This window comes from Myotis daubentonii, chromosome 18 (assembly GCF_963259705.1).
Source record: "Myotis daubentonii chromosome 18, mMyoDau2.1, whole genome shotgun sequence".
NCBI lineage: Eukaryota > Metazoa > Chordata > Mammalia > Chiroptera > Vespertilionidae > Myotis > Myotis daubentonii.
In genome coordinates, this window is record NC_081857.1 from 38,309,968 (window position 1) to 38,449,847 (window position 139,880).

General features: G+C 54.7%; 3 protein-coding genes and 3 long non-coding RNA genes across 7 annotated transcripts; 2 read left to right on the plus strand and 4 right to left on the minus strand.

Moving 5' to 3' along the window:
* The first annotated feature begins 43,787 nt into the window (after nucleotides 1–43,787).
* ALX3 (ALX homeobox 3) lies at nucleotides 43,788–54,279 on the plus strand. Its single transcript, XM_059673723.1, has 4 exons — nucleotides 43,788–44,295; nucleotides 49,348–49,664; nucleotides 51,465–51,593; nucleotides 51,998–54,279. Exons 1-4 carry the CDS (start codon nucleotides 44,022–44,024, stop codon nucleotides 52,304–52,306), a joined length of 1,029 nt encoding a protein of 342 aa, XP_059529706.1. The 5' UTR covers nucleotides 43,788–44,021; the 3' UTR covers nucleotides 52,307–54,279.
* A 2,864-nt stretch (nucleotides 54,280–57,143) lies between these two features.
* Nucleotides 57,144–73,193, minus strand: STRIP1 (striatin interacting protein 1). The gene is made up of 21 exons (XM_059675531.1): nucleotides 72,976–73,193; nucleotides 70,357–70,426; nucleotides 69,543–69,617; nucleotides 68,987–69,121; nucleotides 68,779–68,899; nucleotides 68,524–68,592; nucleotides 67,324–67,430; nucleotides 67,092–67,219; nucleotides 66,561–66,743; nucleotides 66,028–66,245; nucleotides 65,010–65,075; nucleotides 64,822–64,885; nucleotides 63,500–63,571; nucleotides 62,982–63,056; nucleotides 62,752–62,849; nucleotides 61,420–61,546; nucleotides 61,132–61,232; nucleotides 60,319–60,385; nucleotides 59,782–59,886; nucleotides 59,029–59,233; nucleotides 57,144–58,069 (listed from the first exon to the last, which is right to left on the minus strand). The coding sequence occupies exons 1-21, from the start codon at nucleotides 73,153–73,155 to the stop codon at nucleotides 57,822–57,824; spliced, it is 2,514 nt and encodes an 837-aa protein (XP_059531514.1). The 5' UTR covers nucleotides 73,156–73,193; the 3' UTR covers nucleotides 57,144–57,821.
* Nucleotides 73,194–76,052: 2,859 nt separating this feature from the next.
* On the minus strand, nucleotides 76,053–108,477 carry AHCYL1 (adenosylhomocysteinase like 1). 2 transcript variants are annotated; one of them, XM_059675532.1, is made up of 17 exons: nucleotides 108,082–108,477; nucleotides 88,887–88,998; nucleotides 87,138–87,281; nucleotides 86,102–86,202; nucleotides 85,618–85,720; nucleotides 84,360–84,454; nucleotides 83,693–83,799; nucleotides 82,814–82,930; nucleotides 82,522–82,585; nucleotides 81,432–81,520; nucleotides 81,040–81,110; nucleotides 80,607–80,701; nucleotides 80,422–80,520; nucleotides 79,963–80,031; nucleotides 79,753–79,831; nucleotides 78,525–78,645; nucleotides 76,053–78,031 (listed from the first exon to the last, which is right to left on the minus strand). In XM_059675532.1, the coding sequence occupies exons 1-17, from the start codon at nucleotides 108,199–108,201 to the stop codon at nucleotides 78,025–78,027; spliced, it is 1,593 nt and encodes a 530-aa protein (XP_059531515.1). In that variant the 5' UTR covers nucleotides 108,202–108,477; the 3' UTR covers nucleotides 76,053–78,024. The 2 variants fall into 2 exon arrangements, with proteins under 2 accessions (XP_059531515.1, XP_059531516.1); XM_059675533.1 differs by lacking the exon at nucleotides 76,053–78,031 and having other exon boundaries at nucleotides 78,521–78,645.
* Nucleotides 108,478–111,619: 3,142 nt separating this feature from the next.
* LOC132221311 (uncharacterized) lies at nucleotides 111,620–115,440 on the minus strand. Its single transcript, XR_009449945.1, has 3 exons — nucleotides 114,032–115,440; nucleotides 113,720–113,892; nucleotides 111,620–113,510 (listed from the first exon to the last, which is right to left on the minus strand). It is a non-coding gene; the product is annotated as an uncharacterized LOC132221311 (long non-coding RNA).
* Nucleotides 115,441–115,873: 433 nt separating this feature from the next.
* On the plus strand, nucleotides 115,874–118,709 carry LOC132221405 (uncharacterized). Its single transcript, XR_009449969.1, has 2 exons — nucleotides 115,874–116,538; nucleotides 117,812–118,709. It is a non-coding gene; the product is annotated as an uncharacterized LOC132221405 (long non-coding RNA).
* A 4,240-nt stretch (nucleotides 118,710–122,949) lies between these two features.
* On the minus strand, nucleotides 122,950–130,212 carry LOC132221407 (uncharacterized). The gene is made up of 2 exons (XR_009449970.1): nucleotides 130,073–130,212; nucleotides 122,950–124,020 (listed from the first exon to the last, which is right to left on the minus strand). It is a non-coding gene; the product is annotated as an uncharacterized LOC132221407 (long non-coding RNA).
* Between the last annotated feature and the right edge of the window lie 9,668 nt (nucleotides 130,213–139,880).

Sequence of the window (139,880 nt, forward strand, 5' to 3'; positions counted from 1 at the left end):
TCGCCTGCAGGGACCCGTTGCCATGGCGACCAGGCCACGTGACCAGCCACTCTTCATTCATGGCAAGTTGCCGCATCCTGGATTGGGGGTGGGGTGGTGAAGGGGGTTGGAGGGAGGGCCGAGCAGAGGGAGAATGGATGAGCAACAAATAAAGATCGTGTCCAGTCTTGAGGGAACATGGCAGGATTCTGGCTTTACTGCAAGGGTGCTCGCACAGAATTACTGATCCCCAAGCTGCATGTCAGGGAGGGACATTTTATTTGTGCAGCTATAAACACTTTGTCTTTGAGTCAGTGGAGCAAAGGCTCAGGGCTGGAAGGCACCTTAACAATCCTCCAGGCCACTACTGTTATCAGATGAAGAAAGCCAGGCCCAGCAAGGAGGAGTGACTTGCCCAAGGTCACACAACAAGCTGTTCATATACCTTTGCTCCCAGGTATACCCCACCTGGCTGGACTCACAGGGCCTGTTAAGACAGGTGGAAACAGCCCATTTATTAATTATTATCTTAAAGTATATTTTATTGATTTTTTTTAACAGAGAGGAAGGGAGAAGGAGAGAGTTAGAAACATCAATGAGAGAGAAACATCGATCAGTTGCCTCCTGCACACTCCCTACCAGGGATGTGCCCGCAACCAAGGTACATGCCCTTGACTGAAATCGAACCTGGGACCCTTCAGTCCACAGGCCAACGCTCTATCCATTGAGCCACACCAGTTAGGGTGGAAACAGCCCATTTAGTTTGTACCAGGACTCAGCCCTTCCCCCATCTCCCTGACAAATGAGGAGGGAGGGTAATAAATCCTGAGAAGTCCCACAGGGCTGGACAAAGACAGGCGTCATCCCTGGTAACCTACGGGCATCTTTCCAATCAGAACATCCCAGATGTGCCCCCATCTAGCCAAATCCTTCAAACATCGCCCGTTCTTTGTCCTTCCTTGCTTGGTGCTGGGGATGAGATGGAAAGGCAGGAAAAGCTGCCTGCTTAGGTGCATATAGATAAGCAACTAGAAGAGAATCTTATAAAGCAACAGGATGTTCGGGCTGGATATAAGGTGGGTCATGGAAGTCAGGGAAGGCTTCCGGGAGGAGGTGGGAAGGCAGGCGATGGGAAGCATTCTCAGAGGTACCTGGTGGTGGCACAGGACCTGGGTATTCGGGCAGGGGACAGTGCTCTGAGGTGGGCCAAGTCCTGGGATAGGATACTGCCAACCTCAGGGCTGATTCAGGTGATCCAATCACATAGGCTCGAGCAGCCAGCCGTGAAGGGTCCAGGAGGAGAAGGACTCAGACTGACAAAGAAACACTGGCCTTGGAATATTCCTGAAAGAGACAGAGAATAAAAGCAGACATCAGCTGTGGACTCTGTCACCACCTGGCCTTGGGAAAGATGTCCCCACGGAGATTAAAACCCAGTGGAGGCTGGTAGCAGCCGGAGTGACCAAGGGCCAGGCTTGGTCCCCCTTGTTTGTCACCTACGCCATCTCCACGGAGCTGAGGACAGCCCACCGGCCCCTGCCCACCGAATGTTAGCCGGCCGGAGAGTGGACTGTCCCAACCTCAGAGGTGAGAGCGGTTAGTCTGAGGAGGGAGGTGTGCCACCCATATGCAGGCACAGCCAGCTGAGCAGCATGTGTGTTACCCATGACCCCCGCTGCTGCCGGAGTCAGAGACAGTGCCCAACCGGCTTCTGTCACCCTCCCCTGGCTCATGGCAGGCGGGGAATGCAGGCACAGACTCATTCGTGGCTGGCTGGCGAATGTGAGACTGTGATTTCGAAGTGTCCGGCACACAGAGAGTGACTGTAAAATCAGTCACCCGTCCCAGCGGGTGGATGAATGAATGGGTGCACTTCCCCATGGGGGTTCCCAGCGTCCATGCTCACTCGCCCCAGAATTCTCCTGGGCCTTCCCACCTGGCACCTCCCTGTGCACCAGCCAGTCTGCCTAGAAGTGTCTCCCACTTGGCTTCACTCATCAGAAGCCTTTCTGTCCTTCAAAGCCCCATGTCAATGCCACTGTCTCCTGCTATCTTGCCTGGTCCCCTCCAGCCCACAGGATGTCCTGGGGTGACTCTGCCAGCACTTATTGCTGGCCATGGTGCCACCCTTCAGCATAGAGCACACCCTGCCTTTAACAGCAGTGATAATAAGAACTCTCGATTGGAACACCAGTTACTGCACTAAGAACCTAACATGCATGAGGCTCAGAGAGGGTGAGTAACTTGTCTGTGGTCACACAGCTAAAAGGTGGCAAGGGCGGGATTACCCAAGTCCACCTGGTTCCACTGCTTCAGTGTCCTCACCATTAATGACACTCTTACTTGACCACCTTCACTCTGTCCAATATATATATATATGGTGGGTCATGGAAGTCGGGGAAGGCTTCTGGGAGGAGGTTGGATATATATATGAATGTATGTATATATAAAAGACTAAGTAACTAGCCGACCAGCTGACCGGGTGGTAGGTATGATGCACACTGACCACAGGGGGCAGATGCTCAATGCAGGAGCTGCTGAGCAACAGCAACTTTGCAGAGTGCCCTCTCCCACTTCAGGCCCCCTCAGGGGTGTCAGAGAGCCAGTTTGGGCCTGATCCCTGCAGGCCAGGCCAAGGGGCCCGCCTGCCGGATGAGGGACCCTGCTCACTCCGAAGATGCCCTTCGAGCAGAGGAGCTGCCCCAGTGCGGCGGGCCAGGGAGGGACTGTGGGAGGATGGCTCAGGGCGTGTCCAGCCCTCCTCACCCAGTCCCGCCCTCATGGCCACCTTCTAATTAATTTCCTTTCAATGTGCACAAATCTGTGCACTGGGCCACTAGTGAGTTTATAAGCCAGTGTGGGGTGGCAGAAAAAACACAGATCCTGGAGTCAGCTAGGAATGGGCTCAAAGCTCACCTTTGCCACTGATCAGATGAATGAGTGACCTTGTACAAGTACTTAACCTCTGCAAATCTTTTCTTCATCTAGAGTTGAGAGCCATTCAGTTGGATGACACATACACTGATGGGCCAATCTTACAACTACCAACATTGCCGCCTACATACCTCCAGGGGGCGGGTTGCTAATCAAAGTGCTGCTGGATCCAACTGGAGTGCAGACCCACACCTGCACCCTTCTAATGGCTCCTGCACATCCTTTCCTTGTCTTCCCGACACCACCACCACAAAGCAGACACTTTGAGTACCCCTACTGCACAAACCAAAGCTTCCAGAATTAAGAAACTAGCCCAGCCGGTGTGGCTCAGAGGTTGAGCATTGACCTATGAACCAGGAGATCATGGTTCAATTCCTGGTCAGGGCACATGTCTGGGTTGCCAGCTCGATCCCCAATGTGGAGAGTGCAGAAGGCAATCCACCAATGATTCTCTCTCACCATTGATGTTTCTACCTCTCCCTCCTTCTCCCTCTCTGAAAATCAATACAAAATATATTTTAAAAAAATAAACTTGACCCAGATCCAGCCGACCATGATTCCATGCGGCCTCTCCACAAGCTAAGTGATGGCGGATTCCTCTTCTACTTCTGCTCAGAGACAGTTCACGCAGGAGTCACAGACCCCATTGCACGGATGGTGAAGTGAAAGCCTGACGGCGTTACGTGACTTGCCCAAGGTCTCAAGCCAGCTGGTGGCAGAGCCAGGTCTGAACTCAGGGCGCCTATACCCAGTGCTGCCCTTTCTCCCTCGCTCCCTGCTGCTCCTGCTGAGATTCTCAAGGTGGAGACACCGAGACTCTGGGACCTGGGCCAGCAAGTTGGCCAGAGGCCTCGGCCTGGGCCCAGGAAGCCTCCAACCATGGAGGAATTTGCTTTGAAGACAAAGGATGACTGACTCCTGGCAAGGAGCGTCCTTCTTATTTCTGCTCCAGAAATGGGAAGCTGCCACGACTTGGTGATAAATCTTTTTCTAACGACGATGCATCCGCTGGGCTGGTTATGTGCACAGTCTCTGGATGTGCTACAAGTCAATTACTGGGACCAGGCTCTCAGCACTGAGCAGAGATGTTTTCATCGAGTGGCTGTAACGGAGCCAGAACTTCCCGGGGATCCAGCTGGGAAGCGAGTCCACTTGGAGTTTGGAGCCGGTGACTGCACCGTGGTGAGACCTGCCCAGGAGCCCCACAGGGAAGTGTGCCCCGGTCCCATCATGATGGCTACCACTCCGTGTTTGCCCCTGGAGCCATCAGAGGCCACTGGGCCAGGCAGGATTAGTCTGCCCATGTTAGAATCACCAGTCAAACGCGCCCTCACTCTCAGCTGCCTGGGTTTGGGGAAATGAGCTCCCATTCCAGGCCAAACCTGGAGAAAAGAGCTGCAAACAGAGCCTTGTTTCCTGGCCCTGAGTCTCAGAAGCACTTCCCCTGTACCCTGGGGAGCTCCGTCCCTGAACCCTGAACACTTATGGTCTTCACCCTGCCGCTCCCCCGCCACCCCCAAGCCTCTCTGGCATCGCAGCGTGCTGAGGCTGACCCCTGGAACGGCTCTGAGCCAGCGACCCGGCCTTCCCTCACCCCCAAACCCTCAGTGAAGCACACACTAGTCCTCCGAGGCCAGACATTTCAAACCTAACACCCTTGTTGCTCCAAGAGTGTCTTCCTGTGGTGTTCAGTGTTTCGGAACCAAGGTTTGAGGTCCTAGCAAGGACCCTGGTATGCACTTCACGTACTGCTGTGTGACTTTGGGAAGATCTTTAACCTCTCTGGGCCCCAATTTCCTCATCTGAAAATGTGGCCAATGGTTCTTCCTGGGTCCAAAATGCTAAGATTCATCTTCTGGGTTTCCAAGAAGGCAGTAGGAGACAGCTGGCATAAGATGAGGGGGCTGGGGTGGTAAGAAGTAGGGAGGGGAGAGATTAAACAGAGGGCAGGGGTCTGAATCACAGAGAACTTGAATGTCATGCTTAAAAGCTTAGGTTTTATTTTAAAACTAACGGAGAACCAGGGAAACATTTTAAGCATGGGATCAGAGTTGCCAGATTTAGCAAATAAAAAATGCCAGACATCTAGCCAGATTTGAACTGGGCATCCTGTATTTTATTTGGAAACCTGCGTGGTACCAATAGAGAAAGCCTTCTGGCCACTGAGTGGAAAATGTATTGCAGGGGATAAAACTGGGAACAGAGAGGCCATTTAGGGGGTTATTATCATATGCCAGGCAATAGTTACAGAGTTAACATTTGTTGAATGCTTGCTTTTCGCCAGGCACTAATGCTAAGTATTTTGTGTGTATAAATTCATTTAATTCTCATAACAAGGTGAAGACTCTAGTATCATTTCCATTTTACGGGCGACGAGACTGCAGCACAGAGAGGTTAAGTAACTTGCCCAGATCACACAGCTAGTTGGAGGCAGAACTGGGATGGAAGTCCCAAGCCCACATGCTTAACCACTGAGATATTGCCACCCCTAGGGGCCATGAGAACCTGACCCCAGGCCATGCAGTGGGGACTGGGTGACAGAAGGGTTTTGAAGCCCCAGTCCCCGGGGTGGGGGTGAGGATACTGTGACTAGCAGAGAAAAGAGAAGGGAGGCTCAGGAATGTGGATGTATTCAGATCACATGTTCAGATCACTTGATATGTTTCAAGCAGGAAGAGGGGCGGGTAAGAAAAAGAACCTTTGCTGTACACCTACCAAACCCCAGGCAGGGGTGCAGCAATCCACCAGGTATGGAGGAGGCACAGTCAGCGTGGGGTGGGGGAGAGGCGTGAAGGAGGACCCAGGGTTCTGGTTTGGGAGGGCTGAGGTAACGGCAACCAGAGACAGCATTTGCGATGATGAGCATGAGGTCTGGGCCCCAAGTGGGGGTGGGGGTAGAGAGAAGATGAGCTCAGTACAGGACATGCTAAATTTATAGGGTCCAAGACCATGAGGCCACCGAGGCCCAGAGAGGTTAAGCGACTACCCTGAAGTCACACAGAGGGTAGACATTAGGGCTGACACTGGCACTGGAGTCCCTTGACTCTATCTGGGATGCCTGGCACCAACAGGGCCCTCATCTAGGTTTGAAAATGGGAGAGAATGGAGAACACAGTGGTGGTCAGCATTTGGGGGCCGCTGTGGGATGCAGGCTCAGGTGCGCCTGCGCACTCCACTCTGAGAGATCTTACCCCTTCAGCTCTGACACTCGCTGCGCAAGCCGGGGGGGGGGGGGGGGCGGCGGGGCTGAGTTTTAGGCTCTGTGGCCAAGGCCAGTCTTTTTGCAACAGTTTCTCTCCATCTGTAAAAAGGGAACAATAGCCACAGCAACATTATTATGAGGCTTAAAGAGTGGAAATAAATGGGAAAGCGATGCCCCCGGGAGAATGTAATTTGTGATGGTGCTACCACTCCGTTCTCCTGCCTCTGTAATCTCTGCACCCCTCGGTAATCTCTGCAGCCTCCCATCCTCCTCCATCTTCCTCTCTCCCCAACTCCACCTGCCCATGTCCTCATCCTCCCTCCCACTTTGCAGGCGCCAGACAGAGCCTGGTCCAGGAGTGTCTGCGAGCAGCGGCCTAGAGCCAGCCTGTGGCCTCCGTCCCACCTGCCGGACTCCTCCCACCCCCAGGCCCACCCCCATGCACACAGGACAGCCACCACCTGGGATGAGCTGGCCTGCCTCCTCTCCTGGTGACCACTCATGGGGTCACCTCCCTCCACATCCCCCCTCAGGGAGCCCTGCCCACTGTTGCCCCGGGAACCACCAGAGGTGGCAGTAGGGATGACAGGCTCAGCCCTGATGGCCTGGAAATGTACAGAGCTGATCCCTGGGGGCCAACGGAGCATGTGACGTCAAACAGAGGCTGAAAATACAGTCTGGAAAGTCACGCGGCACCGTGAAAAATGAGCCGCTCTCTGCCAGCAGCGTGGAGAGTGGGGAAGAGACATAATCTGGCTCCGCCTGGGAGTCTCCAGCCATCAGAGCTGCCCCCGAGAGCCCCTAGAGTGCCTGCTGAGAGGCCTCAGGGCCACCCACCCATTCACGGGCCTGGGCACCTGCAACACCCCCACTCCAGAGAGCAGCCAGTGCCCCGAGGCCTGAGGGGCACAGGGGTTCTGGCGGTGGTCCCACGCCCCTCCCTCCTCACCCCTGGGGCACGTGGTTCTCAGAGACCAGACTTCCTGCCACTCTCAGACGTCTAAGTGTCCCCCTTGGACTGGTGTGAAAGGGGCAGAGGACCCCAGGCCGTGAGGGCAGCCATGGATTAGGGCTTTCTGACAACCTGCAGGGCCAGATAGCCCCGCCCCCATTCCTGCCCTTACCACCCCCCCACCCCACCTTCCCCCCACCCCCTATCCCCAGCCCCACCCCACTTCTGGGCGCTCCATAAACTCCCAAGAAGGAAAACAGTCCCAGGGAAAGTGATGGGGTTTCCCTCAAAGTGGCTGTGGCAATAAAGACGAGAGAATTTAAGCTGTTCTAAAAAATGAAAACGTGACCATTCTCACCCGAGTTGGACTGAGATGCTTATCCTCCACTCCTCACATCACTGTGCAGTTTCCGATTGGCTCCCATCCCCCTTTATAACCCCCCACTCCGAGCTGTCCACTGTCCGAATCCCCACTTCCCTCCCCACCCCCAGCACCGGGACCTCACCACCATACACTGCTCTCTCCTCCGAGCTTCCCCACCGGCGGCCTCCTCACGCTGCCCCTGGGGTGTCACCACTGTCTGCCTCCTACGCAGCGCTATTTCCAGGCAGAGGCCTCGGTCACGTCCGCAGCCATCAGGGCTCGGCCCCACTCAGCACGAAGCGGGGCTTGGCTCCTGTTCATGGCATCCCACTGAACAAGGTTCCCGGGGACCTCCACGGTGCCTGCTGGCGCCGAGAGCACCCCTCTTCCTACCGGAGCAGCAGCTGGGAGCCTGGGAGCCGAGTGTTGCTCAGGACACCCAGGTCAGGAAAGCCCGCTCCAGCACAGCTTCCGGAGGGCCTGCGTTAGCCCACCCCCTGCCCTGCACCCCACCATGGACTTGAACTCCCAGGGCCCGGGAGGATCTGAATGCCCTCTCAGGTCCCTGGCCCAGGGGAGGCACCTGACACACAGCTGTGAGCCCTCTCTGGTACCCCAACTCTGTCACCAAAGCCCCCCCCCCCCAGAGCCCCTGTTCTAGTGTGTGTGTGTGTGTGTGTGTGTGTGTAGGGGAGAAGTGCACTTGGAGTTGGTCAGGGAAAGAAGCGGGAGGGAGCTGGGGAGCCTGCAGGATGAGGCACCATCATTCAAGGGTAAGCAGCAGCCATGGCCTGAGCCTGTCAGGACGAGAGGAGGGACCAGCGGGCGTCTCCCGGGGCTCCCCTGCCCTCTCTGATGGACAGTGGCTTTGATCCTGGGGTCTCTGGCTCATAAATAAGGCCCAGGCGCGGGTGCCCTGGGACTCCTCCAAGGCCGGCTCAGCGGGCTCAGGGGGCAGACCCGGCCCTCTGCAGCGGCCCTGACAGTTTAACGGCGGCCAGCAGACAGTAGTCCCTGCAGATTTATCACCCTTCCGCGAGGGCAGAGGGAGCTGCTAAAGGCTGCCGGGGAGCCCTTAAATCACCGGGATGGGAGAGGCTGCTGCTGGGGGCGCAGGCGCTAGGTGGGAGCATCCTGGGGCTGGGGCTGGGGCTTCCTGCAGGCTCCTGGGTTACAGTCCTTCCCGGGAGCCAGGAGGACTGCGGGAGCTGAGCCAGAGAACGAGGGTGCCCGGAGCCAGCTGGCCCGGCCTGGACAGAGCCCTGACAGGAGGTGACAGGGACCCAGCGCTGTGAGAGGCAGCTGGCTGCCACCCTGACCCTGCCTGGCCGTCTACCTTCCCGGCAGCATGGCCACCTGTGAGCAAGGCCTCTGAGGCACCTGTGCGTGCAGAGGGCAGGCCCTCCTAGGGGTGTGGGCGGTTCCGGGGTCACGTCAGCAGGAATGCATGTGTGCGGTGAGGCCATTTCCCATCGTACCCGAGCCCGGGGCTGGAGGAGGCACCTAAGGTTCAGCATCGCACATGTGGCAGGGGGAGAGGTGGGGACATACCCAAAGGTAGTGGGACCAGGGTCCCTCCTGTCCACGCAGTGAGCCTGGGTAAAAGCAAGAGAAAAGGACACAGAGAAACAGAAGAGCTGGTGGCGTGTCATCCAAGGGCAGCTACTGCTGAAGGGATGGGAGGGGAGGGAGGGTGCAGGGTGGAAGAAGAGGGACAGGAACAGAGAAAGAGCTGGAAGGAAGCACCCGGATGTCCAAAGCACAGCCAACTCGGCCCCAAACGTGGCCAGAGAGGACGGGAGGGACAGGTAGAGAAGAGGTACAGGAAGCAAAGCAGAAAAGAAGGAAGAGGAGAAGGTGACCCTAGAGGGGAGGAGGGACAAGGCAGCGGCAGGACCACCACCTGTGCCAGGCGGGTTCTGCAGCTGTTCCAGCCTCAGGCGCGTCCCTGAGCAGCAGCTGGTGGTGCAGGACCCTCCCCCAGGGCAGCCGGCGCTCCAGTCACTGTCCTGCCACAGGCTGGCAGCCACCCAGGCCCAGCGCAGGGCACAGGTGGCGAGACCCAGGCTGGGACGCCACCTTGGAGAGTTCACACAGAGATGGGAGGGATCTCTGTCCTCAGACAGACGCGGGCTGGCTCCACACGCATGCACCTCGCAAAGCCCAACACCACCAGTACACAGACGTGTGCCTTCCCTGCCCCTACACCTCCCACAGACACCGGTCCTGACGCCACGAGGCATCACGTGCACACAGCAGTGGCCCGGCCGGGCCCCCGGTTCCTAGGCTCACCCTGCAGCTTCCTTTCTACCAGGCAGGGCTCACCTACACAGTCTGAACCCCACAAAGCCCGGCCTGGACCAGACGCTGCAAGAAGAGCAGAGCCGAAAGCTCCCTTCTGCAAGCCAGGTGCCTGTGTGTTAGTGGCCGTGCACCGGGTGCGTCTCTGGGTGTCATGAGGCACCCAGCAAGTTCAGAGGCTGGGTGTGCTGAGCCAAGCCACAGTCCGCAGGTGTGACAGGGGAACCTCTGAGTCTCAAGGGAAGTCCCTTTCCCATCCTTCACTGGCTCGAATGCCACCTCCTTGAAGCCTCCCTGGGACTCAGCTGGGGAGACCACACCCCATCTGTGTTCCCACAGCCCCTGGACTGACCCCAATGCTCTAGCTGGCTCATTATCAATGATGTCATTCATACGTACAACATACGTGTGACAAACGCTTCTTGCTATGATGGACAGACCTCACTCTGAATGTGGGAAGGACCCATGGCTCTCCCGAGCTCCCGGGACATTGTGAGCCCCTTCCTTCTCCAAAATCTGCAAGAACTGTCATTCTAACCAACAATTCCCAGCCCCATCATTCAGGACCGTGGGCCAAAGTGAAGTTGCTAGGTGACACATCACCTATGTCAAGCCTAGGCTCTGGCAGACACTAAGGGCTTTCCCAGCCCCTCCGCTGCACCGTGCAGCCAGGGACAGCAGGGGGCGCACTTCTCTCTAGCTGGCTGCTCAGCTACCTACCTGAGTCCCTAGCACACAGTAGGACGACCACCCATGTTCATTGATGGGAGAATAAAGGACTGATGAAATAGCACATGAACCAGAAGGACTATTTTGCCAGGAACCAGGGGACAGAGGGTGCTGGCCTTGAGGTGACACAGGACGGAGCTAGGAGAAGCCCATTGCTCTGCGGATAGGAACACAAACCTGGAAACCTGGGGTGTGGCTGTCCTGAGGTGCCTCCTGCTTGAGCCCAAGTTTGCGGTGGGGAGGTGTGTGTCCTTTCCTGGTAGGAGAGAGGCACTGTGGCCTGCAGTCTAGAGAGTGTCATCCCCACTCCCGCTGTCCCTCAGGTGGTGACACCAGAAAAGGGAGCAGGGAGCCTTCAGCGGCTCTGCCGGTGCAGGTGTAAATTCACTTTGGAACAGGTGAGTTGGCCACAGAGGGGTCTCCAGGGCAGGCGGCCACGAGCTGGGGTTCTCCACACAATAGGATTCGAACCCAAGGCTGGGGCATGAGGGGTGGCTCTGCCTCCAGCCCCCCAATAGAGCCCGACCTCCAAGTTCAGCTGCTAGGGGACAAAGCCCGTCACCCCACAGGGGGAGGGGCAGCACCGAGTGAAACTGTCCTTGGGGGAGGTGACAGACGCGTTCTCAGTAAGTGCCAAGTGCGGTGCGGTGCGTCCTCTCCTGTGCTTGGAGAGGGGGATGGGGGCGGGAGCTGAAAGGGCAGGGTCTGTGGTGGGAGGCAGCCAAGGCACAGACGACAGGACAACTCTCCGTCCTCCTCGCTTGGGCCTGGGGTCCTCCTCCCCTGAAGCTCTGGGGACAGCAGTGGAGGTGGCTGCTCTCAGCCAGCACTGCCACTCCCACGAACTGGAGAGAAAAGAAAGGCCACCACCCACACATGCGGTCCGGTCCTTCCTGCCAGCTTCTCTCAGCAAAAGAAATAAAACGGCCCACTTATTTTTTGCCGCTCACAGATTTCCTGGGAAATGAGCTATTAGTTCCCTTAATGTAAAGATAATAGGCTCATCCCCTTGCAAAGGGCACAGCCCAGCACCTAGGCTCCCAGAGCCGGCAGGAGGCTCCTGCAGCGGGTGAGGGCCTGGGAGTGGGAACCGGAGCGGGAGCAGGGACAGGCTGGGCTCCCACAGCCCGACCTGCAGGTGCTGGCTGCAGCCGCCCAGCACTGAGTCCTCTGTGCCCCGGGAGAGGTCATTTATGTCCTCGGAGGCCTCACCGTCCTCTCCTCTTGGGGACAGGAGATGGTCGTCAGCTGCATGAGGGTGTCTCCCGCTCGGGGCCCAAGGTGAGCGAAGAAAGGAACACTTCTGGGGACCCCTCTGGGTCAGCAACCTCCGCTGCATCAGCAGTTTCCAGTTCAACTTGACTGTCTCCCAGGTCGAGTCTTTCATAGATAGTCTGACACAGGTACGCTCCTGCGGAAGGTGGAATCTCATTTTAGGAAGGAGCGAGCAGGGAGAGGACCTGGCGGGCATCCTGGGTGGGTGGCATGATTTTGCCAGGGATCCCCTCCCCTCTCCCCATCTCTGGCTCTGCTGTTGTACTGGGCCAGCACCCACCTCTCCTCTCCCCTCCTCCTCTCCCTGCTCTTTCTTTCCCTCCAGCTTGGACTGCACTTGAATGAGTGCTGCCAACATCCCTGGACTTTCCAGGCCTTGCCGTCCACAGCTCCCAGCCCTGACGTCCCCTCCCCACAGCCAGAGTCGCTTCAACCTGCAGCCCTCTCTTCTGGCCTGGCAACCTGAGACCCCCATGGGCACCACAGACTCAGCTGGCCCCCTGTCTCCCCTACCGCCACGGTCTCACTCTCGGCAGGTGACCCAAATCCCAGTGCAGAGAAACGAAGCTCTCAAATCAGGAATGCCCTGCCATCTTGCCCCCTTCCTCGCCTACCGTGTGCCGCCCAATGCAGCCCCACCTCCCACCTCCTGCTCCTCTCTCCCCTACCAAGCGAGCCCTCTTCTTATTTCCCTTCTTCCTCCAGAGCCCAAGTCCACAGCTTCCTGTGGCTCGGACCTTACAGATCAGCTCCTCCGTCCCGTCCCACCCCCGTGGGTCCATTCCTGCCACAGCCAAGGGGGCTTCCCCCGTCAGTGAGGCGGGTCACTCCTCGGAGTGAACACCGTGTGCTTTCATCCTCTGCTTTGGGAGTCAAAACCAGCTCCTCAGTCTGGCCTCCAAAGGCATCCTGGCCTGGCCCTGCTTTCCCCAACCTTCACTCCAGCCACACCCACCTGCCATTTCTTCTATCTGCCTGTCCATTTGAACTCTTCCAACTTCCTGCTAAACACTGGTTAAAAACTGCTTCCTCCATGAAGCCTTCCTGGCTTTCCCCAGTCCAGGACGGAGGTAATCCACCTCCCACCGTAAGTCCCCTTGAACATCCCTGTGTGGGTGCACCCAGCACGCATCCGTCTCCCTCACTGACTCTAGGAGGCAGGGAGGGGGTGTCCTCCGTCTCTGTATCCCCGCCTCCAGCACCCAGAGCCAGGCTCACAGAGGACTCACCAGCATGTCTGTTAACTGAAGAATAAAATTGAGCCATGCAGGAGGATGCAGGCTGAGGAAGATACAAACCTGCCCGCAGCCTCTCCCTCCCTCCCCCATCCCCCCACTTCTCTCCGAGAGATGAAAATCCAAAATTACATTAAAAACAAATCAAAGTGATCCCAGTCTTTACCAAAGGATCTGCTATAGTATTCTTTAAACAGCCAACAACTCCCCTGGTGCACTGAAATAGGATAGAATTCGAAAATGTGAACACAGGACCCCAGGACTCCGTGATGGCAGAGGGAGCAGAGGGCGAACGAGGCTCCCCGCAAGCATCTGGGAGCTCCCAGCCTCTGGGGGACCCTGTGGTGGACAAACCGGGGGAGGGACAGGATTGGGGACGCCAGGAGCAGCGCGAATCCAGGAAGGCTTCCCGGAGGACGGAGGTTTGATAATCTCAAGGAGAGGAAAGGAAGGTGAAAGGAAGGTGGCCTGGTCTCTCCCCTGCTCTGGGACTTCCGAGGAAGGGACAGGAGCCAGAGCTTTGGGCCTGCAGGAAGCCGGGAGCCGGCCTCTCCGCAGGCGCGTCTGCCCAGGCCCCTGGGGCCCCTGGACTGGGCTCGTAGAAGCACAACTCAGGTTTCCTCTCCCCAAGGGGACAGTGGGGGTACCCACCGGCCCCCCAAATCATTTTTGGAGCCTGGAAATGTCCGGTAGCAAAGGCTGCCCACCACCGCGCCACTCAAGACCCCATTCAGCTGTGCCCCTCCCGCGGCTGTCACCAGGGACCCTGCTCCTCTGAGGCACATCCTAGGGCTGCTCTGTGCCCATTCGGGCCTGGCCAGGACAGGACAGGCGGCTCCTCAGGCAGCCCCGCCCCAGTCCATCCTCTGCGGTGCTGGCACACAGTAGGTGCTATGTAGACAAATGAGGCCCACTGGCTGGCACTGGCTGTCTCAGCAGATGGCCCAGGTGGGTCTGTGGCTGCTCCAGTGAGGACCCCAAAGCCTGCCCCCGGTCTTGGGGAGCTGAGGCTGGGGCAGATCAGCCCAGGTCCTGCCCTGCACTGCGGCCCTGCAGCCCGGAGAGGGCGGACACTGGCGGGGGCAGCTCGGAAGCCCGCCCAGGGACCACGTGGGACTCACTCACCTTCTGAAAACCCCGGGGGCTGCGTCCTGCTGCGACCGCTAGATGTCACTGGTGACCTCCCAGGCCAGCTCCAGCCTCCGAGGCCCACCCGCAGCCGGGGGCTCCTGCCCCCGTGGGGCCTGGCACCCGGACTGGATGGGCCCAGAGCCTCATTCAGAGAGAGCCCCTCCTGCAGCTGATGCCAGTCGCCCTGCCGGCCTTCCCAGATCATGCTCCGGGCACAGGCAGCAGTGCCCACCCTGAGCGGGCGCTGTGCCGGTGGCTGAGGCAGGAGGAGAGAATCGTGAGGCACGTCCCTGTCGGGTGGGGGGCACATGCACATACGCCCCGCCCCTGGGCCTGTGCAGACACTTGCCCACGGAGGGGGAGGGACCCCTGACCCAAGAGGAGGTGGGGCCCGGACGGGAGGCTTCACCAAGGGGGGACGCTGAGTGGCCGAGGAGCAGCGGTCCCCGTGAAGGGCAGCGCTGCGGGCCGGGCACGCACGGCCGTGAGGAAGCGCGTGGGGCGGGATGGGCAGGGACGGGGCAGGAACAGGCAGGGCCAGTCACCTGCAGAGAAGGTTCTGTTCTGGCGCCAAACACATCACACCCTAAACCCCCGGGTGCCACGGGAGTGCCCACGGAGCAGCCCACAGCTAGGCACACACACGTATACACGTAATCACGCACGCACATGACGCACGACGTAACCACGTACGACGTAATCATGCATCACGTAATCACGCACGCACACAATCATGCACGACGTAGTCACGCACGACGTAGTCACACACACAGACACACGCACTCATCGGCACTCAGTTATAGATCACGTGTGCAGGCATGCACATACAAAGGCATATGCACAGGCACGCACGTACATGCATACACATAGGTACACATGCACGTGCACACGTGCACACCCTGCCCACCTAAGCCGGGGCCAGTGAGGAGACTTGCTCCCCGCACTCCCTCTGAGCTCTGCAGGGCTGTGGGACACAGGAGCCCTGCCCAGCGCTAAGCTACCACGGGTGCGTTCCCTCCGCCCTCAGGCCGCCTGGCCCATCATCTCCGAGGGGTGCTCCCACCAAGGCCCACAAGTGCACCCCCTCGGCCGTCTGCACCCCGGGCTGTGATCCCAGCTGATAGAAAAGACTTTGCTTCAGGCTGTAGCCACAGGGCTGGGACATTCATTGAAACTAACTAAATGCACTGAGAGCTTCAGGGAGTGTATTATAACCCCCAGGGGCTGGCACTCAGCAAGAGGACTGGGAGACGGTGCCGCCAGCACCAGCGAGCCCTGGGAGCCCGGGAAGGCTTGGACGCACCCGGCACCGGGCTGGTTACTCACCCACACGTCCCTGATTGTGCCCCCCAGACATGCTTCGCTCACTGAGTATGTGCCGGGCGTTTGAACTGAACTGCAGGGGTAACGGCTGCTCTGCAAGTCAACCAGGAGCAAGAGGCGGTGCTCAGACTGAACTTGGACACGGCGGGTGGGGCCCTGAGAGGGGATGACACAGGCTTCTTCAGTCCTAGCAAGAGGGACAGGCCTGAGAAGCTCTGGGGGGACGCGGAGGCAGGAGCAGCCTTTGCCAGTGCATCAGTGGCCCTCAGGAGGACAGAGGGACGGATTATGGAGAGCTTTCTTCCAGGCCAGCTGAAGAAAGCCCCCTTGTGGGCAGCACCCACTCAGTGTCAGAGAGCAGGGGTAAGGGGGGATCTGTGGGGCCTCACCTGGGGCCATGGACCGGCAGAGCCAAGGGCTGGCCTGCGTCACCACCTGTCCTCCAGCCCCTGAGTACTGTTTCCCCTTATAAAGTGCTTCCCGAAAAACCTATCATCTTGTCTTGGTTGCAACAATAAGAAAAATAGATTTAGTCTCACCTCGGCCAGATCAAGTGGAGAAGCTAAGGGGCTCCTGGGTCACGCAGAATGCTGGCAGCTACAGAGACGCAGCTGAGGGCAGGGGGCGGGCCCTGGAGGCCTGACATTGACGGGTACCTCCAGGAATGGCTTTGATGAATGCTCTTCTCCCTCCAGGGGTGGCTGCTCCTTTGAAGATGCGAGTCATCAATCAGAGTGGCAGGAACCTCCACCGCACAGCAAAGATCCACCATGACGCATGACCAGTGAGGACCGAGGAGGTGCTGCAGAGCCCGCCCGGAACTCCTCCTGCTCTCACTGGTCCTGCAAGTCCACAGCCAGGTCTGATGGAGAAACCTGTGGCCCCTGGAAAGGTGCTACCACACTGATTCCAGAGGGGCTCGTCATTGCTCCCGGAGAGATGCCAGGGCTGGTCCTTCAGCAGGGCAGCTGTGCCATCTTTCCGCCCGGCTGTTGGCCTCGGGTGCTAAGGCCAGTCCTTGGATGAGACCAGGCTGGGTTCTTTGCCAGACAGGAACCAATGGCTCCCACATGGGGTCGGGCGAGAATTCCATGGGTTGGCAGACAGGCTCTTCTCTCCCGGCTGTTTCAGGGTCACAAGGTGGTTGGTGCAGGAACCCCCTGAGCTGTCCAAAACCACAGTGCAACCTCTCAAGCTCTCACGGATACCTGACCCTCCCACCTCCCTGCAAGGGCGAGGCAGGGGAGATGGGTGAGAGGAGATACAAGTGCAGAAGGATTCAGGATAACATTTAGGGAGACATTTCTGATGTGAGGCTGGGATGCTGCTTCCTGTAAACTTTTAGCAATAAAGATAACGAGCCCTGTTTAACTGAACCCGTTAGCCTGAAGCAGGGGGATGGGCAAGGTGATCCTGACCTGCAGATGACCTTGACAAGCCTTCATGGTGAACTCAGACAGAGGTGCCCAGAGAGAAAGACCCCTGAACTCTTGTCCACCAGGCCTCACCCTAACGCAACGGGAACAGGTCAACTGAGATGTAATCACGTTCTGCCCAGCAGACAAGGTGACCAGATGGCCCTGCGGTCGGTAGCCCAGCTGGAGGCCCCTGCGTTGTAAAATCATAGCTTATCAGAGGGGGAGGGGGCTGAAGGAGAAAGTCCTGATACTCCACCAAGAAACTGGGGCCCCGAGAGGTGACTTGCTCACTTCAGCCCTATTTCGGAGGGGTATCCATGCCCGTGGGGAGCATGCCTTCTGGGAGAGGAGCTAGCGCCAAGCCCAAGGAGGCAAGGCAAGACAGCATGGGGGCTGAGCGTGGGGAGTGGTCCCCCAGGCCCCGGCCAAGTTTCTGGGCCCCAGATGAAGAGCGAATCACTGGTTCCCCCTGGAGGAGGCCAGTCAGTCACTCAGTGAAAGTTTATTTTTATTCATGTCTGATCTATTTCACATCCGCTCCGATATTTTGACACACGTACGGGAAATGTGACTCCCGTCCGGCAGTATTTGGTGGACCAGACCTGGGGAAACTCAATAGGGTCACAGAGGAACAGAAGGGAGTTGCGGAGTCAGGAAGGAATGCCAGAGGCCCGAGGCCACGGTGGCACCTGGGCCAGCAGGCTGGGGACAGGGGTCATGGGGAGGTCAATGCAGAAGTCCCCCTGCCCGGGTGCAGGTCCCAGGGCCGCACACCTGGGAGCCAGACAGACAGGACAGGCCCTGTGGGGGTCAGGATACTGTGGAAGGTCAGGAAGGGCCACTGTCCTCCTGCAAGGGCCAGGAAGTGTCCTCCTCAGCTCTCCCAGAGAGAAAAGTAAACTCAACAACACACTAACTTGGGGGGACGTTTTTGCATTTAAATTCACGGACATCACACTCCTGGGTGCCCCGCGGAGGCAGGCTCATGGGCGGGCCTTCCTAACTCATGGGGTGGAGATGGGGCAGATGGCGTTGGCCTTAGACCCGGGTGTGGACAGACTGGCCATGGGACATCCTCTCCAGATGAAGCCACTCGGATCGTCCTAGTCCCTACTCGCTTAAAAACGGAACGGTCGCCCAGCCACTGTGGCTTCAGTGGTTGAGCATCGACCTATGAACTAGAGGTCACGGTTCAATTCCCCGTCAGGGCACGTGCCTGGGTTCAGGCTCAATCCCCAGTAGGGGGCGTGCAGGAGGCAGCTGATCAATCATTCTCACCATTGATTTCCTCTCTCCCTCTCCCTTCCTCTCTGAAACCAATAAAAATATTTAAAAAAACACACACAGAAAACAAAAAAAAACAAGCACACGGTAGCCTGCCTCTGTCTCCAGGGGCTCCTGCCCCCTGGCTATGGGCATGCCTGGCCTGGATTATGTCACTGCCTTGGTCACCCCTGCCCCAGGGAGCTGGTTCAGCATCTCAAAGCACCAAGGCGGGGCCTCCCAGTCCCTGGCTGGAGAGGGGACAGCCACAGCCAAGAAGCTGCCAGGCGCCCCCCCCCTCCGCCCCCGCCTCCTCCTCTGGGGGGTGGGAGGAGGTGGGGGCTGCACTTGGCCTCACCTCACCCCGTCCCCCCACAGCCTCCCTGTAAATCCCGGGACACAACAGGAAGGCCCTTTAACTGGCACATAAAAGTGCTCTGGCTTTCAAAGGCCCAGTCTGCATTTACGGGAGCCGGGGTGTTTATGGGCCATTTCCAGTCCCCTTCCCGTGACCCGCTGACGGGCTTGGCTTCTAGCTGTGGTGTGGGGGCCTGTCACAGCCCAAGCCCAGTGCCATGGGGCAGGGAAGTGGGTAAGAGACCCCTGAACCTTGGCAAGGCCAGGCCAGCCTCACACCCACCCTCCGTGGCCAGGCAGGCTGCTGGGCCCCCAGCTGGCCCTCTGCCGCTCAGTGAGGGCGGGCAGTAAGGTTGACCGATTTGCGGCCGCAGTAACTGCAGATCAGTCCTGGAAGCGGCCAGCCAACACCCCTGAAGGGCAGCGAGGGTCTTGCCCTGGAAGGGACTCGCCCATTCGGGAGGTGGCCAGGCAGGCCAGCTGTCCAGACTGGGCCTGACATGGATCTGTACCCTCTGGTTTAGCCCGAAAGACTTGTAAGGATTTGGGGGATGCATTATTAAGCATCTCTCTGATGCCGAGCGAGACCTCCCCAGGCCAGCAGCCTGCAGGAGGACCTCTCATCCCAGCCGGCCCTGGGACCTCTTGGCCGTAAGTGGTTGGGGGGTTGGGGAGTTGGGGAGTTGGGGGGGTGGCCTCCTAGCCTGGGAGCTGCCAGAGGCGAACTGGAGGGGGGAACGGCCAGGATCTCAGCCTGCTGCTGCCGTCTCCTGCCCAGAGACCACAGCCAGCGAGACATCCTGGCCCCACAGCTCCCAGGGCAGGACCAGGACCCCTCCCTGGAGTCTGCCAGCTGTCCCCTCTCTCAGGGCCCCTTCCACCTTCTCCACGGCCGCTCCCTTCTTCACTCTCTCCTATCTAGCTCTTTTTCTCTGCCTTTTTTTGGGGGGGGGGGTAGTTTTTCCTCTCCCTCTTCTGCCTCCCTTTTCCGATCCTTTAGCCTCATCCCTGTAACCATTCCTCCGACCCATTCCCTTTTGTGTTTACCTCTCCTGTCTTCTCTTTTCCTTCCTGTCTCTATTTGATCAAACTATTTGTCCCTCCTGGACAAAGTTGTCGTTCAAGGTCTCACTTAACAATAAAATCACCTAATATTTCAGGTTCAGTGGACACATGCCCTGCACAGCGCTAGGCTGTGCAGTGTTTATTGCGGCAGTTAAACCTCAGCACCGTCCTCTGAGGGTGAGTTTGCTCCCATTTCACAGGCCCCAAACTGAGGCTCCGCGGGCAGGCCTGACTGACTTAGAACCACACGGCTCCTAGAGGGCGGGTCTGGGGTTCCCTCCGCCTGCTTCGCTAGCAACAGGAACAATCTTGCCTTCCGCTGGCGGCAGTGTACAGTGCAGGGCCCGACTATAACACGGTGCACAGCGAACAGGTCCGCAGGCCGCTCCGTGCCTGATGCTGTCCTCGGTGTGTGTCCTGCGCACACATCCACCACAACCCTATGAGGTGGGAACTGCTACTCCTCCCATTTCACAGACGATGAAACTGAGGCGCAAAGAGCTTGAGTAACTTGCCCACAGGGCCACATCGCGGGAGTAGCAGAGCAGGACTGAAACCCAGGCACTTGGCCTCCAGACTGTGGGTAACCTCTCTTCTCCGTGTCCTGTCATGGGGGTCCCCCCCCCACATCAGGAAATTCAGTCTCAGTTCCGACAGTAACAGAGTTGTCCGGGCCCCAGAGCCTTGTCCACGAGAGGGGCAGGCATCACATGGGTGCTGAGGGCCTCCAAGGCCAAGGGCAGAGGAGAGAGGTCGCAGGAGGGGTCGGCTGAGACAAGAGGGCCCTGTCTCGTTTCCAGACTGGAGCATAAAGGCCTTCATTGGGAGCCCCTGGCCCCGCTGGGAAGGCCCTGGGGAACGGCCCTCCCCTTGCCCTGGGAGCAGCTGAGTCTTGCTCAGGCAGGGCCCATCCACCATTGTCACGCAGCACCCGCTGGGACCCACAGCTCCCCGCCCCTGGGGGCCTCTTGGCCGTACCTGGGCTGCCTCTCCCCCCTAACACAGCCAGGAATGTGCTCTGTCATCCTATCCTCCCTCCCCACCCCAGCCCAGTACAGAATTGGATTAAGAACAAAAATATGAGCTATGTTTGTTTTAATCAGCTTCAAGCCATGGGGGCTCTTCAAGGGGGGAGAGCAGGCTGGAGCTGGCCCCGGGGCAGGCGGCCGGCACTGCCATCCTGTCAGGAGCCCGCTGAGCGAGTGCATCTGCGGGTCAGATCCTGGGACCGATAAGGGCTGTGAGGGAGGACCTGGGGGGCCTGGGCTGGGGGCGATGGGGTCAGAAAGGATGGGAAGGAGGGAGGCAAAGACAGGTTTTCCCTTTAAGCGGCCACCGTCCTCATCCTGGAAGGAGGAGGGAGGGGAGGGAGGGGAGGGAGGAGAGAGGAGGAAGTGGGGGGAGAGGGCTGAGGGAGCCCCTCGCCCCAGAGCCTTAGAAAAGCCAGCAGGGAGCATTTTTTCCAAAGGAGGAGCTTCCTCCTGTCACAAAAACTCTTTGAAAGTAGGACTTCTGGAAAGTCTATTCTTGGCAAAATTAAAATGATCAAACCACTGTCCGTCCCTTCCATGAGAAGCAATTTTAAAAATTATTTGTATTGATTTCAGAGAAGAAGGGAGGGGGGAGAGAGAGAAACATCAATGATGAGAGAGAATCATTGATCTACTGCCTCCCGCACGCCCCCTACGGGGGATGGAGCCTGCCACCTGGGCATGTGCCCTGAGCGGGACTCGACCTAGTTCTGGGACCTAGTTCCTAGGTTGATGCTCAACCACTGAGCCACACCAGCTGGGGCTGAAAAGCAATATTAATGGGTCCCTAACAGCCCCAGGTGGCACACCTGCACTGTTTAATTTGGAGACGCTGAGACCTGGCGTGGGGCGCGGTTAACAGGGCCTGGGATGGGGCAGTCTGGGGTCTAGACGAGCATATTTCTGCCTTTTTAGCCTCCTCTTCTGGAGAGAAGGGGGCAGGACCTCAGGCAGCCTCTAAGGCAGCGGTTCTCAACCTTCTGGCCCTTTCAATACAGTTCTTCATGTTGTGACCCAACCAGAAAATTATTTTCGTTGCTACTTCATAACTGTCATGTTGCTACTGTTATGAATCGTCATGTAAATATCTGATATGCAGGACGGTCTTCGGCGACCCCTGTAAAAGGGTCCTTCGACCGCCAAAGGGGGTCGCGACCCACAGGTTGAGAACCGCTGCTCTAAGGGGAAGCCAGCGCAGCATTCCTCAGGTGAGGTGGACAGAGCTCTTGGGAAAGCAGGGCCCCGCCCGCCCCGCGCCCCCCCCCCCCCCCCCCGTTTCAGGCTCTGAGCAGGCAGCTGTGCCCCCCCACCCCCACCCCCCAGGAGACTTAGGGGGGCGCAGGGGAGGCAGCGCTCAGCTGCCCTGTGAGAGTTCTGACACAACAACAAAAGGTCTGCCAGCCGAGAGGAAAGAGCTTCGCTGCCCATCAGCCAGGACGTAAGCCCACACCGAACCCCGGCCACCTGCCCGCTGTCCCGCCTCTGGATGCGTCTCCCAGCCCCCAGGCCGGACCAGTCTCAGAGCCGCGTGTCCACTGAGTCACGCCACCGCCCGCTGCAGGTGGAGACGACCCGATCCAGTGCAGCCAAACGTGACTTAGCCCCCGCTCTGCCCAGGGTGGGGACACCCCGTTACCCAGGAAACAGCTCATTCGGCAGTGCTGTCCTTTAACTTGGGAATCTGTATTCATATGTGTCTACTGCCTTTCAGCCTGTAAAGAGGCAACTAGACTAAGTAGGATAGGGCCAGTCTCCGCCCTCAAGGACCAGTCCTGGGAAGAGAGCCCAGCTACCTGAGGGGGATGCAGAGGAGAGGGGAGCCCCAGTCCCCCGGGGAGCTGGCTCACAGAGAGTGAGCTCCCTGCACAGACCCGGAGGCAGAGGCAGGGGCGTGGACCGCTGGCCAGGGATGGGGCCCAGGATGGACACGCCTCCTGCCGGGACCGGGTAGCTCGGTCGGAACTGTTAGAGTGTCGTCCCCATACACCAAGGTGGTGGGTTCGACCCCTGGTCAGAGCACATACAAGAATCAACCACTGGGTGCATGAATGAGTGGAACAACAAATCAACGTTTCTCTCCTCGTCTCTCTCCTCCTCTTTCTCTAAAATCAATAAATAGGGCCCTAGCCTATTTGGATAGAGCGCTGGCCTGCAGACTGAAGGGTCCTGGGTTGGATTCCAGTCAAGGGCACCTACCTGGGTTGCAGGCTCGATCCCTGGCCCTGAGTGGGGCACGTGAAAGAGGCAACCAGTTGATGTGTGTCTCTCACATGGATGTTTCTCTCTCTGAGTCTCTCCCCTCCCTGTCACTCTCTCTAAAAATCAATGGAAAAATAGCCTCTGGTGAGGATTAACAAAAATATAACAAACAAATAAAATCAATGAATGGGGGGGGGGATTTAAAAAAAGGCGCCTCTCTGAATGCTGGCGCTTGGTTAGAATGGGGAGTGAGGGGTCACAGCCATCTGCTCCCCCAGGCCGGGCCCTCACACCCCTGGGACGGAGGGCTGTGCCCGTCCAGCAGGGCACGGTCACCCCGGGTGGGCGCTGCCTCCAGGTGTGGGTGCCTTTTCCCAGCCTTTCCTGGAAGCCAGAAACGGTGTCGCTGTCAGGGTCCTTGGATGCCACGGGAGCGGGCACGAATGCTCCACTCAGTGCGGAAGGCACAGGGTAGCGGTGGGGGTGGGGGTGGCAGCCCCCCTGCCCAGGGGCGGCCCAGCTCTGTACAGTCTCAGCCCCATTCCCCGGACACCAAGGGACACCGCTCTGCCACCATGGAGTTGGGTTTCCCTGGGCTGGCTCCGGCTAGTGTCACCGGGCCTGCCAGGAAATTGCTGCTGACACCGGGGAAGGGCTGGGAGTGGGGAGGCCAGGATGCGAAGTTGCTGAGTTCTGAGCCCAGGCCCGGGTGGGGGAGCAGCTGTAGGGCTGAGGGGGTGTCTGGACACGCAGGGTGGGCGCAGTCCTGAGTCTCTAAACTGGTCCTGCCCCTCTGGCTCCCCCAGGGAATCTGGGAGCCTGTGGCCAGCCTGGCTTCGTGGGGTGAGGGGAGGGGAAGGGGCAGCAGTGTCTGAGGGTCACAGGACCCCTACTCCACATCCCCAACCCCAAGGTTGTACAAATATGCCCCTTAGCACCCATCCTAGAGGGAACTACCTCCCCCCATAAAAGCCCTCAGTCCTGGATGCTGACATTGTCCACAGCGTTGATTTTGGAGTGACCCCCGCCCCCAGCCCAGGCAGGAGGAAGAGGAAGGCAGGCCAGCGGTGGGAGCAGCCCCAGTGTTGGGGGGGGGGCACTGGGCCTGCGGGAGGAAGCTACGGGGGGCAGCGAGGCCTGGCCACAGGGTGCAGGTGGTGACGGAGATGGGCTGTGGAGGTGGCGAGCATCTAGGGAGTAGGGGGTGGGGGGGGTGAGAGTCAGCAGGGTCCCCAGAAGGTGATGGACAGTTCATGGTGCCAGGCTGGCAGCCGGGGCATCTGACCTCACCAGCCAGCTCCCTCTTCAAGGGCAGGAACAGATCTTCCTTCTACACAGAGAGCACCCACCCACCCACCGGCAGGTGTTGCAATGCCTGCCCGGGCCTGACACTAACACACACGCAGGCTTGTCCCCTCGCAGCCCACCTCTCCCTCAGCCTAGGAGACGCAGGAAGGCACTCGGAGCAGGGGGCTGTCTAACTTACTGGTCCCCAAATCTGGTGTTGACAGACCCCAAGATTATAATGCAATGTTCCTACTTTTCATTTAACCAAGTACATTCAAGAACTATGAAAGGCACTGTAACACCTTTTTTTTTTTTTTCCAGAAAAAGAGGATAAAATAAAAGACAGTCCTTCCCAATATCAATGAGTGATGGAGGTTAAACTCAGGGTTATTTTAGGGGGAACCGACTGAAAGGGACAGCAGGAGGCCTGGGCGCTGGCCAAGGACTAGTTCCAGATCTGGGAGGGGTTACACCCGTGCGATGCACACAGAAATAAGCAAATAACAATATGTCATCAGAGAACACCAAGGGGACAAGTACCCCAGAATCTAAACGTGGGCCTGCCGCTTCCAAAGTGCGGAAATTCAGGACAAACGGCGGATCTTGAAGGCGGCAGAGGGAAAGGCGCTTCGCTTCAGAGGAACGAGGATCAGAATCGCATCAGACTTCCCTTCGGACACCATGCCAGCCAGCTGACGGTGGAAAGAAACATTTCAAGCGTCGAAAGGAAACAGCAACCTAGAAATGTGTATCCAGTGAACGTGTCCTTCACACGTGAAAGAGAGAGAAAGACATTCTCAGGGGAAACGCAGGGGAAGGAGCTAAGGAATGGTGGGAAAATGCTAACTCAGGGAGCTCCGGAGACCTGCGCAGGGGGGCCATTGCCATGGAGACCTGAACAAGGAAAGGGGGGCGGCAGAGCCCTGTGAGGATCGGGAAGGGCTCTGGGCAGAGGGAACAGCAGGGGCAAAGGCCCTGAGGTGGGAGCAACAGGAAAAGCCGGGGCAGAGGGTGTGAGATGAGGAAGGAAGGCCCAGGGCCCAGGTCATGGGAGGAGCTAGGATTTTGTCCTGGGGGCCATGAGAAGCCCCTGGAGGACTCTGAGCTGGGGGTGACACAATCAGATTGATCTCTTCAAAACACTTGGCTCTGGTGTGTTGAACAGGAAGGAGCGGAGACACACTGTCCAGGCAAGAGACGGTGGGGCCTGAGCCAGGGCGGTGGCACCAGGGTTAGGGGCGTCACTGGATCCGGGGTGCTTTGGGGAGGCGGAGCCAATGGGACGGGTGGGTTGGATCTGGGTGAAAGGGCAAGCAGGTGGCCCAGTGGGTCTTGGCTGGAGCATCTGGAGAGCGGCGGTGCCTTTGGCTGAGCTGGGGGACCATGGAGAGAAGCAGGTTCGGGGGGCTGGAATCCGGAGTTCGGCTTTGCTGGGCCACTTCTAACTCGTGGACATGCTGGGTTTGCAAGAGGACAAATGGACAGCTGGACAGACGGGTCTAGAACCCAGGGGCGCGGGCAGAGCCGAACGCAGCCTTTGGGGACCGGCAGCAGCCGGAAGTGTCGCCAGTCGCCCTGCCTGCCCCCATGCTGGGCTTCTCGTGTGACCATCGTGGAAAATTCCCGGTGGCCCCACTGTGGAGAGTGGAAACAGTCTCTCCAGGGCTGTCTCATTAAGGTTGGAATATTCTGGGCAACATCAGAGAAAGCGAGACTGCCCCCCGTCCCCCCGCCCCCGTCCCCCCCCCCCCCCCAGCAACTCCGCCAGGTCAGCCCTCTCCCGGGGGCAGAACGCACAGGTGGGCAGGCCCAAGGCAGAGGCGCTGGGAGGGCGCGGGCAGCATTGGCGAGAGGGGCGCGCCCACTCGGTGCTCCTGGGCGCACCTGGACAGACCCAGGCGGCGCCTGCAGAGAGGGTGAGAAAGTTCTGCCTCTCCGATCCTTTCCCCCGTGATGACGACGTGCCCTGTCAGTAACAGCGGCACCTGGTCCCTAAAAACATGGCCAGCGGGCCTTCCACACCCTCTAACGCTTGCTGGCACCCCTGTTTAAGGACAGAAAGCGAACCCGAGCCTCCGGGCGTCCATGGGCCGCTCCAGCAACAACGTACCCAGGCGGCTATGGCTTCGGTGTGTTTGTTTTTACAGCTACTCTGTTTATGACAAGAGCTACCAGGCTTCCACTTATGGTAGGGATGTATAACTTCCTCTTAAAAGACATTCCTGTGTGTGTGTGTGTGTGTGTGTGTGTGTGTGTGCACACGCGTGCGCGACCCCCCCCCCCCGGCCCCGAGTTGATTTAAAGAAAAATGTTAATAGTGCAAGTGGCGCTCAGATGTGGCCAAAATGGGGAAGGTGCTATTCACGTGACTAAAATCTGAAATAAAACACGGCTATAAAAGACGCAGGGATGAAAATGAGAGCCCCAAGCCTCGTATTCATACACAAAGCTCACAATCACCCCAAGCACCCCAAGATCAAGGGGGGACACTTCCTTTCCCCTCCCGGCGCCTGCAGGCTGCAGGTGGACAACCAACCTTCCTCTTTCACGTCGCTTTTGGGATCTGCCGGGACTGGGTTTCACTACAGGGGAGCTCTGAGCAGGCAGTTCTCGCCACCTCCTGGTCACAGAACTGATGTTGTTGCAAAGGATGTCCCCCCCCCCACACACACCCAAAAAAAACACTGCAAATTCATGAAATGCCTTCTGTATCAGCTCAGGTTACAGCATGCCCTTTATTTTTATTAGTATTTTACTATTGTTATTTTAAAAAAAATATTTGTATTGATTTCAGAGAGGAAGGGAGAGGGAAGAGACAGAGCCATCAATGATGAGAGAGAATCATCCATCGGCTGCCTCCTGCACGCCCCACACTGGGGATCGAGCCCACAACCTGGACATGTGCCCTGTCTGAGAATTGAACCGTGACCTCCTGGTTCATAGGTTGATGCTCAACCACTGAACCACACCAGCTGGGCACAGCGGGCCCTTTAAATGACAATTGTGTTGGATCACACTTCTAACGCGTGGAGATGGAAGCTCTGGACAATGATGTCCCCAAATGGTGGATGTGGACATGACTCAGGGCCTTGCGCACCACCTGGCCTCGACCAGACCGCGGGGTCCACGCACGCAGCACTGCCCGCCTGCGTCAGAGGACAGTGGCCGCGGGGGTCGCAGACCCAGGCAGAGAACAGAGCTCAGGAAGAGAGGACAGAGGGATTCCGATGCCAGTCCTACTGACCTCTGGGGGCCCCGGGAGAAGCCGCCACACCCTTCCCTGGAGACCTTTTGGCCCCACCACGTTACCCCAAAGCAGGAAGCATGGGTGGGGGCTCCCAGCACCGCCAGCTGCACGGGCCGGGGGCACAGCTGTCTCGCCCTAGGCCGTGTCTCTTGTGAAGGAGAAACATCCGGCCAATTCCATCAAGAATGTCAGTCAAAACGCAGGGGAGCACTCGGCCAGCTGGGCCATCCTGTCCGCCGCTCTGTGTCCTGAGAGCAGGCGCCTGGACCACCCTCGGCCAGGACAGGGGACGCCCGTCTCCCCAGGGCTGTGGCCTTTGCAGCCCCTCATCCCCACAGTCCGTGGGCTGGTGGCCTGCAACCTGGGGAAGGCCCGGGACTGGCAGGACGTGACCCAGGATGCGGGGACCCGCAGGCTCCATGGAGAGATATGCAGAGGTGAAAGGGCAAAGCTGTTTTGAGTCTCCTTATCAGGAATGGCCGAGTGAAAGGGAAGTGGGCAGCCCTGGAGGTCAGGCTGGGGGGGTCATGGCGGGGCCAGGGCTAGGCCCAGGAGACGGGAGAGGAGACCCTGCTGGGGACAGAAGAGAGGGCAGCAGGGGGCCAGGACGCACCAGCTGCCGGCGCTTTCCTGGGGGAGCAGCAGTTAGGGGGGCCAGCCTGGGGCTAAAGGGCTTTGGGAGGCAGGACTTCAGGTTGAAACCCAGGGTGGCGGGTCATCCTAGAAGCAACCTTGCTATGGGACTCAGACACCCCCCTCCACTGTCCCAGGCTCAGCCCAGCACCTTGTGTGAAAACCTTACTTCTCCCACCGCCTCTATTCATTCCACATATAGTGATGAAATGCCTGCTTGGGCCCTAGCCGGTTTGGCTCAGTGGATAGAGCATCAGCCTGCGGACGGAAAGGTCTCGGGTTCCATTCCAGTCAAGGGGACGTACCTAGGTTGCAGGCTCCTTCCTAACCTGGGCCCGGGTTGGGGTCTCAGCCTCTGGCTCCAGGACCCCGTCGTCTCGGGGCCTTGCCTGCAGGGAGCCCACAATAGTCAGCGTGCCCTGTGTGTCTGGGGTCACCAAGGTGAGGCGGAGCCAAGCCTAAGGCCCCTTGGCCTTGGTCCTTGCAGCTGGAGAAGCCAGTGGGGACCCTGAGCGGACGCCAGGCAGCTGGGGTCCAGCAGGGACTGCTTGGAAGGGAGGGGGCTGCTGGAAGAGGCTGGGGTTCCAGCACAACCCCAACAGACGCGGCTGCCTACTTAGGGAGTAAGGAACTGTGTGGTGGAAGTCACACGAGACCGTGAGCTTCTTGCAGACAGGGCCGCGCACACGCCCCCTCGCCCACCTGGCAAGGCAGTCCTTAGAGGGGGCTCCCACACTTTCAGCGGACACCACCTGGATCCAGCCTGTCCTTCAGAGATCAGAGTCCCACGCTTCTGTTCTGCCCCCTGGTGGCAGCTGGTCATATTGCAGTTCATGGAATACCAACAAAAGTGAGGTGGGATTTCTGACACCCCCACCTTTGGAACTTGGTTTTGGGGTGTGGTGCCATTAGGATAGGGCCCCTGAGTGTTCTGGGAACAGCTGGAACCCAGTCACTCCTAACCAGCTTGGGGGGAGGGGGGAAGAGCAGGATGTGGGAAGAGAACACGGAGGCCCCGCCAGCCCGGGACCTGACGCTGTACCCACGGCCACGGACAGGGACAGGCAGGAGGGACCTTGGGCTCTCCTGAAATCGAGAGGCCGTGCTCAGAGTTGGATTATGGCCTGATCATAGTCTTTGGTTCCCAACACATTCCCACGCTTCCTGTTAGTTCTCATTTAGCCATTTTTCATAATGCACAGGCCCCTATCAACCCGGGGTTTTCTTTCTTTTTAAAGAGCCCCACCTCCTTTTCTTCCAGAGGAAATGTGACATGGAAGCCGGTACATAAAAAGTGCAACTGCCCCAGCTGCAGGGCTGCAGGGAGGGGGGCTGGCTGCTGCCTGGGGGGCGCCCCTTCACTGCCCAGCAGCCCCTAGTAAGTTACACCCTAGAATTCTGTAGATCAGGGGTCCTCAAACTTTTTAAACAGGGGGCCAGTTTACTGTCCCTCAGATTGTTGGAGGGCCGGACTATAGTTTTAAAAAAAACTATGAACAAATTCCTATGCACACTGCACATATCTTATTTTGAAGTAAAAAAACAAAACAGGAACAAATACAATATTTGTATTTGCATGTGGCCCATGGGCCATAGTTTGAGGACCCCTGCTGTAGATGATCTACCAGGAGGGAGGAATCTGTCTCTTTCATTCCCACCACCCCGTCCCCCAGCACATGCCCAGTTCGGTGCCCCGGCTCAAGGAATGCTGGGTGAAATGAACTGAATGAGAGATACTTGTTCCAGGTCAAATTTGGGGAGGGGACCCCTCTGCCTCCAAAGTCTCTCCATCAGCTGAGAGGTCTGAGTCTCGGGCTCCAGGGCCCTGTCCTCTCGGGGCCTGGCCTGCAGGGAGCCCACAACAGTCAGTGTGCCCCTGTGTGGCTGGGGTCACCAAGAGGGAATGAACGGTAGGCACTACCATTAATCGCCCCGTGACCACGCAGCCTAAGCCCGCGGGGGCCCCCAGGACGGCCCGAGCAGGCGCTACCTCCTCCATGAAGCTTTCCCAGATGTCCCAGCCAGAGTCATCTTGCTGCTAGGATCGCTGGGCAGCCACTTTATTACACCACTTTATTACACCTCTCCCATTTCTCACACTCACTCAGCCTCGGGCCAAGCTATCTGCATACACACTTCATTTCCGCCAGGAGGCCGAGGCTGCATTCTTCAAGGGTGGGGCGCCTTTGGTTGACTTTTGCATCCATCCCTGTGCCCTCACACAGCAACATTCAATGACCGTGTGCGAGAGACAAGGAAAGTCGCCGACGCTCCTGAGGACACCGTGTCTGCGGCAGAGCCTGCTAACACTCTGCCGGAGAGGCACCTGGAACCGATTTGCCTACTAAGACATTAGCGCGGTTCACCGACTCCACAGACCGTCACCAAGCAGGGAGCACGAGAGGGACGCAGAATAGGGCCGTTTTGGTGGAGGAGAGACACACAGGGCCCACTCGTGCCAGAGCTGGGTGCAGAGGATGGTCCCTGGCCCCGAGGGGGAATCAGAACATGTGGCCCAGGAAGAGCTGGAGGCAGGCAGAGGGTCCTGGGTCCCACCGCCCTGCCGTCTGCCTCCCCACGCCTGCCTGTCTCCAGTGCCAGGCGGGCTGCCACGGAGGGGACGCGCTCCCTTTTCCTCCCCAGGACATCTGGGGCTGCATCAGACATAACGATCTGGTAAAGAAAATTGTTATGGAAATCTGTAACCGTGAGACGTTATCAAAGGCGTCTTTAAAGTCCCTTCTCCACCCCCAGCCGGGTGGAGGGAATTGGAAATTGGAAAACTGGGAGCCGATTACAGGACCATCAAAGTGGCCGAAATGCAATCCAATCTGCAGGTTTAAGGATGGCTAGCCGACCCCCGGCCGGCCCAGAAGGCTGCAAGCCCGCTGTTTAAAAACCAAATCAACCAGATCCGGGTCTGGAGCAAACAAACGGAGCCCGCAAAGGCTCCCCGGGCTTTCCCTGGCGATGGGGGAAATCCGAGAAGCCAGGCCCTGGGGAGGCGCTGAGCCTGCGAAGGCTCCCAGCTCCCAGGACTTCTGTCTTCTCCCCACCCACCCGCACTGGGCGCTTTGTCTCCCTTCTCCATGTTTTTGAGCTACTCTTTCTCCCATCTCTCTTCCTCTCCTTCCACCTCTCTTTCAATATTTCTCTTCCTAACAGTGTTCTCTCGCCTTTCTCTGCTTCCCTCAGCATCTTTTTGTGACATTTCCACCCCTTTTGGTGTCTTTTAGCTCTGCATCTGTCGCTTTACATTTCTTTTCTCTCTTTCTCTCAATATTTCCCTCTTTTCCTTGACCTCTCTTTCATTTTCTTGCCCTTTTCTGCTTGTGAATCGCCCGTAATTTCCGGCTACATATGAAGTGACATCCCCTTGGCTGGCTCATTTACCAATGTGAGTCCTAGGGTACTTCCCCAGGTGTCCACACACGTGTCACCTCCCCATCCGTGCCCAGCATCTGTCACCACGAGCCGGCTACGGTGGCCCCATGGCCAGGCGGCAGCACATAGAGGCGCTCAAAACAGACATGTGGTTCCACCTTGTGAGCAGGCTCCACAGACATGGAAATTTATGTCCTGGGGGGGTGGAATGCTACAGCGCATAAAACTGATAGAGAAAACGTCCGAAATTTACAGTTCCTTTTTATGTGGGGTGAGAGAAAGGGACTATAATTTTGCTACTAATCAAGTCCTCTCTATTTATCCTTAAGACGTGAGGGTTGATCTTCCTCCACGTTCCTCCTGGTGGTAAGTAGATGGCAACCCGCGCGCCTCACCGCCAGCCCCGGGACCCTCATCCGACCCGCAGCGGCTGTCAGGCGGCACCAGAATAAAGCTGCGAACCGAGTCGTCCACCTTGGAAGACTCGACACGGAAAAGGAAACCCACGAGTACGTTTATCAGAGAACAGAACTGAGAAAAGGCCGGAGAAAACGAAAGCGGACGCCCGGGGCGCGCCGCGCAGGAGCGGGGAAGGCGCGGGAGCCAGCGGGACAGACAAGCGACCGGGGACAGGGCGCGGGGTCCGCTGCCGGCCACTCCCCAAACCTGTGGCCCAACGAGAGCGGCCGCGAGCGCAGCAGGGTCCGGGCAGGCGGCAGCGCCCCCTGATCTGGCCTCCTGTCGGGTGCCGGTCCATCGCGCGGGGTCCCCGCTCCCGCGTCTCCTCGGCCACCGCCTCCCTCTCTGCACCCTGCTCCTCCGACTGTCCAGCGAGGACCCGCGCGGGGCTGTCGGCTCCCAGGCCCCAAGTTCGCCCGCGTGGCGCCCGTTCCGCTCGTGCGCGCCCGGCGGGCTCAGGCCCCGCTGGAGAGAAGAACGCGCCGGCGGGTGGGGTGGGCGCGGGCTCCGCTCTCCCGCCTCTCAGCGATTTGGGGAGAAACCGAGCGCCTGTTCCCTTTGATAGTTTTACGGAGAGTTGGAGAGTTGATGTTGGCATTCCGCTTTGAAAGCCTTTTCCTCTTTCGACCGTGTTCCTACTTTGGGAGCGGACTCCTGGGCCAGGGCGGCGAACCATCTCCGCGGGCCGGGCCGGCGAGGGCGCGCGGGCAGGACTCGGGCTCCGGGCACCGGGGTCGGGCTCCGGGCACAGTACCGGGCGACGCTGCGCGCAGACCCCCACCCACGTCCACCCGCAACTCCAGCTCGCCCCCGCCCCGCACGCACATCCCCTTTCCGCTCTCTGCAACGCAGGGCGCCAAGCGGAGAGGAAGTTGCAAACCCGGGTTCCCCTCGGCAGCCCCCACACCCCCACCACGACTCAACGATGAACTTAGTAAAAAATCTGCCGGGGCAGGAGGCATGTTCTGGGGCCAAACTCAAATCAGCAGCTCCGCATTCCTGAAGGGGAACTGCCTCCGACCCCGCGGGCTCTGGTGGAGCGGGGAAGGAGGTTGGGCGCAGGGTGGCTCCTCCTGGGATGACCCTGCCCTTGGCGGGTGGGGTGACCCAGGGCGGCGCCAGCCTCTTTCTATCTGTTCTCCGCACATCAGATGGGAATCAACCAAGAGCGCCGCCAGAATCCCCCCCTCCCTCCTCTTCTCCTTTGTCTCCGCCATCCGTGCCCAAGGTCTCTGGATCTGAGATTCCCAAACCTGGTTTTACAACACTCCAGGGGAACTCCAATCATCTCCAGGGCTTTGTGAAACGCTCGAAATTAATGAAATAAACGTTAATTAACTTTAATTACTTAACGGCAGGTTAGGACCCCTGATGGGGCAGGAGATGTTCCCAAATGAAAGGCACCATCCCAGGGTGTCCCAGCTCCCCAAGGGGGGATTTCAGGGCTCAGAAAGGGGCACCCCGTTCCCAGGGGGGGGCAGAGGATTACTTTAGGGCAGTTTGGGGCCAGGGAGGACTCTGCCCAGAGGGGCGGGGGGCTCTGTCCTGCCGGGTTCTTCCCCCAACCCTCTTGCCAACCACCTCCATCTAGGCCCTCCTCCCCTCTCCTCCCATCCAAAACCCTCAGTGAGGTCCTCTCCACACGGACAAAGCAAACTGGCTCCGTCCCTGTTTTAGGAAAGTCAGACCACAGAACGCTGTGTGACTTGCTCAGGCGCTTGTGCTGCTGGGAACACTCTCTCAGGGTGCTGCCCTTGTAGAGGAGTTACTCACTCGAAGTCTCAGAGGGCCCCTCACTCCGCACACCACGGGGCTAGGAGACTGGCCTTCTCCCGAGTTCAGGGATGGGAGCCCCAGAGGGGACCAGATGGCCCTGGTGGAGGGCAACTTACTCTCACGGCGTTTGACAAGGGCCCACATGTTTCCCTTCCAGGGAACAAATCTCCCCCATTAAAGCGTTACTCCGCTGGGGAAACACTGATGCAATATTGGAAACATGCTGGGCGCGCTGAGCCCGGAAGGAGAGGCAGGTCTCCGAGGGCCAGTGGGCGAAACTAACCCTGCCTGTCCACCCTCGCGCGGCCTGGCAACTGGAGGGAGGGATTTCGGAGCAAACATCCGCACTAAGCAAGCCCGTGGGGTTGGTGGTGTAATTTTAGGGGCAGCATCTGGGGACAGACTTGGGGGTGTCTGGGGGATGGCGGCCTGGCTGCCTGGGCTCAGGCCGACCTGGAGTGTCCACTTCCCTGAGCCTGAACTTTACAGTAAAGATGCCTGTGGTTTGAGCCCCAGCAACACTGCTGATCTAAACAGCTTACTAACAAATGGAAAATATATAAACACATAGCAATTACCTCGAAGAAAAAAATTCATTAACCCCCCTCCCCCCACGCTATTTGCAAAAGAAATAGTTGAGACCGCGTGCGTGAGGAGAAACGTGGCTGAGTCCTAATTAGCTGTATGCTCTTTGCAAAAGCGCCCCCCCCCCCAAATCCCTCACTTCACAGTGAAGGTGACAGCCCAGATCAGTGGCTCTCAAACTGCATCAGCATCACCCAGACACCCAGAAAAATGTTCAAACAAAGATTGCTGGGCCCCACCCAGAGTTTCAAGCTTAGTGGGACTGGGGTAGGGCCAATAATTTGCCTTTCTAACAAGTTTCTTTCTTTTTTTAAATTTTTTTTTTTTTATTGATTTCAGAGAGGAAGGGAAAGAGAGAAACATCAATGCTGAGAGAGAATCATTGATCGGCTGCCTCCCGCACACCCCCCACTGGGGATACAGCCTGCAGCCTGGGCATGGGCTCTGACTGGGAATCAAACTGTGACCTCCTGGTTCATATGCTGACGCTCAACCATTGAGCCACACCGGCCTGGCTCTAACAAGTTTCTTGACGCTCTGATGCTGGCGTGGGGGCCGTACTTTGAGAACCTTTCGACGAGATGAGGTTTAAGCCGCACCCTGAGCTAACCCTCTATCTCCATGTCCCTGTATTTCCCCCACACCAAGTCAGAGAGGGCTGATGTTTTACACTCCAGCCTGTCCCCCTGTCATCAGTACTGAGTCCACCTTTCAGGGGCTGGTCACCCTGCCACTGAGGGACTCCTGACCCTTCGGTGCGATCATCCCACTTGGGGTTAAGCCCAGCCATGTCCGCAGGGCCCGAAGCTTCCCCAAGCAGGGCTGGGCCTAATCCGCGCTAAGACCCAGGCAGGCCTGCTGAGCCGTGGGCTGCCTTCCGAGCGGCTGGCAAGGGCCCAGGGTACATCTCCAGGCCCCTCGATGTGGCCGAGTATCTGCCAAACACTTGTCCCGCTGCACACACATGGGCACGCACACACTTCGCCACACACGGAACCCCTGGCCGTCGGAAAACGCGCTCGACTTTGATGTACCTCTCTGCACATTTGTTTCAGCTCCTCTCTGGGAGCGAGGGCCGTATTTATCTTCTTGGCATGGGTTCTTAGAACCCTTCCATTCAGGCAGCAGCAACACCACTCAGATCCACCGTTTTACGAAGTTTATCAAACAGCAAAATATCCGGTCTCTTTGTCCAACGGATCTGGCGTGAATGTGCCTACAGCACTGCCTTTCCCCAGGCGGAGCCACACCCCCTCCCTGTGCGGACCCCGCAAAGCCCAGGGCTTCCTACGTAGGCTGCCAGGGCCCCCCGAAGCAGATGCAGGCCTGTGAGGCTTCCGAGCAGGAAGACCGAGCCACACATGCACACGCTATGTTCACACGCCACCAACGGGGCTCGGGCTCCCGCGGCAGACTCACCAGCCTCCGCTCCCCGCAGGACCCTGGCCGCCATGGTGCCCTGCCCTCCAAGCGGGGGCTGCCTCTCAGATCATCACCGTCATCTCAACCCCAAAGTTGGGGCCCTTTGTGGAGAGAGCCACCTCTTTTGCAGCCAAAGACTTGGGCCCTCCCCATCCACTTATTTTTTTAAATATATTTTTATTGATTTCAGAGAGAGGAAGGGAGAGGGAGAGAAACATCAATGATGAGAGAGAATCATTGATTGGTTGCCTCCCACATGCCCCCGACTGGGGATGGAGCCCGCAACCCAAGCATGGGCTCTGACTGGGAATCGAACCATGACCTCCTGGTTCATAGGTTGAAGCTCAACCACTGAGCCATGCCGGCTGGGCCCTCCGCACCATTAAAAGGGACGGAGTGTTTCATAATCTCCACAGGTGGACTCAAGCCACACAGGCTGGTCTTCTCCCCTGCTCACCCTCCCCACAAGCATCCTGCTTGCTTCCCAGGAATCATGCCAATTCCAGGCTGGGCTCTTTACCTCCAATCCCACCTGAGGCCTCTCAGCCAGGCCCCTGGGGGTGGCCCATCCTCTCTGAGGGACCAGAGAGCCAGCACCTGGTGTGCCAGTGCTGTCACCAGGGCGGCATCTATCACAGGGTTCCAGAGCCTGGCAAGTCCCCTTGGAGCCCTCCTTCCTCTGGCTCCACAGCCAGAGTAGCCGGGGCTGGGCAGGTGCCCTGACTTCGTAGCTGACAATGCCTACCAGGTGAAGGACCCCTTTCTGGATGGAAATCCGTCTCAGAGGCTCAAATGTCGCCAGAAGACATGTCCCTGTGTCCTGTTCCTGCAGCCCCGCTCCTCTGGGTTGGTGACCACCCATCACCCCCATCTTGGCCCATATGGCAATAAGTCTGTCATTTCTTCCTACTAAATGCCTCTTCCCGCCAACATCCTTCTTCATTCCCTTGGCCACACCCCAGTTCCGGCCTTCGTCCCCTCACGCCCCTGGACCACTCTCTCTCACATACGACTGTCCCCTTCTCCCACATCCCCTGGCGACCTCGGGTGAGTCACTGACTCTCTCTGTGCCCTGGTTTTCTCATCTGTGACATGGAGATAATGGCACCTCCCTCCAAAGGAAGTTAGAATTAAATAAGCGAAGGTACTGAGGGCCTGGCCTATAGTACGTGCTCAATAAATGTTAGGTATTATCACTACTATTATTCTGCTCAAGCTGCCAAAATTATCTTCCCAAAGCACAGCCCTCATTTTGCTGCTGAGCAGCAGCATGAATAATGCTAACGCCCGTGGAGCAGGCCTGGGGCCGGGCCCTCTCCGCTGCTTCCCAACACTCTCGGGGCACCCACTGCCCGAGGAGAGGGGCTCCGCTTTCCGCACCTGCGCATCGCGGGCCTGCTCAGCCCCCAGTGGCACATCTGCGGCTCCTTCACAAAACCCTCCGCTGGAGGCAGCCACGCTCCCTGCACGGATGTCCTGTCCACGTGGCCGGGGCACGGCCACCACCTCCTCTCCACCTGCCCGCATGTTGCTCAGCTCGGAGAGCTCCAAGATGTCTCTGTAACAGGGAGCGGCCCTTTCTCGTGGTCCCTGGGGCTGTGCACTTGGGAGTCCAGGGTCTGGTGCTCACGACCACCCAGGGGCGTTCTTCTCCGCCTGGAAGTGACCTTGGAGAGCACCAGCCCTTCCTGCGCGTCTGTCCCTCAGCAGGGGCAGGTGTCTGTCCCTGGCAGGGGCAGCCTCACGCTCACAAACGGCGTGTTACTGCGTAGCTGTCCATGTGTCCAAATCTTGTGTCCCCAGAAGAAAAGAGTCGAGTAGGAAGGGTCTACCCCAGCTTTGGAGTGAGGGGACCCCCGTTCTGCCCAGCACACTCTGCCCCGAGTGCTCAGATCCACTGGAGACAGGCAGCGGGACACGCTGGGGACGGTGCCAGCTGGTGACGCCCCTGGCAGGAGGCCCTCCTGGCTCCATCGCGTAGGAGCGTGTGACCATGGATGGCTTCATTCCTCTGAGCTCTGTCTCCTCGTCTGTAAAGTAGAAATAACACAGCCACCTCCTGAGCAGATCAGGTGATGAGAGTGGCTGGTGTGGACCTAACGTACAGCAGGCTCTCAGCACCGCCTCCTTCCCCGTCGGTCAGTGCAAGGCCTAAGGTCAGGGGTCACTGTGCAAGCCCCCAACAATGCGAACAGGGGCTGTCATGCCCTCCTCAGAGAACAGGCGCGTCTGCTTCCTTCCTTCACCCACAAGAACGATGAGCCCCTGGAGCCCCAAGATCAGCTCACTTTGCCAAGGAAGCCCCGAGGAGCGTGCCTGCTAAGACAGCCGAACACTCGGGGTGCAGAAAAGCCAGGCACAGCCAGCTTGCCCCCGTCCGGGACCCCCTAGCCTTCCTCAGGACAGACAGTGTGGTTCTCACGGCCCAGGGGGCTTTGCCACTTGCCTGCCAGTCATGCCGCCATGCCCCTCAGGTCCTCTTCCTCACCCATCAACACAGCCACTCCTTGGGACCCACCACTTGTCATCAGCGCCTCACCCCTGGAGTCAGGCCACCTGGGTTAGACTCCCAATGAGCACAGCCCGATGGGACTGGCAGTTTCCTGAATCAGCCAACGGCAGCAGCCTCCCTGATGGCCCCAGAGGAGCCATGCTTGTGGGATCTTCTACGTGAAATCCATGCGTGACCAGTAGAACATGGCAGACGTAATGGCATGAGTTCTGAGGCCTACGTCATAAAAGGCATTGCAGCCTCCACCTCGGTCTCCCGGACCCTTCGCTGTGGGGGAAGCCAGCTGCCGGGTTGGGAGGACACACAAGCAGCCATGGGGAGGAATTGCCATCAGCAGCCAACGCCAACCTGCCAACCGAGTGAGCGAGCCCCTGGGAAGCAAGTCCTGAGCCCAGGCCAAACTTTCAGAAAACTAGCCCGGCCAAGATCTGGCTTGGGGTCATGAGACACCCCAAGACAGACCACTAAGCCATTCTGCTCCTGGATTCCTGGGACCACAGTCACGGACTTAGTTTGAAGCCGCTAAGTTTTGGGGTGCTTTGTTACACAGCATTAGACGACTAATACACAGACCGATCCCAGTTTCATCTTTTGTGAAATGTGACTTGAAAATGAAGTGAGATGGTGTTGGCCTGAACGCTGTAGGTGTCCTGTTGGGGGTGGGTATCATCATTATTACCCATCCCCCCACCTCTCCGCTGGAGACCCCAGAGGAGCTGGGCAGAGCCCTCCCACCTCCTTCACTTGCTTTTCTCCTGGTCCGTTGTCAAGTTCAGGCCTGACTGTCTCTCTTCCTCCACCGTGGGAGAAACACTGGACTGGACAGATGTGTCTGTGACATGGTGGGGAGCACCTTCCAGAACTCTGGGCTGGGTCCCACCCCGTTCTCAGGGTGTTCAGTGGTGTGTGCTTGCATTTCTTTAGAAGGGCCCCAAATGTGATAATTACATACTTGTTAGCCCTGGAAAATAACAAATCTGGAACCGGCACTGTGGAACCAATGGATTTCCTGCCGAAGTGAGGTCAGCGGGGCCCTGGCCGGCTTTCCCGCAAGAGCCAAAGCTCAGCTCCAGAAAGCCCTGCAGGCACCCACCCAGGCCCCAACCCGGCCCGCATCACAGGCTCCCCACAGGCCTGTCCACTCAACTCTCCACCTCTCACAACAGTTGTTATAGTCATGGTTTCCTCACACCTGCCTGCTGGGCTTGGCCTGGGCTTCCTCCTCCCTGCCTCCCCCACTAGAGAATCCAGAGCCGGTGGGCAGACATGGACCGATGCCTGTGGAGCCACCTGCCCTCCCCCTGGAGTCTCCCTTGATTCCTGGGGACACCACTGTCTCCCTTCCTCCTGGCCCAACCCCTACCCTCCTCCCGCCCAGGCTCCAGCAACACTCAACAAAGCCCTGTTCCCCAAGCTCTGCTTCTCTCTCACCTCCGGGCTGTTCTCTCTGGAATGCCTCTCTCCCTGCCCCTCCACACGCCTTCCCCTGGCTAATCCCCCACCCCCTCAACTTTGAAGCATCCCATGGATTCAGTCTGGAAGCATTCCACGACAGCTGCCCCCAACCCAAGGCCTGGACAGGTGCCTGTCGCACGGCCCATGACACCCCGTGCTCCCTGGCTAGTCCGGCAAAACCCTCAGAGTGAGTGGTCGTGTCTGACTCTCCTCACGGTGCAGCCCCGGCTAGCACATGGCCAGCATTCGGTAAAGGATTGGTGAACAAACGAACGCATAAGATTAACTGATCAAAGTGTTAGAATTGCCAAGAAATTTCAACCTGGTCCCTTCTGTTTTACACAAAGTGCGAGTTCATCAAAGACTCCCCCACAAAACGGGAGGAGTGTGGTCCATGTGGGCACTTGCCCCAGAACCAGTTACAGACAAAGGCCATGTGTGAGGCAGATACGGGTAAACCGGACCTCAGGATGCTGCCAATCCCAGGCCGAGCGCCACCTCTCAGCCCCAGGGAGATGAGTAGAGAGAGAGAGAGGCTTGGGGTGGAGCCAGGCTCAAGAAATGTCTGAATAAACAGGGTCTGGGTGGTTCCTCTCGGTTTCCCAGGGGAAAAGGGGAGGCACAGTCGGCGGAAGGACAGATGAAATCAGCAGAAGCGGAGAAGTAGGTCCCTCACTCCCCAGAAATCTTACTCGGAGACAGACGTCAGCCTGGACGGTGAGAACCACAGGCAAGGATTCTGGGTATCCACAGCCCAGAGCCTCCCCCACCCCAGCCCCCTTCTTTCTTCCTTTTCAATATCATGGCTGAGGAGGAAGCACCGGGTCGGCACGTTTATTTACCATTCCTGAGCCTGACCCTCCAGGAAGAATGTCGCTAATGAGAAACAATCGACTTTGCGCCCAAAGCCAGAACTTCCATAGGGATCCATGCAGGGTTTCAGAGTCCAAACAGGGCGAGGGGAATCCTGCCTGCCTTCCCTTTGAGGGAAAAGAAGGCAACGGACTGTTCTGTCTGGAAGGAAGTTTTGTGTGTGTCAAACAAATGTCAGAGGTGGGGTCGCTTCTCTCCCGCTGTCCCGACCCCTCTGGATCTCTCCTGGGAGAAAAGAGGGCACATGCCTTCCTGGGGTGTGGGCGGAGGGAAGTGGAAACTAAAAGTGCTGTTAGGGACGGAAGTGTCCCGGACTCAAGAACTGACCTTACAGTGGAGGCCAGAAGTCCGAGCTCTGCTCTCCTCCCTCACGTCCACATTATGACTGTTCACACGGAGGAGACCCCGCCATCCCAGCAGGGTGCACGCTCCGTGAAGACCGGGGTCCGTCCGGCTTGCCCTCTGCTGCATCCCAGTGCCAGCAAATGCGCGTCACATAGTAGGTCCCCTTATTAAACAGATGGATTATGCAATTAGCCAGCGTGAAACGCTTGCATAGAAACAACCAGTCGGTGTCATTTCCATTTTCTCAGCGGGCACAGAGATTTTCTTTTTAAATTTTTGTTTTGTTTTGTTTTATGACAGGACCAAGAATTATCTGGATCATCTGGTCAGTTCATCTCGCTGGGTCCATGGACAACCCATCAGTGCCAAGCGCTATTGCAACCCAACTGCTTATTAAACAGTGTGAACGGTGAACTTACAAATTCTCTTTAAACTCTGCCTCACATCTGGCTGTGCCCATGGGTCGTAAAACCTCTCAGGTGTTAGGCGCACTGTTTCATTTCGTCTCGGCTTAGCAGACACCACTCTCCACCTACTGCAGGGCCACCGCAGCTGGGTGCCGCGGGAGTCTCCAGAAACTGCCGCTTGGCGACCAGGAAGGCAGCGTGGGACTCCATCCGGGACCAGCCCTGTCCCCCATCAGGCTGGCCTAACTTCTCCCCTTTCAGAGAGAAGCCCTGACTGTCCTCCCTCTGGGAAGAGGAGGGTGTGCCTCGCGTGATGTGAGCTGCCTGGCGTTAGCTGAAGGAGGCCTGGGAGACCCTGGATCTGCACGCAGATTCTGGTCCTGCCCCTAACTGGCTGTGTCCACCCTGGGCAGCGGGCTCCCTTCTGTGGCTCCGGCTCTTTGTAAAACGGGGAGAACTGTGCCTACTTCCTGAGGTTGTGAGACTTCAATGAGTCAGTGCACACAGGCCCCGAGAGGTAGTGTCTGGCACACGGGAAGGGATGTCTTCTCGTCTGTTATCTGCACAGTGAGGTCTGTGGTCCTCCGGACCTCTCAGCCCTCGTAAGAAGGAAAACTCAGTCACTGAGGGGCCTTTTTTGGGGCATTTTTGATGCACCTGCCCCATCAAATGCATCCCAGACCATGTATGGCGCAAGAGAAGAGTTTGCACCAGTGATTTAAAAGGGGACCACACAGGCTCCTCTAGGTGCCCTGATTTGCATGGTCTTGGGACAGAACCCTCCCAGGGGGCAACTCCAGCCACCCATCCAACCTGAGGGAGAATCTGGGGCCGCCTGCCGCCTCAGTTCGGCTGGCAACACCATCTCGGCATGGAAGTTGGCCTGTTCGAGTGGGAGAATGCCAGGGGGAACTGCTGGGTCTGGGAAGGGGTGGCGGTCCCCAAGTCTGTCTGCTCAGCCCCAGCCTCTGGCCTGTTCAGTCCGGGGGCAGGAGCCTTCCCTCACTTCGGTGATATAACCCAGAAGTCCGCGGCTTCTGCATAGTGTCACGATATTAACCGTCTCTTAAATTAACACAGTTCATCACATCCATTGAAACATAAGTGCTTATCAAATGCCCCTCGTCCATGGGCATGGCCCATTTTTACGATGAAAAAACGAAGGCCTACTTTATCCCCGGAGGCAAAACGCTTGGCATCTAAGCCAGGCTGCCTCGCTTACGCTGTTGGTGGGGACACTTTTCCCGCGTCAGACTTGTGTCCTCCACAGTGAGCGGCTAGGTGCCTTCGCTGAATAGACGAAGGTGTCCCTTGTCAACACTAACATCCTCCTGCAACCCAGTAACTATTGGAAAACGTCAAAAGTGACCATACAGACTAAAGAACGGATTCCTGTGGCCAGGCCAGAGAGGAACGTCACGGGGAGCTGAGCCTCCCTCTCTGCTGGAAGTCCCAGCCCCAGGTGCTCCCATCGCTGCCGTCTGTCTGCAGGCTGTGATTAGGGGCCCTAATGGCCATAATGCCTCCAATGTGGTGTTTAAACCAATAAGGCTTCAGAGAAGTTACGGGATGTTTAATAATGGCTTAATGACTACTTTCGAGATGCAAGGCTTCTGGTTCCTGTTTGGCCTTGATTTATAGCCCAACTCCGGCTGAGGACAGCCAAGAAACCCCCCCTCAGCCCCCAGCGGAAGAGGGAGGTGTTCACACCAGGCTTCTTGGATTCCTTTAAAAACTGAGAATTCAAATGAAATACAAATGATGTTTGACTCCCCACCTTTCCCACTGGTCTCTTGAGGCACTGAAAATAAAAATAAAAACCCAGTGCGACCCAGACGTAGGGACTCCTCAGTCCACAGAAGTGAGCAGGACCCTCTGGTATTTCTGACCGGTTCTTAGCTCGGGGTCGGTTCTCTTTTCAGAAATTCTGAGCTACTGTGCTAGTCCTCCTTCCGCGAGGCTGGAGAGCCCCAGCTCTCCGATGTGATCCTCCCCGCCCCTCCCTGCAAAAGGCAGGCCAGGGGCAGCAGAGCCCTTGTGTCTGAGCTGCAGGGGGCCTCTCCACAGTGGGTCCCTGGGCACCTCCAGGTCATTTGTCCGCTGAAGGCAGTCACTCCATGCCCAACCCGCCAAGTACCCCACCACCTGCTCCAAAGGCAGTCTCTAGCTGCCCCTGCGAGTCTCCCTGTCTGCGCCAGCCCTGCCCCTGTTTCAGGCCCACCAGGAATATACAAAGACTGAGGATTGACTCGGTTGACCAGTTAGATGAGGGCAGCAGCCGGCTGGTTCAAGGTCCCACAGCCAGCATAGCGCCCAGCCCCCAGCCCCGATCAGAGCTGTTTCAAACAACACCCCGGTGACTCCTATTCCTGTGAGAAAGGAAATCTCTAAGGGAGGTGATTTTACTGGAAGCAACATTTTCCCGGGTCCCAGCCCTTACCTGCCGTGGTTCTCATCCCGGGCTGCCGGACTACAAGTTCATTTTGGGGAAGATGGAGGGAGGACTCTATCCCAAACGGCGTCACCCCCTCTAGACCGGATATCAGCACCAAGGTTACTGCTCTGAACAAGGGCCTCACCCAGATGGGCAGACAAAAGGGCCTTCCCTGGTCCTCCAACCGCCTCGGATACTCGGGTTGGGGTGAATCTGGGGGCTCCCGGCCTCCGAGGGGTTAACCCGCGCGGGGCCGCACGTGACGTGGAGGTTCCAGCCCAGGCGCTGCCCCCTCCAGTCCTCCCCCCACCACCCCCGCGGTGCACGCCGCTCCCGGGGGCTCCGCGCCCCCTCGCCCAGGTCCCTCCCCCTTGGCGGGCGCTCACAAGCCGCGCCGGCTGCGCGAACCCCGGAGCCCCGGCGGCCTGTGCGCCCCGAGCCGGCATGGACCCCGAGCGCTGCGCGCCTTTCGGCGTGGGGCCCGGGCCCGACCCCTACGCGGCCGCTGGGGACGAGCCTCCGGGCGGCCAGGGGACCTCCGCCGCCGCGTCTCACCTGCACCCCGCGCCGCCCCGAGGCCCACGACTGACCCGCTTTCCGGCCTGCGGGCCTCTGGAGCCCTACCTCCCGGAGCCGGCCAAGCCGCCCGCCAAGTACCTGCAGGACCTCGGGCCCGGCCCGGCGCTCAACGGCCGCTTCTACGAGGGCCCGGCGGAAGGTAACGCGGGTGGAGCGCGCAGTCGACCTGCTCCCCTTCCCTCCCGGCCGCCCGGCCTCCCGCTTCCCCTACCGCTCGCTGATTTCTCAACTTCGTGACCCTCCCGCACGCACACGGCTCCCTCGCTGGTCCGGGCCGGGCAAAAGCCAGCGGTGCGGGAGGCAGAGCCACGTGTGCCCTCGGCGGCGGGAATGGGAGGCGGAGGTCGAGAAAGGGTGGAGCGGCGAAGGCTCGGGGCCCAGTCGGACCCGAAGGCGGCCAGAGCCGGGAAGGAGAGTCATGCTTGGCGGAGCGGGGCTGGTGCTGTCACCCACCCAGAAGCCCCGACCGGCCAGGGCCCCGGTGCCACACTGAGCCCGGGCCCGATGCGGGGAGAGGAGCGCGGCTTTTTTGCGTGTAGCTCCTGTTGCCGCCGAGGCTGGGCCCCGACCCAGGATGGCCAAGCCGGGCCTGCCGAGGGCTGTGGCCTGGCCGCCGCCGGCCTCTCCTCCCAGGCCCAGCTTCCGCGGGGAGGGCGCTCACGGTGACGGCGGCCGGTCCCCGGTGCCGGGGCCAAGCTCTCTACGGAATAACTGCTCTAATTTCTCAGACTAACCTGGCCTCCCGTCGTTATAACCGGCGATGGCCCCCCTCTCGCGGTCTGGGCTTCCCCGCACCGATCGCCGCCGCCGGGCCCTCTGGAGCAGCCCGGGCGGCCTAATCCCGGCGCCTGGGCGTTCTGGGCGCGAAGGCCGGTTGGACCGCGCCACCTCCCGCGATGGAGCCTGAATGTCCCGGCCGGGCAGGCCGGCCCGCAGTCCCGCCAGCGCCCACTGCCCGGGGGGCGGACCTGTAGGAATCTGGGCGCCCGCGCCGCCCCATCTGCGCCGCCACATCCCGCAGCTCAGGCCCAGAGCTGGAGCCCCCGAGATCGGCCCAACCCGCCGCCGCCCCGCTGGCGCCTCGCGGGCCTCCGCCGAGTGGACGGGCAGCTCCGGCCTTCGCCCCGCTGGCGGTGGGAGTGAGCAGAGGAGGCGGGAGGTGTGTGGGGGTCAGCGGAGGAAATGAGCGAGGCCGCGGAGCTCCGTGTCTGTGCCCTTTGAAAGAGGCTCTCCTGATAAAAACCACAGTCGGGACTTAATGAGAAGCAGTTGGCCCGGCTCCTCTGATCCCAGCCAGAGGCGGCGGTCGCGCTGCGCCCGCAGCACCGCCGGGGACAGGTACCCAGCCGAGCGGGGCGCGCGGCGTCGGGCAGGACCCACCGCGGGCCCGGGTCCCTGCTGGGCGCGCCGGATCCCGCACGGACCGCGGGCGCCAGGGCCCGCCCGGCGGCGCTGGAGCAGAAGGAGCGGAGGGAGGAAGCGGCGACGGCGAGGGGGTCGGCAACGAAAGGCGCGGAAAGTAAACCGAAGCGTGTAAACAACCCAAAAGAGAGAAAAGGAAATTGAACAAAGCATCGGGGGAGAGGGGTGATAACGAAAAGTAGAGGCGCTGGCGAGCTGGCAGGACGGCAAGGAACAGAGGAAGAGCGAACGAGGAAAGAAACCAGCGGAGATCGAACGAAGCGGGTAAATGGAGGAGAGAAAAAACGAAGAGAGTAGGAGCAGAAAAAAAAACCGAAAGAAAAGGGGACATCCCAAGAGAGCAAAAAACAGCCAAAAGGACGAGTGGGAGAAGGAAAGGAACGACTCAAGCCGAGCGGAGGACAGGCCGAACGAAAAGGAGGCGCCGCGGTGCGAGCAGAGCCTGGGAAGAGCCCTGGCGCGCCCGGCGCTGCGGCTGGAACTGGGCGGCGGGCGCGCGGCCTGCGACCCGCGGCGGAGCCGGGCTGCCGGGAGGGAAGGCCCCGGAGTGCGAGGCGCGCGGTCTTCAGGTGGGACGTTGCGGGCAAGGGGGGACGCCGCCTTATTTCCCGGCGTTTAAAGTAGCGGGCACGGATGTTTCCAGTTCAGACCAGTGAGCGCGCAGCTGCTCCCCATCTGCGGCGCGATATTGGCCGCAGCCGGGCCGTTGCGCTCCCCAGAGCCTGGCGCGCCGCGCTCCTCTACGGCTCTTGGGGGAGAGCGCCCGGCCCTGCCCCGGACCCCGCCGCGTCCAGGAGTTGCGGTCTACCTCATGCCCTCTGTGTATGGCTGCTCAGAGCGTCGGAGAGCTGCCCTCCGGGTCCTTCCTGCTCTGCCCGGGGCCGCGCCGTCTGTCCCTTTGCTTGGCTTCCTGACCTCGGACCTCGCCTGCTGGGGCGGAGGCCCTGAGCTGGGTACCTATAGGAGCCGCACTCTCCAGCGGACCATGCCTCGAGGGGAGTTCCAGGTTATTGGCTGGGAAACTAGGGAGAGCACGGGGTCCCACACGCGACGTTTATGTCCACACGGGCCTCAGGTCTTCAGCCAGAGTTGCAGTAGCCCTCGCCTCCGCTAGCACTGAGGGTCGCTTGGGAAATGGCGCGAGCGCGGAGCAAGCTGCGGAGCAAGTTCAAAGCCGGGTAGCTGGTTCTGGGGCCTCAGTGGAAGCCATCGTGGGGGCAGTAGGGCTCCCGTGCTGCGCGGCTCCGAGGCTGCAGCTAGTAGGGCGTTGGCAGCCCCGTGCAGTGGGAGTGCTGGGAGCGTGAGAGTGAGTCAGGGACGGAACTCCATGGCCCCTCAGAGGTCCTTGTCCTGGCACCTGCCTTTCGCCTCCACCCCCAACCCCTGGCTGCTGTGGTGCTGCGGTTAGGCAGGCCCTAGACACGCAAGCGTTGAGCCCGGGGCTCCCAGTGTCCAACACGGGCGCTCCCCCTTTAACACCCAGTGTCCCCACCAGGTGCAAGTGACTCCCACACAGCCTATAGGCGCTGGGCCTTAGACGCTAAAATTCAAACTGCTGTCCTGCCCAGCGGCTCTCCGCCCACCTCCACCTCTTCTCTGGGTTTCCATCCTCAGGAGGCTGCCCTATCCTCCAGAGAGGGGGACCACGCCCTCCCCGAGTCCTCAGGCAGATGGGGAGGGTTCCGGGCAATGGCAGGAGGGAGAAGCTCTGGTCCCCTGACAGGGTTGGAGACTGGGCAGGCGTGGGAGGCCACCCCAGGTGGGCAGGCTGTGCTTTTGGGGGGAGCCATCCTGAGAAGTCCTGCTGCACATTCCTCCCTGATCCTGGGCGGCTGACTCAGGGAGGCAAGTCCTGCAGCCCCAGATCGGGTGGCTTCCTCTGGGAAGATCCCCTTGGAACAGATATGAGGGCCCAAGAGGCAGAAGAGCAAGCCCCAGAGCTTTGGAGTTAGGTCACTGCCCTCTGCAGTGATGTCCGCACTCCCCTGGCCCCTATCCCTGAGCCACACTCACCCTGTACGCCCAGTCCAGCAGGACCTCCCTCTGAACCTGAGACTCCGGCCTGCGATGTGTCAGACCTTGTCAGTCTCCGGGTCTTCCTGACCATTTCCAATTATTCGGTTGAACTTCCATAAGCCCTTCTTCCTAAGCTCCTACCGAGTGGACTTGCCCCTAGAACAGCCGTGGGCAAACTACGGCCCGTGGGCCGGATTCGGCCCGTTTGAAATGAATAAAACTAAAAAAAAAAAAAGACCGTACCCTTTTATGTAATGATGTTTACTTTGAATTTATATTAGTTCACACAAACACTCCATCCATGCTTTTGTTCCGGCCCTCCGGTCCAGTTTAGGAACCCACTGTGGCCCTCGAGTCAAAAAGTTTGCCCACCCCTGGTCTAGAAAGACAACAAAACGTGGCCCAGAATGGAAGCCAGAGCGGGAGCACTTCCTCCTCTGCTGTCTGCGAGGCTCCGTGAGGGACACCTGTGCACAGCCCGCGGGCAGGCCCTACCCGACTCCCCCAGGCCTCCAGGACACACAACTCGGAGCTTATTTCAGCTCCTAGGGGTCCTGGAAAGTCCCTGACCACCTTCCAGCTGAGGGGCACCTTGCACAACGTGTCCTCTACACGCACATAGGGATTCATCAGACCCGGAACCCCAGAAGCCATCTCCCCAGTCCCATCCTCCCCCTAACCCCCTCAATGACAGCTGTGATCCTGACACAAATCCTGGGGAAGAAACTGCCTCTTGGTGCCAGCTCGCTGGGCCTCCAGGGCCAGGCCCTGCTGGGGACAGGGACCAGGGCCCGGGGAGGGCCCTGTGAGTCAGTGGGGCATCTTTGTGGCGTCGCTCCTGCATCCCAGCAGACTGTTTCGTGGAGGTCTCATGGTGACGCTGCTGGGGGCCTCTCCAGAGGGAGAGAGCAGGCAGTGGGGTGACCTGTTTCTCACTGTGCCCTGGTCCTGGCAGGACTCGCCAAGCTTCCAGGGGGAGCGGGAGCGCCCTGGGGTAGGGCTGCTGGGGACCGTCCCAGTCGCCACTCAGGTCCCCCTGCTTGTCAGGCTCTTGAGGAGGGAGGGGGCAGGCTATGATGGGAACATGGGGTTGGGGGCTGTGCCCTGTTTCGACAATGGTTGCCCAACTCCCTTTCTCTGCGTACAGCCTACCTCCTGCCTCTATTGCTGGGGCTTATGTTCTTGCCCAAACAGTACAATGTGGGCAGGAATGAGATAACGCCTCTGGAAGCTTCTTTGCCCCCTCTTGTCCTTCATACCCCAGGGCTAGGGGATTTGACTTAGCCCTGAGACTTGGGGTCCAGACCAGCAAAGGTTATCAGCATCCCTGTCATGGGCATGAGGACATGGCAACCAAGGACATGGGAACAAGGGACCAGGAGGCACTTTCTGGCAGGGGCAGGGAGATAGATGTCCACCCTCCCATCCTCACCCCCTCATCCCACCCTTGTGCCAGGCCCTGCCATGGCGCCAATCCTGGCACCTCCCCACCCTGTGGGATGCGCCACCCCAGAGCGCTTCCCCGAAATGGACCTCCTCTGGCACCAGCAGATCCGCCCAGACCACAGACAGCCCGGGGAGGCTCAGCAGGACTCCTCCTCATGCCAGGCTCCCATGGAGGGTGGCTGCCTGAGGAAGGGAAGAAAAAGGAAGGGGGAGGCGGGGACTGAAGCGTCAACAGTCTTCCCCTCCCTCCATTCCACCCATAAAACCCCCTGGTTCGGTTTCCATCCTTTCTGTGTTTCCATTGCAGCCGAGGAGAAGGCCTCCAAGGCAGCCAACTTCCCCCAGCTGCCCTTGGACTGCCCAGGGGGCCCCAGAGACGCGCCCTCCACCCTGCAAGGCTCCCCGGGCCCTTGCCTGGCCAGCCTGCGCGTCCCCCTGTCCCCGGGACTCCCTGACTCCATGGAGTTGGCCAAAAACAAGAGCAAGAAGCGCCGCAACCGCACGACCTTCAGCACGTTCCAGCTGGAGGAGCTGGAGAAGGTCTTTCAGAAAACCCACTACCCCGACGTGTACGCCCGGGAGCAGCTGGCTCTGCGCACCGACCTCACCGAGGCCCGGGTTCAGGTGAGGGCACCCGACAGCGGGCCAGGCCGTGGGAGGGCTGGGAGAGGTGGGCACCAGCACCCCCAGAACTGCCTGTCCCAGGTGCCTGCCCTCCTGGGCTCGCCCTCCATGCCCAGCTCTGCTGGGGCCACAGGCTGGCAGCCCAAGTTGAGGCTTAGGCCTGGGTATGGGGGTGGTGGCCTCTGCGTGGCAGTCCCCTCTGCGCGCACTAGCTGACCGGGTGATTGGGGACATGCCATTGAATGTCTGGGTTCCGGTCTCCCAGTTCAGGGAGCCCCAAAGGGCAGCCTGTGGAAGCAGTGAGATGCTGAGCACGTATCAGCACTGCTTCCGAGGTGGCTGTGGGAAGGGAGGGTCTGGGGGTGGGGGGAGGTCGTCTGGGGCTCAGTGACACTCAAAGCCATCCTGAGCCAGTGACTTTCAGTCCTACCAACACTCAGACCCTGGCCAGGAGCCCCGCCCCACCCAGCAAACCTCCCAGAAAGGGTCAGGCTCCAGACTTCTGGAGGGGCCGTGGCTGGCTTCACAAGTGTGGAGCCCAGCCTGTGGGGATGCGGGTGGGGTTGGGGGCCTAGGAACAAGGGAGAGGGAGACAGGAAGTCGGTGCCTAAGGCATTTTGGACGTGGGAACGATCTTGAAGGTGGCAGGCAGGGTTGGTGATGGGATGGGAGGCTCCGTGAGAATCAGGCCCAGGAGGAGGTGGCCGCTGTGGCCTTGCTGGAATTGGCCTGACACAGCAGGTCCCTGCCCTGCCGAGCAGGAGGCCCTGGGAGAGGGCTGGGGTGGGCTTCTGGGGAAAAGCACAGAGGAGATTTCTAAACGGGAGACTTTGTAGGGGCACAGCTCACGCTGTCACCCCTGCGGGGCCTCTCTAGAACCTGTGAAATCACTGGCGCAGGGCAGCTCTGGCAGGATATGGGGGCCGTCAGGCCAGTGCCGCCCAATAGAGAAGGCCCTCCGGCTGGATCCCACACAGGACCAGAGGGGCTTGGGCTGTCCCCCCTTCTGTGCCGGGTCCTCCTTCCTCCCACAGCAGATTTCTGGAACTGTCCACCGCACACCCCAGGGCCTGGGGCCATCAGAGGGAGGTGGCCAGCAGCCACGACAGCCCTGATTACATAAGCATGAAGTCAGAGCAGCAGGTCTCCCTCCGAGGCCTCAGCCAGCCTCCGGGCTGGGCTCTGACCAGCTACCTCTACGGAGCTGCTCTGGGACATGGACCCTTCCTCTCCTCGGCCTTCTCAACCTGGAGGGGTACGGGCGCAGCCACAAGGCCCCAGACTTAGTCCAGCGGCTTCCTAATGACTGAGGCCCTCGAGTAGGGTACTCCTCTGACAGGAGAGAGGAAGGCTGGGAGCTGGCAGGTGGGCGGCCCTCCCTGAACTTGCCCAGGCCTGCTGTGGGGTCTCTGCAACCCCAGGTTGGGGGTGGGATGTGCCCGGCTTCTTAACTCAGGGCCTGACCTGCCTGCATGGGTAGGATGACGGGGGTGAGCATGAGGGGCTTGGGTGAGGTCACTTACACACTCATACACGCATGTGCGCGCGCGCACGCACACACACACACACACACACACACACACACAGCCGCTTCTGTTTGCAGCCCCAGCTAGATCCCTAGAAAGCGGGGGGATGGCTTTGGTTTGGCTCAGTTTTGACATTGCCAATGTCTAGTCCAGAGGCCAACACACAGATGATAGCCAGCTGCCACCCTGTGGGACACAGCCATCAGCTCCCCCAGCCCCTTCCACTCCTCGGGGCCGCCTTACCACCCCCTCGGCCTCTCCCCTCTGCCCCCAGGTCTGGTTCCAGAACCGCAGAGCCAAGTGGCGGAAGCGGGAGCGTTATGGGAAGATCCAGGAGGGGCGGAACCCCTTCTCGTCTGCCTATGACATCTCTGTGCTGCCCCGAACGGACAGTCACCCCCAGGTGAGACACCCCCCCACCCCCCCTCCCACTCCTGCCGAGTCGGACGTGACCGTGTCCCGTGGGGTAGCCAGTGAGAGTGTGAGCTCTAGCCCTGGGGAGACCTGGAGTGGCCTCGGGGCCTGTGTGACTTGGGCAAACCATGTCTTCCGCTGGCCAGCGGGGCCCTCGTCACCCTGACAGCACAGAGCAGCTGGCACAGAGGACTCTGAGGAAAACTCATTTGAGAAGCAGTGCCAGGGCCTGAGATGCCTCTGCGAGTGTAGGGGGAGGAAGGTGGCAGATTCTAGACCTGTGCCAAGTGGAGGCTTCTTGGGAAGTGTCCGGAGCCCTAAAGGCAAAGAGAGAGCCCTAGTTAGGGGCCAGTCCCGGGGCTCCGGACTCACGGGCCTGCTTTCTCTTTGCAGCTGCAGAACTCCCTGTGGCCCAGCCCCGCGTCTGGGAGCCCCGCCGGGCCCTGCCTTGTGTCTCCAGAGGGCATCCCCTCCCCGTGCATGTCTCCGTACTCCCACTCGCATGGGAACATGGCTGGCTTCATGGGGGTGCCGGCCTCCCCCGGGGCGCACCCTGGCCTCTACTCCCTCCACAGCTTCTCCCCGGCCCTGGGGGACCACAGCTTTGAGGCCGCCCCGGATGTCGACTATAAGTCTCCAAGCCTCGTCTCGCTCAGGGTGAAGCCGAAGGAGCCGCCCAGCCTGCTGAACTGGACCACGTGATCAGACGTGTGGACACGCAGACCAAGCTGCCACCCCTTCCCTGTGCCCGGCTGCTTCCACCCCACCCTGGCCTCCATGCCAGAGAGACACACCTTTGCCTCTGAGCTCCAGATGGTCCCCAGGGCGGGCAGAGCAGCTGGAGTCCTCAGCCTCTCGCCGAGTCTTTTCTCATATAATAAGGTGGGCTGCCCCGGAGAGAGGGCATCGAAGCCGGTGGACTCTTCCTACCACGCACTGGGTCCCCTCACCCACACGCTGGGCTGGAGAGACTCCGTCCTGCCTCCTTCAGACTCCGTCCAAGGTTCACTCTTGCCCCTCCGAGCGAACTGGCTTCATTGGCTCTTCATCTGGGGAAGGCAGGAAAATGGGAGCAGGACAGGGTTGAAGCAGGGGATCTGGTGATTTAGGGCAGTGGTCGGCAAACTCATTAGTCAACAGAGCCAAATATCAACAGTACAACGTTTGAAATTTCTTTTGAGAGCCAAATTTTTTAAACTTAAACTATAGAGGTAGGTACATTGTTATTAACTTAATTAGGGTATGCCTAAGGCTTAGGAAGAGTCACACACAAGGGGCCAAAGAGCCACATGTGGCTGGCATCTCCTAAGACCACCTGGGGCCTCACTCCCCCTCCCACCACCAGGGGGCGTGCACCCAGCATCTGGCATTGACGGGGGCCTGGAAGCCGAATGGAGCTGGTGCTCAGGTCTCCCCTGCTCCAGCAGCCCCTCCCTCCTCCCCTGCGCCCCTCCCCAACATGCGGTGGAGTCCTCCCCTCCAAGGGGCAGACGTCCTATCAGAAACCACCAAATGCTTGGATTCTCCTCCATGGGGTCAGGCCAGAGCTAGGCCATGGAGACCCTACCTAGCTCCCTTGGTTTACTCGTTGGGCATTGGTAAGAAAGATGCCCCCACTTTTATAAAGATGCGTTTGTAAAAACAGGTGCTGCCCGGCATAATAATAAAGGAGCAGTGTTTTGGACCCGGTGATTGCGTATTTCAGGGGTGGGCACTGGGTAGCCCTAGGACTGGTCTGCTCAGGGCCCAGGCTGGGCCAGGCCCTCAAGGCTGGTGCCTGCCATGCCGGCCCTGTCGCCTGCCCAGGGTCTGTGTGCAAGGTGCCAGGTCTCATTAAGAGGGCACACTGGTGGTGGGAAGGGGAGTGAATGGAAGACCAGCAAGCCCACTGAGGGCTGTGAGCTCCCCTGGGCGGACCCCAGAGCCCTGGGGGTGGGGCGGCTCCTTCCCCCAGACGCCCCGGGATTGTGTCTGGGCTGTGGGCAGAGACGAAAGCCAGGACCCTTTCTTGTGGTTTCAGAGTATTACCCATTCTATCCTTCATCCCCACTCTGCCTTATCTGCACAGCCCGGAAGGCAGGAAAAAGCAGGGCTGGCCCTCCCACCCTCGGTAGATCCCACCACACTGCTCCGAGCTCAGCTCAGCCAGCAGCCCCGCCACCCCGGTGCCTCCTCTTCCATCCAGGCGCAGAGAGCCAGGCACAGACTCCCGCGCTGGGCTTAGTCCCAAAGGGGAGCGAGTCCCTGGGACTAGACGCATGTCCCCGAGGAAACCCGTGTCCTTCTCTTCCCTTCCCTTCCCTTTGCTCAGGGCCTGGCTTCCAGCGGCTTCCCTCCTCAGGTGAGTCCTGGTCCCTGAGGAAGGGAAGAATCCGAGTGGAAGGGGGAGGCGCCCAGCTGCCTCCACCCGCTGGGTGCCGGCCGGGCACAGACCCACGTTCCTCAGTCCAGGGCCAAGACCAGAAGTTTCTTCCCACAAGGAGAGGCCAGCACAATTGTGGACTTTCCGTCCCACCAAGTCGGAGAGTGTCGTCTGTTTTACAAACCACTCTGTGCCGGGCATTGTGCTGGGTGCGAGAGAGCAGTGGTCATGCACAGCTTAGAAAAAGATGGAGAGGGAAGAGACCTGGGGAAGCCGAGGAAGCAGGAGTGGGAAGGAGACAGAGAGAAGAAAGTACAGCCGAGCCCGATCGCAGTGGGAGCGGGAGGCGGGCAGAGGCCAGGAGGGGCCAGCGGGGGAGGGCACAGGGAGGCCGGGACCAGCTCCTGGCTCCCAGCCAGGGGCATCTGCCCACAGCTCATATTTTTCTGTCCAGTGACAGCCAAATGAAGGGAAAGCGAACTTTACAACCGCCCGCTTCACACATAATGAATATGAATGGGCATCTTGGAGCCTGTTCCCTGGGATTATCTGTGCGCTGACGGTTCTCCCACTGACTGGGCCATCCCAGAGGCCTGTCCCCGGGCTGGGGCACAGGCACCCCTTCCACCTGCTTCCCATTAGCTCCTCCTGTCCCCTCCTCCACACTCTGCATCTCACCACTAAGGCGCAACCCCCAGGGCTCCAGATGCCCAGGGCCCAGCCTTACTAACAAGGTGAACGGTCGCCCTCAGCCCAGACCCCATCCTCCCCAAGGCCGGGCTGAGCAGCTAGTCACCCTCTTGGTAAAAAAAGGGGAAGTGGCCCCTCCTGGAATCCCAGCTTTGAGAGAGCTGCTAGCCTTTGCTAAGCTCCTTTCTGCCTAGTGATGCCCCCAGAGAAGCCCTAAGTCTTGGTGCTGGCAGGGCACGGGAACCCGGCTGAGGCGGGGGGCCCCAGCCAGCAGGCCTGGGCCAGGCTTCTAGTCTCAGTCTGGCATCAGCATCAGAAACGGTCCTGAGAGGCACTCCATCATCCTTCCCACATCAACCTGAATTACAACCTGAAGCACAGACCCTCTGCAGCCTGACAGGAACCGAGGATGGCACCACCAGGAACTGGGCATTTCCTGGATTGGGCAGAGGGAGTACACCCTCACCACCGCCCCAGCCTCTGCCACAGGCTCATCCTGGCCGTTTGCACCGGGGAGGGGGGAGGGGATGGGGGGGGAGGTTTGCTTTAGGGCCCACCCTTCCCACTCACCAACTGCAGGCTCCTCTCCAGAAGGAGGCATGGGCTGGGGCCAGTGGGGACTGCGTGGCCCTGCAGATCTGTCTCCACATTATGGCTCTCACTTGCTTTAATGGCTGTCTATCAACTGTGAGCTGGACAAGGAAAGCGAGCGGTGTTCTGTCCCCTGGACCCCAGGGCACCTGGACCGGGCTAGCCTAGAACAGGCCCTCAGGGCATGCTGGCAGGGTTGCTGGACCAGCGGCTCACTCTTGAGAGTCTGTATTCAGAGCAGCGAGCGAAGGGTCAGGGATATAAGAAGGCCTAAGACACGGTCCTTGGAGGGGGTTTCTGTTTTCCAGGGGACACAGGAAGTGAATGCAAATTCACAGAAGGTTAGAGTTGGGAGGGCCATTAGCAATATTAAGAATAGCTGCCAGCCCTAGACGGTTTTGCTCAGTGGATAGAGCATCGGCCTGCGAACCAAAGGGTCCCGGGTTTGAGTCTGGTCAGTTTCTTCATCTGCAAAAGAGGCGCTGCAATGCTACCTTTCAGAGGTACTACAAACAAGCAACTACAGACAGACACTCTAAGAGCAGTGGCTGGTGCATAGGAAGCTCCAGTGCCGATCGCTGGCTGCTGTGTGGAAACCGGGCTTTCGGGAAGCGGCAGTATCGGCCCTGCCTGCCTCTCTGGCGCCCCTAAGTGGTCAACTTTTTAAAATATATGTATATTTTTATTGATTTCAGAGAGGAAGGGAGAGGGAGAGAGAGATAGAAACACGAATGATGAGAATCATTGATCAGCTGCCTCCTGCACGCTCCCCACAGGGGATTGAGCCTGCAACCCGGGCCTGTGCCCTGACTGGGAATCGAACAGTGACTTCCTGGTCTACGCTCAAACACTGAGCCACGCCGGCCGGGCTAAGTGGTAACTCTTGATTGACAAGTTCCCATCCTCAAAGTGACATGGCCACGGGGTTATCAGTCCCTGAGTGGATTGAAGGAGCACTGGGCCCTGAGCCTGGTTAGCAATAATTAACCTTCTATGTATCTCGGCCATTTACAAAGGGGCCTTCACAGACCCTGTCCATCTCATGGCCCAGATGAGGTACAACACCACAGAGATCGGGTGGTCACTGGCTCCAAAAGATATTTCTGTACCAAGACTTGGGTCCAAATGGCCACCCTGCCTTGAGCACACTCCGGCTATGACAAGGCTCCTCTCCCAGGCCCTGGCCTCCTCACCCAGGCTCTGCAGCCGTCGCAGACCTGACAGTCTGTGTGCGTGTTTGCACAGATACATACAGGTATTTACAGGCCTTAGCAAACCAAGAAGGAAAACGGCGCCTCTGGTTAAGGAAACTTCAGAGGAGGGATTGGGAAAACCAACGGGGAGAACAAAGCCGCAGGCAGGCAGGCTGTGACCGGGATGGCTGGGGAGTAAGAAAGGGCAAATCCATCTTACCGAGACTGTAACCTCACAGTACACACTTCCTCTAGGTCCTGGAGGTTCCCCAGAACACGTTTCCTTTGTAAGTCAAGAGCCTGAGACGGAGCCTCCCACACCTGGTCTACGGGTGAGCCAGGCGAGCTTCCAGCAGTTCTGGAGAGGGTGCTCCTTTATCAGCAACAGGAGGGGGAGATCCCAGAAGCAGAGCCGCCGACAGAGTGAGGAGGAGGCAGACACACCCAGGTTCTGAGGCCAGCTCAGGACTGTGATCCTGAGAAGCCTGGAGCTCCTACCGCATGCCATCAAACCCAGGGGCGCAGGACGACGTGTCACCCCGCAACCCAGAGCTCTGGAGTGGGCAACTCCAGACGGAGGCGGGAGAACACTCTGGAGGAGTGCCCCACAGAGGGGAAGGGCAGGCAGCCTGGCAAGAATCCCATTTCTAGACCTGGAGGACATGTTCAGGGGCCACACTTTCTGCAGACGAGGCCATTGGGATTACTTTTACTTCCTTTTAATGTAAACAGAATACACAAACACATTAAAAACCCCAACGTGACACAAGAGCACACACACAGGTTTATATATAGATATTTACAGACCCTCGAAGACCCAGAGGGAGAGGGCACCTCTGGCTAAGGGTAACTTCTCTTCCCACCCCACCCTGTCCCAACCCCGTGCTGAGGGAGCCGCAGGAGCCTCTGCAACTGCTTCTGGAGGAAACTCAGCGGGGAGCTGGGATGACACCAGACACCCCCAAAGCAAAACCAGGACTCTGACTGTTTGGCCCCGGCCCCAATGCTAAGCGTCCTCCTTGGCAAGCTGGCTGCCAAGGATCTGCCTGTCTCCAGAAGAGTCAGCGTGAGCTCCGACATTCAGGCGCGATGGGTTTCCAGCCTATCCCAGCTTTTCCCAGCCTTGGGCTGAATGAGAAATGAGCTGCAGCCAACCATGTCCAAGAGAGGAGGGAGGAGAAATGGAGAGAGGGTGGCAAGCAGAGATGACGCTCCCAGGCAAGATGCTGGGACCAACCAGAGGCCAAACCCAGAGCTGTCTGGGGAGGGCACAGTGAGGTGGTGCTGCCACCTGGAGGGGGCTGGGTGCACTGCAGTGAACCAGGACAGGCCCTGGGCACCTCGACACATCACCTTTCCTGTTGGGTCCCCTCCAGGAGCCTCACTGCAGCAGCTCTTCCCAGGAAATGGGCTTGGAGAAAACCTCCCTTTCTAACCAGAGATCGTAGTTCATCTGGAAGTCCTCAGGGAGGTCCACCCGCTGGCCCAGGACGCTCTGCAGGCAGTTGTCCACAGGCAGGAAGTCGGGGTTGCTGTGGGCCCGGTCATAGCGCCGGGCGTTGAAGCGTTCAATGTTGGCACGGAGGGCACACTCTTCCGCTTGGAAGTCCCAAGGCCGGGCATCCAGGTCTGGGACAAAGCAGGAAGACATGGTCAGGAGCGAGGCCTTCCCGGCAGCTCCCCTGGCACTCACAAGTTAAGGGCCAGGCCCCTCCCCCACTTGACTCGATGTCAACTTCCAAGCCCCACCCTCAGCAACACTGACAGGACTTCTTTCCTGGATACAAGGGAAAGTCAGGCGACAGGAGAAAAGCCAGATCTACAGAGGAGGCCACACTGTGGCCGAGTGGACCCAGAGAGGAGGCACAGGTATGACCCACTGCTCTGAAAGCCACCTTGTCCCTGGCTCTCTGGATCAGAGGAGCGTGCAGGTCCCTCTTTAGCTCATTCTCTCGATTCCCTGCCCAGGCATGAAGTCACGGGGCGCTGGGCTAGGAACTGAAATGATGCGGCAGCGTGGCCAGGGGACACCTAGAAGAACCCACTCTGCCCAGGAGGCCGAGGAGGCTGCCCAGAGGAAAAGAAACACGTGGACACGGGAGAGTTGGGGGTGTTTGCGAGGGAGGCACCCTGCCAGAAGGCACAGAAGAGGCGCACAGGCTATGTGCACAGATTGAGTGCCCCGTGTGCCCAGAGACCCAGAGTGACAGGCTGGGCTGCAGAGAAGCTGGGCCCGGTTAGAGAAGGGGAGGGAGGGAGGGATGGAAGGAGGAGCGAAGAGTGTGGGCCTCATACGCCACGTGTGAGAGCTTGGCTCCAATTCCAAGGGCACTCGGAGGCCAGTGAAGCCCTTCCTCGGAGGTGCCCGCCGACCCGCACTCAAGCTGAGAGAACTTGGGGGCAGGGGGGAGAGAAAAGATGGGAGAGAGACTTATGACGATTTCTGGAAAAGGCAGAACTTCGAGGGAGGGACAGAGGAACGGGGATGATCAGACACCGAGTCTCAAGGGCAGCTTCTCCAGGTCCCTCCTCGCGCTCCGCAGGGCCTGCCCCCCGCCCCCCCCCCCCCCCCCTCCGGCGGGCCTCACCGTTGCCGTAGGCCCAGTCGTCGTTGAGCCGGTGCCGCACCTTCTGGTAGATGGCAGACATGGTCTTCATGTTGCTCTTGCGCCACTGCCGCCCCAGGTACTTGGTCTGCACCTTGAGCAGCTTCAGCACGTACAGCTGCATCATGGCCTGCTTCACCTTCAGGGCGCGCTTCAGGATGGGGGCCGACTTGAACACCACCAGCATCTGGGAGGGCACAGCGGGCACAAGTAACGCCCGCATCACCAGCCGCTGCTCACCCCGTCTGCGGTCATAGGCAGGGTGACCAACTGTCCCAGCTTTCCCCAGACTGAGGGGTTTGCTGGGACGCGGGACTTCACTGCTAAAATCACCAAGTCCCAGGCAAACCAGAACCGCTGACCACCCTAATTGTGAGTCGCTTTGGAATCGGAAGAAAGCTATGCATTCCTTCAGAAATACAGCTGTGTGCACGTCCCTACAGTTCCCGAGGCCTCCCGGCCCTCCCCACCCACAGGCATCCACAGGCGCGGGGTAAGGTGGACTCCCAGGCCCTGGATTGAGAGGAGGCCCTCCTGTGAGTGGAGTGGTTCCAGCCCCCAGTTCAACTTGTCAAGGAACCAGGAATCAGTCCTTAAAATACATGGGTGCGGCTGCAGCAAAGTGAGGAGGAAGGACACAGCCGCAGCAGCGAGCCCACCCCGGGCCCCCGCTCCTGCTCAGGGGAGGACGGGCGTGGCACTGTCACAGGGTCCACGCTGACCGCGCTGACTCACCATCGTTCTTGAGTGCTTCCACTTTGTCAGCTTGTTCAAGATCCGGAGGAGATTGATACAAGAAAAGAGGTTCCTCCAGCAAAACTGGTTATTGTCGCCTGCTTCCTGCAGGGAAAGCCCAGGAACCATGACCCTCAGGGCAGGGGCTCAGCAGCTCCCAGGGTGGCACATGCATGACCTCGGACCTGCAGGTCTCCCTGCCTGTGCCGGCACCCACTCCTCTCCTCAGCCCCCGGGAAACTCCATCCCTCAGAGCTGTGCCCACAGAGTCCCAGCGAGGGGGGGAGAAGCAACTCGGCCTGGTGAGCGCTGGGTCATCAGCCCCTGAAAACCATGCTCCCAACAAAGGAATCCCTAACCCCCAATCTTTCTACCCGACAAGGTCCCTCCCGGCCCTTGTATGCAATTAGTGCTTTAAAAGCCAGGCACTTGACAGGACCTCATCTGTGAAGACACCTCCATCCCAGGTGGGGGAGCCGGGCTCTGCACCATCCACCCTCACACCACAGGGACAGCCGGTAGAGCCTGGCCACTCACCAGACTCTCGGCAGTCAGCTCTGGCAGCTCGTGCACCACGCAATGAGGGTAATCCAGGACGGAAATGCTGTGAGGGCAAGGGCAGGCCGGCGCCCACCATGAGCAAAGGCTGGGTCTGGCTCTGCTCTCCTCCCTCACTCGTTGGGATGCAAGTGGGATCTACCTTGCCTGCACCACCCTGGTTTCCAGCTCTAAGATGAGGAAGAACCTGCTCCCAGAGAAACTGTAGGGTCCCCCTGGCCAGAGACCAGCCTGACACTGTAAGGGGTGGAGACCCTGCTTTCCCCGCAGCCATGCACCTGGGCTGGGGGAGACTTAAGTCAATGAGTGTATGCCAAGCCCCTCGGGAGACAGTGTCGGCTGATGACTTGTCCTGTGATGTACCACACTGATGAGCAGGCACTGCCAAGTACAGGTGGCACCAGGTGAGAGGGATAGGGGCTAGGAGTCAGCAGACAGGGAGTGACAGCGCATATGGCTGAGCTCCCTAGGGAGAGCAGGTAGCCTGGCTGACCTCCTCAAAATTAATTAATTAATTAATTAAATTTAAAAGGCACGGGACAGTGAGGGCTGTACTGGAGCCCAGGATGAGACCCCTCCCACCCAGGCACAGGCCGAGTCACGGGTCACTAGATGGCTAGACTCAGATTTGACATACCGGTGTTTTCCTCAGGCAGGGACCTGCGTCAGTCACCTCTGAGAAGCCTGGCAGAGTGCTGGCCGAGAGGTGCTGAGTGGGTTCAGTGGGAGCGGCTACCTGAGAGCCCTGCCATCTGGCCCCGTGCCCCCCTCCTGAGCCCTGGTCCCTGTCACCTGTTCTTGGCAGTGATGTAGGACATGATGTTTTGATTGAAGAACTTTAGAATCAAAGGGATGCAGTTGGCAAACACCAGGTGCTGGGCCATGTATTCAAACTGAAACCAACAGAAGACAATCAGCACGCCTGCGGGGCCGCCCGTCTCTCCTCTTTCCTCCCGGGATAGAAGGCCTCGGCCGGAAGACTGAGTCAGAACGTTTGAAGGCCAAGGCCTCCGTCTTCAGGGCTGGAGGGCAGCACTGCCAGGCCGTGGCCAGTGGACAGGAAGGAGGCCTGGCAGGTACCTGGTAGACGTGGTTCAACTTGAAGTGCTTGAGCAGCAGCAGCAGGACAGCGGAAATGGCCTTGACAATGACCTCTTTGTGGCGGTTCACATCCACGCCCAGCTTCATGCTCTGCAACACTGTGGTGCTGAAACACAACGGCCGGGTGAGCCCGCAGCTTGTTCAGCGCCCTCCTAGCTGCTCACAGGAGGCGGGATTCCTGAGCCTTCTCTGGGCAAAGGCTCCCACTCCACCCCCGACCCGTGGACATCTCAGGTCAGGCCCAGGGCTCCTCCCACTCAGCTCCCAAGCTCAGCATAATTCTCTTCCTGTGATTCTAAACACATCCTTAGCCTATTTCCCTGCCTCTCCTCCACAGTGAACTTCTCAAGATCCCCCTAAGCTTCTGCCACTACAGGGACCGTGTTCTCGCGCATGCTCTGTAGAATACCACCACATGGCACACTCCATGTCATGGGGAAAACTTAGGAAGCATTGAGTTAAATCAGTTTCTTTTTTCTTTGAATTTATTTTTCAGTTACACTCGATACAATATTATACTCATTCCAGGTGTATAACATAGTGATCAGACACTTAAATCAGTTTCTTGACTCCAGACTTCTCACTGTCAGTCTTTTAAGAGGAGGCACAGTATTTGACTCAGGAACCCCCTTTCCAAGGACCATTACAATGGCCCAGTGTTCTGACACCCCCTTTGGTATTAGCCAAGCCCTGCCTCCAGCCTCACCTGCCTTTCACCCCAGACTCAAGGAGCCCTGCCACCAGGGAGCTGGGCGGGAGGAGCGGGCAGGCAGGAGGCCAGGTCAAGGCCATGTCCCTCTCAAAGTAGAACACGATCTCGGTTTGTCCTCACATCAAACAGAGGCGGTCAGTGCCCCAGGGAGGAAGCGCCCTGAGGACTTCACTGTCACCTGAGGCGCTCACAAACGGCCCGCAGGCTGGGTACTGTGCTGCTGGCTGGCACGGTGTCCAGAAGCTGCATCTCCCCGTCCTGATGTCCCAGCCACACAGCTTTGGGGGGGTTGGGGAAATGTTGCCCCAGCCCAACTCACTCTGCAGAGGGATGAGGACTCTACCGGTCACTCGAGCATCCACTCAGGGCAGAGTCTACACTAGAATCCAGGCCAGCTGGGCTGACCTTCTCCCCAAGCAGCAAATCGAGATATTTAACCCAGTACTTATTTTTCTTCTGAGCTAGGAATACCCTCAACTTAACCTGCAGAGAAGTTGAGTCAAAAAAGGAAGCAACCTCCCAAACCTGGGGACTGAAAGGGAGACACGGCCCCGTTCTGTTGCCCCACCTGCCCCACGCACAGGGGCGACGGTACTCACGGCATCTCCTCAGGCAGGACGTCGGCCAGGATGTTGATCGAGTCGGTTTTGGCTTTGGAGGTGGGGGCTGCAGCCAGCAGGATCTTCAGCAGCGCGATCTGGGAGGATAGGAGCGCCCAGGTGCAGGCCTCAGCCCGGAGAGGTGGTCCCTCCACAGGGGCCCAGGGGCAGGGCACTCAGGAGGGACTGGAGGCACTGGCAGGCAGGCTGGAGCCTGAGGAGGGACTCACCATGTACTGGGGCAGGCTGGGGAGCAGGCCTTGGTAGAGTGTTTCTGCAGGGACTTGCTCCACTTCCTCTTCTCCCTTTGACCACAAGGGTAGAGATACAAGCCCAGCCCTGACAGTCTCCTGAGCCAACTGACTCGTTGGCTGGAGGAGGAGCTGTAAGCACTGATGTAAACAACCATGCAGACAGTGACAGCACACCTGACAACGTGCAGGCACTTTCCTTGTAGGGAGCCCATTAGTCCTCACTACACTCTGTGAGGAGGGTCTGATTATTATCCCATCTCACAGGTGAGGAAACTGAAGCACAAACAGATCCAGTCTCCTGCGAAGTTGTCACCCCGAGTGGTGGCGCTGGATTCAGAGGTGGTGACTGGCACCCAGTAAGCCACCCCGGCACCCGTAAGCCACCCCTGCGGAGGGAGCAGGAGGGCAGGACCAGGCAGCTTCGTGGCCTAGGCCCAGCACTGTGCCTGGAAAGAGCGGAGGGATCCTGTGGGCTGAGGAAGGCCCCAACTCACCCCTGAAAGAGGAGAGCGAAGGAACTCCTCCTCCATCTGCGCCTGGACCTCGGCGATCGACGTGTACTTGTGCTGGGGAGAAGGGAAGAGGCGCTGGGAACAGCTCCCACTCTCTGGCTGCACGCCCCACACCCTGGCAAAGACCCGGGCAACTTCTTCAAACCATCTTCTCCAAGAGGGAATCTCCACAAAGATCCCTAACTAACCTCCTGAACCCAAAATACTTTCCTAAGTGAGCAATTGCCTTTTTTAAAAAAAATATTTTTATTGATTTCAGAAGGAAAGAGAGAGGGGGAGAGAGATAGAAACACCAATGATGTGACAGAATCATTGATCAGTTGCCTTCTCAGCACCCTCTACTAGGACTGAGCCTGCAACTTGGGCATGTGCCCTGATTGGGAACTGAACCATGACCTCCTGATTCATAGGTCGATGCTCAACCACTGAGCCACATCAGCCAGACAGCACTTGCCTCTTAAAACCAGTGTAAAAAGCACACAAAAGATTAGAAAAAAGCAAATTAAGGGAGAGAAGGGGGCTTTCAGATAGCTATAGTGACAGAAAAATTAGTCCAAGCAGAATCAAGTACTCAAAAAGCATGGGGCCCACTCAGTACTAAATACTAAACATTTCAGAAATATGTTCCAAAAACATAGACATTTACACTCCAGATGGGTTGTTAGGGAGACACCTCTTTCCGACTCGGCGTTCCTTCCCCGTGGAGGACGTGGATGTGCAATACACCCCTGCCCCTCCCACACACCCCGCCTGGCTGACTGGGCAGAGGAACAGGACATGCTAAGCCCACCCCTTTCGCTTTTCTCTTGAACAAAAGCCTGTGCGCTCCTCTGCTCCTCGAGCAGGCCTGGTGGGCTCCAGCACGGCCTGGCTCTGGGTGGGGGAGTCTGCCTCATTCGGGAAGGCAGGGCTGGGACACCTATGGCTGCTGTGCCCTTCGCCTCAGTCTCTAACGTCTCTGCCAGCCTCAAAGCTGGTGTTTCTATCTCCACCTGCCTCCTCCTCTATCTCAATCGCCTTAGAACTTGAGCAAGGAAAGGGGGCTATTTAGTGGGCCCCTAAAACTCCAACAACTGTCAGGTAATATGATCTTGAATGAGCCACCAGTTAAGTCCCCAACCAAAACTCAGCTAGAACCAGTAGAATTTACGAAGAACTGCTGAGAGGAACTGCCACTGTCCACTCATGCCTCCAGCCCAGGCTCCTTCAGGCCGACAACAGTCTAAACGGCTTCTCCCAACGGGCCGATCTCACTTCACTCACTTGGGACCAAACTAGGCCAGAAGCTCACCCACACCACCGACCTGTTTCAGAGTCTTGATGCTTTCGTGGATTGGCCTGGGCAGCCCCACCACTGTGCTCGTGTCGCTGGAGGATAAAGAAGGCCCTGTGTTAAGCCCCGACATCAATCCGCCTGGGTCCCCAAACACCAAAGGCCAAGAGAGTGGATTTCTCGTTACTTTTCTTCAAAAGGAACTCAGATCGCACTCACCTGCCCAGAGTGTAACCTATGAATTTGCTGCGGCTGGACTCGAGGAACATCTCAATGTCTTTCTCTCTGCCCGAGAGAGAGAGAAGAGCTTTTACTAAATGTTATTTCAAGGTGTCATGGTTAATAAAATACAGAACATCCAGAAATTGTGGAGACAGAAGAAAAGGTCTCCCTCAACTATTTTTCTTTATGGAAAAAACCCCTGAAACCTTCAAGACTATTCTAATGTCCTTCATAATGTTGAATCAATGACCTGCAATTACATTATGTGTAACTTGTTTACGGTACTTGTAAAATTAAAGTGATACATTGAATTAAAAGCATATTTTATTCAGATATTAAGACCTTTGTCAACAGAACTCCTCATACACTTAAAATTTTTACGAGAGCTATAAGCTACTGATTTTTTTCATGAGTTATATTTTCCTGTCAAACAATCAGTGAGTGTATCTTGCATTTTCTGAAGACTTGTGTGTTTTCCCATCACAGATCACGGGAAACTGGGGCTTTACCTGGAGAAAATGACTTCTATATCCTCTCACATGTCCACCTACTTCTTAAGCTGGAGGCATTTCAAACAGACACCATTTCTATACATCAAGGTGCCTTCCCGCCCACTGATTCATGCACATACATCTCCATATCTGAATTCCGGCTCTAAAGGAGCTCTTCCTTAATCCGTAACTTTTCTGTTAGCCATATACAACCCTAGGGGGGTGGCGATGGGGTCACTTAAATGTCCTCGTTCTCATTTTCCCACCCCCTTCACTAGTTATCATGTCTACCCAAGAGCGAGCTCCCATTACCACTCCAGAGCACACAAGGGCCTCTTTGTGCAAGGCCAGCCAGGCCGGCCCCCGAGACCCGGGTCAGCACAGGGGACTTTAAGAGCCTCATCCCAGAGCCAAGCCCAGCCTGTCCCAGCAGAGGACCTCCCATGACCCAGGCCAGGTGCCACGCCGGTGGGTGTGAGGGCCCTGGTTTCAGGCCAAGAGCTTTCCGAAGGTCTGAGACTCACCTGACCTTGGGCGCCCATGGGAGCCCCTTTGGGCAGGTAAGCCTGTCAGTCTGGGGGTGCTGTAGTGGGGGAGGCATCACCTCGTCCCGCTCGAGGGGGAACGTCTCCCCCTCCAGGCTGTTGTCGTCATCGTTCTCTTCTTCCTCTTCTCGAGAGTCGTCGGCCTTGTAGGGGTCCCGCTCGTTGAAGGCGTCCAGGTTGTCCTGCTTTATCAGCGCCTGGAGTCGGGGGAGGGCAGAGGAGAGCCAACTGAGGAGCCAGAAACGGCCGAGGAAGCCACAGGGGCTGCGACACAGAAAGGGCACTGAGAAACCAGACAGGAAGTCAAGGCTGGGACCAGATGACAAATCATTCCTTGCCCCAGTCCTTCCTGAGACCCACTGTAAGCTGGGACCCTGCACTGGGGACAGTGCCCCTGCCTGGAGGCCTTCACCTGACCAGCCGTTCAGAGGCCGTTCCCAGCCGAGCTTGTCCAGGGACCAGGCCACTGTGTGCGGAGAACACTGGGAGCTGCAGGGACCTGTCGCCCTCACCTTGTGCTCCCGCCGGCCCCGCTTCTGCTGCTGCTCGATCAGGTCGGAGGCCGACGCGGGCGGCGAGGCGGCCCTCATGTTGCGGATCACTGTGATGCTGTCCTCAGGCAGCGGGGGCAGGCCCAGCACGGTGCGCTTCTCCGCCTTCATGCTCTGCAGCTCCTCGAAGCCGCCCAGCGTGCACTGCGTCAGGTGGGAGCAGGCCGCGGTCAACACACCCACAGGCTGTGCCAGGCGCGAGGGCGCCCATGCCATCTTTACAGGGACCCTTTCGACCTCTGAACAAGGGACCATACCCACCCCAGGAGAGTTCAGTGAGGCTGGGGAAGGGAGAGGAGAAATGGGCTGACCGAGCCTAGTGCACACACGCTCAGCTCTCTGCCATGCTCTTCATGTAAAAAGGCAGACTGGAGCGCCTCACCTGCAAGCTCCACAGGGCTGGCCCATTCGGAAAGGGAGGGTGACCCAGGGGCAGCAGTGGTCCAAGCCCCTTCCGGCCCTGCCCCCTGGCTTCCCCTCCAGGAGGCTCACCAGCACTGTCTTCCAAAGCAGCAAGAGAACCTTCTTCATGGGGAAGTGAGGGGCGTGGCCACTGCAAAATTTGGTCACCATCCCAAACAGCATGATGGCGAACGGCTCGTTGTTGTACAGCGGGGAACCTGGAGGCGGCCACGGCGTCAGGAGCACACGCAGGGACAGGCCCTCCCAAGCCCCCCAGCCTCAGCGCCAGGAGGGGCCTCGGGACAGGACCCCGGGGTCCTACCCAGCTCGGCCCTGAAGGTCTGGCGCATGGTCCTCCACTCGGCCTTGTCGCCCTCACACTCCTGGTGGACGGTCTCCACAATCAGGTACATGATGTTGAGCAGGACCCTGGGGGCGGGAGGGGCGATAACAGGGCGGAATGGGGGGAGGGTCAAGGGAGCGCCCTGGCTTCCTCACGCCCACGGACACGAGAAAAGCCTGGGCACCGAGGCTGGCAGATGGGAGGGCTGTAACCGCCAGGAAACTGAGCGTCCCACAGAGCATGCGGGCTTCTTTCCGTCTCACGTTGCTAAGGGGGCACCCGATCTGTTCTGTATTTCAATGTCTAGCAAAGTGCTCGCTCAAAGCAGGTGCTTGGCAAATGGCTGCTGAGTGGGTTAATGTGAACAATGGCCACAGAATTTACTGCCCTGAGCTTCCTGGAATGAAAAAGACCCAGCGGTGGGAGAGAACAGGGTGGAGGTGAGAACAGGATGCGTTTACCACGGAGGGTGCGAATCAGGAGCGCGCAGGGTGATGCCCGGGACCCTAACTACAGCGAGGACACCACCAACCCCCAGTCTGGAAACTTCCAAAGGCACAGAGACAGGTTCTCCTCCTCACAGAGGGGGAGGTGCTCTTGCTCTTGAGCAGCTGCGATTACTTCCTGTGCAGCCATGAGCGCCTTGAACTGTCAGGACTAACCCTACGCAGGTGGGGCAGCTGGGTGCGAGAAGGTGGGAACGTGAGGAGTGGCATCCAGCGTTCCATCCAATAGAAAGGCCCATGGCATTCTCAGCACTGCGGTCCTATCACATGACTTCCTCTGGGAGACTCAACCCAGAGCCCCGCCAGAGAGAGCCCCCAGCAGGGCTGACTGATCCCACCCCAAGCCCATCACATCCCAGGTGAGTGTGTGAGACGGATGCGTACAGGCCCATCACACCCCAGGTGAGTGTGTGAGACGGATGCGTACAGGGCCCATCACATCCCAGGTGAGTGTGTGAGACGGATGCGTACAGGCCCATCACACCCCAGGTGAGTGTGTGAGAAGGACGCGTACAGGGCCCATCACACCCCAGGTGAGTGTGTGAGAAGGACGCGTACAGGGCCCATCACACCCCAGGTGAGTGTGTGAGAAGGACGCGTACAGGGCCCACACCGAGAAAACCCAAGGACGCCCCAAGCCCTGCTCTGGCACTGCTCAGGCTACCGGCCTCACCTGAGGTCCGTGCTGTCAGCCAGGGAGATGGCCGGCTTCCTCACTGCGCTGCTGCAGGCGGCGCTGTTGCTGTAGGAGAGATGGAGTCAGTGCTGCCCCAGAGGGAAGAGAGGGTCCCCTTGACAAGGGCTGCCCCACCGGGGATAAAACACTGTGACATGTGCTTAGACTCAGGCCCTGGACCAGACCCTCAAGACTAGTTCCATAAGCCTCCCCGTCCCCCGCCCCCTCCTGCTCGGGCCCCTCGGGACTCACTCTATCTCCATGTTCAGCAGCTCCACCAGCGCATGGAACGTGCCCACCTCCAGGAGCAGGAAGACGTTGTAGCGCATCCAGGCCTGCACCTCCGCCTCCGAGCTGCACTCCCCGAAGGTGCCTGCAGACAGGGCACAGCTCAGAGCCCCGCCCGCATCCGACCGGCCAGGTCACTGAAGGGGCCGGCGCCCGGGGGTCCACTGGGTACCTTGGGCAACGTAGAGAATGGCCCGGGCCACCCTGAGTCTCTTCTCCCTGGCAGTGACTTCCAGGCCATCCAGGAGCCTCATGGCGTGGGTCCGGTGCTGGTTGGTGTCCAGCTCGGTCCACTTCTTATCGGTCACTGCAGGGTAAGAGGCCAGTTCCACCTGAGGCCAGACAGCCTCACCACGGCCCGGCACCAGCTAAGCCACCAGATGCAAGCCTGCCTCGGGACAGAGCTCAGAGAGCCAGTCACTCTCCCCATAGGGCTAAGGTCCCCCCGCTGCCCTGGGAACCTGACTTTCCAGACTGAAACGATGCTACTTTTGCTGCAATTTTCATCACATCAAGTTTCTTTTTTTCCTGAGACTCACAATCTGAAAAGCCACCATCAGAGGACTTGCAAGCCCACCCTGAGTGGCACATCTGGCCTGGCAGAGTCAGGGCTCAGCCGACTTTGCAGGCCGTCCGGGATGACTGAGGTCATGGAGATGACTAGGGGGAACCCTGCAGCTCTCATGACACGGGTGAAAGGAACCCCGATGTGGAGGGAACCATCTCACCATGGAGGCGGAAGTCCTCCTCGAAGCATTTTCGGTTCATCAGGAATTCTGGCCCCTCCGTGTAGCTGTAAAGCTCTGGCAAGAACAAAGTCTCGTCAGCTCTGTGTCCACATCCCACACCGGGGCTCACACGCCGCAGAGAAGGCCAAGCGTCTGCTTCCCGGCCCAACTCCGTCCCGAGTGGCCGTCACTCCTGGACCATGTTCTGTAACGACTAGGGTCTTAGTGTTCTGGTGAACAGGACGGAGAGAAAGCTGACTGTCCCTGCAGCCGACCCAGAATGCCAGCGCAGCCTAGATGCAGGGTGGCCCCACCTGGTGCACACGGACCCCAGCAGGCCATGCCAGTGGCCGACTGCCATCACAAACGTGTCTCTCAGTGGCTGTTACCTTTTGAAGAGTACTGTGCCCCAAAGCCTGTGGAGCAGCTCAGGGCAACCTCACGTTACACAGGAGCAGCGGGGGCAGCGACAGATGTGCGCAGCCGCAAGCACCCACTGCTTGCATTCCTCACCACTCACTGCCCCCGGAGAGACCCGTCGGACCGCGTATGGCCCAGGAGCACCTCTGTCCACACTGGGACTGGGCCACAGCCAGCTGAGCCGACCACCCAGAGATGCTTCATTAAAGTAAAGGACAGGCCAAAGCTATGAGACACACAGGCTGGACCCGGTAATTAACCTGTTTTATAGACATCATTACTAACTGCGACTAACTAGGGGGGGAAGTGGACTCCAAAATGGCATTCACTCTTAATTTTATTAAAGACCAATAAGGTAAAAACACCCCCAAAGAACACAGAGGCCTATCTTTACCTGAGAGCTCGGCCGCCCACTTGTCCGTGTCAGCATACTCAAACTCCAGGTCCGGAGACTCGGAATAGCCCTGTTGATAACAGGAGAGATGATACACAAGGTCGCTGCTTCCCAAAGGGAGAAACACGCGCGCTTCCAGAGACACTGCTGTGCTAAGGACACCACTGCCGCCCCTCTCCCGATGTTTTACCAGATCCGTCTCCCGGGCTCCAGCACCTGCACGTCTCCTTCGGAGCACCTGTAACTCACAGTGCTACAGGGGCAGGGGCGAATGCTGCCTCCTGGGGACTGCAAGCTCCCTGAGAGGCGGAACATTGTCCATTTTGCTCACCATGGATTCCACAATGCCCAGCACTACTTGCCATGAATGTGTGAGTGAATAGTCTACTCAGATAACTACTTGCTGGATGAATGAACACAAAGCTCCTATGCATTCCATGCAGGGAATGACCATTCACTCCATCTGGTGCCGATTCCGGCAGCCTCACTTCTCTCTGGCCAGTGCGCTATCACCAGCCAGGGCAGCACGGATATCGACCCCCTCAGCCTCCCTGCCCTTCTCTCAAATTTCAGTGAGAACCAACAGGAAGGCAGCAGCTGGACAGAATGGCTTCCCTCCCCCCCGGAGAGAGTGTGACAAAGAGTCATTTCACTGCTGGGGACAGGTGATCGCTGAGAACAGCCGTCTGGGAAGAGGCGGTGGAGACACAGGTGACAAGGGCCGCCCACCCACGAAACGCGGTAACGTGCCCACAAACACTGGGTGACATGAACTCCCCTTCCTAGTCAGAGGCAACAGGGCACACGTTCACAAGGTACTGAACTTCAGCGCTTCATTTATCCAATGGGAGGTGACCCTAATCTACCTGGAAGGTTTTTGTTAATCCTCACTCGAGGAGATTTTTCCAGTCATTTTTAGAGAGAGTAGAAGGGAGGGGGAGAGACGCAGAGAGAGAAACACTGATTTGAGAGACATTAATTGGTTGCCAGAATCAAACCTGGGACGCTTCTTTTCATTAAAAAAATATATATATTTTTAATTTATTTCAGAGAGGAAAGGAGAGGGAGAGATGGTAACATCAATGATGAGAGAGAATCATTGAGCCCGCAACCAGGACAGGTGCCCTGACTGGGAATCAAACTTGACCCCTCCGTCCACAGGCCGAACGCTCTATGCGCTGCGCCAAACCGGCCAGGGCTGCCCGGAGGCTTTCGGGCGCTAATGAAAGTTGGGCAGCACAGGGCGGGTCCCAGCAGTGCCGCCCGGGTCCACCAGGCCCTGCCTGGGCTCCCAGCCCCGAGAACCAGAGAACCAGCCGAGACAGCGTGCGCATCTCTAAGAACACAGGTCTCCCGGCTCAGATGTGCTCACGGACTGCCCGGCCTTGAGTTGCGCCCAAATGGAAATGAAAGGGGAGGACGGAAAATGTAAATGCGTCGGAGGGTACTGATTTGAGCATGAGGCTGCTGAAGGAAAACGGAAAGCTCTCTGCAAACTGCAAGTCCTCTCAGGATGAAGGCGGGTCACCCCACCGCTCCCACGCCCCCCACCAGCCGCTGCAAGGGCTCCTCAGAGGCGGTGTCTGTGCTTTTCCAGTAACTCCCTGGGCGCAGGGGTGTCCGCTTGGACCTGCCAGGCTGGGACCTGCTTTACTAGCACCAGAGGCTGCACGAGCCAGCAGAACCAGGGCCGGCCTTCGCAGGTCTCGGGTGGTGCCCTCGGTCCCCACAGCCCGGTGCCCACGCCGGACAGCGAGGCGCCCTCCCGTCCCTCCGCGCCCGCGGGGCGCCCGCGCAGAAGGGCTCTGGGAACGCGCCGGGAAGGAGCCCCGCGCGCGGCGACGGGAGCGCCTCGTTCATGAATCCTCCGGGGCGGCGGTGGGAGGAACTCCACTCGGGCGAGGCGACGAGGCGGCTCCAGGCTACGGCGCCGGCGGCAGGGGAGGCGCGGACCCCCGGCCGGAGAGCAGGGAACGCCGAGCCCTCACCCCGGTTTACTAATGGGCATTTCTCATCTTGGACCGTTCAGCTCGGGCGCACCAGGGCCCCCCGACCTCCAGGCGCCGTCGCAGCGGGGCCGACCCTGCCCCTGCCCGGCTCGGCTCGGATGGAAGGTCCCCCTCCCGCTCTCGCCACCTCCGGGGCGCCGTGGTGCTACCGGTGGTCACGGGCCCCGTCCGGCTCCGCGGCCCCGTCCCCGCCGCACTCGCCGGCCACAGCGCCGCGCGCCCGCGGGACCAGCGCAGAGAGGGCCGGGGTCGGGGTCAGCCGCCCGGCCTCCCGGGGCGCACACGGGCCCCCGACTCTGGCCCCCGAGCCGGGGCGGGGGGCGGCCCCCCAGAGGCTGGGGCTCCGAGGGCGCGGCCACTGCTCCGGCGCGGGAGGAGCGAACGAGCAGCCACAGGCTCCCGGCGGCTCTCCCGGGCGAGGAGCTTGGGGCGCGGACCCGGCTTCACGCCCCCGACCCGGGGCGCCGCCTCCCGTGCTGCCCCCGTCGCTGTGAAATGACAACTCCGCTGCCAGGTCCCGCCCGGCCCCCCGCGAACCCAGCGTGGACCCGAGAGCGGCGCGGGCCCGCGCCCCCCGCCACCGGCTAGCCTCGCCCCCCGAGCTCCTGACCTCCGAGTCTTTGCGCTGGTTGCGGTTGAACTCTCGGGCTTTGCCCCCCGGCAGGAGGCCCGCGCCGGCCCGCGGGGCCCCGGGCGGCGGCTGCGCCGTGGCGGGCGGCGGCGGCGGCGGCGGCTGAGGCTGCTTGTTGTTCATGATCAGCGGGCCGGGGCTGCCGGCTGCGGGCTCCATCTTGGCTGTTCCACACCCCCAGCTCAATTCCCGCACAGGAGCCGCGGTGCCACTCTCGCGAGATTTCTCCCAGGAACGCTCCCCGGCCGCCATATTAGGTGTGGCGCCAAGGGCCGCCGCCATCTTGGCTGCCCAACACCTCGCGAGATTTCCTCTGCCTGACGCCTCACCTTTTTCGGTCCTTCTGGTTTCCACTTATTTCAGTCCCCGCTTCGGTGTCCTTTATCCCTCAGTTCCTTCGGTCATTTCAGTTGTCCCCCAACTTCCTTTAACATGGCTTTCGTTGCATTTGTCACTTTTACAGTCCTGTTCAGCGCTTAGGGGGACATAGTGAACAAAAGGAACACGGTCCCAGCCTCCAGGGAATTTACTTCACAAGGGGTCGATATGTTAAATGAATCAATAAAACAGAGCTCTGACAAGCACTCATTCATCATCTATTTGACAATAAATGTCTCCTTTAATGTCCCCTCTATACTTGGTTAATTGCACCACATACTGCCTGTGGGAGACAAGGAGCACAGATAGACGTGAGAGAAATGGGCGCAGGGAAGAAACAAAAGCAGCCGCGACGAGGGAGGGGAAGCCCAGGGTGTGATCTTGAATGAGAGAGAGAGAGAGAGAGAGAGAGAGAGAGAGAGAGAGAGAGAGAGAGAGAGAGAGAGAGAGAGGCCTGAGGTTAGGGACACGAACGACTGAGCCGGGAAGTCTTGCAGGAGGGAAGGCCAGGGGATGGTGGGGCCTTGCAGGGCATGGAAAGGCGTTTGAAATTCATTCTAAGTGAAATGGGGAGCCGGTGGAGGTGTTACGGGGCGGTGTTGTGGTCTGATGTCTTTAGGAGAAGAGACTGAAGAGCTGCAAGAGCGGATGAGGTTGTGGACAGGTGAGGCGGTTACAGAGGGAAATGGTGGTGGTTTGCATGGGGTGGAGCACTGGGTTGCCATATTTCTATAATGTGTAGGTAGGTGCGACAGGACGCTCAGAGGCTGGAGAGAGGAAGAAAGAATGAGTCCTAGATTTTTGGCTTGAGAAACTGGGTGTGTGGTTGTATTGCTTATAAAAATAGGGAAATCTGGGAGGAAGAAAATTTCTGTTTGGACATGTCCAGTTTGAGATGCTCACTGGACCTCTCAGCGGTGACGTGCAGTAACTGCGTTACTGCGCTGTGAAGTCCTTCAAGGCACGCTGTCCATCTGTCTCTCCAGAACCTCATCTTGCTTGGCTCTCCACACCCCCAGCTCAATTCCTGGAGTCTCTGTGATGCAACTTTTTGTATGATTTCTGCCTGGGTCCCTCCTAGTAGGTTCTTTCATGTAAAACGCATTTCATCCCAGCTGGGCTGGACCAAGTTCATTGGAAAAACTAAGGAATTTGCAGGGAAAGGACCAATGCTGAGGCTTCGCAGATAAAGTCAGCAAATCCCACACAACCCACACACAACTGACACCTAGTTATAATAACTGTAGTTTAGTCAAGTTCTAAGACTGACCTACCACCGCCTCAGTTACCTGGCAGGGAGTTCAAACCTTAAAGACCCTATGCTGTTTTGGCTATATTTAGAACAGAGAAGATTTTGGTTCAGTAAGTTCACTTCTAGTAATAGATCCTGAACTGTATCCTTAAAAATGCCAGCCAAATCCAGAGCACAGAGGCCCAACTGCGCATCAGTGAGTCTTAGGGCCCACGAGTGGGTGAAGTGTAAGTGGGCTCTGGCTTTGGGAAGAGAGTGTGGTGCACTAGGAGGTAGCAGGCTCTCTGGGTTGTCAGGGCTACGCAGGAAGCATGAAGAAAGTCATGGCATCGGCAGTTTGGGTCTTCCTGTCCACACCGTTTCTTCTGCTAAAAGAATTTTGCTGAGAAATGACACCCTGAAAGTACCCTTGGGGAGCCGTAAGGGTCACAGGAGAAGGGCCCTGAGAGCCAGAAAGACGTTGGGGTCAAATCCTAGCTCTATCAACTGCACGTTTACTCTGCAGAGATATTTAACTTCCTCATGGCCCTGAGTTTCAGGTCCAGCACAGGACCCAGGAATATATTTTAAACCAACTTCATATGTAACTTCAATACTAGCACCTGGTTTGGGGCTGTTTCCTAGAATCGATAGAGGCCAGTGTGAAGCATGGATCTTGGAGTCTGACTATCTGGGTTAATTCCAGCTCTACCAAGTGAAGAGTTGCGTACCTTTGAGCAAATTACTCCACCGTACTGTCTCAATCTTCCCATCTATAAAATGGGGATAACAGTAGCACCTACCTCATGGGATTGTGAGGATCAAGCATGCTAATTGTGTAAGACATACAGAATGGAGCCACACACCACACATGAATGTAACTCTAATTATTTGAGAGCTACAAGCCTTTATCCACAACTCCAAAATTAAAAAAATTCTAAAAATCAAAAAACATTTCCTACTGTTTGGCAAAAATTAATTTGGCAGCAAAACCTCATCTGAACTGATGGGTGGCTATTAGTTATTTACCCCTTACTCTGTACACTTAATACACTTAACTGAATAAATATTCACACACTTGATATGGAATGGTCCTCCACATTCCCTTAGTAGGTATTATCTAATATATTGTATATTTCCTAAAAGTCAGAAATACTCTCAATTTCAAAACACAGGGGTTCAGAAAGGGGTTGTGGACGTATATTTCATTATCATTGGCCAGAGACCGTGTGTGACACACCAGACGTGAGAAAATGTGCCACCTGGTGGTTGAAGTGGAGAGCCATGGTTAAAGCTCAGCCGGTGAGAGGTAAGCAAGGTCAGAGGATCACCAAGTCAGTGCCCTCTGGCCCAGGATCCAGAATAGAGGACTGGTCCCAGCCTAGAAAACAGGTCCTAATGAAGCTTTGCTGTTCGACCAAGAATGACACAGACTTCCAAGATGGTCTTATCGTTTTAACTGACTTTAATGATTATTGCTCATCTGCAAGGATTAATATTGCATTCATTAAAAATCACTCAGTACAAAATAAACTTGTTCCTCCCAAGTTGCTCTCCACATGCTCCCTCTGGGCCGGACATTTCCCCACAGTGTCCTTGTTACATGGCTTGACAAAGACGGAGCCCTTACCTATTATTCCTATGGACACAGTAATAGATCTGGGAGCAGGGGCGGCCCAGAGGGCAGTAGGACCTGGGCCCCTTCCTTCCAGCAGAGCTGGACACCCCTGTTGGCCAGGTTACTTCCCCTAAAGGATGTGGTGTTCTGATTGGCTGGTTACATGCCCTGGGAAAGGGCTGGAACCGTTAACATCTACAGAGAAGCAAGCATGGTCACACTGGCAACGAGTGGGAAGAAACAGGAGAGGAAAAGGAAAAAGTTTGGCAAGACCATTGTCCCCTGGTATGATAGTCCCGTTTTAATGTCTGTCTCTCTGATCAATGGCGCAAGAGACGGCAATTCCTAGCACCTCGCACTAATCCTGGCCCAGTTTGGAAGGGTCACAGGCTACAGCGAGTTGAGGATTCAGGGTCCTGGGGCGTAGATACTTGAAGCGCGCGACCTAAAGCTCACATGACCATGCAGAGACGCTGGAGCAGATGCACGGCACAGGGATGCAGCTCTGCGGCTGCGAGAGCCTCGTTGGGGAGTTCAGAGCGCGAGCCAGCGCGGCTGATCACTTTCTCTCCGCATAAGCTGCCCATTTAAGATCTTAATTCAGAAAGTTTTTGTGACATTTGTCAATCACAAGTGGTACCACTTCTGCAAAACTAATGTTATATGGGGCTTAAAGTCCCAGAAAGTTATCCGGGGCTGGCCTTCCCTCACCGTGGCCCAATGTGGATATATCCTTCCTCCCCCCACTCTACCTCCCTTTAAATATGTTAGGTTGCAGAAGCATAGCTGACCAGAAATGTGCTCTTGAGGGATAAATCCTAAAGATAGAGCTCAGTGCTTTATACTGAGTAACGGTTCAAGAAATTCGCCTTCAGCACAAGCTGTATAGGGCAGAGCTGCGAGAATTGGCTGTTATGGCCCCAGACCGCCGAAGCTATAAATTGTGGGCTAGAAACAGGGATTTAACAGAGTTTGAGACCCACATTGCTCTTGACTCAACTCTGCCCTCTTAACGCCAAAGCTTTAAAAGAAACACTGATACCAACTAGCCACCCAAGCAGTTTCTCAGCGTTAACACTAAACATGTGTCTTACTTTTTTGGTACAACAGAAATAAATGCTGGGGGACAGAATTCAACTTAATAGAGTGCAGTCTGGTTAAAAATGTGAAAAATGAGAAAGTCCGGTGGGCGTGGAGGAAGGGCTGTACTAATCCACGTGGGCCTATTGGATCTCAACAAGCAACACTCACTGTGCACGTATCTGAACCAGACACACCACCTTCACACAGGAGACAGGGCTGGGACATCCGGGGGGAACTGACATGCACCACCTACGACTGGCCTACCTGGCTGGTAGGCCCCATCCCTGCTCCTCTGAAGACGTCAAAGAGCACTGATCCAGCAGCTAAGAAGTGGGCTCTTAAGGCAATTTAGACATTGCAGATTGTTCCACCCAGAAGGCACCTTACATTTCCTGTGAGTAAGGTACCCAGTGAAGACTGAAGTCCCCAGAAATGGTAAAGAAAGACCCCCTTTCTGGGCGGGGAGAATAAAATCCTCCTTTTCTGACTAGGGTGAGGACCCCTGAACCTCAGTTTCACCTAAAGAGCCATGAAGCAAGTTCCTGTGTCGTCTGCAGAACTTGGATGATGAGATGAAAAAACAAATATGAAACTATAGAAAGAAAGAAAGAAAAAAAACACCAAGAGGAAAGGAATAAAAAGAAAATAAAAGTTATTTTAAAAAATTTCTTGTCGAGTTGTATGGTTCACGTGGACTGGTCCTTGGCAACATGGTCCATTAGTATCTGTAAAGAGAGATGGATGACTTAGCACTGTGTCTTCCACGTGGGAGTCCCGGAGAATCAGGACCAGACACACTGCCCGGGTCCCTCCCGGCCAGGCTGGGTCCCTGCAGTCACTTCCCTGTGCTTCCACCCGTTGCTGACAATGCCATCTCTGGTCTCATCTCCTGCTCCATGATGACAGGAGTCAGTGGTTTTCAACACTGACTGCACATTACAATAATCTGGGAGCTTTTACAAAACAAGCCTGGCCCCATCCCAGACCAACTGTATCAGAATCCCTAGGGGTGAGGCCCAAGCTCCAAAATTTTAGGAAACCTTTACTCTTTACATTTGCTAAGAGAGAGAGCATTTCTCTGCCTACCCCGTTAATGCGGGCAGAGTTCCTGAACTCGTCCAAATCAGGTAGGACGTTAGCTTTAGTTAAGGAAGCTGGCAGTTGTCTTGGTTTAATATCGGGGAAAAGAGCTTTTTCACTTGCTTTCCCCCAAGTTACCTGTAATAATTGGGTTTGAATGGCCCATTTTTGTTGAGTCCCAGATATTTTGCTTGGTCATCCGTCAGCTCTGTCAGGTGGGCATCAAATGATGGCAGGTGCAAGCTGGCAACATACTCATCTAGGAAGAACGAGGGGGCGGGAGCAGGCTCCGTTTCAGACATGCCTCTTGGGGTATGCCCTCCCGACTTCCATCTGAAGCTTCTTGATAACGGACAAGGGACAGAATACCTTCGGGAGACTCTACAACTTGAAAATGTGCTTACAACCCTCGGCTGCCTTCCTAGGCAGGGAACACCTCCCAGTCTAGGCAGAGTGCGTCTGGAAGGCCACCCCCGGGATTGGCGACAGGGGAAGACCTGGGCCTCCCCGTCCTTCTCTGGCACAGCTTTGGCCTCACCTCGGGGCACGAACCACTGTAGCAACTCCCCTAACCGGACTAGAGTCACTCGGTGAGTCACAGTGGGCACCGGGGCCCCAAGGGCCTTGTGTCACCAACATTTAGGGTCAGATCCACCAAGGCCTCTAATCTTCGGGCCGGGCGTTTCTAAGGCCGCTGGCACAAACATTAGTTTTCCATGATAAACTTCCTGGGCTATACCATATATGAATATGATTTAAAAAACAACAACAATCTCAGGTAAGCTATTGGAGGTGATGAGAACCGGAAGTTTTTTAGCTTTAAGAGGACTGACCAACTGGGCTGATCAGTTATAGGTGGGGGGATGGGCACCACAATCCAGGAAGGTAAAGGACTGGAGAGATGTACAGTGTCACACGAACACAGCACAGCTGTCCCCTGGATGACAGGAGGCTGTCTGCAGAGCTACACAGAGCAGGACAGCAAAGCCCACCTTTGTTCCCTGCTTCTCACTGTGGTCCAAGCTGCACTCAGCGGCAGACGGGAAGTTTACTGGACTTCCTAGACTGCGCAGAGGAAGAGCACCTGCCCACACCCTTTGTGCTGAGCACTTCTACTCAGTAGCCAGAATTCTCACTATATTCTGCCATGTATGCAGTATTATTCTCACTTTACTGATCAAAAAACAAACAAACTGAGGCTCATGGAGATTAGAACTTGTCCTGAGGCCCAAAGCCTCAGTGTGAGAACAGGGACTAGAACCTGCTCTGGCCCCCATGCCTTCCACGGTGCTCATTTGACCAAACCACGTCACAGGCCGGGACTAACAAGCCGGGACCAACAGGGGTTTCTACGGGTTTCACTCACCCATTTTCTTGGGCAGCAAGTACACGTCTTGCTTGTAGCGTCCCTCGGGTGCATTGTAGAGCTCTATCAGTGCCAAAGCCTAAGTGGGAGGACAGGGTCAAAAACACAAACCCTGCGCAGACGGCGACACAGCAGGGCCCTCTCCCGGGACCGCTGCTCTGGGCCCGTCCACTCGTCGCAGTGCAGGACAAGCGGCATGATGTCACGTACCTGTGTGGTAGCCGTGATGGACAGCACAAAGGTGGGGACTGTGGAGCAGCTCAGGTTGAGCAGGCGGCCCTGGGGAGGGAAAAGGGAGCCCTGGGTGAGCGTGCTGTCCCATCGCAAGTGCCAAAATCAGCCAGTCATGCACATGCAGGAGGGCCCTTTCCGCCCTGGACTCAGCTGGTGGAGGAAGAGTTCCCCTTCCAGGCCAGGTGTGTCTTGCTTTCTGCAAGTCCCGAGTCTGACAAGCCGAAGACTCAGTTGCGGCCAGGAAGCAGTGTGTTACTTAGTCAAAAGTAGATAGTTCTGTGAGTGATTCTACTTTGGGGACCAGGCCATTTGAGAAATACATCGCTATGCAAAGACAGAGGCTCGGGAAACAGGCCCACTGTTTACGCCCTCCCCAACCCCCCCAGGATCTAGCTCCAGGCGAGCACGGCTCTGGCGCAGCCCCGCCAGGCATACCTCTGCCAGCAGGACGACGCGCTTGCCGTCGGGCCAGATGACATGGTCCACCTGAGAACGGACCCGCTCCCATGTCAGCTCCGGGGTGCGCAGGCTGGTCTGAAAGGCAGACAGCACAGGTGGCTGAATGGCTCGTGGGAAGGAAGAGGGCAAAGGCCCAGTGGGACATGCGTGAGAAGCCTCACCACGTCAATTTCCGTGTTGGAGTGGCCCATGTTGCACACGATACAACTGTTTTTCATGCGGTCCAGATGCTCCCGCGTCACCACGTTCTTGTTTCCTGAAAGTAAAGGCAGGCGGCTGAAGAGATGCAGAACAAGGCGCTGGGAGCTGTCAGTGAGAACGTGGAGAGGAGGCTCACTGGCATTAAAGGGCACGTACATGAGAAAAGACATGTACGTTGCGTAACGAACAGCTCTTCGGGCGACGTTATTGGTGGTAAGACCGCGCAGTGCACGAGCCATGGGGAGAGCTCTTTGTTCTGAGGACGTGCCAAGGCTCTGAGAGCTCCTCCAGTTCAGAGCCCTGACCCCGAGCGCGGCCTCGGTAAGTGAAGTCAGTCTGACCACCGTGGGGACAGCCCGAGTGAGCACTCCCGCAGGACAGCACGACACTCACCTGTGCAGGTGATCACCACGTCCACTTGCCGGATGACTTCACTGAGCTTTACCACCCGGAACCCGTCCATGCTGGAAGAACAGGAAGGACACTGAGCAAAGCCAGGGGGCAGGGGCCGGAAGCTGCCACTAACCGAGACTAGAAGTTCCTTTCTGAAGTCAGATCCAGTGCCACCCCACAGGGACGGTGAGTGACAACTATGCTCAACGACACCCACTGGCCTCCTCAGGCTCCCCAAGATTCCACCCAGGAAGCGAAGAGGCCCTGGGATTGCACGGGAGAGACAGGGACCCCAGCCTCCTCCTCTGAGGACTCTGCAGGGAATGGTGCATGGGATCACTCACAGACTCTCAGAAACAAAGCACGCGGGGTGAACGGAGCACCGTGCTTACCAGGCCTGCAGAGCACAGATGGGGTCGATCTCTGTGATGTAGACAATGGCTCCGAGGGCCTTGAGAGCAGCACAGCAGCCCTTCCCCACCTAGAGCACATGAGGGAGCGTCAGGCCTCAGGTCCACCAGGGCCTGGGCACAGGCAGCAGGCTCTGTGGGAGGCGGGAACTAACGCCCTGACGTCACCAATCATCTCGAGAGCCCGGGCACGAAGGCTCCAACCCAGGCAGAGCGGAGACAGGTCCAGACTATACGCTGCGACCTTAGACATTCCCTACTGCATACAAGGGCAGGGCTTGGGAGAGTAAATGAGATCAAGGGAACAAAAGTGTTACCAGTAGGGAAACAAGGCCAAGAAGAGCAACTGTAACTCTAGTTTCTTAGTCCAGAAAGACCTGGTCACTCTCATTTGAGATGCATTAAACTCAAGGACAGCCAAGCAGCACAGGAACTTCTGCGGGCCATCGCTGATGACAACGCAATCCCCTTCACCCACCCTAGCTTAGAGACAGGCAACTCTATGCCAGTTGGATTCCACCCCTCACTCCACTGCCAAGTGCTTGCGGGGCTAAAATGCGACACAGTCCCTTGAATTAAGTCTCAAAACAGGCTGTTGTTATAAATGGGGGAAATGGCCCTAGCTGGTTTGTCTCAGTGGATAGAACATCAGCCTGCAGACTGAAGGGTCATGAGTTCGATTCTGGTCAAGGGCACATGCCCGGGTTGTGGGCTCAATCCCCAGCAGGGGGTGTGCAGGAGGCAGCCAATCAATGGTTCTCTCTTATCATTGATGTTTCTGTCTCTCTCCCTTTCTCTCTGAAATCAATAAAGAACATTAAAAAAAAAAAAAAAGAATGGGGGAAACGATACCAACATTCCATCCCATAAGACAAAGTGGTAACATCTGAATTGATTCATTTCATATGTCTTCATTCATAAATCTGAATAAAGGACTTTTGCTATTGTTTTGAGATACATTATCTAAGAGTATTTTAAACCTGCGCCAGTGACGCCACCCGGAGCACACAGCCTTCACGTGGCATGTCTGGTAAGTCCATGAAAAGACAGGCCCTGCGGCCCTGCTAGTTACCTCACCGTAGCCACACACCACCACCTGCTTCCCACCAAACATCACGTCTGTGGTCCTCTTCAGGCTGTGGAGACAGACAGGGCTCAACTCGAACACCATTAGCTCAAACACAGTCCCTCACACAGAATTCAAAGTGGGGGGCAAGTCCACAAGAACTGGAGGCGGAGAGGCGGGGCTCCGTAAGGAATGGACCCAGAGGAAGAGCAGGGGCGATGACTGGAGGACTGACAGGGAGCACTACGGCCCGCCCACGTGCACGCCCGTAGCCTGATATCCGTGCTCTTCAACCTACCCATCCAGAATGGACTCTCGGCAGCAGTACAAGTTATCAAACTTCTGTTTGGTAACAGAATCATTGACGTTCATGGCTGGAACACAGAGCTTCCCCGCTTTGGAGAGCTGATACAGCCTAAAGGAAGAAGCCACAAAAAACAAGACCAGTTAGCTGGTAAACAGGACGCGTGGCAAATCTGCCTAATCCTCTCCAAGCTCCATGCTGCCTCCCCAGCCTGACATGCCCACGGATATTAGTAAACAAATGATTTCCTCGTCATCCCTCCTCACTTTCCTTGTCATCCCCCCCGCCCCGCCCCCCCCCCCCCGTCCCCTTTATTTGGAAGGGAAAAAAAATCCTTTCAACTGAAGAAATTGACTCCCCTTCCATAAAAGGGGATATATTTCCTTAGGCAGCATCCTCTCAATCTTTACCATGCCTACTGCTCATAAACAAAGATCCAAGATTCTGATTCGGTTCCCTTGTGCGTGAGAGCAACGTGCCACGTGCCCCCAACTGAGAACACTTTTGCGAGCATCTTTAGGTCCTCTGACAAGCCGAGAATATTTTGCCCAGTTTTATTTTTTGTAGCGTATCTGACATCCAGTTTCACAATAGAATTTTTTCCTATTTCAAATATGAAATTGTAATACAATATTGAATACAGTTTTTCAAGACATACTCACTCCCTACCTCCCAACACTGGTTGAGAATCACAGTGGAGTAAGTGGGAGAGAAAAATGTGAACTAGAACCTGGAATAACTTCCTTTTAGGGTCTCTTGGATTTTTCAAAGTAAGAACTCAACACCTACAGGTCTGAAACACGCCCTGCAGCCTGAGAGCCCAGAAGGACTCGCTGAGCAAGGACACGGGGCGGCTACTCCAGAGTCTGTTACCTGTGCACACCAGTCACGCTCTCTTCCACAATGCCTCGGATCTTCTTAAACACGTTTGGATACTTCTTATAAACCCAGTGGGTTAAGTCTCCCCCATCATCCAGGATCTACAGAACAGCCAGAAGACTTCTATGGGCATTCAGGCTGCTAGAGCTGGGGGGACCTGCGAACCACTTTCTGCGCTAGTGAGCGAGCCCTGCACGTGCTGGGAGGCGCTGCTCCGAGCTCCGGGAGCAGGCTGGGACAGTAAGCAGTACAATTTGTTGGTGTAAAATGGTTAAAAGGGTTCCTAAGTTTGTTCTGGACTCTAGTGAAGAGTATTAGGCTATTCACACACTCATTTTTAGCTGAGTCTTGAAATATATAGCCCCTTTCAATGCAAAAGGAGTCGGGCAGGAAGGAAGAAACGAGACTCCTACTCCGCAGAGGTACCACATCATTTCCTGCTGTCTCACTCTGCCGTGCTGAGTCTTCCCCTGCCCCCACCGGTGCCGTCAGTACTCAGACCAGTTCTCAGACCCATTCTGAACAGGCAGCAGGCTGAACACTTCGGCAACAAAGTAAGTGTGTCAGACCAAATTTCCAAAACATACTCAGGGAACCATGCTTTGAGGGAAAAAAGGCAACAACTGTCTTGTCCAAGTGTAGGATGAACATGCATAATTACCATGTTGGCTTGCCACCCATCCATGTTCACACAGCGGTCAATGCACCACCAGAAGTCATCTTCCGACTCGCCCTTCCACGCGAACACTGCAACACCTGCACAGAGGACACAGGTCAGCTGCTGCTTCTTCGGGGCATGTCCTAGACCAGCCGTGGGCAAACTACGGCCCGCGGGCCGTATCCGGCCCGTTTGAAATGAATAAAACTATTGAAAAAAAAAGACCGGACCCTTTTATGTAATGTTTACTTTGAATTTATATTAGTTCACACAAACACTCCATCCATGCTTTTGTTCCGGCCCTCCGGTCCAGTTTAAGAACCCATTGTGGCCCTCAAGTCAAAAAGTTTGCCCACCCCGGTCCTAGACCAACATCACTCTCTGGAAGGGCTACAGAAACTATGCTAGAAGGGAAACAACTTGGGAAGGGCCGAAGTCAAAACAGCGCCTCTGAAGTAGAACCCCTCGTCCACGTGGCTGAGCACGACAGCCAGCGCTGTCCCAGGTGTCAGGGACGAGGGAAACCACTTCTGACAATGTTACAGTTGGGTTATAAAACTGCGTGCATACTGAGATGTAGTTCATCTCTGGAAAAGTGAATAGAAAAATTTTTTAAATGGTCAAATTGTGTCTCGGTAGCAGGATTATGGTGTTTTATTTTGTTTTGGAACATCCTAAATTTTTTGCAATACACACCAGAAAAGAGTAAATAAGACAAACAACAGTGTTATAAAGTTGCTTTCTGAGCATCCTAGGGAGACGCGAGATCCTTAAAGAAACTTCACGGTGATTTTCTTTTGAACATTTTGACAATAACTATCATTTGATATTTAACTGAACTCATGAGTGGCCATATATTTCCACAGTGACAGTGAACACCACCTCATCTAACGCGCTATCAGTGCAGAAGGCACTGCTAGTGTTCTATTAAAGGGATGAGACCCTGGGTGAAAGGAGACCTGCTGAGCTCGTACATTTTAACACTCTTCCTCGTTCATTTAACATTAGAGTTGGGCATGTCCCCACGTAATTAGTCTTTTCAAAAATCACTGTTAATGACTATATAATATTCTATCATGGACATGAACCTTAAGTTTATTATCCATTTTCTTCCTGTTGATATTTTTATTGTCCTCCAAATTTTACAGCCCCTAGACAGACATGGCACTGTAGAGACGATTGTGACACATAAAAGGTATGTTTGGAGAATTATTTGGAGGCAAAGTTGGTAATAACAGTCACAACAAAAGCTGAGACTTACCAGCCTCAGCCAGTGCTGCAGCCACTTCGTTCTGCGTGGAGTAGATGTTGCAGGCAGACCAGCGGCACTGGGCCCCCAGCGCACAGAGCGTCTCAATCAACACCTGCGGAGACGCACAGGAGCCGGGGTGAGGACGAGGGGGGGCGGGGCATGGAAGAGAACCTACCCAGCCACGCTGCAGCGACAGTGCCACCAGGGTGTCATCCAGCGAGGCAGCACACTGGTGTCTGTTACCCAAAAGCTATGTTCCTAAAAGTCTTAATAACACTTTTAGATCAATCCTGTTTTTGCAAAGCTCGATCTCCCTAAGTCAGGGTTGCTGACAGTCGGCTGAGCCCATACAGAGTAGAAAGCCCCATTACGGAGTAACCACCTACTAGGATAGCATTTGGAGGCCGGATAGATTGGGAGGAAAAGGAAGTTTATAAAAAGTTGTCATTCCCCCCTCATCAGAAGTCCCTCTGTTTTCTCCCAACAAACTCACCGCAGTCTGGGCTGTGATGTGTGTACAGCCCACTATTTTAGCACCAGCCAAGGGCTTCTCCCCCTGAGCGCGTTTCCTGAGTGAAATCAGAGCAGACATGTCTGTGAAAGAACAGAGGATTTGAGCTAGGTCTGCACTGGCAGGCTCACAACTCCTGCCCAGCGACAGCAGGGGCGGGTCTGGATCTGCTGAGATACGGCGAGACAAGGTAGAGAAACACAGCAGAGTTCTGATCTGATAACTGGCAGCTTCAACACATCAGTGGGGGGCTGTCATCCAATCACTTGGGATTTCTGCCTTCTATGCAGAGGACTGAGCAGAGAATGAAGTAAATTCTCAAAACTGACCAAACGGAGGGTGAGTGTCATCATGCACTTGGGAGTGGCCCTGGGCTCCTGCATATGCCCATCGCAGCAGGAAGAAGCCTGCCCCCGCAGACCCCAGGCTTCTGTCTGGCCATGCTGTCTAACCCCAGCCCAGTCTCCCTCCCAGTGCAGAACAGGCTTCCAGTGGGAAAGCAACACCAGAGTGAGGAGGCCTTACTGGGTGTGGGTGCAGCAACCAAGATCTGACAGTCACTTTCACTCTTGCTCCAGCAGAGGGTGCTCAGGACCGAAGACCAACCGAGGCCCTAGGTCCCCACATCCTGCTGAAAACCCTCCCACGCTGCTGCTTCTGGGAAATCTGGGCCCCGAGCTCAGAGCTCGGCTGGGGCAGATCCCGCAGAACCAACCACCTCGCAGCAGTGAGCTCAGACTTGCTGACGCTGCAACCAGATCTCTGGACTTGGTGCCATGGAGACAGGGCAGGTGGGGGAACAGAAACTACTGTCGATGACCACATGCTGAGAACAGGAAGCAGGAGGACCAGGACAAGAGTCCTGAGGCTCAAGCTCCGTACAGAGATGCGACTGTACAGAGGTCCAGGATACTGGGTTTTCCCCGAGACTTTCAGGTTAGCTTTCAAGCCTCAAGTTGTGTGGGTCCGATGACCAGCAAGTGGCTGCTTCTGGTCCCTGCCTACTCCCTTCCCTTACCTTGCTCTGCGATCTCAATCTCCCGGCGTCCAAATTCTGCCTGCTTGATGTTCTTCACGCAGAAATTGCTGCTGCCCTTGGAGTTGGTTTGCTGCTTATCCCGGGGGGAGACCTCATCATCAGAGCTGTCTGTGTAGGACGCAGCTAGAGCCAGGAAAGAGAGAAACAAGAAGGACAAAGAAACCTCAATCGCCCCAACTCCACAGAGTGCGGCCCCCACGGACTCCCACTTCAGTTAGGCCAAGACTCTTCATCGCAGCCACTGGTCCTCGCTCCCAGATCTCCTCCCTGGGCCTGATAAATGGGGGAATGAAACTGCTGCGACCGTTCAGGGCCGAGGCCCTGTCACCACCGCAATGATACTGGGCGGTGAGCGCCTGCGATGAGGAGCCACGGACCCCAATCTGGCACAGGCCTAGTGCATCCCAGAGCATCGGCTACTTGGTCCCCACCTGAGTGGGAACTGGACATGGCAAAATGGAAGAATAAGTTAGGGCACATAAGGAATGCTATTTCCATAGATTACCATCTCAAACTTAAGCAACTAAAGCATCTATCAGAATCTTGTGGAAGGTTTGCTAAATCACAGTTGGCGAGGCCCCCCTACCAGAAACCCCTTCAGAAGGTCTCAGGTGGAACCCAAAACTGACATTTCTAACTAGTTCCCAGGTGCTGCTGCTGCTGTTCAGAGGGCCACACTTTGAGAATCACAAATATGGACGAAAGTGGTAAGACAATCTTACAAGGGCTTTTATACTAAGTTGTGCACAAGGGCGGGGGTGGGGGGAGGCCTGAATGAGGGGCCCCTTGCACCGTCCAGTGCTGTGTACCTCCAGCACACAGACCCTCAGCTTCTACATCCTTTCTAAGTTAACCTTCTAGTACCCACTCTAAAGGTGAGACGGGCACAAAAGACCACAGCCCGGCTGGTGTTGCTCAGTGGTTGAGCACTGATCCATGAACAAAGAAGTCTCTGGTTCAATTCCTGGTCAGGACACATGCCCGGGTTTCAGGCTCAATCTCCAGTAGGGGGCGTGCAGGAGGCAGCCGATAGATGTTACTCGCTCATCAATGTTTGTTTCTATTTATTTCTCTCCCTTCCTCTCTCTAAAATCAATAAAAACATATATATTTAAAAAAAGGACCACCTCCATGGGGCTAAGTCGGGAGAGAAGAACTAAGAAGAAACAGAGCTGGGGCCACAGTCGCACAGTCTTTCCCACTCGAGAGGTTAACGGGGAGGACACCGGCAGAGAGGATAACGCAGGCAATGAAAGGAGCGGGAATACCCATCTTCACTGGTACAATTCAAGCGGTCTTGGCGACAAGAACGAGAAAGACAGGAGGCAGGGTACATCTTATATAAAGATCAGAAATTATGCTTCCAAAGTACACCTCTTTTCAAGGCCAGTTTTGTCAGCCAAAATGCCATTGATTTTCTCCTTTGGTAATGTGGGCGGGTGAATAGACGATCGTGGGAGTGGGAACCCGCCCAGAACTACCAGCCAGGCACAGCCACAGACCACACACCGAGACAGGAGGGGGCAGAGAGCCTCAGGGTGACAAAAGCGTCCCCAGCGACAAGGCTGGCTGGGAACAGTCCCATTGCCCAATCGCTAATGATCAGCTTTCAGCACACAGATGGGCAGCCGTGACAGGAGGTATTTGCAGATTCTAGATAAGCGCCCAGGAGAGAACTTGCTTCCGGCTCCAGAACAGGAGAGAGCAGCACCTGAGGTCCTCACCTACCTGAGCTGTAGCTGTCAGTGGAGGACTGAGAGATGGACCTCGACAGAGAGCGGCGGCCTGTCTTGGTGGGGAATTTGGTGAATTCCTGCATGTCATCAGCAAACTGGATTTGCTGTAAGAGGAAGACAAAAGGGTTGCAAGTTTACAAGGATTCTATGAAAGGTTCCATTTTTAAGGCCATACACTGTCCTCCCTGAAAGCTGTTACCATGTAGCTCCCACTTCTAAGCCAGCAGCTCCCCCCTCATCCCCGCCAGACAGGACACCCCACCTTCTGACTCTTCCCCAAATGCTAATTACTGCCTCTGCCCAACTGTTTCAGCAGAAATTGCTTTTTGGGGGAGGGGTGGCTAAAGACCCAACTTCTTTTGGTTTCTGTCCAATTTCACAAATTTTCCTACCCATATTCCATGAAATTTTCTTTCCTCTTATAACCTTGACATATTAAACCCTTAATCCTGCCCTCCCAACTCAATAAAAACAAAAACAGGCATAATCTCATATTGCTTCTGCTTGTTTTCAGAATATTCTCTACTAACACATTCTTATCCTGAAGTTAGCAATGGTCTTCTCTTTGGAGAGAATCATGAAGAGATGCTTGATGGTGATGAGCACTGGGGTCAGAGGCCAACCATACACCTAACCTCCACAAAGCCAAGGTATCCCAGACCTCCCAGATCGAGTAAAATACCAGACTATTCTAATGAAAGAGAAATTAAAACACTCATACACACCATAGTCAATTCCAGCTAATTAGGACTAATTTGAAGGTAGGAGAAAATAATGACTGGGTAAACGTTGCATTAAAAACTCCCTTAAATGAAATAAACTGGAACTTGGTCATTGTTTAAAGATACTTGGAAAACTGGCTTTAATAAACAGCAAATAGCTTATAATTAACATCATTTATAGGCAAATTAATGGCTGTTTCTCAAGTGCATGAAACACTTTATTCTATAAGTGGTTTACACCTTCCTCCTGAATTCCTATTCACACCCTGATAAACCCTTTCTTTAAACTTCAGCTCCTGGAAAGCAGAATGGGTTGGATTTCCCTCCCAGTCTGACTAAACCTGAAAAGGTTCCCATGGAGAATCCATTAAGCTAAGTCTTCAGCAAACATGTCTGGAAATGTAAGCTCTCCCAGGGTAAGCTCTCCTCTCCATGGTTAAATTTAAATGGACTTTAAATAGCTTAAATGTCAAAAGCACAACTGCCTTTTAAAAAAATATTTTTATTGATTTCAGAGAGGAAGGGAGGAGAGAGTTAGAAACATCAATGATGAGAATCATCAATCAGCTGCCTCCTGCACGCCCCCTACTGGGGATCCAGCCGGCAACCCGGACATGTGCCCTTGACCAGAATCAAACCCGGGACCCTTCAGTCCGCAGGCCGGCGCTCTACCCACTGAGCAACACCGGCTAGCAACACAGCTGCCTTTCTTAAAACAAAAACACATACAAAACCTCCCCTCACTGAAGTGGCCACAGCTCAGCATGTGCCTTCTGGGCAGAATTTCCCACTGCATGTTCACCTGACTGCAGTCAGCAAAGCTAGTTTTACTGAAGAGACTCATCCAGGACCAAGGTAAGGACTTTTACCCCTTATTCTGGTGGCAGGGAGAAACACAGAACACTCCCCGGGGGCAGCCCGTCCTCCCTCGGCCTCTGTGCTCCTCCCCTTGCTCCTCCTGCAGCAGCCTATTGGGAAGCTGCTCTCGGCCAGGCTGTTACGTAAGGCTTCCTCCCTGTGCATCTTTTTCCAAATGGTTCCGGTGTGTTCCCAGACACCACCTACCAGGGGTGAGGGAGGGAACTGCAGTGACATTAGCAGGGTTTTGTTTTTTTTTGTTTTTTAATAAAAAAGAGGGGCAGCTACGGCAAGATAGAAGTGTGTTTCTTCAGCACCCTAAGACCTGAACAGTCATAATCCACCTTGTATTAATAGAGTTCACCAGTCGCCTAAAGCTTAGCGAATCTTTCCCACCTAAAAATATCAGACTGTGCGGCAAGCAGCTTACAAAGCAGTGCCAACCCCACCCCCGAAATGATAAATGCGGTCCATCCTTGAAGCGTGCGGAATGCTAACTCAAGTCACGACATGGATGGATAGCTGTCTAGTCTTGTAGCTTTCTGATATTTTCACTGCTTCTAAAGAGGCATGACGACATCGGCTCCTCTCCCACCGCAAACTCCAGGCTGCAGAGAAGCTGTACCCCCACCGTGGCTGCACAGCCAGGAGCTCTTTCCCTTGGCGTATCCCTCCTGGAGTGTGGTTCACCTTCACAGTGTAAATAAAACGCTGTTGTCAGAAACAATTTTGGGACGTCACAGGTTCTCTCGCTAGTGAAACCAGATCTCTAACAGCTTCTAACTGGGTTGGCCTCATTGCATCGAAGCCAATGATGATTGCAAAGTTGTTCTGTTTACATTACTTCCCACTATCACGATTTCTTCCAATCATGAAGTCTTCATTGGTGTCCTTCAGTGTTTCTTCAAATCAAGATGTGCAGAGAAATGCTAGGACTGAAGGTGATGCAGGGTGGGGAAGTGGGGGGAGGGGGGGGAAGAAGGAGCTAGATAGTTGAAAATCAAAAAGTCCGGCTACAGAACTATTTTGTGTTTGGATACTCACCACCCCATAAAACAGCCTTACCCACCACCCCACACACACCAGCATCTATTCCTGAACTACTTCCACATCTGAGACAGGCTAGAAGGTCAGATTGACCCATTCTCCAAATACAGGCATCCACTGGCTGTGCCTTCAGAACTAATTAAATTCAGGCCAATTTAATGTGCTATATACAGTGAGCAGAAAGACTTGCTGGATAGAACTCACCAAGATAAAGGGATCACAGGCACCCCCAGAGCTGTAAGCCTCCAGAGAAGACAAATGGTTGTGTACCACTCATGCAGTTGATGCTAATTAGAAACTGAGAAGTTTACTTCCACAAACACAGGATCTAGCTACTCAGATGCTCAATCGCTTAGTTATACTAACTTCCCAGGCCCCACCCAATGTTGCCTTCTAGCCCTCGAATGAGAGAGAATGAAGAGCTACCAAAATTCCACTATGACTCATTGACCAAGGGACGGTGATCAGGATGATACTCATGGAGTATATTCTTTTAGTCTGCACGTTTGGTAGGCACCAACTGAGTGCCCAGTGCCGTTCCAGGAAGGTTGATGGAAGGAAAGATGGTCCCTTCCAATCTGTAGATGTGCTATAACCCACAGTGAAATTAATGATAACACAAATGGTTCTGCCACAGAATTTTACTGCTTCTTTAGGAACAAGCAAATTTTTATATTTAAAAATTATAGTCAGCTTATTTCTTAGCTAACACTTAACACATTGTATGCGGGAAACATGTTTACACGTTTTACGTATTTATACGTTCTACCAGTGTAGTAGAGTGCGGGACACGTATTAATACGTTTTTTATAGACTAGCGGTAGAATGCGGGTAACGTATAAATACGTAAACTAAAGTTATCGTAATTTTACTGAACGCTGCCATTTGCGCAAAAAATTAGCAAAAATGGCCCGCGCCACCTGTTAGCGCGCGATAAAAACTACCCGCAAACAATGTGTTAACAACTGAGCAAAAAGGTGACGATCAGAAGCTAGAAAGCTGGACAAGGTCAATTACTAAGCAGTGTGCTATAGCACCTCCCAAGAGTCCCAGCACATCCTCTGTAAGCCCTCTCACACATCTTCTGGCCAACTTACCCTTTCTCTAGAGCAGCGGTTCTCAACCTTCTGGCCCTTTAAATGCAGTTCCTCATGTTGTGACCCAACCATAAAATTATTTTCGTTGCTACTTCATAACTGTCATGTTGCTACTGTTATGAATCGTAATATAAATATCTCATATGCAGGATGGTCTTAGGCGACCCCTGTGAAAGGGTCTTCGACCGCCAAAGGGGTCGCGACCCACAGGTTGAGAACCGCTGCTCTAGAGTCTATAGGTTCTTTCCTCACTGGCTCTTTCCTCAGAGGGAAGGAAGCGCGTATGGCTGTCAGCCTAAACAGGTGGAAGAGCTTACGTTGATCGGTCTGATTCCCATTTCAAGTGGATTCAAAGAAACAGCAATCAACAAACACCAACTCTGGGTACTATAAGTCTAAACATCTTTCAGATTTCCAATTGGATAAAACAAATGTCCCCCAAAAGAAGGGCACCCCTTTCCCGACAAGTTTCAGGTACACCCCCAGAAAACACTTCCTCTCAAGGGAATCACGCTCGGGCCGTGGAGCGATTTACAGCCCATGTCAGTCACTTCTATTCCCAGAGCAGAAACTCGAGGGTCCTCCCGTCCCGTCTCAAGTTTCTTAAGTTCCCAGTCACCCCAGATGGGGCCTGAGTTTCTGGGGAGCAGGGAATGGGCAAGCTAGTCACAGCACACATGTCTCTCCCCCACTCCACCCGTCTCCGTGTCTCAACAGGAACAGGACATAACACACACGGCTAGAATCAGTTCCAGTCAGAACACTCCCTGCAAATGGGATTCGACTGATGCTTCATCGGCGTCAGGGGGAGGAAAGGGAGAGGCAACACCAGGGCCCACACCGCTGAGTCACTTCACGGTGAGGAAAGAACATAAAGCCTGAAAACTTGTGCCAAAGAGCAGTTTTACCCTGTCAGCCACTCCATTCTCTTCACACGAGACAACACACTTCACTGCTTCTGTTATCTCCTGACGTGATCTATGAAAACGCATGATCTGCGCTGCCAACTGCCAACAGTGAGATAAAGAGGTTACTGGCTACAAGTGGGGCAGGGAAGGGCTTCCTAATCTTTTGAAAACCACAACGTACAACACAACATCACACACATCCGGACGTTTCAATGTCAATTTAGCGATCCATATTGTCCTCATCCTCAAACCACCACCAATATTATGTAAACAGGTTAGCCATTCTTCTCTGTGCCTGACATTGAATGGTCATCAACTCTACATTAAAATAATTTTTCTGTACAGGTGACTGAAGAAACCTAGGTTCCTGGAACATACCCATGACTGTAGCGATGCACTAAAGGCACCCCCCCCCACACACACCCAAGCTCACCGCCACCACCACTGTTGTTCTATTTATTTCTCCAAATTTATTATAATTTTCAATATACAGATTTTTTTGAAAAATAACATAATGAAACATATATGCCTTCCACCTCGATTGAATCTTTCCATTTTCCACATTAGGTTTCTTTCTCTGAATTGTTTCCTTCCTGTAATCTGGAAGTTCAGTTTTGAGCTTTGATTAGAAAGAGGTTAACATTTCGGCAGGAATATCTCACAGATGATGTTGAACAGTGCACTTTGCGTCGGGTCAGGACACACAGCATCGGGCAGTTCACTGAACAATGTGACACTCAGCTGAAGCCGTGTGACAGGGAGGCCGTCAGGGTTTGAAAGATGCATCTTCTCCTTTGCAAGTGAAGGTTAATCTGTGGAGTGACACTTGTCAGCCTGCGAATATGCCGCTCCCTCGTGACTTTGCCATCTGTTCATCATCCTTGCCTGAACGGGTTATATTGGGGGAGGCGGGTGGTTATAGAATCATTTTTTCCCGATTATTCCTTCTAAATATTACTGGCATTCTTTGGTAAAGAACAGCTTCTCTTCTCCCTCATGTTTTCTTTTTTACTCGTCATTCATATTTTTATGTATTCAAGGTTACACTCAATGACATAAGGAGTGTAATTGTCCTCAATTGGGTCAGTGGGGGGCTCCTTCAAGCTGATCCTTCTGACCTTTTGACATGCCCCCATTTGAGCACTTCCTTTCGGACGTAAGACCCACCAGGCTCACCTTGTTCTTTCTCTGCTTCAGACCTGGCACCGGCCATTTCTCAAGGAGCCCTGACCTCCTCCAGTGGGCGTGGTATTTTGAAGCTGACGCCTGGGCAGGAGGTTGCTCACTGCCGTCAGAAGTGTCGGTGCTTCCAGTTCTTTCAGCGGAGAGAAATCCACCTTGTTTTACTCATGAGTTCGTATGGAGAGTTCCATTTCCAATTTCACATGACCATTTTTTTCTAAACTTGAACGTTTCCTCTTTGTATCTCTTTTCTCATGTTGACAATCTTGGTCTCTCACAGAGAAGTTAAACTGGCCAGATACGCTGGTATATTCTTTAAGATGAAAACTTGTCAACTGCTTACACACAGTCCATCTGTACTCTTCAAATACATTGTTATGAGGAAAGAAGTTAATTCCGAAAGCAAGCGGTAGCGGACAGCCCCAGGAGGGGGGTGGCGTCTCCCTGGCATTTGGGAAGGTGGCCACAGACTGAGTACATGCCATATGCGTCATGCCTTAGCCCACCCGGGAGAAACAAGCAGAGACGCGCAGGAGTCATTCTTTTTTCCTGGACCTGGAGGTCTACCTCACCTGAAACTGAAAGCTGGTTCATCTTACAGATTCAAACCCTCCTCACGTTTGCCTGAGCGAGTGCATCCCCCCTGTAAGTCTGCGCACATCTGGGAAGGCCGGACCTAACTAGAGGCGAACATGCAAGTCCCTGCCAAACAGCCTGCAGCGGAACTACAGCCGCTCCCAGTGCCTGGCCGAGTCCATGCAGGTCAGCTTTCTGAGCCCTAGACTAACACCCAATAAAGTTAATGAGATGGAAAGCATATCGGTTGTTCAGTCAGCATCTACCGAGTCCCATAAAGTGGAGGCTCCGGGGAGGAAAAAGCCATCAAAACTCAACACGAAATAAAATAATCGGACTTTAAAGACTTAATGTGAAATAGTAACTCTGTAGTAACAGGCCCTGAGAGTGGAACGGACCTTTCAGAGTCCGTTCTGCATCGACACTGGGTATTTCAAGTCCAAGGAGCAAGGTGAAACTGCTCTGCGGATCAGCTGGCTGCAGCTGGCTTTAGCTTCCACAGCTCTCAGAAACGAGACACAAAAAGCCCCCAGAAGGAGACCACAGACACCATACATGGACAGGAACCTGTCAGAGAGAACTCGTCACGCCAAACACATAACTGTGGCTTTCACTCTAGAGAGGAATCTTTGCCATCCTTCTTGACTTCCTAAACTGAGATGTACATGTTCAATTTTAGGGGAAAGTCTCAGTAGAAAATCATGATCTTAGATAGCCTATCAGAAGCAAGCTGGCTGGAAGGAACTGCCGCCTGCAACTTCTTTGGGGCTACCTAAAAAGAAGAGCTACCTTTTGCTCCAGAATGAGTAAGTACCCCCCACCCCCCAGACCAGAACACGTAAGTCTGGGTTTTCTTCATTTAGGGCTTTCTGAACATTTTTCTAATGAGTAAAGTGGGCAGACACCCAAGGACAAAAATCTCTTGCTTCAGACTGTATGGCAAACCAAAAGTCAAAATCAAAATTTGTATAGGAAGTTATTCAGCAAATTTTTATCCATAAAGAACACTGCTAGAACATCACTGATCTGTATATCTTCAAACCATTTTTGCTTAAATCTTGATATAAAATAAACAAGTAAAACCACCAGTAAATTAGGACTTTTACTTAAAGCTGATCAGAAGTTTGATCAGGTTAAAGGGCTTCTTTAAAAACAAAAAATAAAGATAACGGGGTGTGATTATTTCCTGTAGATTAGGTGGCCTTGGCTTTAATGCACCACTGAGCAAAGAATGAGGTGCCCTTATAGAACAGCAGCTTGGGAGTTTCATAGCAGAACAATTTTCCATACGCTGATGCTGGCGAGCAGCTTCTGGAGCCCCCTGGGGCCTCTGAGAAAGACCTTGAATGCTGCACTTACTTAGCAATCCCTCCGTGGGGTGTGGAAAGCTCGCCTTAGGCCTGAGGCAGAGAAACAGGAATAGCCCTCTAAAGACCACTCCTTACACGAAAGGTCCGATTCCTGGGAGGCAAAGGAAGGACTGCCACAGGACCCGGCATGCCTGCTGTGCTCCAACTCTAAACCTGGCCGGGTCTGTTCCACAGAATTCTTTCTCACAGTGCCCCAAACCGCATTTCATTCATGCTTCTGTGGTACATGTCACACACGGTCCTAACCGGAGGCAGGGTTTGGTCATTCATTCAGGTCAAACACCAACCTTTCCCCGAAGAGAGACATTAAAATTGTTATCTAGAAAGCCCTCCCCTATTTATCCTTTCTATTTGATAATAAAGCAACAGTGACAGGACTAAAAAGAAATATGTGTGTGTGTGTGTGTGTGTGTGTGTGTATGTATATACACACACACACACACACACACACACACACACATATGTTTGGTCTGGGTCTCAAATCCACTCACTTTGGCTTAAGGAACCTGCCTCCTGGTACCTGTCTCACCTGCTCAGTCAACTGTTTTCTGAGTCCTGCCCTCCTTTTTTCCCAATCATCCTTCTCTAGTCTTTACTCTTTGACTTTTCCTCAGCACCTCAATCAACTCCTTCTGTGACCTTCTATTTTGAAGCCAGAATTTCATTAAAATGCCCTCTGCTGATCTGTATAATTTTACTATTCCTATTAGTCCAGGAATTCATAATATAAATGATCATGTTAAGGAGATCCTCATATTCTGACCTGATTTTTAATCCAGAGTCCAAAACGCTCAGCCAACCAGAAACTGGAAGTAGGGAATGGGGACAGGGAGTCAAAATCATTCTTAGGATTTCAAAGAGAACACAGACTTAAGAAATGCCCTTGGTTTAGTGGAGGCCTAGCCATTGTTCTACTTACTTTTTCTAGAGACACATCAGGATCTCTGCAAATTCCCTGGCTGTAAGGTGAAGGAACTATAAGCCGGTCTGGCTAGGAGCTTACAGTCCTGAGCACCCAAACCCTGGCCTGGCTTTAAGCCAATCACCGCATTCTCACTCCCAGGCAAGCATTCTAGGTTTCAGCTGGGGTCCCTGGATGGCCTTCAGGCTGCCAACTCCCCTTTATACGTAGACTGTCATATATATGCACATATTTCTGGAAGGCAAACAGCTCTGATAGAGCTCCAAACCCCAAATGATTAACAACTGCTACACTGACTTACGGGAGCCAAATAATAACCTCAGAGGAATGTGAGCCGCACAGGATATGAATCACTGTCCTGTTCACTGATGTGCTCTAAGTGCCCATCACAGGCTGGGACACAGGGCAGCGTGACTGGTCACAGCTCACTCTGAACACCTTGGAAAAGAAGAAAGACTAAGTATAGGTTATTTTCAGGACCCTCGCACGGGACAAGATTTTTCCTCAAGGCCAAAGTCATCCAAGATAGGTGGTAGGTGCATTGCCTTGCCAATGTCAGATTTCATAACAATTTTGGCCAGCCTTGCTACACGATCTAGAAGAGTGGTTCTAAACCTGGGCTCGTCAGATTTGAGCTGTTCTAAAACGCATGTACCATCCTCTACCTGCCCCTTACCCTCAACCCCTCCCCATCCTGAGAAGTAGGTCTGGGTCAGCGCCCTGGTCACACAAATTCTGAAAAAGTTCCCTAGATGACTGATAGCGTCCATTCCTGCCCACTCCACAAGAAGCACTGATCTGGGACAATCTCAGCAGGATCTGGAAAAGCAAACTCCGGCACCCCAGTTTACCAGGCTCTCGAGAGAGACTCAAGGGGTGCAGGGAACAAAGGGGTAACTACATCTCGTTCAGAGATAAAATAAGGCAAAGGAAGCAGAGAGTCTGCCTTTAGCAACACCTCCGCCTGCCAGGTACGGACAGTCTACCAGAGGGATTCGCAGCTTCAGGAGAGCAGGACGGAGCTTGTGTGAGGAAGGGACTCTTTTCACAATGGCCTAGTCCAACTCAGTAAAAATTGGCGAGGTGCTCTCATTCCACACATGCCCGCACTCAGCTAACCCCCTCCTTGTGGAGTCGAAAAGGAATGTGCAGAATTCTGAACCCTCTACTCCCCAGGCCGGAGGGGTTCCTTCCCCTGAATGCAAGGGCTGAAACGAATGTCATCAACTCTCCACTCCCAATTACAAACTAGGCAGAGAACTGAGGTGCCTCCCATCATGGAGGCTTCCCTTCTAACCTTCATGGTTCGGAAGCCCATCTCACTAAAAGCCAAGCCTTGGCCAACCTCAATTCATCCTCAACTGGCACATAAGAACGGAAGCACCCGGAGTAAGGCGTCCCCCTGGCAAATCCCGGGGAAGGGGAGCAACAGGGTCAGTGGCCCCAGCACGCGTTTTCCTTGGGTTCACAATACAGCTTATACACTCAGAACATCATGTTCCCAACCAGCTTGGTCTCTTTTCTGTTACAAATGTGAAGTAAACAGATTCTAGAGCAGCTACAAGTCTGTTACCAAGGCCACTGTATTGATCAGTGTAATTGACATTCACAATACATCTAATCCAGCACGACAAGCCAGCTGGGCTGCTCGCCACAAGAACGGAACATTGGGAACCTTCGTGTCTTGCTTCCTAAGAAGTCTGGGCACGAAAAACTCGAGCACTGAACTGGAAGGTGGAGACCACCTGGCCACCCACAGGAAACTGAATTAGTCACCAGAACAAATGAACACGCCTGCCTCTCCATGAAGCACCTGTTTCGATTTCCAAAGCTGCAAAATTCCGAAGGTCTCCCTTTCCCCTGAATCCTGCCGAGGTCACATACTCCGGGGAAAAGTCACACACAAAATCCTCGGTGCCAACTAGAGTCTGAGTTCCTGGTTAGGACGAGCACTGGCCCAGTTCCCAGAAGACTGCAGGTCTGAAGAAGGTGTATTTCAAAGACAAGGGCATATACAGCTTTTGAACATTCAGCTCAGCCTTTGGTTCAGAAGGGCAGCCGGGGCTGCAGAATGAGAAGGATCAGAAGTTTGCTCAACACGGCCGGGCAGAGCTGTTGTTTATTACTTCCAGGACTCAGCAGGCATTCCAAAATGGAACTGTTCAACGCACCACTGGTCCCAAATCCCAAGCGCCCTAAGGGCAAGCCTCTATTTTTTAATCAAGAGCATCTGAAAATCAGACTTCCAGTTTCAACTTTGGGCAGAGTCCCTAATGCTAAGGATTTAAAACTGGATGGAAATTTCAAGTTACCTTTTCCATTATGTCTAAGGATCCCCCTAAGCTTCTGGCCTCCTGCCCTGTGGTCCTCATGCTACTGAGGTAAGAAGCTGGGGCCACGTGTTCTCAAGCTTCCTTCCCACCTTACATGTTAAGGTAGTTCTGGCAGGATATAGGGATCCACTCATCCATTTCTCATCGGCAGCTCCTGGCTCTCCATTATTGTCCATTTGGGAGGTCTAAATAAGAAAAACCACCCAGCCAACTGAAGGGGAAAGTAAGCCAAAGCCACCAAGGAAGTCCAACTCACTTTCTCCTGGGGATAATCATGTCACAGTATTCTACTCAATAAATAAGCACCATCAGTATGTGTGCAGGCACTGCACACTACACGTATGTGCGAGGTATGGTCCAAGAGGGCAGAGCAGAATCTGTCCTACAGCTTCCTTGAAGGGTCCCTTTTTGAGTTCAGGATCCTAAGATCATTCATGGGAACAGGTCACAGCCCAACAACTTTGACTTGAGCTCAGACCAGTCCTGTGGGAAAAGGATAAAGTACTTCCCATTAAGTCCATGGAAACGTGTGTCCCAACGTTCACCTTAATACAATCAATCAAAGACTAGGAGAGTGGGAGACATTTATTAAACATTCTCCAAACCCTGATGTTACTCAGAGCACAGTGATATGAAACATGGTTCCACTCACCCCCTCCAGGCCGCAACCCCTGCCTCCTGCCGCTCACCAAATCACGTCCAGCTCAGCGCTACGCACCACGCGGAGCAGCACGGGAGCCTTTCCCTTGGCCCCGAGCACACAGCTCCGTGGGATCCCACTGACGTCACTGCACACGCAGGTTCAGGAGAAGAGAATGTATCCACAGGGCTGGCTCTGGCTGGCAGTTCTTCAGATTGTCAAGAACTAAACCTGCGACAGGTCCAAGATGAGCGGCATGGAGGTGAGCAGTCGCAGCCCCTCCTGTGTAAGCCTCTGTCTAGCACACAGCTGATACAGGGTGTCCGTTTTAAAAGAAGCGAACTGGTCAAGGAGAACGTGCTAAGGCCATTCGGTCCTATAGGTTGAATGTGGGACACATTACTAAGGCACATTACTAAGAAAGACAAATAGCATGTGATATCCCTTATGTATGGAATCAAACACAGAAACATTCATAGATACAGAGAACGAACTGATGGTTGCGGGGGGTGAGGTGGGAGTGGGGGTGGGATGGACAAGAAAGGTGAAGGGGATTGAGAGGTACAGTTATGAAATAAATAAGTCACAAGGATGTCATGTACAACACAGAGAAAACAGTCAATAATATAACTTTGTACAGTGACAGATGGTTACTAGACTTGTGATCGCTTTGTAAGGTATATAAATGTCAGATCAATGTTGTACACCTGAAACTAATACAACATTGCATGTCACCTATACTTTAATTTAAAAAGAAAGCAGGAACATGCTTGGACAGTCCTAGATGTGTGGTTCTGTCAACGTTCTTTCCATTCTACCCCAGGACACCAAATACTACCTTTTACCAGTTCATTAAGCTTTTTGACTTTGTGCCCTGTTCGAGCAGTAAATGATTAAGTCCCATTGTATACTGCTTAACAGTACCAATCATTATATACATTCTGAACTTTAGACACTGGGCTGAATCCGCTAGGAAAAATGAACAGAGATTAAGAACAAAAATGAAACCTGTCTGAGCGTCAACCAAGGCCGGCGTGCTCCACCCTGGCTCTGTAACTGCTGTGGAGCAAAGGCCACGCATTTCTGCAGGAGAAACTCGGTTACACGCAATGAGGAGCAGGCTGTCTGGAGCAGAGAAACAGCGCCAGGAGGGGGACCGCGCAGGCAGAGATGAAATCTGAGGTGATTACATAAGAAGATATAGTCATAGCTCAGAGGAGTCTTCGCAATGGTTTCAGTAATTCTGGGATTCTAGTGTGGGAAGATTCCCACACTACTGCAGACTGAAGAAACCGATTCCTGGACTCAGCTAGCCCAACGCCTGACAGACACCCACATTCTACGCGGTGGTTGGGTAGCGCGGATCCCACTTCCATCACAAGCTCTAAGTTCTCCCATTGTCTATCCGCCTCCTGGAAGTCAACAACTACTCTAGTGCTCAATAGGTGGCAGCTCTACATAAAATAACATTTTTGTCAGGGAAAATTTTCCCAATAGATGTCCCAATGGAAACAGCTTTGTTTTAGCTCTTTAAGAATATTTCAAATAAACTAGTGGAAGAAGGTACTCATTGAAGACCATGCTGGGATAAGAGGCATAAACCAGAACTGTACCAGGCAACCAGGATATACGGTCACCCTAGTTATAAAAGAGTAAATACACTGAGATTTACTAGATGCTATTCCCCTTGACAATCCTGTAGTGCTATCACTATTCCCCATTTTACAGACAGAAAAATGGAGGCTCAAAGTCCATGCCCTTGACCACAGTCATATGCAGTTGTGAAAAAAAAAAACACCCAAAAAACCTTAAAAGTAGCTTTAAAAAAGGGGGGTAGGGGACAGATCACCTGCAGATAAATAATTAGAAAGACAACTGACTTTTATTTAGTGATCATTTAGGCCAGGAGGTAATGGAAGCATACCTTCAAAGTGTTGAGAAAAATAAATGTCAACCTAAAATTGTGTACCTAACAAAACTATCTCTCAAGAATGAGAGTGAAATAAAGTCATTTACAGATAAAGAAAAAAAGAAAAGAAAAAAATGACAGAAAGAAAATGAGGCTCAGAAGCTTAAGTCACTGGTCCAAAGTTCCAAGTCTAGTAGATGGTAGAGACAGAAGGTAAACCTGACTCCAAAAGTCAAGTGCTTGACTTACTCCTCAGTTTTAGAACAAAAAATGGAAAGTTCAACACGTTTCATGTAACAGGCAAGCGACAGTGGGAGAGCAAGAGAACTTCCTGAATGAGTCAAAGGGAAATATGGAATCAGAAGAGAAAAAGTGACCACAATTCTATATGAAACTTTAACTGCTACCATATGCAAGGCAATGATAGTGTTGATAAGAGTCGGAAGGCAGACTTGTGGTAAGAATTTGTCCTTAAATTTGGGTTCTCAGATTTCAGGTTGGGAAAAAACTCTGGTCAGTGCAAATATATCATTCTTCATACATGAGGGGATGCTTCTGACCCACCTAACTAAGACATGTTCTGAATATTATACCCAGAAAAATAAGGGTGGCCCTTCTTAATAAAATTCTAATATTCAGATTCCCAAATTTGAGAAAGATTGGTATAAATGACTCTCCTTTACTCGCCAGTTCCTTTATATAACAGGTTCAAGAAAGCACTAAAATACTTGTTTACAGATCATAACTACATGAAGTAACAAAGTAAACTTATTCGGTGTCACAGACAACTAAAGAATTACACTGTATGTATCAAAATACCTTAAAAACTTCGTAAACATGTTGAAGAATATTACATTGGCTCACACACACTGGATCTCAAACTATATCCTCCTGATAAAACCAATGGTCCACATTTGTAAACTTGCCACAAGCTAAAAGTTTAATGAACGTAGAACGAAGTGATAACGGAAACTAGTGTTTAACTAACTAAACAGAATCAAGTAAGAAAAAGAGAGGTGATCCGTATCTGTGGAGAAATCTAAACAAGATCGGATCTTCTTACTAGTACACATCTGATACCTGTTGAGAGCCTGCCATGAAAGAGAATCAAGAGGTACTAATGATGTCTGGAGAAGATAGACGTCACCTATTAAAACTCTTCTCAGTGGCCGAAACCGGTTTGGCTCAGTGGATAGAGCGTCGGCCTGCGGACTGAAAGGTCCCAGGTTCGATTCCGGTTGAGGGCGTGTACCTGGGTTGCGGGCACATCCCCAGTGGGAGATGTGCAAGAGGCAGCTGATTGATGTTTCTCTCTCATCGATGTTTCTGGCTCTCTATCTCTCTCCCTTCCTCTCTGTAAAATATCAATAAAATATATTTAAAAAAAATAAAAATAAAAAAATAAAACTCTTCTCAGTGACTCGAAGTGCTGTAAATGCTGTAAAGCTGTACTAAGATTCCACCGAATAGGTTAACATCTAAGCAGTACTCACTGGGGTTCTACCTGGTATGTTTCTAGGTTCAGCTGACTCCTTTGATATATCTGCTTTATTCAAAAAGAGAATATCCTACCAGCAAAAGTAACTTCTTTTGCGTTCTTTCTCTTCTTGCCCCTCTTGTAGTGTTTGGTAAAGTCTGACTGCAAAACTCCTAGGGCAAGTACCTGACGTGTCACCCCTGAGTCCCTCCAAATGTTCAGAAGTACAAAGAGCAAGCCTCCTGCTAGGCCTTCCAGAGAAACATGACTATTTTAGTTTCATCAACAAGCTGGAGATCTGGGCTTCCCCTACTGGGGAGGGGATCGACTTGATACAATGTCAATTTCTAAAGGCCCAAGAAGTGCTATTACCTCTGCAACACAAAGTAGCAGAAACAGAAGGATAAACACCCAGTGATTATGGGCCACCAGCTGCCTGTTTGGTGTGACTGATAACTGCCAATATTAAACAAGGATCCTCTTTAGTTGTGATTATTGTTGAAGAATCTCAATACCTATGCTATTTGATGGACATCCACTCTTTCCCGAAGTGATTAAAACTTCACCGGTTACACTAGAATCGGATCTGAGGACGATCAAGGTCACCCTGAAGTGACCTACAGCTTGACTGGCACCAGAAATGTCCTCATTTCCTGAGGGGCCTCAGGGCTTGGAGTGATCCAAAATTACTTGGTCTAGAGCCACATTGGAATCCTCACGGGTTAAGGGCAGCGCCCTTTGAAGAGGCCGTTTCCTCACACTATTCAGCACAACTAAAGGACTCCTTTCTCACCCAAAATTTCCTGGTTATACCATCTGAAATCACCAGTGACATCGTGAACAAGCCTTACTACTGAATCATACTATAGCTATTAATAATGTCCTACAAAAATCTCCTTTGGAACTAAGTGTCAGCACAAGCTGTCTTCCTCAGGAATTGGTATGTATTATTTCCTATGTCTGCCAGGAAGACTGTAACTCTGGGATTCCTTTTATCCCCGGGCTCCCAGGAAGCTCTGAGTTACATGTGATGCTCAGCCTCCCCAACCATCTTAGCCCTCAGGGTAAACAATATTTTTGCTAATTTCTATTTTGACTTCCTTTCTATATTGTAAGAGTCCTGTATAAGCAGCTCAAATGCTCACTAAAAAGAGGGAGTGTAACATACTAACAGACTTTATATATATATATATATTATTTATTTTTCACAGAGAGGAAGGGAGAGAGATAGTCAGAAACATCGATGAGAGAGAAACATCGATCAGCCACCTCCTGCACGCTCCCTACTGGGTGTGTGCCCGCAACCAAGGTACATGCCCTTGGCCGAAATCGAACCTGGGACCCTTGAGTCCGCAGGCTGATGCTCTATCCAGTGAGCCAAACCGACCAGGGCAAAATTTTTAAAAAATCTTTATTGTTGCAAGTATTACAAATGTTCCCCTTTGTTCCCCACTGACCCCCTCCACCCCACTCCTGCCCCCTAATAGACTTCTTTAAAAAATCAAACAAAAACCCACTTTTGCTTGGTTCCAACCTGTGCCTATTTCCCCCTGCTGCAAACAAAAAGCACTTACTTGGCCGATAAGGAAGCTGAGGCACAGAGCTCACTTGCTTAAGGTGTAGACATTTAGTTGGCTTCTTGCCACCCAGGTCAAGAATCAAACCAAGTCCTATTATCTACACACACTGTGGGAGGCCCCAGGCATATAAAACTGAATGATTATAGTAGAAGAATCTCAATACCTATGCTTTTAATTGATGGACATCTATTCTACCTCAAATAAAGTGAATAAAACTTCACCAGTTACACTGGAATCTGACCTGAGCACCAGCAAGGTCACCCTGAAATAACCTACAGCCTCTGACTGGCACCAAAAATGTCCTCATTTCCCAGGGGCCTCGGGGCTTGGAATGATCCAAAATACTTGGTCTACAGCCACATCGGAATCCGAACAGGTGAAGGACAGCACCCTTTGAAGAGGCCTTTTTCTCACACCATTCTACATTTCTCTCTTACTTTTCTCACACTTTCTCACAGTATCCACACATGGCAGAGGCACAAAAGTGCGGTGCGTCATACTGTCCAATTCGGCTGCCGTTCTGAAAAAACCATCACCTAGGACTTGCTGCTGCGTGACCTTGACTAGTCCTCAACCAACTCATGAACTAAATAAATGCCTTTTATAGTCACTAGCGGAAGGGTAATTAGTTATCATAAAGCACTTTAATATCGTGCTGTGTAAGTGCTACACAATAAAGCTCAGAGAGAGCATTACTAAGAAACACGGGGATACATTTACCAGCAAATGGAAATTCACACGGGGTCTTCCCACGTTCCTGGCCCAGGCTGCTTCTGTCAGCTAATGGAATGAGTCTTTAAAGTCATTAGCACTTGGCCTGACAATAATACACATTAGCAATATTCCTCCAGGGAAGAAAAGGGGAGAAGGGGCACTTACTCCTGGTAGGCAGCCATGCAGACATCTGGAGTACCCATTAGCCAGGTGGGCAATTAATACTGAGTACCTACGACTGGTATATTCTAGGGACAGAGCCACGCACAGAGCATTCAATGGTGCACAAGAGTCTCTGCCTTTATGCAGTTTCCGATCTACAATCTACGATATAAACTTTGTCTTATTACTAGTGGTACTTTCGGGAATAAAGGCTTGATAAAATAAGGGCAAGAACGAAGAGAGGCGCCTAATGTGGAGACAAAAGACAGGCTGGCCGGGAGACGAAGCGGTCTGTCCGGGAGTTAGGGTACCAGGGCTTTCCTCGTCACTGGTCAGAGGTGCTATCCTTAAGCATCCTGCTCAGCAGGGCTGTGACTGCCTCAAACTGCCCCAGCCAAGCAGTCAGCTGAACCCAGAGCACTAAAAAGGCTCATCGGGCTCCTTAGAATCAAGGGATCTTCCCCAACCTTCTAAGAGGCATTCTACTGTAAGATCTTCAGTTCGTGGGGGGGAATGGAGCTAAAGCACACAACAGTGAACTGTCTTTTCAACCTTGCGTTTGATTTCTGGAGTGCTAGATTCATTCCTTACCAAAGAGAGAAAAGAAAAGGAATGACGGCGTAACCAGTTCAGGTGGAGGAGCCTCAAGCCTGTAACTACCCCTGCGAGCCCAGCCTGCAGGGCGGGCGGTCAGCTTACACAAGCGCTGCGCCCGTGGAACCCTGCAGGCCCCGGCGGCCTGGACGCCGTGTTGACACCCGTGGGGAATGTTTACCCGGCTGCCCCCGGGGCCTGCAGTCTCCTGTTAGCCGGGCGCCGGGTATGTGGAAAGTCAGGATGTGGTTGGCAGCAAGTGCTCGGGAAACGCGAGGGATCCTGGAGCTCGTTACACCGAGAGCCGCAAAGGCTGCCGTTTCACCTTCCCGGGCAAGAGGGTTAGCAGGACAACCTCTGGGCTCAAGCCGCACAACACACGAAACTTGTCAAGCAGGAGCAATCCTGCCTCCCCCACCCCCCCACCCGGCCGACCCGCCCCAGCTCCCTTCTCCAGGGACGCCTAAGGGATCATCTGTTCGCATGACTCGGCGATCAGCGTGTGCCCGAGACGGTGTCTGCTGTCACCCACCTCCCCGTGCTCGTTTCTCACGTGCGTGGAAGAGCTGGACCAGCGAAGGGGGTGAAAAGCACCGTTTGCTCTTCAACCTCACGCTGCCCTCCCGTATCGCTCCCACCTGCACAAGAGCTGGCTGGCCCCGCGCGCGTGGGGCTCTTCGCCTCGCAGCGAGCACGCAGCTGTGCTCCCGGCGCGCGCCACCTGGCTCACCCACTCACCTGCGGGGAGGCTTCCCGTGCACTCCCACCCCCGGGGCCGGCCACCGGGGCCGGCCAGTGGCTTCACCTCCCTCGCACTCCGGTCTCCGAGGCCCTTCATCCGGGAAAGGCCGGGGGCGCGTTTCAGAAAGATCCCGGAGGACCAGGGCCCGGGGACAAAGGAAAGGGAGGTCAGGGGCGGCCTGGCCAGCCCGGGACGGGCCTGGGGCGGCTCCCCCGCCACCCCGCCACCCTCTCGGCCGTCGCGATCCCCTCCAACCTCAGCCCCGGAGTCGCCGACCGGCTGGAGCGCGGGGCCCGCTCGCGCCCCTCCCGCGAGGCCCGGGCCCGGGCCCCGCCGCCACCCGAGCCCCCGCACCTTCTTGGGCGCCTTGGTGACGGTGGCCATGAAGGAGTACTTCTCGGCGTCCTCGATCTCCTTGGCTTGCTTCCGCTCCTCCCCGACCCCGGGCAGCGGCATCGCGTCAGGCATCGACATTCCCCGGCCGGCCGGGCCCGCTGCTGCCCCGCCGCCCCCGCCTCGCCCGCTCCGGAGCGCTCGCCCGCCCGCCCGCGCGGCGCCCTCCGACACGCGCTCGCCCACCCTCCCGCCGGGCCCGCGCAGAGCCGCTCCGGGGCCGAGGAGCTGGGGCGGGCGCCGGGTCCGCTGGGCCGTCCGAGGCTGCGGGACCGCGACGGCAGCGACAGGAGCCCCAGGAGCAGCAGCGCGGAGCTCCGACTGGCCCGCGCCGCCACCTCCGCCGCACGCACACACGCACGCAAAGTAAGGGTAGAGGGCGGTGACGCCACGTCGGGTACTGGCAGCTCCGGGGCGGGGCGAGGGGCGGGGCGAAAGGCGCTCGGTCGTGACGTCACCACGCTGGGCCGGGCCGCCGCAGCCTCCCCCTCGGCTTCCCAGCTCGCAGGGTGAATCGGACCCTCTTCGCCGCCAGGTGGCGCCATCAGCCCTGCGAGCCGCGCGTGGTTCCCGCAGGGAAGCCGCAGAACTGGGGGGGTCTTCGGGATGTGGGGTTCCAGGCCAGGCCTCCGAACAGCATAAGGGGGATGCTGGGGAGCAAAGACCAGAGCCCCACGCCACACATCCTGCAGCTGGTCCTAGGAAACATCTGCGGCCCAAGACAACTCACTCATTCAGTGCCCCCGCGCCAGGGCCTTTGGACCCGAAGCCCCGAACCAAGGGGCGGTGTTTACCTCCCTGGATCTATAAGGGCGGGCAGACGCAGAGCACTGTGATTTCCGCACAACCTTTGTGACCTCCTCCACCACCGTCTCCCCTGGGCCTTGCCTGTTTACAGACCCCCAGGCCACAGAGCTGATGTTACCTAGCCATTGGGAAGGGCTGGCTAACGGGTCAGATGATGGAGGCAGGAGGAGAAGTTTCCAGACTGAATGGCTTTCCTGCTTCAGTGTCACTGCCTCCCTCCCACCCCAAATATTAAACTCTGCCAGTTCTCAGTGAGGCACCCAGGGCGTCCATGGACCATTCACATGCTTTTACTGGGCCCTACTATGTGCCGTCCCCACTCTCGCCCTGGACAGCAAAGGCCCTAGTGATACAGTCTGTGTTTTGCAAGGCTGAGTCCAGCTGGCAAGGCAAAGCCTATTTGCAACCTAATGTCAGCTGAGGTAGCGTGTCCTTTGAGATACAGATGACATTGGCTCGAACTCCCCTGTCCTGTGGGAAGTCCACTGCCCTCCCAGGATTTCTGTGAGTGGCCGGGGGGACTTTGAGTTCGTGGTTACCTCTGGCTCTACTGTTCTGCCTCGTCGAAGCTTTGTTCAGTATTCTGGCCTTGTGGCTGTTTCTTTAGTTCCTGCCATCCATTCGCATAGGGAACACAGCCCCTGTTCCTTCCAGCCCCCACCCCGATTCCAAAACAACTACAAAAATAGTGCTGTAACATGGAGCAGAACTTTTAATGAAAATTTGTTGGCCACAGGGGAGGGATTACATCACACAGCAAACAATTTAAAGTCACATTTCTGAAATGTTCTGAAAAGTTATTTTGGCTCTCCAGTCACCTGGGATTTCTCACTGGGCACACCACGCCACGAAGCTCCCTGGCCCGCTGCATCCCACCTCACTCATCCCTGGTACACCCTTCCCACCCTCCACCCCACCTCCCCTCCTTGATCAACTCTGGGAAGCCAGTTTCCTCTCTCCTGTGCTGAGAGTTTAAGTCTTTCCATTGTTTTTTCCTAAATCACCGCCCCCCCCCCCCACCAAGACACACACACACACACACACACACACACACACACACACACTCTGCCCCCCAAGCCCACCTTTTTATATCCAGAATCTAACTAGGTCTCTCTTTCCAGAGAGAAGCTGTGGTTTGAAGCGACCCTTTCCCCACTGGTTTATGTTCAAGGTTGGGAAGAGTGTGAAATACTTGCCTCTGGGCCCCAGAAGTCTTAGTCAGAGCAGCCGGAGTTCCCACCACCCAGCCCCAGGAGGCCTCTGTTTGAAGCGGCCTGGCCCGTGGAAGTGCCTGGCAGGATGCGCGCTTCTGCGCATCCTGGTCGTGAACTGCTAGATTCTCTCCTCTGCCGGCTCCTTCAAGCCCCTGGACTTCCCTCTCAGGGCTGTTCCCTAGCAGAAGGGACGGGGGGGGGGGGGGGGGGGACCAGCATGCCAGGTCCCTGCACCTTTCCCCTCACCTCCCGCCTGGGGCCAGGAGCCACACCTGCCCACGCGGGACACTGGCGTGCGGCCCGAAGTAGCTTTCCTTCTGTGCGTTTGCCTGGACTGTCGTCAGAGGCCAGAGAGCAGAGGCAGAGCCAGCTGGAATAGAGGCAAAACTCCACATCCTTTAAAGAGGAAAGCACGCGGCTTAAGTTAGCGTATTTCAGAACATAAATAAATGCATCCGTGAGCCTGCCCTTTGGATTTGATTTTTTAAATTCCCATTGTCACCCGGGCAGTGTGGCCCAATGGTTGAGCATCGACCCATGAACCAAGAGGTCAGGGTTCAATTCCCCGTCAAGGTACATGCCCGGGTTGCGGGCTCAAATCCCAGTGGGGGCCTGTAAGAGGCAGCCGATCAATGAATGATTCTCTCATCATTGATGTCTCTCTCTCTCTCTCTCTCCCTCTCCCTTCCTCTCTGAAATCAGTAAAGATATATATTTTTTTAAATTCCCATTGTCAGAGAGGTTAGCATTCAGACAGCGAGACCCAGCCTCTCTTTCACCCCTGAACCCAGTGCCGGGTTTCCCCACCCCCAGGCCCACAGTGAGGCTGCCGCTGGGGACGGGAGACGGGCCAGCCTCGCGGAAGCAGCGCCTTCACAGTCTGAGCCAAGAAGGTGACCAGCAGGTTCGACTCCACTTTCCTGAGCGCCGGGCCCAGGGGAGGCTGGGCTCTGACATCCACGGGGAGTGCGCTCACTGGAAGGCGGGAGGGGCGCAGGCCAGGGCCAAGGGCATTCCTGGAAACCAGCCTGCTGAGAGGACATGGGTGGCTGCCACCTGCTGCCACGTGGGGGCCGGGGATCAAAGGGCTCGCCCAGCCTGGGAGCGGGATGACATAACACCCACGAGAAGCCTCTCATCCCACCGCCACGACTCCTGGATGACCCCGCGCAGCCCGCGAAGGGGCTGCACACGGATCAGAGGCCAGGGGCCCGGGAGGGTCGGTGGGCCGGTGGGGTGTGTGTGTGTGGCGGGGGCACTCTGCAGGCCTCGAGACCAGAGGGGACCCTACTCTAGGAAGGAGTAGCCTGAGGGTAGAGGTGACTTGGGAAATGTCACCAGTGACGCGTGGGCTTGGTTTCCTTAATCAAATTCACTCTTTTGTCTCCCCCAAAAGTGCCCTTCGTAATATTTTTATTATTATTATTACCAGTGGCCCAGTGCACAAAATTCGTGCACTGGGCGGGGGGGTCCCTCAGCCCGGATTGTGAGCGGGCACAGGCCAGGCCAAGGGACCCCGCCGGTGCACAACTGGGGCAGGGGAGGGACACAGGAGGTTGGCCAGCTGGGGAGAGACCACGGGAGGGACCACAGAGGGCTCCAGGGTGCGTCCAGCCCATCTCACTCAGTCCCAATGGGCCAGACCCCAGCAGCAAGCTAACTTACCGGTTGACTGTCTGCCCCCTAGTGGTCAGTGCCCGTCATAGTGAGTAGTTGAGTGGCCTTAGCATATCATTAGCATAGTATACTTTGATTGGTTGAATGGCTGACCTGCCAACAGACACTTAGCATATTAGGCTTTTATTATATAGGATTATTGATTCAGAGAGGAAGGGAGAGGGAGAGAGAGAACCATCAATGATGAGAATCATTGATCTGCTGCCTGCTGCATGTCCCACACTGGGGATGGAACCCACAACCCAGGCATGCGCCCTGACCAGGAATCGGACCTTGACCTCCTGGTTCATAGGTCGATGCTCAATCACTGAGCCATGCCGGCTGGGCCACATTCGTTTTGTTGTTGTTGTTGTTTGTTTGTTTGTTTACTTCATAAAATATGTATCAGATGCTGAGGCTGTGCAGGAGCAGTGCTGGATATGGGGCTGCGGAGACCAGTGAGGTGGTGCTGTCTGTCTGCCTGGGCACAGAGGGCAGGGGGGGTGGGCGGGGTGGGGAGGAAGGGATGAGCAGAAAGGGTTCACGGAGGGTGACGCTGCTTAAGCTGACTCTTGACAGATAAGCAGCCGGACAAGATAGAGACGGATTCTGGGCGGAAGGAAGAGCATGGGAAAAGGCAGGGCAGCAACACAGCTTGGCATCTTCCAGGAACTGTGAATGTCTCAGTGGGGGTGCGGCACAGGGTGCAAAGCAGGGCGGAGCGAGAGCCGGAGGCGGAGGCAGGGCCAGGGCCCGCAGCCTGGGAAGCCGTGGTGAGTGGTGGTGCCAGCCACCAGGACGGGGAGCACAGGAGGGGAGCAGGGCAGGGTGGAGGGCCGCGGAGATAAAGAGTCAGCGGAGACGCCTTGAGTGTGGTCTGTCTGTGAAGTGCACTGTCCCTGGGTCCCAGGGGAGCCTCGGTTGGCGCCTTTCACACCCGCCTGCTCCCTGCAGGCTGGCATCCCCCAGAGCAAGGCGGTGCTCTCTCTGCAGGCCGCCCCCTCCTGTAGGCGGGTCCCGCGTTGGTCCTCTGAGATGCAAGGTGTCCCAGAACCACCAGGATGCACAGCTCCGGGAGGCACCATCCACATTGCTCGTCTGGCCCCCAGGCCCCCAGGGGCTCCCCGGGGCGATGCTCCCAGCTGCACCTCTGCGGCTCTGGGCGCTGCTCCCCTGGGTGGGCCTGCCTCCTCCTTCCCACAGCTCCCCGACTCCCCACTTCCAGGCTCCCGCCCTCCCGTCTGCGCCCTGCAACTCCAGCCCTTTCCAGAAGATGGGTGGTCCTCTGGGGACCGAGACAGACTCCTCCTCCTCTGCTTATTATGATCACATTTATTTATTTTGCAGCTTCTGGTTGTTTTGAGCTTAATCTTTATAGGAAAAGAAAGCCCCACGTAGATAACAATCTCTTTACGTCTCTCAGCGCACTTCTGGCTCTTACCAGCTTGCAGGCGCGCACTTTGGCACACCTGTGATGAGCATGTGGTTCGTGTTCTGCTTTAATCAAATCACAATATTTCAAAACACAGCATCCCACACCGAGCGAGGTCCCTTACCTGCCAGCCGTCAGCTTGTCCCGCGTGTTCGCTCGCGTTGCCGTGCGAGTTTGCTTAACTGTTTTCTTTGGTTGTTTCCAACTTAGTGCGATGTGAACAGAGTGTGTGTCGGGGTGGGAGTCAGAGGGGAATGGCTCTCAGGGAAAGAGCGCAGGTCCTGACAGAGAGAAGCAGCAACATGTGCACCGGGGGGGGGGGGGGGGGGGGGCACTCGTCCTGGCTGTACTCAGGGTCCCGGGAGAAGGTACTTGGTGGCTGTGAGGGGACCGGAGGTGCAGGGCCCAGAACAGCTCACTCACGGGGCGGCCGGGGAGGCTGCATGCTGCGGGGGAAGCCGGGCATCTGAGTCCTGACTCTGCTACCAACTTGGCCGCTGGAAGCCGGGACCACTCTGGGCCTGTGCCCCCCCCCTGCAGAACAGGGTGACGGCTTTCCCTCTGGGGCTGGTGATGACCCATCCAACACGATCATGAACAGAAAGGAGCTTTGCACAAGTCGCAGGTGTTGTGCGAACGTCGGTTCCTAAGATGTGAAAGAATCTGGAGGGGAGAGGGGTGACATGCGAATTTGGAGTCCCCTCTGCGCCCTGCTTCCCTGGACAGGAAGCTGAGCCCTGCTGGCGGCAGGAGAGAGGGAGGGAGGGAGGGGGTTGTCCGTGCTGATGTGGAGCTTGCTCACCTGGGATAGTCCTGCCTTGGAAAGGAGGCTGCAATTGCCCACCTTGCATGAGCTGGCCCCGGCCTAGCCCCGTCTGGCGACTTCACGTCCAGCAGCCCCTTCGCGTCCAGCAGCCCCTCGAGCATCCCGCATGCTTTTTGATGGTTTGCACCAGAAATCCTGATGTACCCGCTGCAGCCCGAGCAAGGGAAGGCTGAGAGGCATCCAGTAACTGTAAACAACCATTCGAGGCAATCTTCTGATGACTCTGTGCTCCATTGCGTGTTTTCCTGTGCCTGTGAGTGTGTGGGTGAGTGAGTGTGGGTGTGCGGGTGGAGGGGCTGGCCAACAGCGGACTGCAGGAATTGGAAAACCGACTTGGACTTCAGCCCGCCCGCTCTCTGCGGTCGGTGACTTATTCAGCGCAGGCTTCTTGCCAGGAGCCGTGCTGGGCGCCAGGGAGCCTGCGGTCAACAAGAGAGACACCGCTCCTGTCCTCGTGCGGCTTCGAGTCGGGGGCAGGACTTTGTCACAAAACCTGGGCCCCCTCACGCCTTCTCAGAGAGGGGCTCTCCCTCCTCCCTCCTGGGCCCCCACCCTGCAAAGTCCTGCTCAGAAATACATGGCACCCTCTCCCGGCCCCTGAGACTGTGCCAGGCCCCGAGGTGGGGACACCACCCATCTCGAGTTCGGATCAGCCTGTGCACCCTTGGGACGGCCCTGAGTCCTTTGCAAGTGTCTGGGACACTGTGATCCCGGCAGGTACCCTGTGCCGAGACAATGGAGAGTGGAGGTGCCAGGTGCCGGGATCAGGTGCGGCAAGACCCGTCTGCCTCTCACAGGCCCAGCCTCTCCTCCCCTGCCTGCCATCTGCCCGGGGCTGGAAAGGGTCCTGGAAGTGGAGAGGTGGGGGTTGGCTGCGCTGATGAGGCACCCTGTGGACTGCAAAGCCACCAGGGCCACATGGGGTGGGACAGGCAGAAGCGGCAACTTTCCGAGTCTGGGGTGGCCAGTTTTGCCCACTTTGCCCCAAAGTCCCTGCCCTGCGTCTGGCGTGGGGGTTGGAGGCGAGTGGTCCGCCGCTGGCTGTGCAGTGGCTGCTGGGCGGAGCCGCCTCCTCACCCTCTCTGGTGCTCAGGGTGGGTCCCATTGCATCACCCCTGGAGCCTCTGTTCCTGACTTTGCAGCCAGCTGGGCCCCTGGAGGAGGGACTCTCCTTGTTTTTCAACAAGCCATTAACCATTTCACCCTCCCAGGCCTCCCCATGCCACCCTGGGTTCCCAAGGCTGTCCTCCTGCCTGTCTGTCCGACCCTGAAACCGCCCTTCTGCTCCAGGACGCATAGGGCTTCTGCCCGGGCAGCCGGGCGAGGGCTGAAGGCTCCCAGCACCTGACCCCGTCCCAGCCTGGCCTCTTCCCCCAGAAAAGAGTTAAGCTCCCTCATCCCCACCCTCAGGGCTGTCCCGTTCTGCAGCAGTGAGGGAGGCTCAGCCTGCAGCACGAGCTCACGCCCCATCCATACTCCAAACCGCCCAGACCAAGGGGCAGTGCCATGGTTTAGAACCAGAGCAAGCACAGGGGACTGGGGGGAGGGGGGCAAGCCAGAGACCAGGAGCTGGGCTGCTGGCCCCTCCCACGGCCCCTCTGACCCTTTCCTGCAGACCACTTGGGCCTCTGCCCTCTTTGGAGGGACCCAGGGATGGAGTGGGTGGGGTTAGGGTCCTCAGGGGCCCAAGTCTGATGGAAGAGAGTCCCGAGTACACAGTGTTTCCTGCTCCTGGAGGGGCTGGGGGAGGGGGAGGGGCCGGGCGAGGAGGAGGAGGAGGAGGAGGAGGAGGAGGAGGAGGAGGAGGAGGAGGAGGAGGAGGGTAGAGAGTCCCAGTCACTGAAGTCGCCCAGCCGGCACTCCCCGCACCCGCCTCAGGCTGCAGGGCCTGAGGAGGCTCCATCCCAGCTGCGGCCCAGGGCCCACTTTCCGTCCCACTAACGCTGGGCTGCACATGAACTTGCAGAATCCTGGGCTGGGTCCTGTGGGGGACGCAGAGATGAACGAGGCCCAGCCTGCAGCTCCAGGGAGCTTGCAACGTGTCCCCTGATCGCTGCCACCATCAAAGGCATGTGACGCCTGCCCGTGGAAGAAGAGAGAGAGCCGGCTTCCCAGGGGAGGATGGCAGCCGTGAGGAGTGTGGTGATTGTTGAAGCTTAAAACCATTAGGATGTCAAGAGGCAGAAACGAGGGGCACTCACTGTAGGGGAACAGCGAGAGCAAAACCATGGAGGTGCGAGCATGTTCTGGAACGTTCCTGCAGTCTGGTTTGACTGGTGCACACGGGGAAATAGTGACCTACTCACTCTTTCCGTGGATAAGTCATCGAAGGTGCCAGGGACTTCGTCTAGACTTCCGACAGGCCGAGGGCTCCCAGGGCAAAGACCTACAGGTCCACAGACCTACAGGTTCGCAGACAGGAGCAGGGGGGCACAGAGGCTGAAGAGACTTGCTGGGAGCCACAGAGGACATTAGTGATTCAGGTGAGTGATGAGTGGTTAGTGACTCAGGACCAGAGCCAGGATCTGTCTTTTTTTTTTTTTTTAATATATTTTATTGATTTTTTACAGAGAGGAAGGGAGAGAGATAGAGAGCTAGAAACATCGATGAGAGAGACATCGATCAGCTGCCTCCTGCACATCTCCTACTGGGGATGTGCCTGCAACCCAGGTACATGCCCTTAACCGGAATCGAACCTGGGACCTTTCAGTCCGCAAGCCGACGCTCTATCCACTGAGCCAAACCAGTTTCAGCAATCTGCCTTTTTTTAAAAATATATTTTATTGATTTTTTACAGAGTGGAAGAGGGATAGAGTTAGAAACATCGATGAGAGAGAAACATCGATCAGCTGCCTCCTGCATACTCCCCACTGGGGATGTGCCCGCAACCAAGGTACATGCCCTTGACCGGAATCGAACCCGGGACCCTTGAGTCCGCAGGCCGATGCTCTATCCACTGAGCCAAACCGGTTAGGGCACAGGATCTGTCCTGGCCCAGGTCAGGCCCCTTATCCGCGGAGCTGGCCGATCCAGTGGAGCCTGTCACCCTGAAGGGCATAGAAGACACCGGGAACCGACAGCCAGCGATCCAGGAGGAAGACACTGAGCCGCACGAATGTCCCTCGAGGTGCTGCATCTGAGGAAAGAACAGCTCCGTGTCACTCAGAGGGGAAGAAATGCCGATAGTCTCTGTTTTTCCCGCTGGCGAGAAGTTTCATATCATCATTAGGGCTTCCTCCTTTGGCTCATTGAATTTCACAAACAAACAAAACCCCCAGAGCCCGACCCGCGTGGCTCAGTGGTTGAGTGTCAACCTAGGAACCAGGAGGTCACGGCTTGATTCCCCGTCAGGGCACATGCCCGGTTTGCAGGCTCAATCCCCTGCAGGGGCTGTGCAGGAGGCAGCCGATCAATGGTTCTCTCTCATCATTGATGTTTCTCTCTCTCTCGCCCTCTCCCTTCTTCTCTGAAATCAATAAAAATATATATTCAAAAGCAAAACAAAACCCAGAAATCCCCAGATAACCAAACAAAGGGCTGGATCTTGTGGAAGTGGGGCAGCTGGCCCGCCATTGGTGGAGGTGGCCACGGTTATGGCTGCACCGTTATGGCCACGTGTTGAATGCTGGTCCTTCCTGTGTGTGGGCACCGCTTCTCCAGGCAAGCTGCTGAGCTGCCCACGCACACGGGCCCCTCCCAGCAGCTGGCCACCCAGGGGTGTTTTTTCCAGTCTCCTCACAGCCATCTCCTCACCAGGTTTTGGCGTCCTGTGAACTGCGCAGATGCTTGCATTCCCGTGGGAGCTCAGCTTCTGCAGGGCGTGCAGCACCCTCTTCTGCGGTCCCGGGAGCCCCACCCCACAGGTGAGGCTGTTGCTCCGTGGAGAACCAGCTCCCTCCTCTTAGACCTCCGGGGGCCGAGCTCTGGCCGCCCCGCTGGGAGGATGTGGGGAAAATACTTCACATTCCTTCCTGAAGGATTCACGGCCAAGAAAACCAGATATGGCTGATTTGTCCACCAGGCTCCTCTGCCACATTCAGCAGAGCTGAATGAATTGCCCCTGTCCTACTTCCCACAGCGAAAGGAGGCCCCCGAAAACATGGCCAAGGCCACGCTGTGCACCAGGCGAAGGCCGCGCCGTGACACGGGAAGATGGCCGTGACGGAATCCAATCGTCAGCTGAAAAAGCAGCTTTTAAAGCAGCATTACAGCGCGAGCCAGTTTTTTCATAAACATCAAATGACATATTTAGACAAAGAAAAGACCTGAGGCGGCACACACCAACATCCTTGTGTCCTCTGTGTGGTGAGGTGACGGGTCATCTTCCTTTACTCATCTGAGCTGGTTTCCACATCCTAACAATTCTACAGTGAGTGCAATGACCTCTTCTTGGAGAGTATTTGAAGAAAAGGTACTTTTCAATGATAAAAGTAATGCAGACTCATAACAAAAATCTAAGCAAGCAGATGTATGTTCCACAAAAGCGAAGGCCTCTTTCTGGACTCTGCACCCCTCCTGTGAGCGTTTCCCAGGAAAACCCGGACGACGACGGCGATGCCTGCCTTGTTGGGGGTTTTGTCACAATCAAGTGAGCTAATACATGTACAGCGGTTAGAGCCGTGCCTGGCATATAAAAAGCATATGCGAACTTTAACTCTTCGATTGCATTTATTATTTCATTTCCCATTCTGCTGCATAGACACCCCTTTATACCTCAGCTGAATACTTAGAAACATTTTTAAATCATTTTTAAAAAATGAAACAAAAGAAATGACTCGCTGACTTCTCATCAGTTCCCCCCATCAGACGGAGAGGGGCCTGCCTGGTGGGAACCCCCCCTTTGTCTGCTTGCACCCTAGTGACCTGGGCTGCCTTCCCCATGGATCTCAGATGGGCTGCCTATTCAGCTACCGTCTGAACCACAGTCATCCCCCCTTATCCGCAGGGAGTGCATTCCAAGACCCCCAGTGGATGCCTGAAACCATGGAGAGTAGCAATATATACTATATATGCTATGCTTCTTCCTATACATTCTTACCTTTTCATGTAAAGGAAGCACTTTACAGTCTGTCTTTGATATATTCCAATTCTACTTTCATTTTATTTGTTGTGAATCCTCACCCGAGGATATTTTTCCATTAATTTTTAGGGAGAGAGGGAAAGACTGAGAGAAACATTGATGTGAGAGAGACACATCGGTTGGTTGCCTCTTGCATGTGCCCCAACCTGGGGCCGGGCTGGGCTGAGGAGGAGCCTGCAACCAAGGTACGTGCCCTTGACCAGAACTGAACCCAGGACCCTTTGGTCTGCCTGCCGCCGCTCTATCCACTGAGCCAAACCGGCTAGGGCCCAGTTCTACTTTGAATTTGGCACATTCCGAGCCAGCATCACTACTCCTACCCGTTGGGCCCATGATTAAGGAAAATAGGGGTGACTTGGGAACAAGCGCAGCGAGACTGTGACAGCCGATCTGATAGTGGAGACAGCTACTGAGTGACTAACGGCCGGCAGCACAGACGGCGCAGACACGCAGGACAAAGGGATGAATCACGCGCTCGGCAGGACGGAGGCGGAGGGCGGGAGATTTCATCACGTTACTCGGAACAGCACGCAATGTAAAACTTCATTTCTGGAATTGTCCTTAGTGTTTTTGGACCACAGTTGACGGCAGCCAACTGAAACCACGGAAAGCGAAACCACGGATTAGGGGGACAGCTGCCTTTACAGCTTTCTGGAGGAAAAGGAAGCAGGAACGCCCCAACCCTAGAGATTAACGTTGCTCTGAAGTGCACAGAAGCCTTAGCTCACCTGGTTGGTAGATCTTGTCTTGTTCTAGGGTGTGGCTGCAAAACAGAAGAAGAAAGAGATCAGGTTGACGGTGCAGCTGTAGGGAAATGTAAATATTGACTGCAGCAATCACTGAAAGTGTGTCAACGGGGAAGACTAGTTTTAATAATTGGCGATAAGATAGTGATATTACAAAAGTTGGTTGTCCCTGGAGTCAACAGTACTACCCTCTGTATTTTAGATTCAGGAGCAAAACGTAAATGAATCAAAAGGTGTCTTCTCGGTGCATGAGACAACACTCAACCCAGTGAGCCACACTGGCCAGGGCTATTGATGATTTTGAAAACAAAACAACAAAACAAAACAGCATATGAATTAAAAAGGAGGAAATAAAACTGTCCCTATTCACAGAGAAGCTCAAACAATTCATTTACACACACACACACACACACACACAAAATCACCTATAGTCAATAAGTGAGTTTGGCAAGATGGCAGAATGTAAGGCCAACACATAAAAATATATCATATTTCTATATCCTAGCAATAAAAATTGGAAACCAGAATTTTAAAAAAGATATCATTTACAATAGCTTAAAAATGAAGATTTAGGGATAAATCTCCTAAAACATATATAGAAATTCTATGTTGAAAAGCACAAAACATTGATGAAAGAAATCAAAACCACAGAACACTGATGAGAGAACGCTCCTAAATAAAAGGAGACATACCATGTTCATGGATTACATAACTCAATAGAGGATAGACTTGACTCTCTCCAAACTGATAAACTGAACTCAATTCAAATAAAAACTTTAACAGATTTTTAGTAGATAATACACAAACTGATTCTAAAATTTATACGGAAAGGCAAAGGAATTAGAATAGCGAAAACAATTTTTGAAAAAGAGGCACACACAAAAAGAAAAAGAAGCACAAAGTTGGAGAATCACTCTGCCTGATTATAAGACTTACTAAAATTAGCTACAGTAATTAAAATGGTGTGGTATTGGCAGCAGGAGAGACACATAGATCAGTGAAACAAAAATAGACACACACAAATATGGCCAATTGATATTTATCAAAGGCAATTCATTGCCGAAGGGGATAGTATTTCCCCCTACCCCAACAAATTGTTGTGTATTCATATGCAAAAATCAAACCTCATATCTTATACAAAAGTTAACTCAGAATAGACCATGGATTAAAAACTACAGCCTAACCCGCATGGTTCAGTGGTTGAGCATCGACCTATGAACCAGGAGGTCACAAGTCACAGTTTGATTCCCGGTCAGGGCACATGACCAGGTTGTGGGCTCAACCCCTAGTAGGAGTCACGCAGGAGGCAGCCGATCAATGATTCTCTCTCATCATTGATGTTTCTATCTCTCTCCCTCTCTGAAATCAATAAAAATATATATTTTATAAAACTACAAAACTTTTAGAGAAAAATAGAGAAGAAAATCTTAATGATCTGGGTTAGGCAAAGAGCTCTAAGATTTGACCAAAAAAGCATGATCCATAAAAGAAAAATATGGATACATTGTACTTCATCAAAGTTAAAAACTTTTGTTGTAAAGGAAACAAGAAGAATGAAGAGATAAGGTGTAGGCTGGGAGAAACATTGGCAAATCATATGTTCAACAAAGGATTTGTGTCAGGAATATATAAAGAACTCGGCCCTGGCCAGTGTGGCTCAGTTTGTTGGGCCTCATCTCTAGTGCATGGAATGGTTGATGGCTCAATTCCCTGTCAGGACATAAGCCCTAGTTTTGGGTTTGATCCCCTGTAGGGAGTGCAGGAGGCAGCTGAAGACCTGGGACCTTTCAGTGTATGGGACAACGCTCCTACTGACTGAGTCACACTGGCCAGGGCTGGCTGTTGTGATTTTAATTGAGTGTTTTATATGATTTCATTTTTTTCTCCTTTCTTAGCATATCAATGATACTTTTTTAACTTTTTATAGTGGTTTCCCTGGAATTTGCAATACACATTTACAACTAATCCAAGTCCACTTTCAAATAACACTGAACACTGAAGAAGTAGTGGAAGTATCCGATAATAACAAAATATTCCCAATTTCTCTCTCTTGGTCGTTGTATTTTTACTGCCATTCATTTCACTTATACATAAACATATGTGTGTGTATATATATTATAGGTGGATGTATTACATATTTATACATAATCAAATACATTGTTGCTATTATTTTTGAACAAACTGTTATCTACTAGATCAATTCGAAGAAGACAGGTTTTAATTTTACCTTTACTTATTCCTTCTCCAATGTTCTCCCTTTTTTAAAATGTAGATTTGACTTTGCTCTGAAGAACTTCTTTTAACATTTCTTGCAAGTCAGATCTACTTGCAACAAATATCCTCAATTTTTCTTTGTCTGAGAAAGTCTTTTTTTCTTCTTCACTTTTGAAGGATCATTTCACAAGGTACAGAACTCGAGGTGGGTTTTTCTCTCCACACTTCAAATATTTCACTCCACTGTCTTCTTGCTTGCATGGTTTCTGAGAAGTCAAATTAATTCCTACCTTTAATCCTCTATAGACAGGATGTTTTGTCCTCTGGCTTCTTGCAAGATTTTTTGCGTCTTTGATTTTTATGCAGTTTGGATATGATATGCTTAGGTGTGGGTTTTTGGGCATTTACCTTCCTTGGTGTTCTCTGAGCTTCCTAGATCAGTGGTTTGATTTGGCATCTGACATTGATTTGGGGGAAGTTCTCAGTCATGACTGCTTCAAATATTTCTTCTGTTCTTTTCTCTTTTTCTTCATTTGGTATTCCATACATTATGCAAATGTAGCCCTTTTAAAGTTGTCGCACAGTTCTTGGGTATTCTGTTCTTCTCTCCACCCCCAGTCTTTTTTTCTCTTTGATTTTTAAAAAAATATATTTTATTGATTTTTTTACAGAAAGGAAGAGAGGGATAGAGAGTTAGAAACACCAATGAGTGAGAAACATCGATCAGCTGCCTCCTGCACACTCCCTACTGGAGATGTGCCGCAACCAAGGTACATGCCCTTGACCGGAATCGAACCTAGAACCTTTCAGTCTGCAGGCCAATGCTCTATCCACTGAGCCAAACCGGTTAGGGCTCTCTTTGATTTTTAATGTTGTAAGTTTCTATTGACATAGTCTCAATCTCAGAGATTTTTCCTCAGCCATGTCCAGTCTACTAATCAAGCCATCAAGAGCATGCCTGTTACTGTGCATTTGACCTGTAGCATTTAAAACATTCCTTCTTAGACTTTCCATATCTTTGCTTATGTTACCCATCTGTTCTTACATGTTGTCTTACTTTATTCATTAGCACCCTTAGCATATTAATCACAGTTGTTTTAAATTCCTGGCCTGAGAATTCCAACATTTCCTGCCATACATGAATCTGGTTCTGTCTCTTCAGACCGTAATTTTTGCCTTTGGTATGCCTTGTAAGCTTTTGTTATTGTTGGTGAAAGCCAGACATGGTATATGGGGGGAAAGGAACCCTGGTAAGCAGGCCGTTACTGGGGTGGTGGTGAGGCGTGGGGGCAGGGGGAGTGCTCCACAGGCCTATGATCAGGTCTCCGTCTTCTAGCGAGTCTGTGTCCCTGGGCTGTGACCTCCACGAGTGCTTCTCGGTTGTCTCTCCCGTAGGTGGGACGAGATGGCTAGAGTGGGCTGGAGTTGGCTGTTCCCCTTCCCCAGATGGACGAAGCTCTGCTAGAACCCCAGCAGAGGCTCTGGGAAGACAGCTTCTCCTGAACGCAGGCCTGGTGAAGAGCAGCACGCTCCGTCTGGCCTATTTCACACGGCCACTTCCGCCTCCCCCTGCTGGCAGCCTGAGGGCATTTTCCCTGTGAGAATCCAGGTGAGAGCTGCTGGAGCCAAAACTCAGCAAAAGCACTCGGATCCCCTGGAACTCAGACTCGCCCGCGCTGAGCCCCAGCAACCTGTCCACTAGAGTTCAGGTTTCCCTCCGCTGCTGCTGGCTCCCATGGAGGTCTCTGTGCTCCGGTGAGTTGTGACTCTGTGTCTGTGCGTGTTTCTCCGATGTCCAGGGCAGCACTTTGCCCTGTGACCTCCGCTTTCCTGCTGAATCTGGGGAGGGTTGTTGAATTTTCAGTTTGTTTAGCTTCTTACTTGCTGTTAGAATCCGGTGATGATTTACACGCTCCTTACATACGCTGGAAGGGAGACCAGAAGTCAACTCAATGATCATTGAAAAACCGTAAGACTCTTAAAAATGGTTAAAAGGTACATTTTATATTATGCATATTTTACGCCAATAAAAAATGTTAAAGTAATTTTTAAAAATGAGAAATTATAAATGGGGAACGGAGTGCAAGGAATAAGATGATTTTCCCATATGCTTGCAAGATAGCTCTACCTGACAATGCCATCCACACATCAAATTAAACATATTTGAATCCCTTTAACTTACTTTGCCTCCTATGTTGTTGTTTTTTTTAAATATATTTCTATTGATCTCAGAGAGGAAGGGAAAGAGAGACAGAAACATCAGTGATGAAAGAGGATCATCGATCGGCTGCCTCCTGCACGCTCCACACTGGGGATCAAGCCTGCAACCCACGCATGTGCCCTGACTGGGAATCGAACCGTGACCTCCTGGTTCATAGGTCCTGGCTCAACCCCTGAGCCACACCAGCCGGGCTTGTTTTTATTCCCCAATCCAGTGTTCTTGCTTTTCATTACGATGCCCCCTTTCTGTTGGCCGCCCATGCTCTAACCCGCGAGCTATCTTGGACCAGGCTCTCTCCCAGCCCGCCTGTCTGTTGCTCTGTCATGTCCATTAAGTGTCCATTAGTCGGGGGTACATCCATTTTCTCTGTCCCTCCTCTCCTGTTTCTCGCCCTTTCATTACCAATTGTCAGGACATTTGCAATTGCTTCCTAGCATCTCCCTCCCTTAGGAATCAGACCAACACAGTGCTTTTGCTGAGTTCTGGCTCCAGCAACTCTCACCTAGATTCTCACAAGGAAAATTATGCTAAGGCAAATCCTGGCTCTGCCACTTATAGCCATCTGACTTCGGGCATTTCATATTTCATCCCTGTGAACCTCAGGCCTCATTTGCGAAATTGAGGCAATAATAATACTCGGCTCACAGAGCGACTGTGAGGACTGGAAAAGGCCACGTGCCGGGCACTTAGTCTGAAACGCACCATCTCTTACCCTCATTGAGTGAGACACCGTGTCTAAAGGGCTTGGCTGGTGCTGGGTGCGCGCTAAGCGCTCCGTCACTGCCGGCTGCTTTATGCCACGATTCCTCGTCTCCGTCCATTCTAGGCACCGCTGCCTGTCAAATTAGTTTTCCTAACCAGCAGTTTTGATGATGTCTATCTCGTGCTCAGAATCTTTCTTTGACTCCCTCTTGCCCGCAGAAATAAGCCCGAACTCCTTTGCCAAGAATCCAACGACTTCTTGATGGGTTTCCTGTTATCTTCCAGATTTTATCTCCTGAATTCCACTACTCACAGACCCGCACACATCTCTGGGTTTCCTTCCTCTTTAGCTTTGTTTAAACTGCTCTCTCTCCCTGGAATGCCCTTCCCCCGCCCTCTGCACGGTAAATATTTGCTGAGTAAAGAGATGCCCTCTGGAAAAGCTCCCCGCGCCCCCACCCCAGAAGCCAGTTCTTATGCCTGCGGCATACCCGTCCTGTGGGGAGACACGCGGGCAGGTTAGGTGTGTTTGCAGCAGGCTCTCGGTGGGGGAGACGTATGTACACATGGAGAGGTTTTAAAGAAGTCACCCGGCTCCTCAGCCCCCCCCCCCCCCCAAGACCGATGCCACATAATACTGCTGCCAGGAGGTGACATTGCTCAACTCCTGGTCAGTGAGCCCCTCCGTTCAGGAAACAGTATTTCCCGAGCACCTGCCAAATGCTCTGCAACTCGCTGGGGACTGTGAGGTCCGAGTGCAGGTGAGGCCATCTGGCCGGAGGAGAGAAGGCCCCTGCGACAACGGGAGACCGTGCACAGGAATTCGGAATCTGGTTCCAAGGCCTGTGATATCCAAGAGAAGTCTTTGACCAGATGAGCCTGTGCACTTGGCAAGGGGTCAGAGGGACTGCAGGCAGCTGCGCCTGGGGTGAGAGCCCCCCCCTCCCTCCCCTTGGGCCCGGGGTGCATGCCTTGGGAATGTATGGTATGCTAAGGCAAACATCTGGTGTGCGCCCGCCCGGGAGATGCAAACCAGTGAAATTCTCTATTCCTGTCAGGAGCCAGGCGGCTTTCTGAAAACCGCTGGTAACAGCTCCCCACACCCAACGTAGTCTATCCAGTCCAGCACAAGTTTAGTTGTTTAAAATGCTGAGACATTTTTAAAAAATATGTTTTCATTGATTTCAGAGAGGAAGGAAAAGGGAGAGAGAGATAAAAAACAATGATGAGAGAGAATCATTGATCGGCTGCCTCCTACACGCTCCCCTCTGGGGATCGAGCCTGCAACCCAGACACGTGCCCTGACTGGGAATCGAACCATGACCTCCTGGTTCATAGGTTGTCGCTCAACCACTGAGCCACGGTGGCCAGGCGAGATTTTTATCTTTTGATGAGAAGAGCCAGGTACTCATTCTGGAAAGACGACAGCACATTTACTGGAGATGTAAGAGTTCCTCACCTTCAAAGTTAAGACCAGAAGGCCCACCCAGCACCATTCTTTTCAACATGGCATTGGAAATGCTGGTAATAGCTATAAATATAGGAATTAAAAAATTACTACTTCTTGGTAGTTGACATGATTATATACCTGAACGTTCCAAGAAAAGCAGCCCCGAAATTACTAGAAATGATAAATGAATTCAGCAGAGATGTAGCCAAAAGAAACCCACATTGCATAATTGCATTTCTGTCAGTGAAATAGGGTTATGTTAATAAAAACATAAAATAAAAATAGAGAGAGATTCCATTTATAACCACAAACCAACAATAAATTTACTTGAGGATTTTTCTTTGAGCCCTGAGATCTATTCCAAGAGTATTATTAAACCGTAGCAGGAAAACTAAAGGAGGATGTGAACAAACGGAGAGAGATACCAGATCATTGCTGAGAAAACAAAGCTTCATCAATGTGACCGGGCTTTCAAAGTGAACAGCTGTAATGCAACGCTAGGTTAAAGCCTCGCGGAATAATTATAGAAGCTGAGTAGTTGATACCAGTTTTATAGAATAATAGGAAAAATAAGGACTCTCTCACAGGATTTCAAATGCCTCACAAAAAAAGCACTTATCAAACTATAGGCCCACAAGCAGGAAACAGATAGCGTGGACCACCTACCTCTGGTATGTAAAGCATCGGAAGCTTAAAACAGGACCAATTCCAAACTGCAAACGGTTCCTCCTACAGTCTGATGCGTCTCAGTCAATGGCAAGCCCACCCCTCCAGTGGTCTGCCCCAAATATGTGGAGTCATCCTAAGGTCAAAAATAGATCCAGAATCGACCACTGCTCAGCCCCTCACCTCCACTGCCCTGACCGAGGCCACCACGGCCTCCTGCCGGTCTGTGGGTTCCGCTGCGTTCCTCCAGGCTTCCTCAGCACCACAGCCCGAATACCCCAGGCCCTTTCGCCCTCAGGAAACTTGGCATTCCTTGACAATTACTGTTCTCTCCGCCGGAACCTTCCCTCCCTGCGCCCCTCCCCCTCAGGTATCTGCATGCTGGTCCTCTCCCTTCCTTCAAGTCTTTGCTCAAATGTCACTTCCTTACACTCCATTGAAAATGTCAACTTTTCACCTTCCTGCCAGGCTTCCTATCATTCTTTCTTACCTTACTTGTTATTTATTTACCCATCTATCTCAATTCTTAAAATTTCTCTCTCTCCCCTGACTCCTCCAATAGGATGTTCGTTTTGTTCGCAGTTGTATCCTGAGCACCTAGAACAGTGCCTGGCACATAGTAGATGCTCAATAAATATTTGCTGTGTGAATGAAACAGAAAAGAAATTCCTACTTTATACAGTTAATTTACAACAGAGAAGAAACAATACAATGCAGAGAGATTTCATTGCTAACTAACTGTTCAGGCAATGGGTTAATAGAAAGAGTGTTAATTACTCCGGATTAATACATCACATCATCTATATATGTAAAAGCCTAATATGCAAAGTGTCCCCTCAGGCGTTTGACAGACCAGGAGTTCGATCGGCTTGCTATGACATGTGCTGACCACCAGGAGGCAGTGCGGAACAAAGGAAGGTCCTGGCTGGCAGCTGGCAGCAGCTAGGGACCCTACCTGTGCACGAATTTCGTGCACTGGGCCTCTAGTATGGAATAAATTGTAGATGGATTGGAGTAAAATATACACCAGTACTCTTAAGAATGGGAAAAATAACATGGCTACCTCATGTTTGAAGGGGTGATAAATATTGAAGAAATGAAAAATACTGTTAAAGACAAGTTAGGAATATATAAAGATTATTCTAAATTTATGGTAGATACATATAAAACAAGGCTATAAAAATAAAAGCTATGTGAAAAATAGAACTACTCGAAGTTTATTTTGAAATAGGAAAGAATTGATACAAATATGTAGTTCATGTCTCAATTCCAAAGGAGATGAACAGTTTATTCCCAAATCAAAAGAACAAAAGTACATCACATAGAAAAAGAGACAGCCTTGAAAACAATAAAGAAAAGCATATCTAAACAACGTTAAGGTGTCATTCTAGATAGAGAACAGCCTGACAGCTGTCAGAGGGCAGGAGGTCATGGGGCTGGGCGGAAAAGGCGAAGGGAGCCCTGGCCGGTGTGGCTCAGTGGGTTGGGTGTTGTCCTGTGCACAGAAAGGTAGCAGGTTCCATTCCCCGCCAGGGCACATGCCCCAGTTGTAGGCTCACTCCCTAGTAAGGGGCATGCAGGAGGCAGCTGATCAATGTTTCCCTCTCATATAGATGTTTCTCTCTCTCTCTCTCTCTCTCTCTCTCTCTCTCTCTCTCTCTCCCTTCCTCTCCCTCTAAAAATTAATTTAAAAATCTTAAAAAAGAAAAAGATGAAGGGATTAAGAAAAAAAAAATCCCCAGACACACAACTCAGACAACAGTATGGTGATTACCAGGAGGAAAGGCAGGGGGAGATAGAAGAGGGGATAAATGGTGATGGAAGAAGACTTGATTAGGAGAGGTGAACACAATACAATATGCAGATGGTGTGTTATAGAACTGCACACCTTAACCCTTTTACTAACCAATGTCACCCCAATAAATTCAATAAGAAAGGGGGAAAAAAGATATCTTTCTAGAAACTGTTAAACTAGTAAAAACAAATTAAAATGATAAACCTCCTGTTAACAGTATTGTGGGAAAATAGATTGCTGGTGATAATATGAGTTGGTGTAATTCCTTAAACAAACAATCTGGTTATGTGTATTACAAGCTATAAAAATGTTCATAGCTTCTGGACTATTAATTCCACTTTAGCAAACTTATCTACAAGGAAGTAAATAAAAAATTAAGCAAATGGGAAGTGATCTATTTTATTCTGTGGAGTAACGTGAGAAATTGGAAACGGCCCAAGTGCCAAACAATAGAGACATTTCTAAGCAAACATTCTTATACTAGCACAGCAGACCATTAACACAGACAATGTGGGGAGTTTTTTAACATGTGACTATTCAATGTGAATGCCAGCACAGCAGAGGACCATGCGAGATGCTGAACTCGAGTGTGATCGTCCTGTAATCTCGCCCAGGTCGCCTTTGGGCCAGAAATCGAATCTCTGGGCAACGCCCCCAAGACGAACTGATTGGGCCAAGCGAAGAACCACCTGACCCAGGGTCAGGCCAACTCTTCAGACTGAAAAAGCTAAGAAACTTCCTGGCGAAGGCTGTGGCTAGAAGTTAGGATTTAACTTAGCTCTTAGGGGCCGTGACCTTGGCCTCCTGGACACGCTTGTCTTGCAGCAAATGGAAGGGAGGAGCGCGGATGGACAGGGCGGTCTGGAAGGCTCGGAGGCTGAGCCCAGCCTCATCTGTGGACCCAGAGCCCTCTCTCTGCCTCCGAGGCAGGATGCCTGACGGCTCGATAGAACACACGTCAGGGTGGAGTCCAGCTCACAACCCAGGTGATTAGGAAGACGGGTGTGTTGTGTTGCCTCGCCGTACGTCAGACGGTGAATTCTGACTCCGCTCCTGATTAGCTGAGGGACCTTGGGCAAGTCACGTGCACTCGCCCTGGGTAGGTTTCTCCTGGGGAAACTGTGGGAGGACAGGAATACCCACCTCACAGGGTTGGTGTGAGGATCAGGTGCAACAAAGCGGGAAACACGCCTACATCGCCACTCTTGTCGTTATTATACACGCGGGGTGACTTGCACACACAGCTAAGAGCCTACAAGCACAGCTCAGCGAATCAGAAAGGGCTGGATCACGTCAGAGCAACAGGACTGGATGGCCGAGAGTTACTGAGCCAAGTGAGATCTCACCCAGCCTCCTGCTTTTGGTTGCTGGTGTTCATTCGGGAGGAGGAAGAAGGAAGGCCTTTGAGGAGATGCTGGCTGGCTCGGGGAGGTGGGATGGCCCTGAGAGCTCTAGGCCAGGTGGGCTGCCAGGCAGGCCTCGCCCCTCACCAGAGGCCTCCGCAGTCAGCCTCGGCCTCGAGCAGTTCCCTGTCCATTGCTTCTTGCGACAGAGGGCTGTTCCTACAGATGCTCCAGATGGGACCGCGGGGGGCTGGACGCGGATGCCTCCCGGGCCCTGCTGTGGCAGACAGATCCAGGAACACACCCAAGAATTTAGGAAGTGGATAGAGCTTCCCGCCCTCCCCGCATCAGGGACAGCCTGCTGATTGGTTGAGAGCGGGTAGCGTCGAAATTAAATCCTGATGCTCGTGCGTTTCCCTGGGAACAATTACGGATTTGGCTGCCGGGGCAGCGTCGGGCAGGCCAGGGTTGGGCAGGCCAGCGGAGCGGCTGAGCGCAGGGCGTGCGGAGAGGGAGCCGTGTCTCCAGGGCCCTTTATTAGCTTTGCTGGTTAACGTGCTGCGTGACTTTCTCCTCCAGGCCCCCAGGAGAATGGCGCTGAGGACTGACTCATCTTCTAAGGCTTTTTCTGAGGTTAGATTCCGAGTTCTTTGGAACGCCGGCCCGTGATGGTCCTGCAGGCAGGCGCCACCGGTAGACACCTCCTGACACCTCAACGTCAGCCCTGTGAAACGGGTCTCCGACGCTTCCCCTCCAGGGTGACTAGAGAATAACTTCGAGTGGTTTTCAGTCACGGTGTTTGTGCTGCTCTGGCACAGCAGCAATGGAAACGAATGCCATCTGCTTAGGGAAATAAGGGGGCAGAAGGGATGGATGACCTCTTTTCCCGTTGGCACAGCGCGTCCAGGCGTCAGAAGGGAATTCACGGAGAGGGTGCCACTTGGAGTGTTAAAGCCTCTTTCCTCGCGCCCAGGTGTGGAGAGTGCAGGCATCGTCCAAGGCTCTAGACCAGGGGTGAGCAAACTTTTTGACTCGAGGGCCACAATGGGTTCTTAAACTGGACCGGAGGGCCGGAACAAAAGCATGGATGGGGTGTTTGTGTGAACTAATATCAATTCAAAGTAAACATCATTACATAAAAGGGTACGGTCTTTTTTTTTTTTTTTTTTTTAGTTTTATTCATTTCAAACAGGCCGGATCTGGCCCGCGGGCCGTAGTTTGCCCACGGCTGCTCTAGAGTCACGCACCGAGCCAACAGGATGGAGCGCCTGCGCCGAGCTGGGTCCTGTGAGGTGGGGATCGGAGGAAGCTCCTTTCCTCCGGCGCTCGGGTCCCGCAGGGGAGAACTGGCATAAAAGCCCGGTTACCATGCCATCGGACCACCACTTAACCTCCTTGGGGTTAGTTCTCTTTGTGTCAATCATAAAAAGAGCTACTTCCCAGACCAAGTGATAAAACACAAGCAAAATCGAAAAACTAGCTGAGTCCCAGTCTTTCTTCTTCTTCTTTTCTTTAAATTAATTTTAAAATATATTTTTTGTATTGGTTTCAGAGAGGAAGGGAGAGGGAGAGGTAGAAACATCCATGGCAAGAGAGAATCACTGATCGGCTGCCTCCCGCACGCCCCCTACTGGGGACCGAGCCCACAACCTCGGCCTGTGCCCTGACCGGGACCTCCTGGCTCATAGGTGGACGCTCAACCACTGAGTCACATGGGCCGGGCCCAGTCTTTCTTCTCAACCTGCAGCTTTCCCTGGGCTGCCCGTGCCCACCACCAGCACCTTCGAGAGGCCCTGGCCCCTCACTAAGGGCCCAGAGTTGGGCCCAGGCTGTGTGGCTCCAGTCAGTCTCGTCTCACCCTCAGGGCTGTCAACAGCAGGCGAGTCCTTATTAGTCTTTTCTCTTTTTTTCTTTTAAAAAAAAATGCTGCTCAAGTAAAAAAGAATTTTTTTAATGAGAAAGTCACTCCTTGTCAAATCATTCGAAAAATGAAGAGAATAATTCCTGGGCCAGATGACCTGTCATGTTGAGCCAGGGAGTCCGGCGCTGTGCGAGCATGTTCTATTTGGACCTCGGCTGATAGCCCCGGGTCGGGTTACATCGCGCTGAGAAAACAGTGAAGAATGTTTGCCCTGGAACCAAAGTCCCAGCGCAGGCTTTGGCTCCTGGTTAAAACGAGGAGGGAAATCATCGGCCGAGAAGTTCCTCTCGTCTTCTGTCCGGCGTGTTCCCTTCGGCCCCACCGAGGCGAGCCGAGTGCCTTCTCCGACCCAGGAGGTGGGCCGGCTCTGCGGGTGGAGTTCAAGTCCGGGGAGGGGGTCGGCCAGGCGTGGTCCCTCTCCCTCCACGTGCCACCGTTTGAATCAGAGGGCTGCGGTTTTTAAGGAAGATTTTAAAGCCCGTTTCCGATCTTTCCTCCTTGGTGTAGTCTTTCCTGATTGTTGGCTGGAACGACTCTCTGTGTCTTCTTTTCTTTCTCTCTCTTTTTATGTCCCTTTTTCTCTCTTTCTCCCTTCCCCACTCCCTTCCTCCAAGGGCCGCCTGCATTCTGTGTCTCCCAGGACAGTTCAGATTTCAAATATTTTGCACCACGATCCCTACATTAGAATGTACTAGAAATGCAAATATTTTGACAACCAAGCAACAGCTCCTGAAATATTTTTGTATCCTCCGCCCCCACCCCAGTAATGAAACAGCAAACACTCGCGTAGGGCTATTTTCTAGGACGGTTTAGAGACAAGTCCTACTCTCATCCCCGATTTACAAAAGAGGAAACTGAGGCACAGAGAAATTCAATGACCTGCCCAAGGTCACCTTGGTCAGATCTTGTGGACCAATTTTCAGCTCAGAAAATAAGGTCCCCATGGTCACCTGTCCTGTCTCTCTCCCCCCTCCTCCCTGGTCTGGTCTGAACTTTGCATGTCCATGTTTTTCTTCTTCTCGCCGACAGAAACATGGTTATAGCCACGTGCCCTAGAATGTTTCACCTTACCTGCCATATACCTAGCGGGAGCTCAGCCAGTACTAGTGATTGCTTAATCAGCTCAGAGAAACATAGCAGATAATAACACAAGGCTATCGACGCAGAATTGCAGTGATATGGGAAAGGGTTCCTGATTATGATATCAAGTACAACATTGATATGAAACTGTACGTACAATGTGATATCAACTATGTGAACATGTAAATATACGATTCAAAGGCTGGAAGGAGATACAGCAGAATGTTGGCCGTGGTTACCGCGGGACGGTGTGGCCAAGGTAGTGATTTTTTTTTATTTATTTATACTTTTTTTTTTTTTTTTTTTTTTGCCTTTTCCCACTTCCCTGTAATCAGCTTGTGCCAACTTGATAAATAGAAAAAGAAACGTTTTAAAATCTATCATCCACTTAACGGGAACCAGGAATAACACGGAAGAGACTGGTTGGCTAGAGGGTGACCCTAGTGATTTGTGGTTTCCCGGGAGTTGAAATGCATGAGTGGAATTTGGGTTGTGGTGTGGCTCTCACAAGCACTGTGTGTGTGTGTGTGTGTGTGTGTGTGTGTGTGTGTGTGTGTGTGTGTGTGTGTGACATCTATGCCGCAATCTAATGGTATGATGGTATACATGTCAGGACAAAATTTAAATGATCATTTATGAGTGAGGAAACAATCAATCTTCCTCTCCCTCTCCCTCTCCCTCTCCCTCTCCCTCTCCCTCTCCCTCTCCCTCTCCCTCTCCCTCTCCCTCTCCCTCTCCCTCTCCCTCTCCCTCTCCCTCTCCCTCTCCCTCTCCCTCTCCCTCTCCCTCTCCCTCTCCCTCTCCCTCTCCCTCTCCCTCTCCCTCTCCCTCTCCCAGGAACTTTGACCCCCGGTCCCAGAAAGGATTAGAGTGTCAGAGCTAGAAACAGGCCTCCTGGACCTTTACATCTAATCTTCTTTTCACGTAGATCAATGTCTGATGCCTGCTTTAGGGACACTGATCTGGGCTAACCTGGACTGGGAAGCAGAAGGTTGAAACTATGAATGGAATTCTCACGCCTTTCTTTGTCTGGCTCAAACCTGCCGTCTGGTTCTTCTGTCCTGGCCGAGGGACCCCCAGCATGCCCTAAGGGGGCTGTGCCCTGGCCTCGCCCTGCTCCGCATGCTTGGAGCTGCCCCCGGTTGTCCTTGCGCTGGGGCATGGTGTCTGCAGTGTGAGGTCCTGTGATGGGTGACGTGGAGGAGGCACAGGTGGCGGCCTGGCTTTCTGGAGACCCACGCCCACTGACCAGGCCAGCTAAGCCCAGGGCTTCTCCAGGGTCCTTTCTGATAAACTGTTCTCCACCCACGTGACCTGCAGACTGGTCTTTGTAACCAACATCAGCATTCAGAGACGTCAAAAGCCAGTCGCCAACCAGCAACTGACCCGTCATTTGCTCATGTGGTCGCACCGCCTTGTGCGTTTGCAGGTACCCCTTTGTGGTCCTGTGGATGACTTCAGGAAAATCACAATATGACATATGGGAGTTTCACAAATTATGTTAAATTATTTTTTCTGATTATAGAAGTCATATTAACATATTATTAAAACTTGAATTCTACAGAAAGAATAAAGAAAATACATCCCCCTTAATTCTAAAGCCTCTATTAGCATAATTGTTTTTTTTTCTTGCAATTAGTGGTTTCTTTTCATCCTTTTCCTCTGTATAAAATATATGGCATACCATATGAGTTTTTTGATTCCTGCCTCTTTTCTTAACATTGTATAATAAACATTCCCCATATCGCTCAATATGTTTTGAAAATGAGGATTATTAATGACTGCATAAAAGTCTCCTGTAACAGTGAACTACCATGATGTAGCTCTCCCCCTGGTAGCAGACTTTTAAACTGCTTCCAAGTTTCACAGATAAAAATGTCGTGAGGACAAAGGAGCTGATCTGTCTTCTGAACTTCCTGATCATTGAACCTGATCATTGAACCAGATTTAACTGCCCATTTACAAAAACAGAGGACACACCAGTGACACTATGGCCCTGCAATCAGAAAAGTCCAGATTCTGAGAGGCTATACCGCACAATTGAACCATTGTTTTCAGCAGATAAACTGCTTGTAGGGGGTGGGGGGGTAAGAGGGAGGGGAAATCTATAAATGAAAAATTCCAATTGCACGGTGTGCACCATATTTGGGCCCATATTCAAACAAACTTTAAAAAGAGACAGAGACATTAAAACACTAACTTAGATACTGGATGATATTAAGGAACTGTTTTTCGGAAGTGATCATAACATTGGTGGTTACATGTAAAAAACAAACACTTACCTTTTCAAGGCACGTATTGAAAATTTCACGGTTGAAAGGCTCTATTTGGGATTTGCTTCAGAAGAATGGGAGTGGGCAGGGGACAGTGTGCGGGGTGTCGATGGGTCGAGATTGCCCCAAAGGGTGGAAGCTGAGTGATGGGTACATGCGGGTTCCTTTTACTATCTCTTTACTTCGGCTCATGTTTGATATTTTAAAATTGAGGAGAAGGGGCAAAGGACAAGGAAGCCAGCATCTTGGGGGCCAAGTGCTGAGCTGGACTTGGAGGCAGGAGCCCTGGCCGTGAATCAGGCAGACCTCAGTGTAGTCCCACCTTTCCGACCGGCTGTGTGTCCTCGGGCTGCTTCCCTAACCTCTCTGAGCCTCCGAGCCTCACTCATAAACTGATATACAGCTCGCCTCACAGGGTGTTTGTGAAGAGGAAACCTGGTCTTATTTGGGAAGACGCTTGGAAAGCGAAGGGACGCAGGGGGCAGGAGCGTGCGCACCCCTCCTCTCCTCACGGAGTGAAGGCTCCCCAGCATTTCACTGACACCTGGAGAGCCAGGAGGCTTTCAAAGGAAAACACGCAGGGATGGCATTTGAATTCCCTCGTCATTTCTCTTAGTAGATATTTTCTACTGTTTTCTTAATGGTCGCCCTGGGAGGTACCATTAGCATCTTAAGTTATAACGATCAGTTAAATCAACATCAATGTCATTCTGATGGTATACAGGCTCCTTCCTGGACTCCTCAGGGAGCACCAGGCTCAGCCCAGGTGCCTGCCGGCAGCCACCTCTCCATGTGGGCTGTCCTGTGGTCCTGGACCAGGGAGGGCCACGGCAGCCACCTCTCCATGTGGGCTGTCCTGTGGTCCTGGACCAGGGAGGGCCACGGCAGCCACCTCTCCATGTGGGCTGTCCTGTGGTCCTGGACCAGGGACGGCCACGGCAGCCACCTCTCCATGTGGGCTGTCCTGTGGTCCTGGACCAGGGACGGCCACGGCAGCCATGGCCCTGCAGGGCACTGGGAGTGGGCTCTCTGCCTCGGTCGCTGTGCCCTGGGTCTTTCCAGGCTGGCGTGGCCCTCCTGCTCCCTCAGCAGTCCCAGCGTCCAGGGCAGCAGGGCCTGATCCACCCCCTCCCAGAAACTGGAGCCGAAAATGGGGGGGCAAAAGCGCTGCTGCTCCGGCAGGGACACCTCACCGGAGCAGGGAAATGGGGGGCCCTTTCCCCACGCCGCCAGTGCTGCCCGGGCCTCGGGGCGGCCTGGCCACTGCCCACACTCCGTGACTTTCGCGTCTCGTTCGAGGGGTTGTCAGACACCCATCCAGACCCCAGGCACCCAGCAAGCCCTCCCCTGCCGTGGGCCGCTGTCTGCGCGAGGTTAACCTCGGGCCTCTTCCTGGCCTCCTGATTCACTTTCCTTTCTGTGGCCGGATAATGGTCTGGGGTTTGGCCGGGCCCTTCTGCTTGCACACTGAAAACCGGAGTTCCTGACCCTGCCTGCTAACGGGCATGCAACCCACCCTACTTTCTCCTCCCGGCTCCTACCTGCCCCTCCCTCCAGCCAGAAACCCCGGAATCCTTACCCCAGCAGGAAGCACCCAGCTCTGCCACTGAGAACAGCCCGGCCCTGGCAGCATCCTGGGTCCCCAGGGCCTGCCCGGAGAGGGCTGTGTTCGGTCTGGGCTCCGTGAGACCCACTGACGGGGCAACACCGGAACACACTTAATTTGGGGGCAGACCTTTGGCGTGCACACGTGCCTCTCATTTGAACGTCAGCCCAGGTGTACCTGGCTTGTGTTCTTAAAGCGGTACGACATGGGAAATGTGAGGTCAGGGAGGTGAAACACAGGCCCAAGTTCACAGGCTAAGCAGTCAGAGACCCAGGCCAGCTCCCTAAGTCCTCTTGCTCTGCATCCACGGGGACTGTTGTTCTGTCGATGACATTTCCCAAGCAGGTCTGGCCTCTGAAGCCCTGGAAAGGCTTGCTGAGGTCTCGGGCCTCTGTTTCTGGATGTCTCCTGGGGCTTCTGGGGAGGCAAGGGGGCAGCAGGGTTTATTTGGTTTGGGGGGTTGTTTTGTTGGTTTGTCGCCAATCCTTGCATAAAGGCCTTGGAAGATTCATTCGATCTACAGCCTAGGGATCAGTCAGGGCTCTAACCCAGCCCCATCTCCTTCAGAAGCTGGGAAACCTTCTTGCTGAAAATGCCTTCTCTGCTTGGCTAATGAATTGTAGTTCTCTCTCTATATCAGTGGTTCTCAACCTTCTGGCCCTTTAAATACAGTTCCTCATGTTGTGACTGAACCATACAATTATTTTCGTTGCTACTTCATAACTGTAATGTTGCTACTGTTATGAATTGTAATGTAAATATCTGATATGCAGGATGGTCTTAGGTGACCCCTGTGAAGGGGTCGTTCGACCGCCAAAGGGGTCGCGACCCACAGGTTGAGAACCGCTGCTCTATATAATCTCTCTATAATAAAAGGCTAATATGCTAAGTGTTCTTCCTGCTGCCTGACCTGTCGCTATGACGTGCAATGACCAGCAGGGGGCAGATGCTCAACACAGGGGCTGCCAAGCTGCAGTGACTTGGCAGTGATGGTTCTCGGCTGACGCACCCCGAAACCAGGGAGGAGGAAGCCTGATGCCTCGAGGGGCCGTGAGACTCCACCTTCGGCCGTGGGTTATGTTGCTGCTGGGGCACTGTCGGCCCTAATCCGGTCTCCTGCACACTTGCGTTTGCGTTCCACATCCTGAACGACAGCAACTTGGCAGAGTGCCCTCTCGCACTCCAGGCCCCTTCAGGAGATGTTTGAGAGCCGGTTTCAGCCTGATCCCTGCAGGCCAGGCCGAGGGACGCCACCTACCAGAGGGACCTCGCAGATGCCCTTCAAGCCATGGTGCCACCCAGGTGCGGCTGGCAGTGGAGGGACCTTAGGAGGTTGGCTCCAGGGCATGTCCGGCCCATCTCGCCCAGTCCCGCCCTGCCAGCCACCTTCTAATTAATTTCCTTTCAATGCGCACGAATCTGTGCACCGGGTCACTAGTTCACAATGCATGCCATCGGCTAATACCAGTAAGGCCCTAGAAAAGGCCACCAGTTAAGTCAGAATTTGCATGACTACACTCCTGCTCATGCATTCAGAACTATATCAATCTCTTATTTTATTTTCTAGAGAGAGTGTGGAAGGTGGGGGGGGGCGGGGAGAGAGAGAGAAACATAGATGAGACAGAGACACACCTAGTAGTTGCCTCCCCACACTCACCTCCAGTGTGGGGATTGGCCCTGCAACCCAGGTCCGTGCCCTTCACTGGAAATTGAACCCACAACTCTCTGGTGCACAGGCCGATGTTCTAACCACTGAGCCACCGGCCAGGGTAGGACCGGGTCAATCTTTTCACACATTTATTGAACACTCACTGTGTGCCAGGTAGTTCTAGGCACTGGGAGGCAGAGAAGAGTTCCTGCCACAGCTCAGCCTGGGGGGACAGACGACAAGAAGGCTCTGTGGGAACACGAGGGAGGAAGGGCCCACGCCTGGGTGGGTCTCGGGGCCTGGGTCGGGCTGGTGAGGCTTCTTAGAGGAGGAGACTTTTACGTTGGGCCTTGAAGGAAAATATGTAAGTTTCTTTTCTGAGGGGCTTTCTGATAAACAGGGAAGAGCTAGCTCCGGGAAAGGAGGCCAGGGTGGGGGCATGAGCACAGGAGAGGACGGAGGCTCCTGGGAACTTAGATCCCGGCCCAGCTGGCTGGTGCCAGTCCTTGTCCTATAGCCTTGGCCGCCGAAGTGCAGGGACACGGGGTCTTGGGCAGCCCTGTCCAAGAGGACAAGAGGAGTCCCTTGATGACGCAAATCCCCATTGGGCGCTCCTGCGCCTGATACGCGGCTAGTGCGACTGAGGAACTGCGTGGCCCCTCGCTTCGTTTTAACGAAGCTTCAGCAGCCACCACTTAGCACGGTGTAGCCCTACGTGCGTCTCACTTGGGATGGCTTTCAAACTTTCTGATGCCTGAGGCCCGAGCCGCCCCGAGATTCTGATTTAGTTCACCTAGGGCGGGGCGTGGGTACCAGTGTCTTCTAGGTGAGCCAGGGTTGAGAACCGGTGACCCAAGACTTTGCCTGTCACACTCTCAGGAGTGGGGAGGCCCTTCCCGTCACAGCTTCGCCGGCCCCTCCAGCATCCCTCACCCCCCACACTCCCATCCTCCCCCCTCCCCACCCCCTCCCCCTGCCTCCGAGGCATCCTTGGTCTCCTCTCCATTCATGGTAGGATCAGGCCCCAGGCCCCTCCCACAACCTGCAGACTCTCTCCCCCTCAGCCTCACCCACTTCCCA

Excerpts from the sequence above, each read along its gene's own strand:
- ALX3 (XM_059673723.1), top strand. The coding sequence starts at position 44,022 with ATGGACCCCGAGCGCTGCGCGCCTTTCGGCGTGGGGCCCGGGCCCGAC. Across the intron at positions 49,665-51,464 it reads TCACCGAGGCCCGGGTTCAG|GTCTGGTTCCAGAACCGCAG; the intron begins GTGAGGGCACCC and ends CTCTGCCCCCAG. Across the intron at positions 51,594-51,997 it reads GAACGGACAGTCACCCCCAG|CTGCAGAACTCCCTGTGGCC; the intron begins GTGAGACACCCC and ends TTCTCTTTGCAG.
- STRIP1 (XM_059675531.1), bottom strand. The coding sequence starts at position 73,155 with ATGGAGCCCGCAGCCGGCAGCCCCGGCCCGCTGATCATGAACAACAAG. Across the intron at positions 67,431-68,523 it reads GCTGACAGCACGGACCTCAG|GGTCCTGCTCAACATCATGT; the intron begins GTGAGGCCGGTA and ends TCCCGCCCCCAG. Across the intron at positions 66,246-66,560 it reads GGGGCCGGCGGGAGCACAAG|GCGCTGATAAAGCAGGACAA; the intron begins GTGAGGGCGACA and ends CCCCGACTCCAG.
- AHCYL1 (XM_059675532.1), bottom strand. The coding sequence starts at position 108,201 with ATGTCGATGCCTGACGCGATGCCGCTGCCCGGGGTCGGGGAGGAGCGG. Across the intron at positions 82,931-83,692 it reads AGCGTGACTGGTGTGCACAG|GCTGTATCAGCTCTCCAAAG; the intron begins GTAACAGACTCT and ends TTCTTCCTTTAG. Across the intron at positions 79,832-79,962 it reads CCATCACGGCTACCACACAG|GCTTTGGCACTGATAGAGCT; the intron begins GTACGTGACATC and ends CCTCCCACTTAG.